The 121,896-nt window shown below is 46.1% G+C and overlaps 2 protein-coding genes and 1 non-coding gene across 10 annotated transcripts; all 3 read right to left on the bottom strand.

The window, feature by feature from the left end:
- Window positions 1-11,715: 11,715 nt before the first annotated feature.
- LOC135905044 (uncharacterized) lies at window positions 11,716-30,374 on the bottom strand. The gene is made up of 4 exons (XM_065436047.2): window positions 30,100-30,374; window positions 16,696-16,846; window positions 13,285-13,523; window positions 11,716-12,759 (listed from the first exon to the last, which is right to left on the bottom strand). The coding sequence occupies exons 1-4, from the start codon at window positions 30,324-30,326 to the stop codon at window positions 12,099-12,101; spliced, it is 1,278 nt and encodes a 425-aa protein (XP_065292119.1). The 5' UTR covers window positions 30,327-30,374; the 3' UTR covers window positions 11,716-12,098.
- Window positions 30,375-49,900: 19,526 nt separating this feature from the next.
- On the bottom strand, window positions 49,901-100,752 carry LOC135904991 (uncharacterized). Of its 8 annotated transcripts, none has more exons than XR_011515364.1 (8): window positions 100,310-100,752; window positions 82,205-82,299; window positions 80,664-80,944; window positions 78,210-78,346; window positions 77,679-77,873; window positions 73,500-73,737; window positions 63,670-63,755; window positions 49,901-50,191 (listed from the first exon to the last, which is right to left on the bottom strand). XR_011515364.1 is itself a non-coding variant. In XM_065435986.1 (7 exons), the coding sequence occupies exons 1-7, from the start codon at window positions 100,556-100,558 to the stop codon at window positions 50,080-50,082; spliced, it is 1,158 nt and encodes a 385-aa protein (XP_065292058.1). In that variant the 5' UTR covers window positions 100,559-100,752; the 3' UTR covers window positions 49,901-50,079. The 8 variants fall into 8 exon arrangements, 2 of the variants coding, with proteins under 2 accessions (XP_065292058.1, XP_065292061.1); XR_011515362.1 differs by having other exon boundaries at window positions 80,664-80,947; XR_010565282.2 differs by lacking the exons at window positions 49,901-50,191; window positions 73,500-73,737 and adding exons at window positions 56,403-56,437; window positions 57,263-57,370 and having other exon boundaries at window positions 80,664-80,947.
- Window positions 100,753-102,634: 1,882 nt separating this feature from the next.
- On the bottom strand, window positions 102,635-102,818 carry LOC135905054 (U2 spliceosomal RNA). The gene has a single exon (XR_010565308.1). It is a non-coding gene; the product is annotated as a U2 spliceosomal RNA (small nuclear RNA).
- Between the last annotated feature and the right edge of the window lie 19,078 nt (window positions 102,819-121,896).

Raw genomic sequence — 121,896 nt, forward strand, 5'->3', positions numbered from 1 at the left:
ACAGTCCGCACCTATAGAAAATAAAGTGCACTATATACATGACCCTTATCTCACCCGTCATGTTTATCACAGCGTTTATGTAGGACTGGCCTTAAGGCGGTCTGGACTGTGTTCTGTACTACTATAAACGCTGCCAAGCGTCTGAGACTGTCCCATATCCGTTTTGCGACTGCCCTCTCTACAGATCACAGCGGAAGACGGTAGCTTCTGCGCTAGCAGCCATTGGCAGGCAAACATTGTCTGAAAGTACTATTTTGTCCACAGTGTGGGACCTGCACAGTAGCACCAACCGCTACGGGCTGCTCTAGACTATTTGGAGGTCGCCAGACTAGACTGAAGGCTTTAAGGAAAGCACTGTATTTTTTCTATACAGGGTGTTTCGCGTAACATGAAGCAAGGATTAAAAAAAAAGTGGTTAACCGCAGCTGGGTGAAAGCAATGACATGTGGTTTTCCGTCATGTCTCGCTCGTTGGAATATTTTTATACTCTGCCCAATTACTTAAGTACCTGAGATCAGTTATTCAAATTTCTTAACATTCACCTTAGGGCCAAGTGCGTTTCGTTACGTTGGAAAGGGGGTTCAGAAGAGACCGATCGAATTTTTGTGGCAGCGTACAGGTTGCGAAGTGATTTCTTTCGGCATTTAAAGAGAGCCCGCGAAATGTGAAACTAAACCACGTGTCTGCGCTCATGCGCTGTCGTATTGCAGAATTCTCAACCGTACTTCGAAAGAACCGTGCACCCGGACCATGGGGAAGTGAGTCGCCGCTGCTATAGGTATCACAGTGCGTCAGTTTCTCTGAAGGTGTCACATGGAAAGGAAGCGCCGTAAGCGCCGACTACGGAGGAGGTAGGGGGGGGGGGCGAGACTAGCCAACTTTACGTGTCATTGCCACAGTTTTGTCACTCACAACGTTTGAGGTTCCTCTTGACTTGCCTCGACCTTTTCACTTAAAATTTTGTTGTGGTTAATATCTTACTGCATCATTGTTGGTGCGGACGTGCGGACTTTAATCCATACTTTCGCCTTATTTCTGCAAACCCTGCAAACCACATTAGAAGTACAAGCGGTGACTGCCTCATCCGTAATTCCCCACTTCAACATGCACTGTTTTAAATTTCCGCTGTAAGAACCATGCACATATACAGTATATATAAATAAACACACAGGACAAAGTTTATTATATCTTTTTAAACAGAACGCGGTAGCCAATTAAAAGTTATTTCTAAAGGTATAGATAGCCTATGGTTAGAGAATGAATATGTTGCTGTATGTTCACCTCGTTGCAAACTGCTTTGCGTGCTTTTTTGACCCTGAAAAAAAACCTGCAGACTTCAGTGACCCCTTCGGCAGAGTCAATCAAGGGCATGTGAAATGCACGTGAATGATATGTGTCGCAGTATTACTTCTCTTTCCATTATGCAATGCTAACAACTCATGAAAAGAAAGCACTTCTCATAATTTACAACATTTAATAGGAACGGAAACATCCTCACTTGCACGCAGAGGTCATAAGTATATACAGAATGTCCTAGTTAACTAACATGCAGTGCATGATAGAGCAATTACGTTACGTGAATAAAACCTAGCGCATATTGTTTCCGATACGGTGGGGTAGCTGCCATTAATTTTTTTCATTGCTGAGATTTGTTTAGGTTGTGGTAATTCATTTTCTAACTCAAGACGTAATATTCTAATTATCAAAGTGTTGGTGAGGCATTTGTAGGCACAGCCAAGATACATCTAATTGCGGTATTTCCAGCGACGTACTGTTAAGTACTATTTTTTTTCCGAAGATACATAAACCCTGCGAAATATGAAAAAATATCACGTGACTGCGCTCCCACTCGCATCCCCGCATTATAAAGCAGCGCCTTCGAACAAGCTCTCTCCGAGTTAGCCAGAACGAAATAAACGAAGTAAAGAAAAAAACATCGTGATCGAGCATTATCTAAAAAATTAAATTGTGGGGTTTTACGTGCCAAAACCACTTACTGATTATGAGCACGCCGTAGTGGGGGACTCCGGAAATTTCGACCACCTGGGGTTCTTTAACATGCGCCTAAATGCACCGCATTTCGCGCCCATCGAAATGCGGCCGCCGTGGCCGGGATTCGATCCCACGACCTCGTGTTCAGCAGCCTAACACCATAGCCACTGAGCAACCACGCAGGTGAGCATTATCTGCCGCGCCCCGACCGAAGTTTAACACGTCACGTTCGGTGTTGGTTGAAAAAAAGCTGTGACAGCTGTTGTCTTAGCGTAGATAAAGTGGACGGATGGTTCATTTTTTTTTTGCCACAAACCCTATCACCACAAAACCGAATTCACAGCGCCAGTGCAAATGTTTAAAGGCGTATTTTGTTTCTTCCCAATCGCCATGTCTTTCTCTACTGAGCAGAAGGTAAAAATTATCCTTGCGTTGGGAACTGCAAATGACAACAGGAAGGCCGCAACTATATATCAGTCATGGGAAGTGTGGCGGTAGACGAAACGCGTCGACTATGATCAGAAATGATGAAAACTTGAGACATACCGGGCAGCCTACCGGCAGTCCTAGCCTACGCACGGATGTTCTAGCATTCATGGCCTCAAACCCTCATGCTAGCGTGCGGGACGTGGCCGTCCAGTTACCAATTTCCAAGTCATCAGTCTGGAGGATTCTAAACGGCTTTGACCCGGACGGCCTTTCACTAGTACCACCTTAATCAATACCAATGCTGGTTAAGAGGGGCGTGTCTACCATGGGCAACATATCTTTTGTCTTAACAAACATTAGAAGTGTCATTTACAAACGAGATGATTTGTCTTCTACCGTTGATGATTGTGCCGCAGATGTGGTTGTACTGACAAGAACTTGGCTTTCAAGTAAAATCACTGACAATGAAATTTTGCACTGTCACAATGATTATGAATTCTTTAGATCTGATCGAAGTGGAAGAAGAGGCGGTGGTGTGTTTATTGCAATATCAACGCGTCATTTCTGTGAAGTTATTTCAGTCATATCTCCACTAAAAATTGTGTGCGCATGCGCTCGTTTCGGATGTCACGATGTAATTAATTGTGCCTGTTATCGCGCACCTCACTCCTATTCTACGTTCTGTGTTTCTTTATATGGCGCTTTGAGTAACCTTCTAGTACGATACCCAAATTTTCCCTTCTAGTTTTAGGTGATTTTATATTCCCAGATATACTGTGAGGACAGCAACCATGACTTTATTTGTACGAATACTAATGAAAGCTCTAACTTTGTCAATCTCTGTGATGATTTCGATATAACCCAATTAGTAAAAAAACCTACGCGAATCACTGCTACCTCATCGAACGTGCTAGATTTAGTCGTTACTTCAAACCCATATGTATTTTCAGCATTTACATATTTGCCTGGGCTAAGCCACCCTTGTATCCTTCACTTTCTTTGCAACTTTCCTTTCGAGCGAGCACCACAGCACAACTAAATCATAAGAGATCATGCTAGAGCGAATAGCGCCGCTATTCACGTCGAAATGCAATCTTTTTGCGAATCGTTCCTGCTCTTTTACACGTATAATAGTATAGAAGAGAACTGGGCAACTTATAAAACAAGAATACTTTCCCTTATCGAGAAATATGTGCCTTTGCGTAAAATTATTTCCAAGTTTCGCTCTCCTTGGTACAATTCGCTGCTGAGTCATCTACGAAACAAGAAAGAAAGAATTCACAGCAAAGCAGTATCAGGGGATAAAGATAAGCGCTTGGCAGCTTATCAAAACTGCGTCTCTGATTACAAGCGCGAACTTAAAGCGGCAAGCGTAATTTCTTTTCAAGCACTCTTCCTTCGTTGCTTCGAAATAAACCGCGTAAATTTTGGGACGTCGTTAGCGGTAAACCGAAACAAGATATCTAACTGTTTGATGAAACGGGGAACGCCATACCATCTGATATATGCTGTATTGCTCTGCATAACGTATTAAAATGTTCGTTTCCTGATCAGTCTTTTTCATCGCCCGTATTTAACAACCCCTTGTTTCCCACAATGGATCCGATCCCATAATCATTGACTGGGTTGGGATAAGAAAACTCATACAGAATCTAAAGGTATCTGCACCAGGTCCGGATGAAGTAGCTGCTCAGTTTGTGAAATGCACTGTAACCAACTCATCTATTATTTTATCTAAACTTTTCAAGCAGTTCTTAGAATGCGGTGTGCTGCCAAACTACTGGAAGGTGGAGAAGGTGGTGCCTATTTCAAAACAAGGTAACCCTTCATGCGCTATCAACTAGAGACCGATTTCGTTAGCCACCATTCCCGGGAAGCTTCTCGAACACATCATTTTCTCTAATCTCGTGCTTTCCCTTGAATCTAAGAACTTTTTTTAGTAAATATCAGCATGGTTTCCGAAAAGAAAATTTCATTTGAGACACAACTAGTTATGTTTACTAATGACCTGTTCTCATCTCTAGACCGAGGTTCTTACGTTGGTTGCATCTTTTTAGACTTTGAAAAAGCCTTTGACACAGTATGCCATAGTCTCCTTCTTCTGAAATTAAGCAGACTTAACATTGACCCCTATTAAGTGGATTGAATGCTTTCTCGACGTACGAACTTAGTTCGTATCTGCTAACAATTCGGTTTCACCAACCTGTTTCGTAACATCCTGTGTGCCACAAGGCTCAGCCTTTGGGCCGCTTTTATTTCTTATTTACATTAACGATCTGCCGAAGAAATTGACGTCTCACATGCGTCTTTATGGTGATGACTGTGTTATTTATTGTGAAAGAACTAACCCAGATGATTTCTTTTTATTTCCATCTGACCTTAATTATTTATTTATTTATTTATTGATACTGCAATCCCTACCGGGATTTTAGCAGGGTGGGTTACAATACATGAGAAAATACAACATAATGGCAAACGAAATATATGTACATGCTTAGGTCACAATCAAGAAAGAATAAAAGAAAAATTAAGCAAAACATTTATCAAATGTGCAAATGAAATAGACGAACACTCAACGTATAAATCATATAGACAGTCACTATAATATAACCAATTATGTTTCAGCCATCAAGAAGGGATGCGAAAGTTGACAAAGAGTCTGCTTGAACGATACAGCTGCTGAGATTATTCCAGTCTCTGACTGTTCGTGGAAAAAATGAATACTTGAAAGAATCATTATGAGAACGAAAAGGTGTTATTGTTAGTTCATGTCTTTGGCGTGTCGAATAACCGGAAGAAAATGTAATCCATTCGCTAACGTCGACTTTATAGTGCCCCTTAACTAATTGATATAAAAATTTTAGTCGCGATGAGCGGTTTCTATCGGATAACGGGATTAGGTTAGCGCGAGCTTGTAGTTCAGTGATTGAGCTACGTCGAAAGTTGTTATAAATGAACTGTACAGCTTTTTTTTGGACATTCTCTAGTTTCAGAATATTACCTTTTGTATAGGGGTCCCATATTATAGCAGCATAGTCTAAGACTGGGAGGACAATGGATGTGTATGCTAATCTTCTTACAGCAGGGGTAGCCAAAGTTAATGTTCTTCTTAAAAAGAATAACTTTCTATAAGCATTCGCTGTCACGTAGTGAATATGTTTGTTCCACCTAAGATTGTTTGAAATCCATAGCCCAAGATATTTGTATTCAGACACTTCAGACAAAAGCACATTGTTAAAATTATACGGAAACGATAAGGGCCTCTTCTTACGAGTGATCCGCATGAAAACGGTCTTGTCGAAATTTATACTCATCTGCCACCGCTTACACCAAGAAGCAACACGCTGAAAATTATTGTTTAACAATGCCTGATCAGATTGATCATTAACCTCCGTATATAGAACACAATCGTCCGCGTATAATTTTATTTTGACAGAGATGCCTTCTACCATGTCGTTGACATACATAAGAAAAAGGAGTGGCCCTAGGACCGAGCCCTGCGGGACACCCGATTTTACTGGTAACTGGTTAGATTGATGTCCTTTGAATGCAACAAACTGATGGCGATTGTTCAAATACGCTGATATCCAATTAACAAGTTGAGAGTTTTTAAGCAGACTATTTAATTTAAATAACAATTTACTGTGTGATACTTTGTCGAAAGCTTTGGAGAAGTCCATAAAAATTGCATCAATTTGTTTTACGTTATTTACAGATACGGCAAAATCATGGATAGTAGCAACTAGCTGTGTACAAGTTGAGTACCCTTTCCGAAATCCATGCTGGCATTTTGTTAAGATGTTATGTGTATCTAAAAAATCCACGATATGTTTATGTATTATGTGCTCTAATAATTTGCAAGTGTTAGAGGTTAAAGATACGGGGCGGTAATTCTTTATAGACTGTTTGGCACCTTGTTTATGAAGTGGTGTTACTCGGGCTGTTCTCCAGTCATTCGGGAGCTGACCTTCTTCCAAGGAACGTAAAAACACAATGTACAAGTATTTCGAAACCCATTCGGCATACCTTTTTAGGAAAGTGTTGGGTATATCGTCTGGGCCTGAACTTTTCTTTTCATCAAGTTTTAAAAGCATGTGGAATATACCCTGTTCGCTTATTGATACATCAGAAATAGGGGGCAAACAATTCTCAAACATAGGTAAGACACCATCATCACTAGTAAAAACTGAGTGGAAATGCTCATTAAATAAGTTAGCAATTTTTTCTTCATCATTCAAGTGAATGCCATCAACTTCAAAAACATCGCATTGGTAATGTTTCGGTGACACCTCTCGCCAAAATCTATCTGGAGACGCTGTGATGAATTTAGGCAATGATTCTTCATAGTAACGTTGTTTCTCAGTAGATAATTGGATCCGAAGTTTAGATGAAAGAGAGAGAAATTTCTGCCGTTGATCTGGTGAAGCACTGCTTGATTTTTTCATTTTATCTTTTAACCTCTTGAGCTGCCTTTTCAATCTCAGCGTCTCCCGAGAAATCCAGGGATTCTTTTTTCTTTTCTTAACAATAGTTGGTACATATTTTTCAATGCATTTATTAACAATACTCTTAAAGCGTTCCCATAGTTCCTGCACATCTACAATATTCTCTGAAAATGAATCTAAGCAAAACGAAAGCGTATCTATAATCGAAACATCATCAGCTCGGGAGAAATTGCGGAATCGGACAGCGCTGAAGCTGTCTTTCCAATTCATATTATCTATGGTTAGTAACACAGCCTCGTGATCCGATATACCGGGAAATACATCGCACTTAGTGCGACTACTTATGGTCCCACTTACAAAAAAGAGGTCCAGGATTGTTTCAGAACTACCCTGTATTCTAGTACAGGTATCCACTAACTGTAATAAATTAAAAGAAAAGACAATGTCCAGCATGGCCTCCCCTAAGTTATCGTTATCACTTTTGACCGACATCGTTTCCCAATCAATGCTTGGCAAGTTAAAATCTCCCGAGAGAATAATTCGGTCAGCGGGTTTCACATGCTCGCTCATGTATAGCTTCAAAGAATCCAAAACTTCAACACCAGAATTAGGAGGTCGGTACAGAGCAGCTATGACATATCGAATATTTTCATGGTAGGCCTTGCAAAATATGCATTCAACATCTGATAAATCAGGCATCTTTAAGAGCTTAATGTTATCCTTGAAAAGGATGGCTACACCTCCGCCCCTGCTACCTCTGTCTTTTCTGAATGCGCAATACCCAAGTGGAACGAACTCGCTATCATATATTTCTTCATTTAACCATGTCTCTGTCAATACAACGATATCTGGGTTATACGACAAAAGAATTCCCTCTAACTCTGAACGCTTGTTTATAATGCTCCTACAATTTACGTTAAGTATTCCTAAAGAGCCACGCCCGCGCTTAGTCTGTCAATTTTGAGAACTTGATTTCTTCAACTTGTAACGGCATTTTTTTTCAGCATCCCAACCAAACAAAGTCCCGTTGATGCTCAACTTATCGTAATGCAGCTTTACTTTCATGTTTTTCTGCCTTTCTTCCTTAGAACTCTCCCATAAAAGCCTCCGTGTGTCACGTACTCGCTTAGAAAAGTCTTCAGATAGCGACAGTTCACTGCCCTTTAGTTTATGCGATGCTCTAAGCAGGGCATTCTTCTCTCGGTAGTCAAGAAATTTTAGAATCACTGGACGGGTTTTATTTTCGTCTTTTCTTCCGAGTCTATGACACCTTTCTATGCCTGTTACGTTAATGCCTAGTTTTTTACTAAAGACTTCATCTTTTACATTTCGTTCTAAGTCTTCTGAAGATTCAACTCTATGTTCATGTAAGCCATAAATTATTAAGTTATTTCTCCTACTTCTGTTTTCTAGATCATCAACATGTTCACTAATGTTAGCAAGTTCTTCCTCGAGGTTCGTTATTGTTAACACCATTAACACCATTAACACCATTAACACCATTAACACCGTCAACAAATGCAAAAGGATGAAATTTCCTCGCGGTACAGCTGCTTATACATCCCCATACAAAGTTAACAGCTCCATTTTGTCCTCTGTCACTTCCTATAAATATTTCGGTGTCCATATTACTAACAAAATTCCGTGGCAAACTCACATTGAATACGTGACAAACTCTGCCAATCGAACACAAGGTTTTTTACGTCGCAATCTTAATCGCGCGCCCTCTTCCCTAAAACTTACAATATATAAATTATTAGCAAAGGTCTGAACTAGAGATATGCTTCATCAATTTGGGATCCCTCTACAGCACAGCTAACATACTTGCTTGAGGCCGTTCAAAACCGCTCTGCATTTCATTGTATGCAATTATTCCTGCAGTGCCAGTGTATCCGTCATCAAAACTAGCCTCCATCTGCCAGAACTGTCATCAAGAAGGAAACTCGCCCGATTATTACTCTTTCATAAAATGTACTATACTAATCCAGACTTAAAAAAAAATGACCTTTTTATATCACCCCCTTATATTTCATCTCGAATCGACCACAACGTCATGATACAAGTACCAAGTTGCCGCACAAACATTTTTAAAAATTCATTTCTGCCCAAGACAGCATCCGAATGGAACCACCTTCCCGCCTCGGCCACCAGCAATCCGGTTCTTTCAGCTTTTCGGACTGATGTATCTAACATTGTATAATGATTCACCACTCCTCTCTGTAACGCCATCAGGTATTGATAATATCTTTAATAAATAAATGCTTGGAATATAGGGACGTGTGGAATCGTCTAGATTTCTCGAACTGAGTCATCACAAAAGCCGACGAGTCACCCGACTTTTTGAACAACATCATGTGCACCGATGAAGCCAAGTTTCAGAGAAACGCCCAGGTAAATTTGCATAATGCACGCTATTGTAATGACTACAATGCGCACTGGGTAAAGCACAATCGGCACTGGTACCACTGGTCGTTCAATGTGGGGTGCGGAATTTACGCCGGTGCTATTATCAGTCCCACCTTCTTCTATCACACACTGACCGGACAGCGTTACATGGACGAAATCCTTGAAGGAACGGTGGATGAGTTTCTCAGTGAAGTCCCGCTGTAACGTCTTCTACTTCTGTGGTATCAGCAAGATGGCGCACCAGCACACAGCAACAGCCGAGCACGAAATTGGCTGGACGCGACTTTTCATGCGCAATAGATTGGAAGGCGCGGATCTGTAAATTGGCTGGCTAGGTCACCTGACCTCTCTTCAGTTGATTTCTATCTTTGGGGTTATGTGAAAGATCGTGCTTGCATGATCGAGGTTGACGTCAGATAGTTCAAAACAAGGATAACAGATGTCTGCCGTAGAATTCGAGCGTCGGCCATCAAGGAAGCCACCGAACATGTGATAAAGCGGACTCAGTACTGCGTCGCTGCAGAAGGACACCTTTTCTAACACGTCTTCTAGGCAGCACCTGGTGTTCAACGGCGCTTACGAATTAATAGATAATAAGGGCACACTGACATCTGATGTTACCTGGTTGTCTTCTTTTTTTTTTGCAGGCATCCCGATTGCCAATTGAGCTGTTTAGAAGTGGGTATTTAACTTCTTGAACGCATCGGTTTTGCCTTTTCTAAACACGTGGGTCGCTTCCCGGTCTGCATATATCGCCTTTATTTTATGCCATGAACCTGTTTATGCAGCACGTATGCACTATCATGAAAACTAAAACTGTCACTTTAATTTGTCATTCGTCCGAAGCAAGTTTCAGGCGCGAGATATTGTTCCGCGTGCACTCTGTCGATGCGGTGCGAGCAAAGCCGGGATTCCGAAACATTCTAGATTGCATTTCACATTTCTTGCGTGGTCACAGCGGTGCTTCGGCCGCGTTATCATGGAGCTTTTGTTATGGATGCGATCAGCATGCCTTGAGAGACGGATTATATGTGTGACGTAGAGAGGAAGGAATAGCTGTAATGCCGCGAAACATGCTCTTGGTGCTCATTCCGTACCATTGTCAAGGTGACGCGCTTTCTCTTCCGGCTTGCGACAGGCGATGCAGTGGCTTTCAATCAGCTTAAATGAGGGCGCTATTTTATGATGCGGGTGGGAGCGCATTCGCGTGGTATTGTTCATATTTCGTGAGGTTTGTTTGCCAGTCGGAAAACATCTCACGCAATTAGTACGTCGCTGAAAACAAAGCAGCTAGATGTCATTCGGAGGTGCCTAATTGACACTTTGATAGATAGGACAGTACTTGTCGAATCACATAATTAATTGCAATTGTCGAATTAAATTTCAGGAACGAGAGAATTACTGGCGGCTACTCCACTGTACCGGAAACAGTAGCCACTAGGCTTTCGTCGGGTAATGCAACTGCCCTTGTTTTAAGTCTTGGTGCATGATAGTTGAGGCACCCTGTGTAATTCACTCAGTAAGCAAAATGAGGCCAAGCCGGATTCACTCGAAATCAGAATCAACAGCAATCATGCGCAGGAGCGCTTAAACTCGAACTGATGGAAGAAGAAAAAGAAAGGCATAGAGAGGGTACAGTTTCCTCGGAAAAGCGAAGCAGTAGTAGTGATAGCGAAGTATACGATAATTACGCAAAGGTAGATTACACCACCGAGAGTCGCCAGATTCTTGATGGTGGAAGAGGACTCAGACTGTGAAATTGAGCTGCCTCCTACTATGAGGTCTTGTAAATCCTCCTATAAGACCGTCACTTCAGTGAACAATTCATCGAGATCACACGAAATTCCTTCAAGTGCAAGAAATTTATATATACAGACACGCATAGGGTTTGGAAAGCTGGTCGGGCACCAGACCCCCCCCCCCCCCCCCCCCTCCCGCCGGAAAAATGAAAACTTTCTGCTCATGGGACGCGCCGTCGTCCCTGATAAGTGATAGGCTCGAAGCACGGTTGAAAGCGCTGTAATGGGATAGCGCACGAACACAGTCATGTCGTTTTACGTTATATTTCGCGGGCTTTCTTTAAACACCGAAAAAAAAATAACCACGCAGCATGAACGTTCCCACAAAAAAATTGGATCCGTCGTTTCTAAATCCCTTCTAAAACGTAGCGCGCTTCCTAACTGGAATAACGGGCAATGTGCTTCTGTCTTTACAGCAATAAAACAGCCAGAAGACAGAAGCTAGAATACACATAATTGAAGGGAAGAGGCAAAGTTCCGGTTTTAAAATATCGAGCAGAAAATGCTATAAATGGGAATCAACTAAAGTGTTTTTATACATATAGCACATGCACATTTATTAGCGACACGTAAAAATGGTGACACTTACTCATTAAAAACTCATGCTCTTAAATCGGAAAGTGGACATATTACTATATTATTATATGTTATCTTGTACTGCTGGGAAGGACGATTTTCCTCGTAATGACGATTCAAAAAGACCTATCACAACAAAAACATCGAGTACTTACACATAACAATCTCCTCGTGGCAAGGCGACAAATATTTATGTATCCATCTTGCACGAAGCTCAAGGACTGTTACACCATAAGCGTTTTGAAGAGGGTTCACTTTAAGATGTTATTTCGGTCTTCACACAACGTGCCGTAACGCCCAGATGAAAGCACTGAAAGCCGTGAATTCTGCCCACAGCATGAAATCTCTACATGCTACATTACACTTATGCGAACTTAACTTGACGGTCCCACTGTAAAAAGCCTTTCGTGTCCCCCGTGGAAAACCGTCGCACTCACTTTCACCTTCCTTACTATGCGAAATAGTTCAAAGAATCATCAGCGAATGGTTCCGTGTGCGCCACGGATTCGTCAGTTTCTAGAGTCGAGGCCTTGGCAGTGTGGCTTGAGGAACCAGACGCAGCACCTCTTGAAGTCTTGTCAAGCAAGAAGCTTTTCGGCAGATCGAAGACAGTCGCCAGTGGCACGGTGATCACCGAGTACTTCATAACGCCATCTTGTTTCGTCTTTATGAACGACGACGTCGTAGACTCCGGAAAGCCTCTCTCGGCAGTGGGCGTCAAAGTTCTTTGCATAGTCGGCACCAACGAATACTTGGTAAAGTCACGAAAAACACCCCCAGCAAAAGGGGCCGCAGGGGACGGGCTATTTGCCCCAAACGAGTTCACGATCCCGGTAGTTGGACGCGGTCTCCAAATGACCCTGGTCTTCAATGGGAATCTGGATGGCGCGGTCGACGGTGGTTTCGTGGTCGTAAATGAAGCTGCCGACGTTGATGTCACTCCAGCTGTCTTTGCTGTCGTTACCGCGAAATTTATAAATGGTCTTCGGTGTGGCGTTCTTTTTAATGTGAAAATAACGGCAGGAGATGTCTGTGCTGCAGTCGTCATGGGCTTCCGAGGTCTCGTGCGATTGTTTTTTCGGTCGACATCAGCTTTTTTCGCTGTATTCTTCCTGGTAAATAGATTGAATGAATTGCGACAATGGTTAAATCAACTTTCCCGATTTAATTAGATTATCAGAACATTAGGACACCGACATCCTATTCAAAAGTGAGCCTGCGCTGTTGCACGCGTTATATGGAGGTAATTAAGCTATATGAAGATGGAAACACCAAGTTGGCAATCACTCGCTAGTGTGTGCGTTGCAACCCTCGACGTTGAGCATCTAAAGTACCTTTTTCGCTGAGGAAAGCTGATGAATGCTCCCTCAGGAGCTGTCGTGATGATATATGTTTCGGTGACGCGTCACTAAACATGCGATTTTGTCGCGACACCTTCGTAAATCCCGTTTTCCCAATCGAAAATATTCTGCGGCAATTTTGCGGTAAACACGTGAGAAATGAGTTGAGAAATGAGAAATCGGACAGTCCATAACTATTCCGGACTAAGAAGTGTGATATTAACCAGACCTATTTTCGTCTGCCGCGCGTTCTTCAACAATGAAGCCGCGTCAGCTTCCTATATATCCGCCACTTACTTCCACGCGAGTTCATCATCGTGTGCCTCGCCTATGGACTTGCGCGCAGGTCTTCGATTGCCAGACGGGCTCAGTGTCGTTTTCCGGGGCGTGCTCTTGTAGAAATTCACGGGCACGCCTCCCCGGGCATGCCTCCCCGCCACCGCTACCTCGGTCTTCGGTCGCCTGCTGGTCCCGCTGGAGTGAGTGGCAAACACGGCTCCTTTCCGCTTGCGGTCAGAGGCTTCCCGGAGTGCCGCCTGTGTTTAGAATATTACGCGGCGTGTCAGTGGGTGATGTGGTTTAGGAGCGTACAGCATATTGAAATATGAAAGATTTACCTCCTTTATAGAAGTGGGGTGGACGTCTGAAATCATCAGCTACCTCAGTGTGCGTTCTGATACTGCCAATCTACATAACGGACTAAATACAATTCAAAGTGACACTGTCGCCAGAAAAATGCAGCAGTTGCACGGGAGAACTACCCCACTTATGAACAGAAAGTTTGTGTGTAATAATGTGTTCTTTCCAGCTGTATGGTACGCAGCGCAGATGGTGCTCTGTTTGCCGGCTCACGTGAATCGAGTACATATATACCACGGGGCATTTATTTGGGAGTCACGGTTCGAGTTCATGAGGTGCAGTATTTGAATTTTTATGAAGGACAAATGAGGCGTAGGGCTTGTAAACGTAGAGGTAAAACTTAAATTCACAGGTACCTTTTTTTCAGGAACCAAAGCCTTCTTGTTAAATTTCATTCTTTCAAACTAGGGGGAGGGGAGGGGGGGGGTACTTGTCAAGGAGGCCCACGTTCGGTCAACTTAAAATTCTACTCGGATGTGGAGCAGGCAGCTCATTTCGTTGAAAAGCGTTTTTCTGAAGCTCACCTAAAAAATTTAAAACAACATATCGTCTACTGGAGCAATATACATGGGCTATTTCCATCACCACTATATCCGTCTCGAGCTGGAAGCCAGCTGGAGACTGACGCTTTCAGGCGTCTTCCAAATACGCTGTAAAAACTGCTATTAAGTATTTTTTGTCCAGTTACATGTCGTAGTTCTACCCGTCGAAACATGGCTAAGTAATAACAGCGCGTATTCTTGTTTTCTACATATACACCATACTTTTGGCGCAACACGTGAATTGTGTTTGGTGTACAAATATGCGCAAATTGGAAAGGCGCATATTTTGTGACAGTGGAACACCAGAAAAATAATAACACTGCTACAACCTTGTTATTACTACGTGTGTAGATAATTTGGAGATCACGAACTGACGGCATCTTAGCTCCATAAAACGCGATAACGGCGTAAAATTCCATTTACATATGCACGCTCACTGCTTGATGGCGAACATGAGTTCAGCAATAGCATGGTAGGCGTGCAAGAAGCACCTTCAAGCAGACATTCAAAAGTGTGATGCCCTCTCTCTGGAGGTTAGGAAATCTGCACAAGAATTACGGCAGAACTCATCTCCGGGTGGCTGTCGGCTAAAATGCGAATGGCAATCGGGCAGTGTAGCGACATACCCTATTCCTGAAGTCACGCTTATTCAACATGTGTAGCGAAAATTCTGCGACTTTCTCTGGGCTCCGGCTATATGCCACATACATCGTCCCACTTTGCTGTGGCATTTGCTTGCCGCGGTCTCTGATGAAGCATAAAAACACGACGACGACTGCATGACGCCGACGCAGTAAAGATGGACTGGCGAAGCAGGAACGCTACTAATGGAACGACAAAGGCGGTATAACGACAACGATGTTACGGCAATGAGATGTCGATTCTTAAATTATGACGATGGTGTAACGACAATTGTGACGACGACGACGAAACGAGGACAGTGAGACGACGGCGCCTGTATGACGACGATGGCGTGATGGCGATGATATGACATCTGGACGAAGAAGCGGGAATGGCGACAATGACGCGTCTGATACGGCATGACCACGACAACGGAATGACAACGTATGCGCGATAGCGTCTCTGTAATGACGACGAAGTGACGACGATCGCATGGCAACGGCAGCATCATTACGATTGAATGACGACAAAGTTATTACGAGAGCATGAAGAAGAAGGAATGATGTCGATAGATCGAGGAAGGTGGTATCGCGACGACGCCATGCCGACGATAGGATGGCGATGCTGAAGTGATGCCGGTGCTGAAACGACAGCGTAATGACGATGGCATGACGATAACGCTATGACAACACCGGCGTGGTGATAGTCGAATGTTGAAGTATGGAATGACCGCGACGGCATCCCGATGATGGTATGACAAAGAATGCATGACGTATGTCGACGATGCAGTCACTACGATGGCATGGCAACGGCATGAAGGCAAAGGTGTAAAGACGAGTGTATGATGACAATGGCTTGGCGATAACTGTATGATGAAGCCTGCATGATGACGATGGCGGGACGATGACGGCGCAATATAGTTGGTTGACGAAGCTGCAGTGACGACGATGGCATGACCACGATGGCATTAAGACGATGGTCTTACAATGGAGGCATGAGAGCAGCTGTCTGTGGCTGACGGCAGGACAAAGGTGGCAATTACGATTGAATGACGACAATATAAGTACAAGACAACGACGAAGAAAGATTGACGTGGATGGAACGACGAAGACAGTGTCACGACGATAGCATGGCGGCAGTGGGGTAACGTTGCTGAAGTAATGACAATGATAAAACTACAGCGTGATGACGACGGTATGACGAGAGTGGGATGGAAAAGCTGGAATTTCGATGATGCGACGACCACGACGGCATGACCCCGAACACATACCTAGTGGCCTAAGGTATTAGAGAACTTGAGCCACTGAGTCGGGGCAGAAAACGTGACTACGACGACGGCACGACGATAGTAAAATTATGAAGCTGAAGTGACGACAGTGGAACGACCAGGAGCAACCTAGTGGCCCAAGCAGGTAGATAACGTGGGTCCCTGGGTCAGTGTAACATGCTAGATAGATAGATAGATAGATAGATAGATAGATAGATAGATAGATAGATAGATAGATAGATAGATAGATAGATAGATAGATAGATAGATAGATAGATAGATAGATAGATATGCTGGAATTTGCTAAGAAGGCAATGAATGCTACTAGCATTAAAGCGTTTCTGTGCGTGGTACCGGTTATGCTAGAAAAAAATTCATAAAACGATGTGTTCTCAACCTGGGCACTGTTGTCTACAAGGCAGCCGCTCAAATTTGTAATGTATATGTCTCTCCTGGTTAAAATAAATAAGAAAAAGGTATAAAATAAGTAGCTACTAAGCAACCGCGGCGGTTGGCTAGCGCTATCCTGGCGATTGCAGAGCCAGTGCACGTGCGACGAACGCGTGGCTACTATGTGCCAATGCGCTTAGTCGAGATCGAGCGTTGATGCAAGGCGAAGAAAGTTGCGGGAACGCCAACCTCCCCCTGCAGGCCATCTCTGTCGGCGCTGTCCGCCAGGAGCACTTCTTCGTCGAGCAGGCGTCTTCGGTGGCGGGCGGCGAACAGTACCATGGCCACCACCATGACCACCAGGAAGGCCAAGGCAAACGACCAGCACGTCAGGTCCAGCCTGCATATACAAGCGGGAGCCGCAGCATCGCAAATATGAAGAGCGTGAGCGATAAGGAAATGGGGCTGAGGCATGCTGAGGCATCGCGATGCTTAGCACGGTGGGACAGCTTTTCAGTGCAGCTATTGTGTCTGGGATTAACCGACGGCAATAAACGCACATGTTTTTTTTTACAGCGAGGGCAAGGAAAATTCAACAGCGGTTTTCGTGCAGCGGCGGGTGACGGCGTGGAATATATCAAGCGCAGATCAAAGAACAACCAGCAAAAGGAGCTCGCGCCGCAGTCCGCGGTGGGAAACTCCCCGGCTTCGGTGGCAGAGGTAATTGGCGCCACCTATGAGCAGGGCGAAGCCGAAAATCCGTTTTCCTTGCATAGCCTCGTAGATCGTAGCGCGCACGCGCGCCGATCCAAGTGGCCGAGCCCTCCCCCCCCCCCCCCCCAACTGCTCTCCCCTCATCCTCCCTCGCAACTCCCTCATCTTCGACTGTCTCCGCGCGCACGCCGTGCGGCCCCGCCGGCCTGGCGCCAGCTTAGCCCGCTGCATGACGTTTCACGTTTCTTTATTTTATCGTTTCGTTATGTTGTCATTGTTTTTTACCATTACCAGTGAGTTTTCGCTTTCTTTACTCTCATGACTATGTCACACACGTCGTCCAGTTTTCTGCAATATCTTAGTGCATATATCAGAAGCTCGTCTACATTTCGGTCTTGAGGACGTTACATAAAAATCTTTGTTTTTTTATATTTGTGTGTACGAAACGGCCTTCGCGTTTTCTAGCGCTTTTTTTATTTCACCGTCTGTTAACTTTTGAGTTTAGTACTCTTGTATATGTCATGCACCTTTCACTCTTGCACATTTTTTGAGCGTTTATCACACCATGTTATAAGAAAAATCTTTGTTTTCGGAAACGAAGTCAATAAAGCGAGGCCAAGGATCTCTTGTACTGGAACTGCAATTTTTTTATGTCCCGGCAAATGCTGGTATAATATAAGTATGGGCAAGACTGCGTGCGTGCCAACGCATAGCCCGCGGCGCACCACGCGCCAGCTCGCAAGCAATGCCAATGCCCAGCGTAGCGCACGCATTGCTTGCGAGCTGGCGCGTGGTGCGCCGTAGCGCGCGATAAAAAAAAAAAACACGCCGCGTACAGGTAAAAAACAAAAAAAAGTAAGCGGCGCGCGCGGCATGGGAGAAAGGGGAAAGGGAGCGGGTCGGCATAATAAAAGCAAAAAGAAACGAAAAACGTTTGGGAGAGGAGGCGCTGCGCGGCTGCTGTTCCTGTTGCCATGACAACGTAAACAATTGTGTGCGCCGCCATTTTGCTTCTACATCGCCCTGTTGTTAGGGGCGCAACTGAAGGGGACCTTGGGGCTAGCGTCGATAGAGCATCCGCTCAAAAACGGCCATTGGCAGCAATGCGAAGATTCACCCCTGTGCGCCGCAGTCCCGATGCGGTCGTATGAGGAAGTCGGTGGAGCACACACCCGCTTTTGGTAGAGCCGGGGCACAATACAGAAACGCGCTTAAGTTTCAGCAAGGACGAGAGAATCTGCCTTTTTCATTTTCCTGTACTGCCCTCTGCCATACGCCAATAGAAACGTTTTGGAAGGGTGGATGGGTTTTCGCAGGTTGATTTGTGTACCAACATGTTGAGTGAGCGTCGTTTATGCGCGTCCTGGATAGCGAATAATTATGAATGTCTTCTCCGGGGAGCAAAACGAGAACAAGGTGAAAGGCGGAGCCAAAGTTTCGACAAGTGGACTTGTCTTCTTCAAGGCGACCTAACATCGTCTTGAATTTGATCATCGTCTCGAATTTCCATCTGCCGCATTCTCCGTGTTTTCCCTGGATTTCTCCGGGGAAGTATGTCGTTCCCTGGAAGCCACGTAGCACTCACCTACTACTAGGTGAGCAGGTCGCAGTGCGCTGTTGTGCTAACATTGCCGCCGATAAAGGAACGCCGAGTACCGTCTGCGGACCCGGCTGCCTTGGAGCTTGTTATCGCTGATTTCTGCACTTGCAACTCGCTTATTATATCGTTTTTTTACACATTTTTTAGACGTTTCGCACATTCAAGAAATCCTAGAGCGAAGCCTTCCGCGTCGGATTTACCAAAGCGGCGCACTTGTTTACGTCGACATCTTACAGCCACAGGTCGTTGCTAGCGTCAAATATTCGGGGAAAAGCGCATCGCTGATACATTTTTAGAGAGAACTGTGCTGGCATAAGTGCTCATTTATAGACCATTGTTAGGCCGCTCATCGTCGAACAGGCAGAATGGACGGCGTAGGGCTGCATGATTGTTTTGTATATACTTTTGCAGTGCCGCGAGTTGCCCATGCGTTTTGTGAATGGGGAAGCGTCCACCCCCAGCGCCTCGGGCGGCAACCGTTTCTGTTTTTGAGGGGTCGGACGGCCCGCGTGGTGTTGGGTGACGAGCCGAGGCGCGCGCCGCCGCGGGGGGCGCGGTGCAGAGGCGGAAAACGGATTCGGAGAACATGCTTTTACGCGGTCTGTGTTGACATTCCGCCGATGGTCATAATAGGGCCACGCGGACAAAGCTCGAGTGGGACGGTTGTATACGCGACAATGTGGCGCCGGCTCTTGAGTCCCCTGCTAATTAGAGACGCAGCTGCTAGCAATGTTGACCACGTCTGGTGCGTACGGAGCGGGGGGGTTCACGCCCCTGGGCGGCAGCCACGTGCATCTTGTTTTGAGCGCTGTGGAGAGCCCGCTTGGTGTCGCGTTACAACATGCAGTGCGCGCCGTAGAGAGGGGCGCGGTGCGCATGCGGAGGCCGCGTTCGGAGAACGTCGTTTTAAGAGCACCCGAGTCCGGATGCCGCCAGCGGTAATTATTTTTCTACCAGGAAAAACCTTGAGGGGGGCTACGGTACGCGGTGTTGGGACACCAGCGCCCGAGCCCCCTGCTGGCTAGAAACGCCGCTGAGGCGCGAGATGGCCTCAATAAATCGTGCATGCCTGGCGTGTTTGCCGAGGCCGTCACTGACCACGTGGAAATAGGAGGGGGAGAAGAAGATGTGGGAAGAGGGAAAACAGGGTGGTTTTCCAATAGATTCACTTTTGAGAGTAAGCCCATCCCTTTGGGTTGTGGCTTAAGAAACTGTCAATTCTCATTGGCAATTGCTTCCGTGGGATGGGCTAACGACCCTACCGCACTTTTTCTTTGTCTCTTTCCCCTATAACAATCCAGACGAGGTGCTTGTTCCTCAGTCTAGGCTGTAATCACTAAACCTGGTAGAACAGTAAGACTCCGTACGATGCAACGCTAGTCTGGGCCGTAACCACTTAGTGGTAGAACAGTGAGACTCGGTTGGTCGTATGTAGTGACAGTTGTCCTAGGCTCTAACTTAAGAAAAAGTAGAAGAGTAAGGCGCTGTTTACTTGTGTGTTTTGTATCAGTGTTCTTTTGCTAACTCTGTATTTGACTGTGTAAATATTTCCGTTGCAATATATCCTCAAGTTTTGTTACCTCCAACCTGCCTCCTGCTTCATCAACGCCGATAAACACCTTGAAGAGACTTTGGTCGACTTCAAGGAGAAAAGAACAATCAAAAACTTAACTGACCATGTTGTTCTCGCTAAAACGCGGATGCCATCGCTGACGGTTGTTTATGCTGCTGCACCGAATGCACCGTCTCTTGCTTTCCGTTTGATGTCGATGTAAACAGTGAATCTCTTGAATTAAGAAACGTATCAACATGTATGGACCCACCCATCTCCGTAGCGAATGCGACCGGCGACCCAATAAGGGAATGGTGATGTACAGATTCTGGCACAGTGCGGCTTGCCGCTTATTGTGTGCGCGCCGCGCGAAGTGACGAGTAGTTGACTTCAAATCGCTAAAGCCAGAACTGGACTACAAGAGCAGTTTCCTTCGTCCCAACTGTTTACTCATAGAGTAACATAGCAAACGACAAGAGTGGACACTCGAGCCGTGTCGCGGCCGAGCTATGGAGCTTCGTCGCTTCCGCTAGGTGGCACAGCACATCAAAAAAAAAATGTCGCTGTGGCTGCGGCTAACAGCTTGATACACGGCCGGGCCCCACCCAACACGTGCGATGCCTAGTTAGACCCCGTCGCCGAGCGCTTTATGTAAAATGCGCCGAGGATCGTTGTTGGGTTTTTCTGCCAGCGCCTGGCATTACTGCTTTGTCGCTGTTTTATGGTAAGGCCACAAGAAGTGTTTTGGCACATTGTTAAAGACTTATTCTCTTCGTATTTTGTTATGCCACTGTTAGCCGCATTAACGAGTGACGATGGCCTTCAAGCCAAGAACAGCTGCTGCCCATTTGCTACGCTGACTTTCATTTCGCATCCTTTTTTATGCGAAGCATATTACGAGAGCTCAACCCAGCTCCTCAGGCGCGGCGGTGACCATGAAACCACGTGACACCGTGACGTCACGACAGAGGAGAAGTGGCTTTGGCTCAACTCTTGCAAGACGGGCTGGGTGGGAATCGAACCAGGGTCTCCGGAGTGTGGGACGGAGACGCTACCACTGAGCCACGAGTACGATGCTTCAAAGCGGTACAAAAGCGCCTCTAGTGAATGCGGTGTTGCCTTAGAAACGAGCTGTTTCTAAGGCGTGCGTCTCTTGCTCAGGCGCACATTTCGTTGCCGCGCCGAACGCTGCTTTGCTCGACGCTCACCGCGTCCAATGCGGGGCGCGTAGTCGCTGCCCTGTAGCCCATTGTCTTACACCCCTTGGCGGGTCGACGGGAACGCTATCGCGTTCCACTCTTGAAGGCGAAGCAGTAATGCAAGAGTTGTTTCTTCGTCTAGCCGAACCAAATATAGCCAAGCAACAGCAGTTCACCAGGCTAAACAGTGGTTCAACAACTAAAATAAAGGCTAGTATGCTTCGCATCCTGGGCTTAACCTTACCTAAGCCACAGCCATTTTTTTTTATGCGAAGCAATGAGCGGTGATGTTAGCGATAACAGCGACGTGGTAGCGTCCGAGCTGCGAGGCACGTTCGATACAATGACGAAGTTAGAAAATACAATAAAATGGTTCGTTAAGAAATGCGGACTATGAACACATGCCGTTCCGGACAGAGATCTTTATCTTACGCGCAGCGACTTCTGAAAACGTATGGCGCTCCACTTTTGTAAAAGAAATGTGGCTATTTCTAAAGCAGTACACGTGCAGTACTTGCACGTGTTATTTGCAGTATGGCAATAATGCGTGTTCTCTTAACCTCTGCAGCAGGCTATGTGCGCTCGAGCGTTGTTAGCTGTGTTGCATTGGGCTGAAGATGGGTGTTTTTATGTTTTAATTCTGTATGGAGTCGTTACCGTAGAAAGTTTCTTGTTTCTTGGCATTTATAACAGTACTTCCTTGACCTGAGATCTAAAACATACGCATTATACGAAGGAACGCAGCATCTCATTTCTAAAGCTTTGAAGGCTCCAGTATTGCATATACGAAGGAACGTAGCGTTTAAATTCAATAGCTTTGAAGCCTCCAGTATTGCTTACCTTCTGCCTGTCATTCTACGTATTGCAGGAATCTCCACTATTTCCTCAATATACACTCTACAGCCAATGGACACCATGCAAATTCAAGGGCAGATTTCCATGTGTCAGAAGACGATTGCAAGCCTTCGAAGACAGCAGGTGCAGACCCCAACACAAAGTGCTTAATTCACAGTGATGCCAGTATCTTGCAGCTGTTTAATGACGTACGCACTGGCTAACACATTCGAGATGAGGATGTTGGTGCGTGCCCAATTATTTTTGCAGCCATATTAATTTGGCACCCAACCATTCACATAATGTTGCTACCTTAATTCACCGTCATTCCCAGAAGTACAAGAAAAAGCGTAATATATTTTTCCTTCTCAAACCCATTTTCTGTAAATTAAATGCTGGCGCGTCAGTGCAGGTAATTTTTTTTTCATTATCTGGATAGTTGCAACACGTCTTTTATGCGTTTTGCTTGCGTAAAGTTATTGCCATAACGCCATTAATTTCAGACTATTCTCCAATATACCGGCGTCACACGGCCACTTTCGATCGTGATCAAGCCCGATCTGGATCGAAATTCTCGACTGCGATTGGCTCCCTCGCGCAGGTTGCGTAAAAGAAGCAATCGCAACCGACAAATTCAAATTATATCGGGCTTGATCGCGATTAAAAAGTGCGCCGTGTGACTCCCGTATTACTTGCATTTCGCAGTTTCTTCCCGTTTTCATGTATCTGCCTCTTACAATCTTGCTGCAATAAACCGTTGCCTGCAATTTTCGTGTTCTTGGCTGTGCAGCAGGTTGATTTATGTTTAAGGAGCATGGCACAATTATTTACGATACTGCTTTTGGCGTGTGTTACTAGACGTACAATATCACAAGCGATAAAGTTCTACTTCCACAACAGTTGGCATGAATGTTGCGCTAAATGACAGCTTGAAACAGCAAATATGAATTTAAGTAAAACGAACATAAATTGGAAGACCTTTTCACGCTTGTCGTCGCAACATATAAACAGCGGCACAAGCACCTGCATGAAATCACTCGATTTAAGCAATGTTATGGGTCAGAAAAAAAAGTAATAAAAGAAACAAAGCTGAAATTACGGCCTCCGAGATCAGGCGGCGTGTGGCGACCATCTTGGAGGCTAGTGCGTTTCGCCGATTCCGCTAGGTGCGCTGAAAGCGTAATCGGAGGGACTTTTGCGGTATACTTTAAAGTGTACCGCAGGCGCCTACAGGGTATCAACTCTTTACGTTTACTATATTACTCTATGCTTAAGCGTCGCCCAAGCGTAACGCAGTGGGTTTGTGGGTAAATTTGCTAGCCGTCAATGAAAGGCGCCAACTACTTGGCTCACGGTGCAGTCCGGAGCTCTGGTCCGGACGAAGTCCTGGTCGCTTTCTGTTTTAAAGTGGAGTTGCAGTCTGACTACCGCACCGACGTCGAGCTAACAGCGGAGTTTCAACACCGCAGGTGTGTTTGCAGCATCGCACGTCGGAAGGTTTTTTTTTTCTTTCCGGGAACTTTCCTACGAGATCGTGCTGCGCGAACCTTTTCGCGACTGATCAGCTAGATCAGGGCGCATGCGCCATCGCGCCGTGAGAAAGGCGGATTGTTCGAGCTGTCGCTCATAAGCGATGGAACGCGTCGTCGCAGGTGATACGCTGGCAGGCCCTGCACAACTGTTACTTGAGCGTGACAGGTGTATTCGTGCTACGGACACGCCCTGACCAGTGGCGTAGCCAGAAATTTTGTTCGGGGGGGGCTACGTCACTGGCCCAATATATATATATATATATATATATATATATATATATATATATATATATATATATATATATATATATATATATATATATATATATATATATATATATATATGCAGCTGCACGTTTTTCCCTGCAACCTCTTCAGCAAATTTGAGGAAGTTTGTGGCATTTAAAAGAAAAAGTTTAATTCTAGTGACTACTGGCTTCGAATTTTTCATTTAGGAGGTCAATTATTTATTAAAAATTGGCCAAAATTGAAAATTTTCGGCAAACGAAACTATCAAGTTTCAAACTCCGTGACTAAACAATGAAAAATGATATCACAATTCTGTGAATTGCATCTAATAGTACATCTACAGCGGACAAAATAAATATGTTGCACATGAATCTCAAAAAAATTTAGTATTGCGGAAATACGGCTTTTGCAGAACCCTTGTACACAACGTAACCAATTAACGTAAGATACAAATTGACACAGCAAACTTGTCCGCTTTGACTGTTATAATAAATGCCGTTTACAGAACCACAATATCTGTTCTTCATGCATAGCTATTAGTTTGTAAACGCCGTGCTTCTATTTTTTCAAACTTTCGAATTTTCCAAAATATTTTAAACAAAATTCAGGCCCTAAATCAAAGTTCTGTTTCCAACAGACACTAGGATTTAACTTTCTCTCTCAAATGCAACCAATTTCAATAAAAGCGATTAGCAGGATTATCTCAGAAAAGCGTTTCTGCGTTTTACAAGTATTTGAATAGGCCGCGTCGGATTGGGCCCGAGATAAAGCTTCCTCTTAAACAATTAATCGAGGGATCAAATACATGAATAATAACTGCATTGTCATTGCCAAAGATGCTGCAAACGAATTCTTGAAAGCTACGCTCTGTAAATACAAGTAAAATATGTATTTCTTTCATAAAATATTATACTCGTATGTGCCAGAAATTGTGCCAACCATAACTGACGTCAATGCTTCCATGTTTTTGTCTATTTATTAATTAAAGAAAATATCACACGAACTTTAGAACTATATCAGTTCGAAACCAGGAAAGCAGTGCATGCCGCTGATATGAAAAATTAAAAGGCAATTAACTGTACAAGTTGAGGACAAATATCTTAATGAAACTTTGTCATTCAAGAACCGTGCTTACATTCTTGTATATATGCAATGGCCAGTGAAAAATCTCAATGACGCTGTAGTTTGTTCCATTGTATTACGCAGGAGTAGCTGTCCCTTGTCGTGTATCGTGAGTAATTGCACCGAAGTTTTAGTCGCGACAGAGAGCACGTATAAAAAGCAGGAGTTCTGCAAGATATATGAGGGCAAGTCAAATGAATGAGCCAACAAAGGGGTACTTTATTTAAAAGTAGTCTTCATGAGAATTTAGACATTTGTCCTATTGACTAACGAGTTGCGTGATTTCCGTCTTATAAAACTCCTTGGGTTGCTGCTTCAAAAAGTCTGTATCTGGTTCCCTTGAGCTGTTTTTTCGGTTGCCCCAAAATGTAGAAGTCGCAAGGTGACAGGCCTGAGCTGTATGGCGGATGTTGCAGCGTTTCCCACTTGAACTTTGCCAGTTTTGTATTAACCACATAAGCGACGTGGGGACAGGCATTGTCGTGGAGCAAGATGACCCCATTCGTCAATATTCCACGTTGTTCGTTCTTGAATGCGACACGCTGCCGTTCTGGCGTTTCACAATATCGGAAACAATTGATAGCCTCTCAAGATTTAGCAAATTCTATCAGTAATGGACCCTGTCGATCGGAAAAAAAATTCAACAACACCTTTCCAGCGGAAATGATGGCCTTTACGTTCTTCGGGGGTGGTAAATTCGAATGTTTCCGCTGTAAGCTTTGCCGTCGTGTTTCAGGCTCGTAGTAGTGGCACCAAGGTTCCTCCCCGATCACAGTTGCAAACAAGAAGTCGCCATGCTCATTGCGATACCCGATCAGATGAGTCAAGGCAGCGCGAAACTTCTTCGTCTTCTCGCGATGGATAAAAATCTTGGGGATCCATTGCGCACCAAAGAGCCGATAGCCGAGAAGCTCATGAATTATGGCGTGAACCGAACCGTGACTGATGTTCAGACGGTCTGCCAGTTCATCGATGCTTATCCTCCGTTCTTGTTTCAGCTGCTCATGAACCTTTGAAATTGTGTGGGGGGTGATTGCACGATGGTTTTGGCCCGGTCTTGGAATGTCTTTGCAACGTCCTTTGAACCGTTTGCTCCAACGATTCACAGTGGTCAATGAAATGCAGTGTTCAACGTACACGGCAGTCATATGGTGATTAATTTCTGTTTTGGAAACACCTTCAGCTGTCAAAAACTTCGCGACACCGAGTTGTTCAACTTTTGAAGTGTCCATTATGGGACGCAACCATATTCAACCCAGTGTATGAGAGCATTAAAGAACATTTATCTTCACACTTGCGTGTCACTTTTCTAAATGAGACATGCCGTTCTTCTACGCGCATGCCTCGCAGATAATGAACCGAACCATTATTGCGCGGTTAGGGTAGGCTCACTTTCATTTGACTCGCCCTCGTACATTAGAAATGCAAAGATACAATGGGATATGCAAATGCGAAAATACTGCTTGATAAAGGACAAAAAAGTGTCACTGGAAACAAAGTTCACTGCATGTATACACAAAACCTCGCAACAAGATATTTAAGTATACGTATAAATCTCCAATGAGTCTATGTATGTAACTGTATAAGTTAACTGTATATAATGCGTCTAATAACTGTATAACTGTAATAACTGTATAATGCGTATATAATACTGTAATAAAGAAGTAACTGTATGTAATGCGTCAAACAAGGCAAATAAACATGTTGCACAATCATAGATTCACAGAATCCTAGATTCTGCCCCCATTCCATCCACTCCCCCCGATGTATTGCGCGCGACGGAAGGCGGCGCGCTTGCTCCCCTCTTTTCTCCTTTGCGCACACAAGACTGAGCCACCATCGTCGGCTCACCTATTCCACCTCCCCTCCTATGCTTTCACTCGCAAATACATCATGCAGCGCGTGGTCACGATGTTGTCACCCTTGGACTTTATGCGAAACATGAGGGCGATGGCAGGAATGCGCCTGGAGTGTCCATATAATTGCTTTCGCAATAATATAATAAACGTATCCGGCAACTGAAGCGTCCCGTCGCCCATTACTTTCCGCAAAAGAAGTATCAAAATCGAACTTTCACCATGCTACAATTCGCTGCGCCGCAACAATGTATATTTTTTTTCTGTGAGGCGGAGGCACCGAAAGGAAAAAGAAATGCATAGGAAAGTATCTTGGCCAGAATCTAATGCCTACTTCGGGCACCTAATGGGGCTACGGAAGGAATACCGAAGAAAACATGAGACGCTTGGTCCACTGAGAACCATACGCATACTGCTCAGTATCCTACAGCGGCGAAAGAAGACTTTCCGGAAAGGTTCCGCTCAAGGAATGCGGTGCAATCCTTCGAGTCCCCACAGTGATGGCGGCGAGCGACCATTGTTTTTCTTTTCTCGTCTGCTAGCCAGAAAACGTCGAAAACTCTGTCCGGTGAAAATCCACTCGGCCAGAGCAAACCGAACGCGCACCAAAGTGTACCGCACGGTGGTCGGGGCCATACGAGAAAAACGTATGCGCTCTGGTTGGCTCTGGCAGCCCGCGGTTAGGGTAGCGAGAACAAAAAAAAAAAAATCGAAGAGGCTCAATGTGTCCTCGCGAATAAAAGTCAAAGTAGAAAAAATAAATAAGAACGTATTTACTATGGCTGGCTTGAGTGTCTTGACATGGATGTTCTGGCGTAGGTAAAAAAAAAAGTTTATGTTTTTTTATGTGACATGACGGCACAAATGAACCACCCCAACGCTTCGTCTCATTGGACCTCGCTGCCTGTTTGTCAACTCGTCTGCTAGTGTGTTGATTTGGCTTGTCTCGTTGTATGTTACGATGTAAGACTTTAGGAAAGTCAATAGACATTTGGCGTCAAATGTTTATGACAACATTAAACCCACAAAGTTCCGCAATTGAAAATCTAAAGCACAACTTTGGAAATGTCAATGCACCTTTCACATCAAGAGCTTATGAGATTTATACCCATAAAGTTTCGCAATTGATATCCATGCGCTCCACAGATTCCGTGGCCTCAGTGAGATGCCGCGGCGAGCCCGCTCACCATCAAAGCGCCCTCGAAACTTTGTGCTCGGATGGGACTGCTTGGCGTTATGTGACTTCCGGTGTATGGGCGTTGCCACGAAATCCAGCCCGAGTTTGCAATCTTCGCGGTTAAATGTCTTTTCGAGCGTCAAAAAGACATTCTAGACAAAATCTAGATTGATTTCCGGCGCCGGAGGTCACTTTGGTCGGCGGTGCATGGACAGCACGAAAAAATTTCGGGGGGGGCTGAAGCCCCATAAGCCCCCCCCCTGGCTACGCCCCTGGCCCTGACAGGCAGTCTATTAAGGGCTAGCAGTAAATCTTTAACGCACGATTGATTTAGGCTTGTACAACTCCGGAAAACGACTTCATCTATCTCTGCGCTGGGAAGATATTTAGTTTCAGCTAGTACCATAATGTCCGGCACGTTGTGTTTGTCCAGGCTTTCGATAGCCTATACCTATATACGGACAATTTTCTGTGGCAATGAGCAGAAAGTTATGATACCACTACAGCAGCGGCGCATCCGAGGAGAAAGTTATGCAGGCATAGCACGCGCAAGAGCACTGCTGAAAAAGCCTACACACGTTAATTCATTTAGTTGAACAGAGAAGACAACACAGACACAGCCCATTTAGCAAAACAACAGACAAATACACCACTGAGTGATAAACTTTATTTATTTTAGTTTTCGAAATTAGGCGTCTGGGCAAATTCAAAAGCGCTACACGTGGAAGCTACACCGATTAGGAGCCTGCTTCAAGACTAAAATGGCTGTAAAACACTGCTGTATTGTTTGACACGGTAACCCATGTGCCGAAGCGCCGCGTCCGTACTGTTGCCTTTATAGCCGCAGAAAGTGGTGCGCGAGCAAATTGTGCCTTTAGCTTTGAAAAGATATAGTGTCGTAGTTGCTACACATGAGGTAGTCCTGCGTGAAGACCAGCTAAGTTGGTCAGTGCTTTGCTTTCGGCACCACTAGCTGGTTATACGTGCATGTTCTCATAAACGCCTCGTTCGCGTAAGCCTGTCCCTGCTGATAGGTTGTACATTGTTTTAAGCATAAAATGTTTTTATCTCCCATTGTCGGCACCCTTAAGATGACCTCGAGCCAGAATCCAAAGCCGTTATCCGGGCAAGTTGATAGAACAAAACGCGATCACCCGGGCAACCATTCACAACTTAAGAAAATACGGTATCACTCAAGCTGTACCTTCTGGTACGCTGATGTCTTGTTTGTCATTTCCAATAGCGACGTTCAAAAGGCACATACAGGTCACTAGACTTCATTGTCATTTTTTGGCGCTGAGACAGGGTTGCCTGTGCTGAACGCCAGTGGTCCGCGAGTTCCGCGGCGCGGGTTTTGCGCCACCTCGAGAGATGGCGCCAAGGGGCGTGGCGCCCTTTCAGGCGATATTCTTCTAGCTCGGCAGTGTGCTGTCTCCCTGGCATCTTTCGCTGCTTCAGTCGCTTTTTTCTAGCTGACCAGTGTCCATATGGACCAGTGCAGGGTACGGCGGGGTGCGGTGTGGTGTGGGGGAGTATGCCATTGCGAACATACACTACACACATTTTAAGACTGTGGCTAGTGTCATCTGCAACCAATCTGCTTTGCCAGTTGCCATTTCGCGCTTACATATGCTCTCGATTGCGGGAGAGCCAGCAATTTGTTTTCAAGAACTTCTGGTGATAAGCTTTTCCATACAAGAAGAATGAACGACAACACGCTTAGATGTCGTCTCGCATCCTTAAAAGCTACAAAATTAATTTCGCCCCGCTTTCCTGTCGGCGCTCAAGAATCGCGAGTGGATTCGTAGGCACACTTACCTAGGGGTGTCGGGTTCGCGCGTAGCGACCACGAACAGTCTGCCTTCGCTCGTCGAGAGGTCGCTGGCTGTGTGGCCCGAGGTGTCCCAGTGGCGACTACTCCGCTCCGGGAAATACGTCGAGGAGCTCACGTAGTGCGCGTAGATCCTTGGGCGCCAGTGAAGATAAGTTGTTTGCGTTATTTGGCCGGCAGTGGCGTCACCTCGTTCGTCAACAATCCACTGCATTGTTGTAACCGCTGTTGTCGGTGATGATTTAATGATGTTTCCCTCATCAGTGGCAGCGACCCACTTTGGAGGTAGGCCAAGAACCTGGTGGTATTGTAAATATTGATGAAGATACAACACAAATAATTGATGATACAAATGAAGTAACACGTACCATGTCAGTCAACCGTGTATAAGCTAGAATACGCGAAAATAAATTAAAAAAGATTTCTTACGGTAAAGCGAAGGATCAGGATAGAGGGAATAATCGACAATATCTTAAATTCTTTTCGCTATATTCGAATTATAATTTTACGGAGAAGAAATAAATCACCGAAATATCGCATAGAGTGAGTAAAGTCGGGGAACATTAGAAAGTTTGCCATTTTGATTCGCATAGGGTATTATATTCGACCCGGCAACATTCCTATGGCCATGGCCCAGCGCCGATGCTCCAAGTAATAGCCCAACAGTACTGTGTTAACTCAGCCCAGGAGCACGAAGCGGAATCTGCAAAATCATTTTTCGTTGAGGGGAGAACCGGCGCTAGTAAAAAGAACTTTAAAATTGAATATTTTTCCGCCTAACGCTCAACCCAATTTAAATAAGAATGCTTCTCGTGGCTCAGCGTGAAGGCAATGAAGGAGGAAAGGTTGCGTTCATTCTGCTACGTTGAACCTTCTGTGTAATAATTCTCGCTCCCAAGTGTATTCTGTCGGAACCCTGCAAGTATTCCGAACCGCAGGTTTGTTTAACTCTTCGTTGCTCTTTATAGAAAGAGTGGCATATATGTGCATCTCTGAGGCACTAATAATATAAGGCAATGACACTTTAAACCAACTAAATTGCGCAGGGCTAAATTGAGACTGCCTTGTAAATACCCTGCTTCAATGCAAGTTCCTGCATAATGTATTTCTGTAATCAGAAACTAAATCGATCAACAGAGCAAGGTGCAGGACACACAGAAGGAAACGAACGAAGCGCTGTTCCATTTATCTGTCCTCTCTCTTGCGCGTTACTCTATTTAACATATTTCCGTCAACAATTACTCCAGCAACACCATAACCTTGAAGTGCAGAGTTCACAAGGTTCAGTACTCTCCTCTCTTTTTTTTCATCTATGCGTTAATGATTTGAGTTCGGTAAAAAAATAGGGGTTATACTTTTCAATACGCAGATGATACTGTTATTCTTGCTACTGATCGACGCTGTACATCAGAATGCAATCGAACAACTTCAAGTTGATGCCATATCATTCATCGATTGGTTTCACAACTACTTGATATCGATTAATAAATCAAAAACAAAACTTGTTTGTTTTCGAAACCCGCATAAATATGTTGACGAAACCACATCTTGTATTATGCACAATTCGCCATGCAGTAATTCTTGTTGTACCAAAACGTCTTACTCAGGAACTATTCAGTACTTAGGTCTTACTTTCAACCGAGATATGACCTGGAATAGCCATCTCCCAGTTATATCCAATAAGCACCGTGGCACGTCATGCATTTTATACAACTTGCGTTCTTTAGTCCCTTACCGTGTCCGTAAATTTATTGCGCATGTGCTCGTTTATAGCACGCTCAGATATGGCATCACTTTGTTTTATAATTGTTTTCTATCCTGGCGCAAAAAAAAGTAACGGTCTGTTGACGTCTATACTTCGAAGTGCCGCGTACAATGCTCACCTTTCCCAGAGTTCAAACCTGTTTTCTAGCACACACCTACCGTTATTTCATGCTCTCTTTTTGAAGGCTGTTGTACGTAATCATTGCTGGGATCGTGTCTTTTTAATTGAGCATGTGCCTGTTAAACTGTTTCGGTCGAATCGCCGCTCTTCTGTTCCGAAATGTTATACGAGGTATGACCATTTTACAAGGAGTTACTGTTCACCAAGAATTTTTAACTCACAGTCGGGTTCCCTATCTTCTCTGTCTTCAAAGCGTGGATTGGTCTAATACATTCGTGTAAACTTTTCCGAAGTGCCCATACAACCTATTTAACGTGAACCTATGTAGTATACCCTTTCGTATAATCACATTTTTTTCCCCCCTTCATTGCTTAGGATTTTTCTAGAAACTGCGCTAGCGCCTTTTTACTGCTGGCTGCTGGGCACGGCCTGACAAGTCTCCTCCAGCTTATTAGGGCGGACCCGCGAAAATGATCTGTACATCTTCAGGCGAAACAAACATCATCATCATCATCGCCATTATTATTATTATTATTATTATTATTATTATTATTATTATTATTATTATTATTATTATTATTATTATTATTATTATTATTATTTACCAAGCGTCCCAAGTAGGCAGTCTGTTCTGTAGTATAGGAGGGACCCTGTCGCGCTTTAAGAGACTTGAGCGTCTTGTATATTTGTCGCGCAGGCTTAAGCGGGAGCTTTACGTTAGAGAGAGAGAGAGTAACATTTATTTACAGAATGCCAGAGAGGTCGGCCTTAGCTATACAGCTTGCTCTGGCCTCCTACTCTCTACACCGGAGAAAAGGGACGGGGAGGAAAAGGGCTTATGAATGATGTGTGGGCATTTTTCTGTTTGTTTGTTTCACTGATTCTCTCTGTGTAGGGTGCAGAGAAAAAGGCAAAATGCCTGGCAGAGCCTCTGCGCCCCTAGAGTTTTTTTTTCTATTGCGCACTTCATCATCTGTATATCATCATCATCATGTGTGTGCCCTTCTTCATCGTGCGCGTTGTGGCATCATCATCCTTTTAACATCAAAATCAAATGTTAAATCATCCTTGGAATTGCACCACTTACAGTTCCCTTGAAGCAGGAAATTTTGCAAAACAAGACAAACGGAAGTCACATTAACGAGACTACGTTGTCGAATCCCATCTCTAAATTTTTACATGCACCGATCTGGTCTGGCAATATCCCCATTGTGCTATTTTTGCAACGCATTAGAGACGATTGAGCACTACCTACTGGAATGCCAGTGTTTCTCCTCCATGAGAAGAATCACATTAGAAATTACAGTGCGACCGCTGGGACTGCCATTGAACACTCCGGTACTGCTGTCTTTCGGAGCGTCTGTGCTTGGGCACTCACACAGGAATGTGTGCTTCGCTTTAGAAAAATTTGTTATTGAATCAAACTGATTTCATTGCTGACCGCATTATTATTCTTTTTATTCCTCCTCTATTGCCTCTTTAAAATTATAGATATTTTTTTTCTCTACATTGAATGCCAGTCTACTGAACCATTTTGAATTTTTCTTGCTTTATGTAACTGTCTTTATTGTAACTTTATGCAATTTATGTAACAAAATTATAGATTTTTAAATTCAATTCCTGAACACATAAGCAATGTCTGCCCGACTCTTGGCGAATCCCCGTGAGTGGGTATGCGCCAAAGTCATCAAAGACCTCATCATCATCATCATAGCTAGTGGTCTGTGCCGAGGGTCCTTCGCCGCGTCTCTCAACCTCAATAAAAGTCAGCCCTTACTGTGACGTCACAAGTGGTGGAGGAACTTCTTGATCCCCCTTCCTCTGCACACCTGGCTTACTCCCCTGGAGCTTCGTTCAGGTCGCCGCTTGTGCCGACTGTCCACCAGCATGTCACAGGACGAGGAGCCTGGCGTTTCTACCGTAACCATCTCGACCCCAAAAGCCGCACCTTCTCTGATCCTCAGTGGCCAGCAGCGTGATCCCCATCTGTTCGTTGGTTTTCGCGGTGAAGATGTTGAGGACTGGCTGGACGATAACGAGCGCGTACGCCCTGCTAACCGGTGGGATGACCTACTCAAGCTACACCATGTCGCGTTCTATCTGACGAGTGTGGCAAAGACCTGCTTTTTCAACCATGAGATTCATTTCTCCGATTGGACCACCTTCAAGCGGCAGCTTCGACAAGTATTTGGAACGCCGGCGATTCGCTCCGCCCTTGCGAAGAAAACTCTTGATGCTCGCAAACAACACTATGGTGAATCCTACACATCGTACATCGAAGATGTACTTGCACTCTGTCGCCGTGTCATTGATGCTATGGCTGAGTCGGACAGGGTACGTCATATTCTTAAAGGCATTGGGACTGTGGCCTTCAATGCGCTCGCCGTGAGGAACCTGGCTACCGGCGCTGACATCGTCTTGACGTGCCAGCACCTCGACAAGCTCGAGCCCGTACGCTTGTAGCCGGACTGCGACCACCGTTCTACGGCGGACCCTGACCTGCATGTAATGATTTGGGTGATTATCCGCGAGGAACTTTAAGCACTTGGCTTTTCATCTCCGTTGGCCCTTTCTCCTCAGCCATCTGGTGCAGCGATGCGTGACGTCATCAAGGAGGAGCTCGCGTCCATGACTTGCTCTGCGCATGTTGACACTCCTGCTTCTCGCCCCCTTACCAACATGCGCCCAGATTGCTAGCGCACCTCCTACCGGCGTCCGTTCAATGTTGTCTCTACCTACAAAAGCGCAGGTTAGTGTCCCTCCTCCGGCCAATGTCCCCTCAATATACCACTTGAGCCTTCATTGCCCCAGCTGACCGCACTATCTCCCAGCGTATCGAGCGGCCACAGTCACCGCCTTGGCCACCATCTCGTCCTATGTGCTATTACTGTGGTTATCGCGGCCACATATCACGTTTTTGCCGCAAGCGCCAAAAATATGAGCGTCGCGGGTACGACACCAGTGAACGCGATTCGTGTTCTGGTGGGGCTACCCCTCAAAACCGGCGTTACGGGTCCCCTCCGCACCGTTCGACTTCTCTGTCCGCAACGACCGAGACACCGGATGGTTACCGCAGCACCAGACGCCGCTCACCTTCGCCCTACCGCTGATCCTCGTCACCGCTCCGGCCTGCCACGTTCACCTCTGACCGTCGCCCGGAGAATTATGTAATGCAGTTTTCGGAGGAAAAACTGCATTTACCGACAGGACTACAATTCCTCCAGCTTGCCCTTGTATTATGATGTCTGTGTTCGTTGAGGGTGTGCAAGTTGAAGCCTTGGTGGACACTGATGCCACGTTATTTGCTATGCAGGCTGATTTGTGTAAGCGTCTCAGAAAATTTACAACGCCTTACGACGGACCACTGCTGGTTGCAGCTCAAGGGGACTCTATCCACCCTTCCACGTTTTGTACTGAGTGTCTAATGATCGACGGCATTACCCACCACATACAGTTGGCTGTGCTATCGCCATACTCCCATCAGCACATTTTAGGATGGGAATTCCTTGCCTCTGCTGCTGCTATATGTTGTGGGCAACGTGTCGTACATATGAGCGACACCGATTATTCGTTTGGCAATTAAAAGTACAAGCCACTTCGTCTGCTAGCTGCAGAAGATACCGTGCTACCTCCAGGCTGTCATCACATTCTGACCATCACGTCCGACGTCATCGACCATGGAGATAGATGCGTTAGTGTTACCTTCTGCGCGTTGTTTCACCAAGGGGATAGCCATTGTATCAGGCCTAGTTAGATTTGACAATGGGTCTGCGCTTCTCGCCGCAAGAAACACAGAACCCGAGAAAATTCTCCTTCCTAAAGGCGCCACTTTGGCTGGCGTTGTTGATTCCGATCTTCTGCGTGTCGTTCCCTTGAAGGTTTGCTCTTGCAGACGTAATCAGCCCCGACTTGACCCCTTCGCAGACGCAACAGTTACCTAATTTGTTGAAGAGCCATGAAACTTCATTCGACGTCCATTCTTTGACATTGGCTCAGACATCCGTCACAACGCATCGCATCCAGACATACGGCAGATCCATCGTACGTCGCCGGCCGTATCGGGTGTCTCTAACCGAGCGCAAGATTATTGAGGAAAACGTCGCTGACATGCAGCAACGTGAGATAATCCGCCTCTCTGCTAGCCCTTGGTCGTCTCCCATCGTTTTGGTCCGAATTATGGCTCCATGCGATTTTGTGTCGATTACCGAGCGCTCAACAGGATTACTCGCCAGGATGTATACCCTATATGCCTCGCATTGACGATGCCCTCGATTCTCTGCAAGGTGCTGAGCACTTCTCCAGCCTTGATTTGCGCTCAGGTTACTGGCAAATTCCGATGCACGAAGACGACAAATACAGCCTTTGCAACCCCGTTTGGCCTTTACGAGTTCAACGTCATGCTCTTTGGCCTCTGCAATGCTCCCGCAACATTTGAGTGCATGATTGACACTGTTCTGCGCGGCCTGAAGTGGAAAACTTGCTTGTGCTATCTGAACGACATCGTTATTTTCTCATCGACATTTACTCAGCACCTGCAACGTCTTCACGAGGTTCTCACATACCTCGCTAACGCTGGTCATCAGCTCAACACCAAAAAGTGCCGTTTTGCAAGCAAGACGATCAAGGTGTTGGGTCACAGTGTGAACAAGGATGGTACTCGACCTGATCCTGGCAAAATTTGGGCCGCGCTTTGCTTTCCTAGATCAGAAAACACCACAGAACTACGTAGTTTCCTTGGCATCGCTCCCTATTTTCGCCGATCTATACCCGACTTCGCCTCTATAGCTGCTCCTTTACACAACCTACTTCGTCCTGGTGCTCCCTTCGTCTGGTCACCGGAGTGTGAATATGCCTTTGACCAGCTGAAGGGCGCCCTCACATCTGAAACTGTCCTGTGTCACTTTGATGATACTGCACCCACAATCTTGCACATGGACGCTAGCGGCCATGGGATTGTTGCTGTTCTCCTACAGCGAGACGTCTCCTTGCGTGAGAGAGTCGTTGCATATGCAAGCCGCACGCTCACACCTGCCGAGAAGAACTATACCATCACCAAGCATGAATGCCTAGCTGTCGTTTGGTCCGTCCAGAAGTTTCGCCCTTATCTACACGGCCGTCATTTTAGCATCGTTACGGACCATCACGCCTTATGTTGGCTCTTCACTCTCAAGAACTTGTCAGGCCGTCTTGGTCGCTGGATGCTTCGTCTGCAAGAATATGACTTTGAGGTCACCTACAAGGCTGGTAAAAAGCACCAAGACGCAAACGCTCTTTCTCGCTGCCCGCTTTCTACAGCCGCACTTATCAATGACTCCGCAACCACCTCCAAGGACGTAATCCTTGACGTCTCTCCTACGGGGATTTTGTCCTTTGCCACTCTTGACCATCTCACTTCGGACGACCCTGAATCATTTTCGTCTCAACAGCTCTCCTATTCGTACTGTCGACGTAATAGGGACTGCCTTCGTGGAGCTTCGCGCCCGCCTAACACCAGGCTCCGTCGAAGGCTGACGACAATTCAAGCTACAAAACTGCGTGCTCTACCGCCATATCCGTCATCCTGACGGACAACGCTGGGTGTCCGTACTGCCTCGCTGCCTTCATGCTCGTGTCCTTCAGGCCTCTCATGACGATTTGATTGCTGGTCACCTTGGTATCCAGAAAACTTACGACCGCATAAGAAGTCGCTTCTGCTGACCTGGCCTGTCTGCCAGTGCGGCGAGATACGTCTCTTCCAGCGCCATTTGTCAGCGTCGAAAGCGGCCAACATCCGCTCCTGCCGGGCAGCTACTACCAGTCTCGTGTTCTGCGGAGCCGTTCGAGGTGGTTGGCATTGATCTCTATGGGCCACTTCCCATTACTCCAGCCGGTATTCGATGGATAATTACAGCCATCGATCACCCCACGCGCTGTGCCGAAACAGCTTGCGTCAGTTCTTATTCTGCTTCCTAAGTTGCTACCTTCATTCTTCAAGCCATAACCCTGCGTCACAGCGCCCCCCGTGTCCTTCTGAGCGATCGCGAAAAGACATTTCTTTCAGAACTGGTAGGCTAAGTGCTCAGAGCCTCTGGCACAACTCAAAAGACTACTTCTGGTTACCATACTCAGACCAACAGCCTGACTGAGCAGGTTCATCGTACGCTCTCTGACATGATAGCCGCCTATATTCATCCAGATCACAGAAATTGGGACGTAATTTTGCCATTCGCCACCTTCGCGCATAACATCGCCGTCCAACGCACAACCGGTTACTCGCCATACTACCTTATTTATGGCCGTTCGGCCAGTTTCTTTCTGGACCTTTCTTCCTTTTCTGCCCCTGTCAGTCCATCTCCATCTTCCCGCGAAGAATATGTTTCCCGCCTTTACCATTGCCGCGAAGGTGCCCACTTCAACACCGAAGCCAGACAACAGGACCGCAAGGATCATTACGACGCATCTCATCGCGTAGCTTTCTACCAGCCCGGCGATGAAGTGCTGCTATGGACACCAGTTCACACTCCTGGGTTGTGTGAGAAGTTTCAGTCCCGCTTTATTGGCCCGTACACGGTCCTGGAAATGACTTCTTCCGTTAATTATATCGTGTGATCCTCGTTGTTCCCTCAACTGACCGCCGTTGCCGCTCTACCGAAGTCGTCCACGTTTCTCGTATGAAGCCCTTCACGCGGCGTTCCCCGTACCTTTAGGCTGCAACCAGGATGGCCGCTCTCGCGCGGCTTGGTTTGGTTTGGTGCCTGTAGTTATAGCACAATCCACTACGGGGGATTGACCATGAATCAGGCGGCAGTGGGTCGAAAAAAAATAATTACCTAAGTAGGATTTTTTCACTGAAAATGAGATATTAAATAAATTCTAATCATTAATAATAATTTTCATGCTATAGTTTCTTAAAGTTAGAAGTTAATATTTTTCGTTTCTTGTTGTGGAAAATAAAACTGTAAAATTAGCATGGAAGTCTCCTTGTTTCCATTACAAAATTATATATGGCATCACTTACGTTCCTATTACAGTGTCCTAGTTCCGACGCCCCCAGAGACAGAATGACATGTAGTGTAATGGCTAATCCAAGTTGGCGGAAGGGACCTTCTAGAAGTCGTTTTCTATGTACATTAAACCTACGACACTCTATAAAGAAATTATCCATAGTTTTGGGTTCATTGCAGTAAAAACATTTAGGAGAAGGTGCCAAACCAGACCTATGGGAATAGAAATTAAGCCGTGGTATTCGGCAATGCAGACGCGTAAATGAAACTTCAAATTTTCTTGTTGCACCTATCCGCTGTGCCAAGGAAATCTAAGGTGCTGAAAATCGGTGCTATCTAATACACATAATTTGGCATGTTCTTCTTGAATGGCAAATTTTTTAAAATCTTGCAGAATTGACGTATGCCGAAGGTTTTAGGATCCTCAGTACCGGGCTTTTAAGAGATGCCGCTGCTAGTGCGTCCGCTGACTCGTTTAATGTGAGCCCCACGTGCCCTGGCACTTATACCAGGTGGATGAGGCGTAAATGTTGGGGAACCAATGAATGAAATTCTCGGAGAATGATACTTGAATACAGATACACAGATAAAGCAGAGCAAACAGACAAGGAGTTGGTTAAGATTACGGCTGAAGAAATAGATGTGGGAAGGTTCCGTAGAGCTAGGATGATCGCCAATAACTCTGCTTGAAATATTGGCGTAAAGTCGGGTAGTCGAAGAGAGAAAGACCAATTTAATGATGTCGAAAAAAATGCCCACTCCTGCCTTCTCTATCCTGACAGAAGCATCTGTGGCTATTACTGCATTCATTTGGAGGTTTTCAAGGTGGTCATCTAATAAACCTTTTAGATATAGAATAGGTAGGCGCTTAGCATTCTTGGGAAATATATCGCCAAATTCAATACTTACTGTCGAAGTAGGTAAATTTTGAAAAGCCACATCACGGAGTGATATTTGTAATGGCTCCAATAGCTTCTGCACAAAAACTGCCTGGGGACAATGCAGTCTGGACCATTGATTCTCAAAGAATGCAGTTGGTTCTCGAATAAAAATATAGTAGAAGCGTCTCTGGGGAGAAGCATCGATGTTTAGAAATGTTTGCACTGTCAGTATACGAATCGAGTTTGAAGAGAAGGCAGGTGAGTTTCATGGTATAAAATATTATTGGCTACAAATTTTGGAATGCCGAGACACAGACGTACTGATTCGCCTTCTAAAAGAACCAGAGGACGTAACTTATACGAAGGACCTCCTGAAAATAACACGCATCCAAACTCTAAAATGGGGCGGACATACACACAATAAATCATCAACAATGTTTCCCTGCGCATTCCAAAATGACTGCTGCAGACTCTTCGTACTAAACCAACAGCGCCTGCTCCTTTAGATGCGATGTATTCTGTGTGTGTCTGCCAATTAAGCTTTTCGGTATAAATCATTCCCAGATATCTTAAAGAACGAACCTGCGGAATAATCTCCTGGCCATACGACAGTGTTATTCGGATAGAAAAAGTTAAGGGAAAGACAACAATCGCACTTTTGTTAAGATTTAGCGACATTTGTATTCCTTTTAGCCAAATTTCAATCTGATTCAAATACGACTGCAAAGTTTTATATAGGCTATGTATATCATTCGATGCCGTGAAAAATGCGATATCATCAGCGTATACGTATACCTGTACGTCATGATGTGTCGGGATGTGATTTAGTAAAATATTGTATAATACTGGGGAAAGTACTGCACCTTAAGGAACGCCCATTGTCTGCTTGTAACTTTTAGAAGAAACACCGTTTTGATAGCAATAAAATGTTCGTCCGGTTAGAAAACTTTGAATCCATGCAAGTATATACTGTGGAAGATTCACACTATTGAGTCTGTTGATTAAAGTACTGTGGTCGACACTGTCATACGCCTTCGCAATGCCTAATGTCACTAGGGCCGCGTACTGGTTGTTGCGGCGAGAGAGTTGAATTCTACTCTCCAAGTCAACATGAGCACACCAAATTGAGCAGCAGGGCCTGAATCCTATTTGAGAATCACTTAATATTTGGTTCTCGCCTATCCACCTATCGATGTGACCATACAGAACTCTCTCAATTAACTTTACAAGATTTGAGATCAGAGAAATCGGTCTAATGTTGTCTATTGTATATCCATCTCCTGGGTTTTTGAGTAGTGGAATTATTTTGGCAACCTTCCAATCTGGATGAACCCATGCATTTTTGATCGAGTAATTTATAAAATTAAGCAAATCCTTTGGAGACAATTCGAATATTAATTTTATCATAGCTGTAGTTATGCCATCAGAACCTGGGGCTGAAGCTGGCAGCATCTTTACCTCTCTCATTAATTCTTTCAATGTGACTGTTATGTATTCATTAGCTGGTTCAGGTGCCGGTATAGGATAGGGGCGAAGTGATGTGAATCGACGCTCAAAGCCTTTTGCAATGTCCTCCAGTGACTGAACTAATTCCGGGGAAGTTAAGCTAACAGACTCAACATTTGTTGGGGCTGAAACAATCTTTTTCGACCGAAGAAACCAAAATAGGGCTTTTTTTATTACTAGACTGCGATAGGTAACTGTAATGTTTGGTGTTGTTTTTCTTTCGCTTTGTCGACTGTCTGCCTGAATGTAGCTGCAGCAAACTTATAGTCATTACAATTGCGTGGACATTGATTATACAGTAACTTTTTCCAGGCTGCCTTTCTTCTTCTATATTCGCGTGTACAGTCCGGATTCCACCATGGTGAATAAGTACCACCTTTAGTTGACTGCGTACTGAACTTGCATTTTTTATAACTGTCACTTAGCACTTGACACAAATTAACTACCTTAACTTCATCATTTAGGCCAACCTGTTTTTCTAAAGCTGACCGCAATGAAACTTGAAATTACCTATAGTTAACGTAGGTGCGGACATGCTTTTCAACAAAATTAATTGAGCGCGTTATTTCAAAAGTTATTGGAAGATGGTCGCTATTTGTGGCTGAGGTTATAGCAGACAAGAAGGAAATTACACAGCCCGAACTGAAAAACGTTGGGTCTAACACCGTACGCGATTTGCCGGATCCATAAGTTGGGGTTCCAGAATTTACACAATTAAGTTTATTTGACGAAACCCAATCTAACAATCGTTTACCACAAGCATCACACCGATAACCCCATGATACGTGGTGAGAATTAAAATCACCAGCTATAATTATATTCTTTCTGCGTGCTGCAACCGCGGCATCGAGAGAGCACGTATTGCGGACTCCTGTAGGGAAATAAACATTGATTTTTGAAAATGGAGCGAACCCAGGAAGCGTTATATCCAATGCTAGAATTTCACTTTCAGTGGTGAGTGACAGGTGACTAATTTTAGCTCCACGACAAATTTTTGTTGAGATGAAGAATGCTAATCCCCCTCTACGAGAAGGACGATCTAGACGGAAACTGCGATAATTCTTGAAATGATCACTCTTTTCTGTGGATAACCAAGTTTCAATAATCAAATCAGGAGAAAGACCTTCACAGAGATGTAAGTGATCAGCGGCTGCAGCAAAAATGGAACGACAGTTCCACTGCAGCACTTTCAAGCTTCCTATGTTGACGATATTCCGGCAGAAGTAACTGCCGTCTGTAGAGTGTTATCCTTTAGTAAATCATCCTTTCATAAGCTCTTATTTTCACTCTCTTTAGCTTTTAGTTTGTGGAGGGTAGTAGCTCTCGGGGAGTATGGAGAAGCACGACGTTTACAAGTTCTAGCATCCAAATCCATGTTCTCCATGGTATCTGAACCGGATTCGTGACTGTGGAAGCCCTCATGTTCTATATCAGTTGTGGGAGCTTCGGAGGCATCAGTACTGCGAGGCGAGGCCTCTGCCGATACGTGTTTCTCTATGCTCTGATCAGAGACTGTGATTTCAGAAGCAACACTTGGACGCACAGTAACATGAACTTGTTCAACGGTCTCTGAAATGTTCGTAAATAAACTGTCAAGGGCTTTTGCTATAGCTTTCCCTACGGCAGCAGCTACAACATCCCTAAGCGATGCATCCATTGTTTTGGAGTGACGAGCAGCAGCTTCAGCATAGTCACATTATTTCTCTAATGAGAGTGCACGAGCTTCACGACGGGAACACCGTTTCCGTTCTATAATTTTTAGAATTTCGAGCTCTTGATCTCTCGCAGGGCATTGCGCACAGTCCACAGGGTGGGAAACTTTCCACAAACAGTATCGTTCGCTCTGAGAGGAACACGTTTTTCCATCGTGGCCTTTTCCGCAAATGTGGCACCGAAGCTCTGATCCACATCCCTTAATACTGTGGCCATATCGCCAACACTGAACACATTGCACTGGGCGGGGATAAATTGCTTCCACCCTGTATATTGTTACGTGTAGAAAGACACAGAAGGAAGAGGCTATTTACAGGCTATTTATACTAATTTACATTGGACTGGAGCCAGAGCACCAGGCCGAAATTCGCTCGCGCCAAGTGCACAGACCCACTTCATCGTCGTTATCGCGGCGGCTCGTCACTTGAGCATAGCTCGATGATATCGTAATACTACCCCCCGGCGGCAAAAGCACCGTCACGGTGTTGTTAGATATCCAAGGTGTGTGGAGAGTTATAGGGCTTGAGTCCGGTTGTCACAATGTCACTGGTTGTCACAGCGGAGGACGTAGTGGACGTGGCTAGAACGATTTCATAGGTGACATCGGTAACCTTGCGGATCACGCGATATGGGCCTGTGTAACAGGAAAGCAGTTGTTCACAAAGGCCGACTTTACGCGATGGTGACCAAAGAAACACGAGGGCGCCGGGCACAAGATGGACATCACGGTGACGGAGGTCGTACCATTGTTTCTGCTTGTCTTGAGACATTTGTAGAGGAGCGTGCGCAAGTTGGTGAGCATGGTCAGCATGGGCGATTGCATCGCGGGAATAATCGCTAGTTGAAGCTGTGGCGGACGGAAGCACAGTGTCCAGTGATAGCGTTGGTTCGTGGCCATACAAGAGGTAAAACGGGGAAAAGCCAGCAGTTTCGCGACGGGAAGAGTTGTATGCAAAGGTAATGTAAGGTAGAGCCAGGTCCCATCACGGTGGTCGTCTGAAACGTATTTTGGATAGCATGTCTGTAAGGGTGCGGGTCAAACGCTCAGTTAGGCCTTCGTTTGGGGGTGGTAGGAGGTGGTAAATTTATGCTGTATTGAGCAGGCACGCATGATGTCGTCAATTACTTTGGCCAAAAACATACGGCCATGGTCTGTTAGGTATTGACGCAGAGCACCGTGCATCAAAATGATATCATGTAGGAGGAAGTCCGCAACATCAACTGTGCAACTGGTCGGAAGAGCACGGGTTACGGCGTAGCGGGTCGCGTAGTCCGCCGCGACTGCAACCCACTTGTTTCCTGATGTAGATTCCGGAAATGGGCCGAGAAGACCCAAGCCGACACGATGGAAGGGCTCGGCCGGGATGTCGAGCGGCTACAGGTAACCAGCGGGTAGCTGGGAAGGCTTCTTGCGTCGTTGGCAAAGTTCACAAGCGGTGACGTAACGTCGTACGGAACGGGCAAGACCCAGCCAGAAAAAAACGGCGACGTACACGGTCATATGTTCGAGATACGCCGAGGTGTCCTGCCGTTGGTGCGTCGTGAAGCTCTTCTAGAACGGTGGATTGGAGGTGTTTAGGTATTACAAGTAGGAACTCAGAGCCGTCCGGATGAAGCTTACGACGGTACAGAGTATCGTCGCGGAGGACGAAGAGGCGTAGAGCAGCATCGGCCGGAGAGGTTTCAAAACGGTCGGTGAGTGCTCGGATGTAGGCGTCACGGCGTTGCTCGTCGGCGAAATGAAGCAGCTGGGATACGGAGAATACGCAAGAAGCACTGGCAATATTGGAGGAGCCAGAGTCGTCAACACGGTAACGCAATAAACTGTCAGCGTCTTGGTACAGGCGGCCACACTTATACACCACGGAATATGAAAATTCTTGTAGCCTCAAAGCCCATCTACCAAGCCGGCCTGTAGGATCATGTAGCGATGAGAGCCAGCAGAGAGCATGATGGTCAGTGACTATGGAAAAAGGGCGACCGTAAAGGTAAGGGCGGAACTTCGCAACCGCCCAGATAATAGCAAGGCATTCTCGTTCCGTAATAGGATAGTTGCGCTCCGATGGTGCTAGGAGGTGGCTCGCATAAGCAATAACGCGATCCTGGCCACGCTGACGCTGGGATAAGACGGCACCTACGCCATGACCGCTGGCATCTGTACGTAATTCTGTAGGGGCATCAGGATCGAAATGGGCGAGAATGAGTGGGGAGGTTAGAAGAGTGACGAGACGAGAGAAGGCAACGGCTTCTGCAGTACCCCACGATAATTGTACGCCTTTCTTCAAAAGATTAGTTAAGGACCTAGCAATTGTTTCAAAATGTCGAACAAAACGACGAAAGTACGAGCACAGCCCTACAAAACTTCGAACGTCTGCGGCTGTCTTCGGAACCGGAAACTCTCGGACAGCGCGAGTTTTGTCGGGATCAGGCTGTACTCCGGAAGCGTCAACGAGATGGCCCAGAAGAGTAATTTGTCTGTGGCCAAAGCGACATTTGAACGAGTTAAGTTGGATCTTCGCCTTTCGAAATACATCAAGTATAGTTGTGAGACGCTCAAGGTGAGTGTCGAACGTTGGCGAGAAGACGATGACGTCGTCGAGGTAGCAGAGGCATGTGGACTATTTGAAACCTTGGAGCAAGGAGTCCATAATACGCTCAAAGGTGGCAGGGGCGTTGCATAATCCAAACGGCATTATGTTAAATTGGTATAGGCCGTCAGGTGTGATGAACGCGGTTTCTTCTCTGTCCACATAGTCAACAGCAATCTGCCAGTATCCTGAACGAAGATCAATAGACGAGAAATAGCTGGAACCGTGCAGGCAGCCGAGGGCGTTGTCGATACGTGGGAGCGGGTACACGTCCTTCTTAATGTTGTTCAGATGACGGTAGTCTACACAGAAGCGCCACATGCCGTCCTTCTTCTTAACCAACACAGCAGGTGACGCCCAGGGACTCGATGAAGGCTCAATGATGTTTTTATCGAGCATTTTGTTCACTTCATTTTGAATTACTCGGTGTTCCGACGCAGAAACTCGATACGGTCGTCGGTGAATAGGCGCAGCATCGCCAGTAAGAATCCGATGCTTGACCGCGAGCGTCTGGCCTAAAGGGCGATCGTTGAAGTTGAAAATATCGCGGTAGGACGATAATACTTCGCAAAGGTCTTCAGCCTGCGTAGAGGACAGGTCCGTCGCACCCATTTTCTTTATGTTGGGATCGGCGCCCGAGGCTTGCGCGAGGGGCATGCTAAGCTCGCGAGAACCATCGGTCGATAACGCTGCCACGTATTAGTCACCGAGACAATCAATGGTGGCAAGGCAAATACCTTGCCGTAGAATTTGCTTTGCCAATCCAAAGTTACAGACAGGCATGCGAGTGCGGTTCGCAGTAATAGTACGTATACTGTGAGGCACGGTGAGGTCATACTGTATTGGAATGTCGGGCACAGGAGTGACGAGGTACTCGCCATCAGGAACTGATGGGAAAGACAACAGTTCAATATAGGCTATGGACTTTGGCGGCAGGCGAAGAAAGCCGGTGGAGCGTAAGCGGCAGTGGGGTGAGTCGGAAGGTTCTGCGAGCATCGGCAACTCAAGGCGAAGGGTACTGGAAGAGCAGTCAATAAGAGAGAAAGAGAGCAGTCAATGTGCGGAGAGAAAATCGAGGCTGAGAATGAGGTCGTGGGGGCAATGAGCAATTACGGTGAAGAGGACAGGAGTGTGGCGGCCGGCGATGCCGACACGTGCCGTACACATGCCGATGATAGGCACAGTACCGCCTTCTGCAACGCGGACGACGCGTGCCGACGCTGGGGTGAGGAGCTTCTTCAGTCGTCGTCGGAAGGCAGCACTCATAACAGAAAGATGTGCTCCTGTATCGATGAGTGCCGTGACAGGATATCCGTCAACGTCAAGAAGGTTTCGGTTAGTAGGTAACGTGAGCAGAGGATTTGAGGGCAGGGTCGACAACGCAGCTTGACCTCCAGAAGCTGCAGTGCCTAGTTTTCCGGCTGGGTCCGGGAGGCGATAGGCGGCGAAGAGAAGCGGCGGGGTTGGGGCGAACGAGACTGATGGCGTCGAGGTGAGGGCGAGTGGCAGTAGCGAAGGTTCGGAGCAGGGGCATCAGCGGCAGTGGGTTCATGGCGGGTGGCATAGGGAACAGAAGGTCCAAAGGTGCGAGGTGGGGGCCATCGGTTGCGGCAGTGACGGGTGACGTGGCCGATGCGACAGCATAACATTCTGGCTCCACCAACATTCCAACATTCTACATGTAACATTCTGGCTCCACCTGAATGTTACGTGTAGAAAGGCACAGAGGGAAGAGGCTATTTACAGGCTATTTAAACTAATTTACACTGGACTGGAGCCAGAGCGCCAGGCCGACATTCATTCGCGCCAAGGGCACAGACCGACTTCATCGTCGTTTTTGCGGCGGCTCGTTTTTTGAGCATACCTCGATGATATTAATATTAATGGCCACGCTTTGATCTCTCACGACCTATTTGGTCTTGCAAAGGTGACAATAACCGACTCTGTGGGGGCTCTTTGATTCTCACAAACTCATGAACATCGGTAGTCGGAGACGGCACCTGCCGGGAAGAACATCTGCAGGACCTCGGAAGCACACAGACTCGCGTCGACTCCACGAACTAGCCCCTTAACGCAAGATAAATGAGCAGGAATAAAAGGCCTCACCGGGTGATTAGCGAACATTTCGCACTTCAGAAGGTCGGAGACACAGGTCTTGTCTGGCGAACAGCATAGAATGCCCCTCTGCCAAATTGTCGAATATCGGTTATGCTTTGGAAATTCGGGGTTGCTTTCCGCAGCTCTTCTTGAATCACCTTGGGATTCTTCACGGGGATGAAACCCCATTGGTCGGCACTAGGGCCACTGGAACGCTGTGAATGCCACTGCGCAAGAAAGCCTCTATAGCCATGTCATTAGCGGGAAGCGAAGCCGTCCACAGGAAAGATCTCTGGCCGCGAGAAGAAAGAGACATTAGGAACTCACAATCAGATTGACGACACAAACACTGGCTGTGGCTTAGCTAAGGTTAAGCCCACGATGCGAAGCATACTAGCCTTTATTTTAACGCGACAACGTTAAGGAGCTCGTGTCGCAGAAAAGCCGGTTTCGTCGGCTCAGGCGTGCGGCGCTTGCTCAGGCGCACATTTCGTTGTCGCACCAAACGCTGCGTTGCTCGACGCTCACCGCGTCCGATGCGGGGCGCGTAGTCGCTGCGCCGTAGCAAAGCCACCTAGAAACAGTCTCTGTAGCACGCCACAACCTTCGCTTCTCATTCCAACGAGCAGCTCTGTCTCCAGGAGGCATCTCACCTCGTGAGTGCCTAGCAGAGGCAAGCACAGCTGCTTATATACCGCGCGACGCCGCGAGCGATGGCGCGAGTTGGAGCCCCGCTTCTCCTCTGTCGTGACGTCACGGTGTCACGTGACGTCACGCCATACACAAGAACGCCTCGAAGGCGACGCCGCGAGCGACGGCGCGATTTGGAGCCCCGTTTCTCCTCTGTCGTGACGTCACGGTGTCACGTGGTATTGAAGGCGACACCGCCGCGCCTGAGGAGCTGGGTTGAGCTCTCGTAATATGCTTCGCATAATAAGAGGAAAGTACAAAACAAAACTAAAGAAAATTATACCGCCCGATACTTGACCAATTCCCCGCAGAGAATGAGCCGAGTGAGGCGTCAGGAAACGAGCGCGCACTAGCTTTGCGCGCTCGAAATTTGTGTGGGCATTTATTGTGCACTTCTTCATCATCTGTATATTATCATCATCATCTGTGTGACCTTCTTCATCGTGTAGGTAGTGGCATCGTCATAATGGTCTGTGCCGAGGGTTCTTCACCGCGTCTCTCTGGCTCGCGAACGAAGGAATCGCTTTGAATGGCAACCTCTGCAACAAATTTGATAAGGTTTGTTGCATTTGAAAGAAAGTTAAGATCTATCAACTGCAGAATTAGACCAACTTATTATATGAAAGTAAAATTAGCGACTTATAAAGGCCATCTTTTTTTCTCGCAGTAAATGTCGAATATTGCAACATTTAGGAAATTTTGCAATTTGCATGTGCGTCTAAAGCAATGAGCTTGAAGCTTTCTAGCTTACAAAAATTTTCAGCGTACTGTAATGATTTGCAATCTCGGAAGGCCTCATTATCATTAAACGTAACTGAGAAACCGTTTTGCACAGCAGATGTTGAAGGATCTAAAGCGGGCAAAGTTTACGTATTATTATTGTTACACTGCACTGTAAACTGTCATATGTTGCACTCGTCTGTCACAGATGATCTGGCAGATGCAGTTTAAGGAGCGAAGGCAAATTTTTCCAATGCAATGCTGCGCATTCGCAAATTTAAAGAACATTTTTCTTTTGGAAAGTGCATTGCATGCAATTTTTGAAAACAAAAATGTAAAATCTAAATAATGTTTCTTCACGCAATCGACATAATTTGGGTTTTTCTCCAAAACGCAAAAAATATTTAAAATTGGCTTAGCGTTGGTCTAATCAGAGCATTTATGCATTTAACATGTCTAACAGGAGAATAGAATAGGCCTCGATCTGATTGTTATATCTTTAGAGTGCATACCCGACCAATGGTTGACCTATAGCTCCAGGAGTGCCACCTTTAATTGGACACCCGCTTCACCCTGCCGTCGTACTTCTGTCTGCTTTGCGCTGGCTGTAGCTATATCGCAGAGTTATTGCACTACCAAGCCGACCTCCTCTGGCCATAGGCCTGCCTATATTCAAGCATTTCTCCAGCCAGACTTAGGTTTGTAACATCTACAACACGCCCAGGAAAAGGATTAGACAAGCTGGCTTTTATTCGTGACAGCGAGTCGTCACTGGTTGTTGGGATCCGTCGCTGCAAGCTGCCCATCCGCCGTTGATGCCACTGCCACACGCAGTTGCAGACGAAAAACGAGGCTGCCGTCTGCCGCGCGCCTGCACCCATACGCCAGCGCACCACGGCGGGTCCTAGACCCCCTGTATGCTGTCTTTGCCTCCGCTTTCGATCTCTTCTGGCAATGCAGTGTTAGACGGCATCACTTCTGCCACAGAGTCTTCGTTGTCGTGGCCTTGTGTGCGACTGCGTAAAAAAAAATGTTAGAGCATACAGTGCTGATGAAGGATATTTGCGATTACGCTTAGAATAGCTGCGTTTGTGTTAACGAGATTCCCATGAAATCGGCTGGGCTAAGGCACATCGGCAGAACACAACGCAGCTTACTTTATTTCCGTGGTCGGGCCAGTTCGAGCTTTGGCCGAAGTTACCGGTGGCTTGTCATTTTAGAAGGTGTACATATGATGATGATACGATTGTTGTGATGTATCTATAAATAAATAGGTACCATTATTCCAGGCACCATCCCATAGCATTTCTGTGACCTTTTGTATACACATTTGTTAGCCAAAAAATGTATGTTCACGCCATTTTTTGCTGGTAATAACTACGTTTCTTTGTTATTGTCCATGCTTATTATGTATTTTGTTGTGTTATTTCCCAGTCACTCAATGCTACTATCCGCGTGTTTGGCGTATCTATAAATAAATGCCATTCTTTTCTATCAGGATATAAATATGTTAGGACCAAGAAAAAATGCTGCGCTTCTGCCTTAACTAGTAACGGAGCCTTATAGACAACAGAATGCCTCTATGTATACGACGTCATGAGCTGGAGGAGGCACATACACTCTAAGAACAGTTTACACCCTTTGGCTTGCCCCTTCTGCCACACAAAAATAATCGTCATGTGCCTTAATGCGTTTCCTTTCTTTATCGCTGCAAGCCCGGAACTTTCCAGTGACGAACGGCACGCGCGTTATCAGAAGAGGCACTCCGAAGGGTGTAAACAGTTCTATGCTGAAAACGCGCGTGCCGTTCGTTACTGGAAAGTTCCGGGCTCGCAGCGATAAAAAAAGGAAACGCATCAAGGCAGATGACGATTATTTTTGTGTGGCAGAAGGGGCAAGCCAAAGGGTGTAAACTGTTCTTAGAGTGTAGTTTATTTTATTTTTTCTGTAAACAGGTTTTGAGTTAGGAAACGCCTGTATAGTATTATATTGTGCGTTATGGCGCGATTCTAGGTAATGTAAACGGAATTTTTGTGCAATATGTACGCGTGATGAAATTTTGCAACGACAAACATATTCAAGTGCAGTGTCGTAACCACTGCTCCGCGGCAGCTTCGTGCAAGCGAACAGATAACAGATGCATTGTTCAATCTTCCTCTCACATCTATGACTTATAGTGAGTAAAATGAATGATACCAGAAGAGAACAGTTCATTATTCATAACCAAACAATACGATTGTACTCGTATATTTAGGACCGCACAACTGATTTACCGGAGCGGTTTCTAGGTAGGTTACATAGTGCTGCGTAAAAATAAGAAATCCGCGTAACAATAGCAAATAAGTGCGTCTACGCATAGTAAGAGTTAGAAAGGACTCAATGTACAGCAGAATATTTATTCATGCAGACCATAATTGAACAGTGAGAGAATGGACAGCAAAAGATGTGAACTGTACAAACACACCCTAAATTTAAGTTTTAAAAATACATATAGTTCACGTTGCATTGTTGTTTTCATTACGTGTATGTTCAAGACAGAGCAGCGAGTATTTTGTATAGATATTTAAAAAAAACGTCTACAGAAAGTTTAGTCCCAAACACACAATTAAAAACATCTAGTACAGATGATTCATGAATTATTGTTGGATGAAGCTATGTTACCAGGAAGTTTGTTCCAGTGATTATGTGCGCCATTTGGAAAGGAAAATCGTGCATGATTTGTATACGCACGGAAAAGGCAAACGTTGGAAATGGCAGTGGCCATGTAGCGGCGCGACTGTCGCTTCCAGTGCCGGCGAAGAGGGCTCACGTGCCGGTTGCGCGAGAATAGAAGACGCTAGTGGCGCTTGACCTGAGCGCGCTCGATCTGAGGTCAGGCTGCACCAAGTCTGATCGGCCTAATTAAACTGTGGCCTCGGCTGCTGCCTGTTCGCGCCGCCCCCCGCAAATTGATGGCCCGGACGACCGATCCCAGCTTCCCCACGAATTGTTGCAAATCGTGGCACGCGTTGACGTAATGGAACAGAAGGACTGTGAATAACGTTTCTCGGCAATGTGAAAATAAGAACTGCGAGCAAGCGAATGCGGTTATGCGTTATTAGGATGTTTATTACGTGACAGGCAAATAATGCATACAGTGCGTTGGGCAAGAATATACAGCTTGAGTAATATTTTAGTGCTAGTCAACAAAGACACCGCGATGCGCTAACTTGAACCCTCTATTCTCAAGAAAATTCATGCATTAATGCATCACATGCAACCGCGACAGTCCTGGTCAAATCTTCATATGGCTCCTTCAAAAAAGAATCCAAGGACACCGAAGCACTTCTTATAAGTTGTGAACGTGAACGAATTAATGTCGAATTGATCGGCGCTGAGCGGGCCTACGAGTTTTGCGCTGCGATCAATGTACCACAGCGGTAAGTGCTGCCCCAGCCAGCAAGCACCAGCAGCCTGCGGCGCTAACGCCACATGCCACCGTCGCGGCGTTGCCCATCGGGCGACGCGTCGCGGCAATGCCCTCTCCCCTCAGGAAACAGATAGGGCGCTAATGCAGCAGCAGGTGTCCCCTTTCGCCCCTCGGCTCCGACGAGGAGCGCTAGTGCAAAGAGCGTCGGTGACGTGGCGTCGCGGTGATGCCCTTTCCCCTCAGTCAACACATGGCGCATTAATGCTGCAGCACGTGTTACCTATCGATCCATCTGCTCCATCGAGACGCATTTCGTGACGTGGCGCCGCAACCAATGGCAATGCGAGTGTAGGTGCCGTTTCACTGTTACAGATGACAGATGCCGGGTTTTTCGCACAATGGGTCATTTGATGCTTTTTCGTCAAAAGGCGGCCGCTTTGTGAGAGGTCTACAGATGCAGCGTTAACACGCGTTTTTTCGTTGCGGACAAGACAGCACCTTTACTATTGTATTACTCAATGCGTTCCTTGAGTACTGTTCACTAATGTAAATGCTTCACAGGATCCCAAAGTTCCTGCGTGGTGTTTTCTATCTAAAGACTATGATTATGTTAATGTGCTGGCATGTTATCCCTGGCTTACAATACAACAATACTAGTGCTCCGAAACGTTTGCCTCCTGTATCACAATGACGCGAGAGTCAAGCATGAAATTTTACGGCGCTTCATTGTGACGACTCTGGCACCCTCTCTTGGGAAGTGTGTGGACGACGGCTTATCACGGCACTTGTTTACGGTGGTTACGAGAAGATGTTGACATTGCATAGCTATTATAGCTGCGTTTTTTAATCCGCTCAATAATTAGTACTGGCTTTCGGCATACTCATTTTGTGGACAAAAAATGGCTCCTGGCTTTTTCAGGGGGGGAGGGGGCGAGTCTGGTGTTTTTTTCTACGTGCTTGAATCATTCTGCATTTTTGGAGCCGTTCGCACGTACGTCGTGCGCCTTAACTTGTGGTAAATTTCATTTTACAGCGAAGCTGGTAAAGCCACTAGGAGCGCTCAAAAAATGTCACATGCCAGTTCTTGCGGTTTTGTAATATAACTTAATCACTGATGCAATCTGTATTTTGAGGAAATCTGTGGATGTTTAGCGGAAATCGGCAGACTTATTTTGAAATCTCTGCGACAATTAGGGTCTGAACAAAAAGTGTTGAACCCTCGTTTACTGTCCGTTTACATGTGGTATAATTAATGCTTAAACAGGTTGCCCTTTTCCGTAGGAGGAGAAAAAGCTGCAGAGACTCTATATTTAGAGAAAGTGCAGGCTACTAGATGATCGACGTGTAAAGAAAGTTTGTAGTGTTTATTGTAATTGTGTACTTTGAAAATAATTAATACTCTTCTCCCAATTTTCATACTGTTGTTGTAATTGTTGTTTCCCAGTCTCCTTGGTGAACTGTGCTAAGCACGCTCTTTATATTTCGTGGATGTAGAAAACAGGTCGTGCATGACAAACTAAAGAGGTTTGATCTTTGTGGCTTAATTACAGCCTTTATAGAATGTTACCTATTCAAGCGTTCCAGAGTACCATACTCCCGTTACAAGTTTCATTTCCTAAAGTTCTAAAACAAGTGCACAAGACACCAACTTCGAATTGGGTGCAACATGTGGGAATGTTAACTGTAATATGTGGCAAAACATTCGCCTTCCTGGTTTATCCTGAACCCTTGCTAAGAACGCTCGTTTTGTTCCTTATTTTAATGCGCCATACTTTCATACCAGGTTTGTAATTCATTTTTGCGGTGCCCTCTATCAACCATTTTTTTATGTTTCGCGAAAATAAGGCACAGATTATGGCGGACACAAAGTTCCGAATATCTCATTTATTGTGGCATTTGCAATAAATTACGTATTGAAGTGCACCGTAGTTTATGAGTCTGTTTTAGGAGCGGCGCGAAATTCAGCTCCCTGCCAATGAAATAACTACATATGTCATCAAGACCAAACTTAGGTGACTTACTAGTCTGGTTGCGAAGTTAAGTGCCCGCGGCTCGAGTACAGCTTTCGCAAAAATTTTTTATTCAAATGTTCACAAGTGTCACGCGGCCGTTGTCAGGCACATTTCCCAATGTCCCGAAATAACTCTGCGTTACACAAAATTTAGGTTTAGTATAAATGGGGTCGTTCTTTATTTCAATGCGTTGCGATATCTTAATGTTTCTCGCTTTATTGGAAGCTTTACAAATAATTTTTAACCCACCTTTCTTCGCTAATTCTCAGCCGTTATTCAATGTTAGTCTGGTGTCCTCGGTGAACTAAATAAGACATTTCGTTTAGTTGTGGTAAAAGAAAAGGCCAGGCAATGGGTGATGCGTAGAAAAAGTGCATGCAATGTCCACCGCAAGTGCGTCTGCGTCAGCAGGCATTTGGTGCGTTGCGACACCACGCACCCGAGCACACGAGGGTTGGACCCTCCCCCGTCCAACCGTGTGCGGCTTATACCCGTGTGACACGGGTAACTAAGTTGGGTAACATTCAATTCTTATCTAACTATAGGCTGATCTCCTTATCAGCACATTATGTATATTATACCTGTGTCACACGGGCACATTTGGAAGGCCTTCCAGTCGACGGCCGTCGAAACGCCAGAACTCTATCGACTCAAAGGAGTTGTCGCGCTGCTACACGGCACTTTTGAAAGGCCGTTCAGTGGTTCCGGCGTTTCTCGCCAAATTGTGTGGCACTGCGTATATTTATTTTCGTTTTCATGTCACAAAAAGTTAAACAGCATTAAAACCACTTAAAAAGCACTATAATTTTTTTATGTTTTTTATACATTAAAACAATTGTTTATACATTATCTTACATGTATGTTTAGTTTTTAAGTTGTTGAGTAGCGAAACTGCGGCAACGTTTACGTCGCTGCACGTCGCTGTTGTCGAGAGTGTGTGTAGTTCGCGCATATCAAGTGGCAAAAATACTTTATTGAATAATTGATAACACTCATATATAGTATTTTTAGAGCATTTTGGTTTGATTTATTTCTAACCGTGAGTTGGAGCACACTGTGAACGAGAGGGCATGTTCGCGCTGTTTCAGTTTCCGTTGCTCAAAGGCCATCGAGATTTCGATAGAGTTGTAAGGTGCTCCGTTGACTCGATAGACTATTGACTCGGCGGCCGTCGAAATCGCCCGTGTAGCAGCTCGAACTTGACCTTTGAGTCAACTGACTATCGGTTGGAAGGCCTTCCAAACGCCCGTGTGACACGGGTATTAGCCACGTCCAGAGAAAGGAGGATCCCGGGGGTTGAGCTCATGCTGAGTGTTTGGCCCTTTAATGCTTCTCGGTGGAAGCACCACTTTGGCCCCGGCTTCACGTAGACAGCACCCCCGGAGTGACCCGCCCGGAAGAAATCGGTAGTTGCCATTTCCTGCCCTTCTCTCGGATCTTCGTCTTTCTCACTTCCAATCTTTCCTCTCCTCTCCTTATTTACTTTTACTTCCGGTTTTCCGGGCAGCAAAGGATAACCTTGTGTGACATAGCCACACTAGAAAAACACGGGGAAGGCGGGAGATGTACATTCAAGACGATGGGCAAAACGAGAGGAAGGTGAAAGCCGAAGCTAGCGTTTCGACAAGTGGACTTGTCTTTTGTCTTTTTCAAGACGACAAAAGAGAATTCCACTTGTCGAAACGTTGGCTCTGGCTTTCACCGTGTTCTCATTTTACCCGTAGCCGCCCTTGGTTATTCATATTTGGTCATAGCAGTGGTGTACAGCTGTTGTACGCGGGACCTCACCTTTCAACGTTTTGCAGCGTCCTCGAGTTGGGCTCCATGGTGGGTGGCTGGCGCTGCAGCAGAAATTTAAAGTACACCTATGGAAAGTTCTTTCCCCCGACTGTCTGATCGCCCTAAGAAAGGGCGCGCCGAAGAAGTCCAAGTTTTCTTGGACGCCAGCTTGATAATTCTTAAAGATTTCACGTAATACACCCGGTGAAAACGGAAAAGCCAGCGTGAATCATCGCACCTTTTTTGGTTGCGAAATCACTGACGGAAGCTTTTCACCCTGTTTATAATGTTTCCAAGTTGGCAAGCCATGATCTGCTTCTTGAACTCCGCGATAAAAGGCAACGCCAAAAGGTACTTAATCTTGTGTCTTTTGGGGACGTTCCCGTGAGTGTCACCGTGCACCGTACTATGAATGCCACTCGTGGCGTCAACTGCGATGGTGATTTGATGGAGCTAACCGAGACTAAACTTTTGGAGGGATGGAGTAACCAGAATGTGATCAATGTGGAAAGAATTAAGATGAGGTGTAGTGGGAAATTGATCAAAACTAAGCATCTAATTCAAGCATTTGGCTCAAGTGCGCTACCTGTTATTATTGAAACAGGCGACGTTAAGATCCGGTTGATGTCTTATATCCCCAATCCCTTTCGATGCTTTAATTGACAAAGGATTGACCAGAGTTCTCAGAACTGCCAAGGCCGACTAACGTGTGCCAAATGTGCCCATCAACACCCGTTCGAATCTTGTGAGAACGTTCCACACTGTGTGAATTGGGATATGGAGCACGCCGCGTACTCGCGGTCGTGTCCATCATGGAAGAAGGAGAAAAATTGTAACAACTAAAGGAGAAAAAATCATTCAAGGCGACCCGAAAGAGGGTGTCCTACCTGCCGAAGAATAGGTTTCCCGAAGTGGCGCTTCAGGAGGCAGCGCCACAACGGCCCCTGGCGGTCGTCCGGCCCACACAGATTCAGCCGGCGGTGACGCCAACCACCCTGCATCTAAGAGCTCCATTACCATCCCAGAAGAATGGGCCACTTCGACCCTTGACCCTTGACCGCCGCGCTGGTGGCGTCAAGGGTCTCGTCTCTCGAGACGAGGCCTTCACGTCAAACACAACGCTGGCAAGAGCGTGTGTCCAGCGCCTCGCAAGAGAGACGATGGACATAACAATCAGCCAGGCGGCGCCACCCGCACCTACGGCCCAAAAAAAAAATCCCGCATCACAGGGCCCGACAAGGGCCCTGTAAGCTGATTTGAATCCCCCGAATACGCAGCACAAGCTCATTTTCAATATGGACACGCAAATATTGCAATGGAACCTTAAGCGTCTTATTGATAACCTTGATGACGTCAAAGAGATCGTTTGTAAATATAGTGCGAGGGTGCGGTGTGTCTATGAAAAGCATCTCAAATCAACACATACGAACTTCCTGAGCCAGTATGCCATTATTCTCAAAGACCCTGATGACGTTTACACCTCGTTGAGTGGTGTCGCTATAATAGTCGATAAAGGTGTTGCCTGTCCGCAACTAAACCTCCGTACTTCTCTTGAGGCAGTTGCTGTCCGAGGAGTACTGTTCGGCGAACTAGTCACGATTATTTCGATTTGCATCCTCCCTTGTTATCAACTGTCTAAGACACAGTTTGAAAGCTTTATCGATGAACTTCCTGCACCGTACATAGTCGTGGTAATCTTAACGCTCGTAGACCCCTATGGGGCGACTCCGTTGAGATGCGCGAGGACGCGCAAATATAACATTTTTTTGTTTTCTTTTGGTGCATGTATACATAACACAAAAGAGCCAGTATTAAAGCGTTACACATAACACATCCTCCTTCATAGATTTAAGCATGGTATCAAGTACACTAATTCCTTGTCTTGAGTTGTCCATTTTCAAGAGCCCCTTTGGGAGTGAGCACTTTCGAATTATGTTAAGCCTAACAAAGTAAGATACATGCTCGCCACATTTTCGTCAATGGAACATCGAATCAGCGAACTGGGAACTGTTTCGAGAGCTTACATATTTAGGCGGAGATGAAATTTCTGCTTGTTTTGTAGATGATGTAGATGATGCTGCGGCGTACGCAATATGTTTTATTATTGAGGCTAGAACGAAACATATTAAACAAACTTACGGACTATCTAATAAGCGTCGCATCCCATGGTGCTACGATGAATGTCAGAGAGCGCGCAAAATGAAAATCAAAGCTATGTGATTGCTTCGTAATTCCACAACTGACGAAAGCCTTATTAATTTCAAACAGGTCAAATCACAAGGCAGGAGAACACGTCGACGTACAAAGAGATTGTTGGGAGAGGTACATATATGGGATAAATTCTTACACTCGTCGGACGAGAGAAAGGTATGGAATAGGGTGAATATATTAGAAGGCTGGGACTCGAACCCGCTACCCTTAGCAAGTACCCAAGGTGATAGCGTGGAAGATCAGGCAGATTTTCTAGGTGAACACTTCGAATCTATCTCTAGCGCAACACATCACACGCCCACTTTCTTGCAATGTAAAAAACTCGCATAGCGACAGCCTCTTGAACGTAAATGTGCGCAAAATGAAGTATACAATCGTCCAGTTAATCTAGCTGAATTCCACGCACCTCTCAATTCTTGTAACAAGTCTGCTCCAGGTGGCGACCACATAATGTATGAAATGACCAAGTACCTTTATCCAGAAACCCTAAAACTACTCCTGTCTTTAGTTACAGTCATATGGGCAGCTGGATACATTCTGCCTGCTTGGAAAGAAGCAATTAAACAAGGCAAGAATCCGGCTTTAGCAAGCAGTTACAGGCCAATAGCGCTGACAAGTTGTCTATGTAAGCTCTATGAAAAAATGGTAAACCGGCCTCTAATTCATCTTTCAGAAAACAACAAAGTGCTAGGTCCTCTTCAATGTGGCTTCAAAAAAAAAATGGAGGTCGACTATGGACCGCCTTGTCCGCATTGAGGCATACACTAGGGATGCATTCATACAAAAGCAGTTCTTCCTTTCATTATTTCTTGATTTAGAAAGACTCGATGTCGCGCTTCGGCATTCTTATAGACCTTTCCGCCATGGGTGCACGTGACAACATGCTAAATACGATCAAAAGCCACCTGTCACACCGTACCTTCCGTGTAAACGTGTGCCAGGCCTTGTCCAAGTCTTTCACCCAAGAGACTGGTGTTGCGCAAGGCGTCGTTCTAAGCTGTACACACTTCATCGTGAAAATGAATTCTCTGGGAAAGGCCATTTATTTCCCGTACTATGTTCTCTTCTGCGTACGTAGGTGACATGCAGCTTGGTTTTAAATCATGCAATTTTGCTATTTCTGAACGTTATGTCCAGCTTGGCCTGAACAACGCGGCTAAGTGGGCTAATGAAAACGGTTTTAGTCTGAACGCACAGAAAAGTACATATGTACTTTTCACAAATAAAAGAGGAATTATTCCAGTCCCCGATATTGAGCTTTTGCAAGTAAATTACCTGTAACTGGGGAACAGAAATATTTTGCCACCATTCTTTATTAAAAGCTTATTTATTCCTCATATTAAATCACTGAAATCTAAATGCCTGAGGACAATGAACCTAACGAAGCTTCTCTTACTTACAACATGGGGTAGCGATACGAAGTGCCTCATCAACCTGCACACGAGCGTTATTAGATCACGATAGGACTACGGCGCTGTAGCTTAAGCTCTACTACACCCATTGCACAGAAAATTCTAGATCCGGTTCATCATTTATGTATACGAGTAGCGACCGGTGCATTCAGAACAAGCCCGGTACAGAGCCTCTACATAGAATCAAATGAGTGATCACTACATTTACGAAGAGCATATTTGGGCTATACATACTTCCTGAAAGTCACTTCTATCTGTCAGCACCCGCGCTATTCTACTACAAACGACACGACATCTGCCACGATGTTTCCTAACTCATCCACAGCGAGAGATTTCACTCGTGTGGTGAGGCTGTGTGAAGAAGTGGGTGTGCCACTCCTATAACATTGCATAATGCCTCAAGCGAACATGCTACCGCCATGGCAGTGGCAGCTGCTTCCATGGGACACTTCGTTTGTCAAGGTAACAAGGCATGCACCTGAGGCACACATTCGTGCGAACTTCCCAAAGCTTCAGGCGAAGTACTCATGCCCGGGGTATTACACAGACGGGTAAACATTACATTTCGGTGTTGCTTATGCACTACTGGGGCAGTTTTTGTCCGAAGCACGCGTTCTGCCCACTCAAAGGAGTGTATTTACGGCTGAGTCACATGCAGTACTGCCGGAGACGAAATGTATCAAGAAAACAAGGTTATAAAAAGCCATAATATTTACTCACTCTGTATGTTCGGTCACATCTCTTATGTCGATCCGTAAATGTAAAAATCCTGTAGTTATTAATTTTATGCACTCCTGTGTACGACATACATATTTAACCAGCATGTAACAATATGCTGGGTGCCAGGGCACAGATGAATTGAGGGCACTGTGCTTGCAGACGAAGCCGCCACATCCACAGCAACAAGAGCTTGTAATCTCTATATGGGTGTGCCCGCTAAAGACTTAAAGCCCTTCATTCGCAAAGAACTAAGATATTATTAGCAACGGTTGTGAGATGTCGAAACTTCTAATAAACTCCATTTGATCAAGCCACAGGTAGGCATTGCACCACCCACAATAAAATCCAGACAGACCGATGTCTTGTCTTGTCGACTACGTATTGGGAACACATTCGGCACACAAAATTGCCTGCTAACAAGCGGCGAACCTCCACGATGTGGAAGATGTGGCGACAGGCTGACCGTCTTCCACGTGCTTGTGGGGTATGAGAAGGTAGAAACTGAACGAAAAAAGCACTTTTCGCAAGCCTACAGACACCATATCCCTGCATCCAGCAACGTTTGTAGGATTAGAACCATTATTTGATGTGAAGGTGTTTTAAACTACCTGAATGATGTATTGCTACGTGTTAGCCCAGGGGTATCGTAGCGCACACTCTTCACCAGAGGGTGCTCCTACGATAGTAGTCTTCACACGCCTCCGTACCATTGCGTTTGAGAGCCCTCGTGATGCGGTAGTGCTAGTTCCATGTTCTTAAACTTTATTCTATGATCGTCCTGCAGCATACACTTTATAGTCGTAGCACACCTCACTGTCATGTTCATTATCCTAATATTTATCTACTTTACGCACTACACAGCGACTGATTTTTTAGGCCCTTTTAAAGCCAAGTAACACCTACCTATCGCAATACATCTGTCCCTATTATTCACAGATCACCACTTGCATGGCGCTCTTTGGCCTTATCTAACCCTTGCAGGTGTAGGTGCGCGCTTATTGCGGCTTGTGCAATAAACACTTATACAGGTGCCCCGGAACCTTATGGGTGTCACACTAGAGCACCGAATTTAGGCAGTTTCTATGGCAGCTGCAACAAATGCCACCGAGGTTACATTTAGTGGAAATGGCGAAAATGCTATGGTAAACATGTGTGCTAAATTAAATGCGCGTGGAATAAATATTGTCATTGTTTGAAAATTCAGCACATGTTCGCAATTGTCTGTTATCAGCCATTTTAAACCATGTTTATGTTTGTTGAAGAGCGGAGTCGTGCTCAGTGCAATGAATGACAAAAACATTTACACGTTTCTAGCCTATTCAGAAGCGTCGCAACATTTAACTGGGCCCTCTATTTTTTGTGTGTCTTTTTTGCGTTATAAAAAAAGTTCATAGTAGGTTCGCCTGTGTCCTTGTGAACTACAATATGCGCCTCATTTGCAATTGTTTAAAACTAGAGCAGTCACCGGTAATGTGTAAACGAAGTTCAGAATGTGTGGACAACTAAATTACCGCCTTAGCAGTAAATTACTTATGCAGGCTGTCAGGAGTCGTTTAACTGTATTTTAGGAACAACACAGAAATCACTTTGCTTCAATTGGGCAGCTGTAAACACCATTGAGACCATATTTAGTGAAACTGGGCGAAACATATTGACCAGTGTTTGGGAAGTAAAATGTGTCGATAAATTTCTGCATTTGCTAAATTCGTTTACCAAGATCCCGAAGATGTTATACGCTGACAATGTTTCAATCGGACCAGTCATATAATAGCAACGATTTAAAGTGTGTTATGATTTAATTACAGGCAACTGAAACGCTTATTTCAACAGCTCCAAAGAAAACGCTCCGCTGGAAATTTGGTTGTGATTCTGCAAGGTCACACAAGCCTGCAGTCTTTCAGTTTGGACGAATGCTGCAAATGAGGAGATCTCAACCTTCAACCCGCTTGCAAACTGCGATATTAAAGGTGTCTGCCTGTCGTCAAGGGCATAATGAATCAAAGGAGTTGACGGGGCTATCGTGAAAACCTCCGTCTAGGAGCCCCACATTGGAAAGCTCCAAGACAAAGGTTTCCAGAGAAATTAATCATTGGAAAATAAGAGGCCCAGAAGTCCTTCCAAACTGAGTCAATTGCAGGACCGATTTACGTAAACGGAAAGTGTACAGCTTTTTAAATTATATGGATAGGTGTGCGCAGGGGTTCTCATCTTGGACGCAGTCATGTTATTCCGCCACTACAAGGCGCCAGATGTCCTTATTCTCTTTTCCACACATTCTCGGCCACCTCATGTTTGCTCCCTACGCGCTAGCTTCGAAGCCAAGAAACTTCAAAACAATAACTCTGGATTATTTAATTTAGCATGAAGGACAAACAGACTGGCATAACTATTCGGCGCTCCTAAATTCTTAGAGCTCTGCGGCAAGGTTGCAAATTTTTGACAGGCACTTGCGTGTGCTAGGGCGTATGCCAACAGTTCAGCGGACATGCTCAAACAAGTCAAACAGATAACAGCTGTTACAGCAAATGACTGTATGGTTATTGGTCTTAAACATTCCATCAAAGAGGTATACTGTGGCAAGCTCGTTGGCCGTTGTACAAGACAGGCAGCATCATTTTAGGGTGACGCTGAAAGCGGAGAGAACCGCAATGCGATGGTCAGGCTGAATTATAAAAACCTGAAAATTGAAAAACAATGTTTGTTGAATATGCATATCTAAAAACAGTCGACATTCCCGTGATATGTTTAGTTTTGAAAGAACCGAAACAAGATTAAGCTCATGTAGTCAAGAGTTCAATGAAATTTCATCTGGTCAGGTAACATAATGAAGAAATTGCGGTCACTGACAAAGTGAATGTGAAAATTTTCGCCTTGACTTGGTTAGTGACCGCAATTTCTTCGTCAAAAATGAGCTAAGTGGCGTTTTTTTTTTGCTTGTAAGATGGCCTTACCTTCCGCGAATGATCGGCCCTCCTCGAGTGCCACTGGCATCCACTGCTGCCTTGTCTTTGTTAGGTCGTGTTGTTTGTAGCGGCCCCTGCGACATTTCAACAGGATTTGAAAAATCCACGAATGAAAATTTGTTTCGTTTTCTGCAGTTTGTTAAAGCACCTTCAATTTTCCAACTGAAGTCGGGCGTTTCACCAATGTAATATACAAGAAGCATTTTACTTATTCTGACTGCTCTTGTTTTGCTCATTGAAAAAGCTCAACACAGATGAACATAGCGCCTCTGATCTGTGTTGTGGGAGCGTCAGCCATCTAGGAAGCAAGAAAAGTTACGAGAGAGCCTTACGTCACGAAGCCAGCCTTGGCAAGCAAACGCTCCGTGACGCCGGTCCCTCTTCTCAGTGTCGGCCCAACAGGCGACCTCTTGCGCCGAGATCACATAATGATCATATAAGTGAGAGCATTCACCACAACGCCCCGTCACAATCCAACACAATATATATAACTAACCGATCTGTATATATAGCCCTGATTCTCTAATGATAGACATGACACCCATGAGCCTTATAAAGCTTGCATGAATACAGAGCCGGGCTTATCCAGATTTTCAACCAAGCACCACATAGATGTGTCCTTTGTGCTAACGCACATCTGTATTTCAGTGTAAAGATAAAATCAACGCTACATTGAGATAATTCACCAGTTGCAATCTACTCGTATATACAGCGGAGCTTTGCGTGAGTGCATAAAGAATCGTTTTTTCCGAATCGAATTTTTTTTTTGGTAATGTCTTTTCCTTTATTTTATCACTGTACGGGAACGCTCCTTAAAACAAAAAGGTATATATATATATATATATATATATATATATATATATATATATATATATATATATATATATATATATATACATGGTCAATTATATATGGCCACACATATGCAGGTCATAAATACCAGGTTCTCTAGCCGAGTGCCATTCGTGCGGTATAACCGAGCTCAGATTGGTCCACCTTGACTGATCAAATAGGGCACCACTGTAGGTGAAATGAGGCGTACAACTCCTGCGGGACCCGCCGTGGTTGCTCAGTGGCTATGGTGTTAGACTGCTGAGCACGAGGTCGCGGGATCGAATCCCGGCCACGGCGGCCGCATTTCGATGGGGGCGAAATGCGGAAAAACCGGTGTACTTCGAATTGGGTGCACGTTAAAGAACCCCAGATGGTCGAAATTTCCGGAGTCCTCCACTACGGCGTGCCTCATAATCAGAAAGTGGTTTTGTCACGAAAAACCCCATAATTTAATTTTTTAATTTAACTCCTGCGGGGACGGTAGAGTATCCGCCTCCCGTGCAAGATGACCGTGGTTAAAATTCCGGTGCTGCGCAATTCTCCACCGGAAAATCCAAAAAAAAAGAAAACCGCGTGTTGAGAAAATTGCACAAACAGGCCTGGAGTGCGGCCTGATCCCGGTGACCAAAACCGGTGACGCACTATCTCACCAGAGCAGGATTGGCCACCCTGGTGCAGTACCTGGCCACAACCTCCTATATGAATACAACAATCAAACCCCGGCCCTCAGTCCCCAGCAGCCGTGAAGCAACTGACCACGGCGGCGGTCAGATCTGTGACGCTGCAGAGGGTGCTAAGAATACCTGGCTCCGGACAGGCCGCCATTGGAATTCTGAACCTGGCAACGTTTAACGTTAGAACGTTATCTAGTGAGGCGAGTCTAGCAGTGTTATTAGAGGAATTAGAGGGTAGTAAATGGGATATAATAGGGCTCAGTGAGGTTAGGAGGACAAAAGAAGCATATACCGTGCTAAAAAGCGGGCACGTACTGTGCTACCCGGGCTTAGCGGAGAGACGAGAACTAGGAGTCGGATTCCTGATTAATAAGGAAATAGCTGGTAACATACAGGAATTCTATAGCATTAACGAGAGGGTGGCAGGTATTGTTGTGAAACCTAATAAGAGGCACAAAGTGAAGGTGGTAGAAGTCTATGCCCCTACATGCAGTCATGATGACCAGGAAGTCGAAAGCTTTTATGAAGACATGAAATCGGCGATGGGTAAAGTCAAAACAAAATACACTATACTGATGGGCGACTTCAATGCCAGGGTAGGCAAGAAGCAGGCTGGAGACAAGTAAGTGGGGGAATATGGCATAGGCTCTAGGAATAGCAGAGGAGAGTTATTAGTAGAGTTTGCAGAACACAATAATATGCGGATAATGAATACCTTTTTCCGCAAGCGGGTTAGCCGAAAGTGGACGTGGAGGAGCCCGAATGGTGAGACTAGAAATGAAATAGACTTCATACTCTACGCGAACCCTGGCATTATACAAGATGTAGACGTGCTCGGCAAGGTACGCTGCAGTGACCATAGGATGGTAAGAACTCGAATTAGCCTAGACTTGAGGAGGGAACGGAAGAAACTGGTACACAAGAAGCCAACCAATGAGTTAGCGGTAAGAGGGAAACTAGAGGAATTCCGGATCAAGCTACAGAACAGATATTCCTCTTTAACTCAGGAAGAGGACCTTAGTGTTGAAGCAATGAACGACAATCTCATGGGCATCATTAAGGAGTGCGCAACAGAAGTCGGTGGTAACGCCGTTAGACAGGAAACCAGTAAGCTATCGCAGGAGACCAAAGATCTGATCAAGAAACGCCAATGTATGAAAGCCTCTAACCCTACAGCTAGAATAGAACTGGCAGAAATTTCTAAGCTGATCAACAAGCGTAAGACTGCGGACATCAGGAAGTATAATATGGATAGAATTGAACAGGCTCTCAGGAACGGAGGAAGCCTAAAAACAGTGAAGAAGAAACTAGGAATAGGCAAGAATCACATGTGTGCGTTAAAAGACAAAGCCGGCAGTATCGTTACTAATATGGATGAGATAGTTCAAGTGGCTGAGGAGTTCTATAGAGATTTATACAGTACCAGTGGCACCCACGACGATAGTGCACGAGAGAATAGCCTAGAGGAATTCAAAATCTCACAGGTAACGCCAGAAGAAGTAAAGAAAGCCTTAGGAGCTATGCAAAGGGTGAAGGCAGCTGGGGAGGATCAGGTAACAGCAGATTTGTTGAAGGATGGTGGTCAGATTGTTCTAGAGAAACTGGCCACCCTGTATACGCAATGCCTCATAACCTCGAGCGTACCGGAATCTTGGAAGAACGCTAACATAATCCTAATTCATAAGAAAGGGGACGCCAAAGACTTGAAAAATTATAGACCGATCAGCTTACTGTCCGTTGCCTACAAAGTATTTACTAAAGTAATCGCAAATAGAATCAGGAACACCTTAGACTTCTGTCAACCAAAGGACCAGGCAGGATTCTGTAAAGGCTACTCAACAATAGACCATATTCACAATATCAATCAAGTGATAGAGATATGTGCAGAATATAACCAACCCTTATATATAGCTTTCATTGATTACGAGAAAGCGTTTGATTCAGTTGAAACCTCAGCAGTCATGGAGGCATTACGGAATCAGGGTGTAGATGAGCCATATGTAAAAATACTGGAAGATATCTATAGCGGCTCCACAGCCACCGTAGTACTCCACAAAGAAAGCAACAAAATCCCAATAAAGAAAGGCGTCAGACAGGGAGATACGATCTCTCCAATGCTATTCACAGCATGTCTACATGAGGTATTCAGAGACCTGGAGTGGGAAGAATTGGGGATAAAAGTTGATGGAGAATACCTTAGCAACTTACGATTCGCTGATGATATTGCCTTGCTTAGTAACTCAGGAGACCAATTGCAGTGCATGCTCACTGACCTGGAGAGGCAAAGCAGAAAGGTGGGTCTGAAAATTAATCTGCAGAAAACTAAAGTAATGTTTAACAGTATCGGAAGAGAACAGCAGTTCACGATAGGATGCGAGGCACTGGAAGTGGTAAGGGAATACATCTACTTAGGGCAGGTAGTGACCACGGACCCGGATCATGAGACTGAAATAACCAGAAGAATAAGAATGGGCTGGCGTGCGTTTGGCAGGCATTCTCAGATCATGAACAGCTGGTTGCCATTATCCCTCAAGAGAAAAGTATATAATAGCTGTGTCTTACCAGTACTCACCTACGGGGCGGAAACCTGGAGGCTTACGAAAAGGGTTCTGCTGAAATTGAGGACGACGCAACGAGCTATGGAAAGAAGAATGATGGGTGTAACGTTAAGGGATAAGAAAAGAGCAGATTGGGTGTGGCAACAAACGCGGGTAAATGACATCTTAGTTGAAATCAATAAAAAGAAATGGGCATGGGCAGGACATGTAATGATGAGGGAAGATAACCGATGGTCATTAAGGGTTACGGACTGGATTCCAAGGGAAGGGAAGCGTAGCAGGGGGCGGCAGAAAGTTAGGTGGGCGGATGACATTAAGACATTTGCAGGGACAACATGGCCACAATTAGTACATGACCAGGATAGTTGGAGAAGTATGGGAGAGGCCTTTGCCCTGCAGTGGGTGTAACCAGGCTGATGATGATGATGATGATGATGATGGTGGTGGTAAAGAAGCGTAACAGGAGTGCCCGCGCGCGCGCACCCACAAACACACACAGTCTCACACACACACACACACACACACACACACACACGCACGCACGCACGCACGCACACACACACACACACACACACACACACACACACACACACACACACACACACACACACACTAGCACAATTGCAATCGACCCGCGAGAAGCGTTTACTTCCCCATTACCATGCAGCCGTGGATACGTACAGGGCGCCATTGGAATCTGAACCTGGCAAAATTCAACGTTAGAACGTTATCTAGTGAAGCGAGTCTAGCAGTGTTATTGGAGGAATTAAATGTTAGTAAAAGGGATATAATAGGGCTCAGTGAGGTTTGGAGGACAAAATAAGCATATACAGTGCTAAAAAGCGGGCACGTGCTGTGCTACCGGCGCTTAGCGGAGAGACGAGGACTAGGAGTCGGATTCCTGATTAATAAGGATATAGCTGCTAACATACAGGAATTCTATAGCATTAACGAGAGGGTGGCAGGTCTTGTTGTGAACCTAATAAGAGTTACAAATTGAAGGTAGTACAGGTCTACGCCCCTACATCCAATCATGATGACCAGGAAGTCGAAAGCTTTTATGAAGACGTGGAATCGGCGATGGGTAAAGTCAAAACAAAATACACTATACGGATGGGCGTCTTCAGTGCCAAGGTAGGCAACAGGCAGGCTACAGACAAGTCAGTGGGGGAATATGGCATAGGCTCTAGGAATAGCAGGGGAGAGTTATTAGTAGAATTTGCAGAATAGAATAATATGCGGATAATTAATACCTTCTTCCGCAAGCGGGTTTGCCGAAAGTGGACGTGGAGAAGCCCAAGTGGCGAGACTAGAAATGAAATAGACTTCATACTCTGCGCTAACCCTGGCAACATACAAGATGTGGACGTGCTCGGCAAGGTGGCTGCAGTAACCATAGGATGGTAGGAACTACAATTAGCTTAGACTTGAGGAGGGAATGGAAGAAACTAGTGCATAAGAAGCCCATCAATGAGTTAGCGGTAAGAGGGAAAATAGAGGAATTCCGGATCAAGCTGCAGAAGAGGTATTCGGCTCTAACTCAGGAAGAGAACCCTAGCGTTGAAGCAATGAACGACAATCTAATGGGCATCATTAAGGAGTGTGGAATAGAAGTCGGTGGTAACTCAGTTATACAGGATACCAGTAAGCTATCGCAGGAGACGAAAGATCTGATCAAGAAACGCCAATGTATGAAAGCCTCTAAACCCACAGCTAGAATAGAACTGGCAGAACTTTCTAAGCTGATCAACAAGCGTAAGACAGCTGACATAAGGAACTATAATATGGATAGAATTGAACATGCTCTCAGGAACGGAGGAAGCCTAAAAGCAGTGAAGAAGAAACTAGGAATAGGCAAGAATCAGATGTATGCGTTAAGAGACAAAGCTGGCAATATCGTTACTAATATGGATGAGATAGTTCAGGTGCCTGATGAGTTCTGTCGGGATTTATAGAATACCAGTAGCACCCACGACGATCGTGGAAGAGAGAATAGCCTAGAGGAATTCGAAATCCCACAAGTAACGCCGGAAGAAGTAAAGAACGCCTTGGGAGCTATTGAAAGGGGGAAGGCAGCTGGGGAGGATCAGGTAACAGCAGATTTGTTAAAGGATGGTGGGCAGATTGTTCTAGAAAGACTGGCCACCCTATATACACAATGCCGCATGTCCTCGAGCGTACCGGAATCTTGGAAAAACGCTAACATAATCCTAATCCATAAGAAAGGGGACGCCATTGACTTGAAAAATTATAGATCGATCAGCTTACTTTCCGTTGCCTACAAATTATTTACTAAGGTAGTCGCAAACAGTCAGGAACACCTTAGACTTCTGTCAATCAAATGACCAGGCAGGATTCCGCAAAGGCTACTCAACAATAGACCATGTTCACACTATCAATCAGATGATAGAGAAATGTGCAGAATATAACCAACCCTTATATATAGCTTTCATTGATTACGAGGAAGCGTTTGATTCAGTCGAAACCTCAGCAGTCACGGAGGCATTAAGGAATCAGGGTGTAGATGAGCCATATGTAAAAATACTGAAAGATATCTATAGCGGCTCCACAGCCACCGTAGCCCTCCATAAAGAAAGCAACAAAATCCCAATAAGGAAAGACGTCAGGCAGGGAGATACGATCTCTGCAATGCTATTCACAGCGTGTGTACAGTAGGTATTGAGAGACCTGGAGACCATACGCGCTTACCCTAATACCGGACGCGCGATACATTATCGTGGCATACAGTAATCCTTCGCCGTGAAGACACGGCCGACAACGCGTAGATGTTGGTGCGCATTGGATACCGGTAATCAACGCTGCAGCCACTTCGCTCGCATGTGTACCTTGCAGAGGGCCATGATGTGGCAGCTTGACATGTCGCCAATTGCCACATTGGCAGCCCACAACGCATGGGCGAACCATGGTGCTCGCGAAAAGACAACTCGAGACTGACGCGAACCACGGAGCTTGCGTCAGCACGGAGCACGTTGTAGCACAAACAGACGCCACTTACTGTGTGCCGGAAGTGCTTGGGTGTAGTGATAAATTCTCCTTGAGCATTCTCTTTCTGTTACTGTCTTTTCTTAGAAACAAATTAACAAACATTCCAACTATTACGAACAACGTTTGTTCACCAAGAAGTAGAAAAACTTATCGATGACGCGCACTGGGCAGCCAATCCGATCGATAGTTCCTCCTATCGGCGTCGTATGGACATCTCGCGTCCCTTGGTCAGGGGCGGCAGAAAGCTCAAAGGATTGCCGTGAAGCGATTGGTAGCGATGTAGATAATTAAAAACTTATAATAAATTACAACCCTAACGACTCAATACGCTTGTACAAAATAGTCAAAATCGTTTCATGATCCTTTTACGCTGTGATCGGTTAGCCTACTCGGCGACAGAACAGCCACGCAGGTACCACGGTCACTAAATCCGCCGAAGTTCGTGAACAAAACCTTCGCTTTTAAAATCACATTTCATTTTCACTAACAAAGCACGCGAGCCACCTGAAGTTTCTCTCTGGTACTGATTACACAACTAAAACCTATTATTTAGGGAAATGCAGTGAAAAACACAGTTAGTGATTAAATGTTATAAGGTTGACATTTTACATGTTGCCATTACTTTTTATGGGTGGGCATAAGAGAGTTTTGACTACATTAGAGTGCTAAATGTGGTAATACCAATCGCGGCATAGCTCAGCACCCATCGCCCCGAGCAAACTACAGAAACGCTGCACATTGTCGTACTCACATTTTTTCGTGGGTGGAAGCAAACAGCCTGTGTAAATTTTTCTCTTCTAATGACACTGTCTGCACTTTTTCAAATGTTTGCATTAGTGACGTAATGGATGCTCAATTTTTATGAACTGGTGTTCTGCACCGTGAGATGCAGTCGCGCTTCAAACGCCCTACCAAACTGTTGTCGCTGCTCATTGATTTCGAACCGCATTTCAGCCTCGTCTTAGCAACCAAGTGAGTTGACCTTGTAATAGACGCATGGTCCTTACAAGCGAACCATCTGTTCAGTGCAGGGTTGTGATATGCACATGTCCTCAAGCTTTTGCTATTGCGATTGACTGAAGAAGGCGTGTGGCTGCGATTCCTCCAATACTGCGGCATCGCCGTCAATCAGATTCACTGTTTTATCTAATTGTTCCTTTTCAAAGTATTGTCCCTGTTTCCTCGGAACCGGTGCCCGAAATACAAATATAGTTTTTCAGTAGATCTCAATTAAATTAGCAGCATTCTCCCAGAGCCCTCGTTCTTTACGCCGACCATGTGCGCGAATGATGATATTTAAGCTGCTTGTCGGCGAATCCCACTGCATTAAAGAAGCCCTACAGGGAGACCTATTTTCCCGACGCCATTTGTTTTGCGATAGCTCGCCTTGCGATATCAGAGGGAGAGCCGGGGCTCAAGATAACCCTGAAACCTGCTACCTGGACGTAGTTGATATAATATTATATACGTCATATTGTGGTCGCTGTGACAATCAAAGAGAAACAAGTGGGTAAACACTCATTCCAGTAACGGTGTCCTTACGTGGAGACGCAACTTACTTAAGAATGTTCCGACTAGCGAAGAAAGAAAACCTCAACATAGCGCTGGAGGGGGGAAGAAGAAGAAGTCGACTAGTGCGGGCGCTTTGACATCGGCTCCAGCTTTCATCAATGTTTTCGAGTGGGTCTCCCTGCGAAACCGGGCGAGTTATGCTTTAATCGACGTGGGACGTCAAGAGGACTCTGCCGATACCGGATTTTCGTCGGTAGGAGGACATTTTGCCGTTCTGCGAGTGTTTGAAACACGGCGAGGGTAGGCTTAGGCCTACTCCCGCGCATGTGGGACTTTGAATCCAGGATGGACGTTGTCGAAGGGAAAGAGATTACTCCAGAAGAGGCATGCGACGCGGGATGGAAGGTGGCGTACGGCCGCCGGCCCGGCAGGCGCAGGGAAGAATATTCTTCGGGTCAAGACGGTGCAAATACAAGTAGCAGACGGAGGGACGGCGGCCGCACCGCCGCACCACGCGACGCGATACGACGCGTCACCGCTGCTTCGAGGCTGCCTCGGCTGCCGAGGGACACTTTTCGCATTATTGTCAGACCACGCGACGGCCTGAATGTCAACAAGGTCAGTAAAATACGCTTTGAGCAAGCCTTGGCCATGGCAGCATCCTTGGCTCCAGCCGCAATCGAAGAGGACACGATGTGCCCCAATGGAGTTCAGAACATTTTTGTCGTGTGTACTCCTCACGAGAAAAACGCGGACGCGTACGCTCGAGTGCAGCAAATCAGGCTCGGTGAAGGCACGTTTGGGGTGGCGGCGTACCTGGCTCCACCCGAGAATACGTGTAGAGGAGTCATAAGAGGAGTCGACGTGGAAGTCAGCGAGGCTCAACTCAGAGCGAGAATTGTAAATAATCGGAATCCGGGCGCTTTGGAGGCCAGGCGGATCAAGAACACTACAGCGGTGGTGGTACTTTTCGAGGGAATGAGGGTGCCCAACTACGTGGCATGCGGCGCGAGCATGTTTCGCTGCACACTCTACCGACGCCACACGGAAGTCTGCTACGGTTGCGGAGGACTGGGACACCGGGCTGACGTGTGTCCCAACCCTGGAAGCAAGTGGTGTCGCACCTGCGGCAAACGATCGCCCGCGGAAGATCACCAGTGTGATCCGCAATGCACGTTGTGCGGTGGCCCGCACCCCACAGCGGCCAAAGAGTGTAGGCACAAATTTCAAGTACCATATATCGTCAGAAGAAGACGGCGGCAGCGGCGTCGACGCGCCGACCAGCTGAAGCAGGGAACCGACGTCATCACGGCGGGCGGCAGGAGCCGCTCGCGCACGCCAGCTGTGCAGGAGCGCAGCACCGAAAGAAGCCGCTCTCGCACGCCAGCTGCGCGGAAGCGCGGTGCAATCAGGCAGCGCTCCAGATCAAGAGGGCGCTCGGTGTCCAGCGTGCGGATCCAGGAGGAGCCTACCTGGGCGGATCGTGTCAAAGGGAAGAAGAAGAAGGAGCTACAGAGACCCACGGAGGTAACGCGGTCGGCTTCGCCAGAGCATGGTAGTAGGTCGCACGTGGACGCATTACTTAAGGAAGTTAAGGAGCTTAGAGAGGAGGTACGCCGACTCAAAGCCGCCAAGGCAAACCCAAAGTCCTTTGAAATAGAGGCGTGCGACCAGACGCCACAGGTAGTCGAACATATACCCCGCGTAGGGCTCACTAAAGCAAAGCGTAAGGCCCCCCTTCCTAACGACGAGAGCGACTCGGAAACGTCTGAGGGAGAGGTCCAGCAAAGAAAGATGTTGGAGGAACTACTTAGGATAAGTAGAGAAAATCAGGAAAGCGTAAAGCTTTTGGTCCAAAGAGTGACCGTACTAGAAAAAAAGGCGGCGATTAAGGCCAAAGCCAAGGTCCGAACGCAAAGCAAGGCAGTGAATCACTCCGAGGTTGCTCCGGCTGTGGAGCAAGGTATGTTGTTGTAGCATCATGGCGGGCGATCACAAAGAGCTGGTAATATGGCAGTGGAACTGCGCTAGTTTTCAAAGGCGCAAGGCTCCGCTACGGCAACTATTGGCGAATGAGGTGGAAAAACCACAGATTTTGTTATTACAGGAAACACTATGTGACGACCCTACCCTTTCTGGCTTCAACACTGTGTCGGTCAGGAACGAGGGAGGCAGAGGACTAGCTACGATGATTAAAAAAAATCTAGCCTTTATTGAACATCCAATCCACTCTGGACGGGGTAAGATGGAGGCCCTTTTCGTGGAGGTTATACCGCACGGGCGTCTCAAGCAGAGCGTCTTTGTGCTTAATGTCTATAGCCCGCCGTCGGACCAGAGACAGACGTTTAACTCCCTGCTTAGGAAGGCAACTTCGATAGCCAAACACTCTCCTCTGATAGTTGCTGGGGACTTTAACGCCCCTCATAATGCATGGGGCTACGTCAGACGGACTGTAAAAGGAGAGAACCTGGCGAGGATCCTGGATGATCTCGCGTTTTCGGTAATCACGGACCCAGGGTTCCCCACTAGGCTGGGCACGTCAGTTGCGCGAGACACAACGCCTGATTTGGCCTGTGTAAGGAACGTAGGTAACGTAACGTGGGCCAATAAGCAGGAGAACCTGGGCAGTGACCACTTCATAGTAGCGGTAACATTGACGGTGGAAGCCCGACCGGCCAGGGTATTTCGGGTCACGGATTGGGACGAATTCAGGAAACTTAGGAAGGAGCGAACGAGCACATTTTCCTGGTTTGACGAGGCTATCGAATCGCTAACAGAGGACGTCGAGAGGGCTACTAAGGTAGTACAAACAGAAGCGGAGGTCCCAAGAATGGATCCGCACATAGCGCATCTGTTGGAGGCGAAATCGTCAATTCTGATGAGGTGGAAAACACAAAGGTTAAATCGTAGGCTGAGGAAAAAGGTTGCGGAGCTTAATAGAGAGATTGAGAGATATTGTGCGGAGCTCAATAGGCTACAATGGGACGAGGTCTGCGCGGCAGTAGACGGGTCCATGCGCTCAGGAGGGAAGTGGAACCTCCTCAAGCACTTCCTGGGTGACGCGCAGACAAAGCATAATCAAAGGCAAACACTTAGTAAAGTCATACACCGGCACAAACAGGAGGGCGGTAGTGAAGAGTCACTTTTGAATGCGATCGCGGATAGATACCTTCCTATAGGGCCGACGCAGGTAGAGGATTATCCGCAGATCGAGTGCGCGACGGTAGAGGAACTGGACGCGCCTTTCACAGAATCAGAGGTCAGGGCGGTGATCTACAATTTAAACAGCAGATCGGCTCCGGGTCCGGATAAAGTTTCTAACAGGCTATTACGAAACCTGGACGATAAAGCAGTGGAACTACTTACTAAGGAGGTCAACAGGGTATGGGAGACAGGACAGGTGCCTGACGGATGGAGGTCGGCTGTAGTGACACTGATCCCTAAACCAGGAAAACCTCTTCATTTGGACAACATGAGGCCAATATCACTAACCTCGTGCATAGGCAAGGTAGCGGAGCACGCGATCTTGAACCGGGTTTTCGGGTACATAGAGCGTCAAAACCTCTTCCCACATAATATGGTTGGTTTTCGGCCCGGCCTATCGACGCAGGAGGTTATGCTAATGCTAAGGAAGCAAATCTTTGATAGCGGCACCCGGGACGTGAGAGGGATTCTCGCCCTGGATCTCACTAAGGCGTTCGACACAGTGTTTCATAGATACATTCTGCAAGCCACGGCCGGGATAGGCCTGGGAGTCAAATTCCAGGCCTTCGTCAGGTCCTTTCTCATGAATAGAACTGCTACTATTCAGGTGGGGCAGATTCTGTCAAGCGTGTACGAATTGGGAGCTCGGGGTACCCCTCAGGCATCAGTCATCTCGCCACTGCTCTTCAATATCGTCATGAAGGGTCTATCAGATAGGCTGGGCGGCCTCCAGGGCATAGGTCACGCACTTTACGCAGATGACATCACGATCTGGTGCCCAGGGGGCTCCCTCGCTGAAATGGAGCAAGCTCTACAAGCGGCCTTGGACGAGACGGAGGCTTACCTCGCGGACACCGGTCTCAAGCTGTCTACGAGTAAATCGGAGCTGTTGCTTTACAGACCCGCAAGGCAAGGGGTTCGGGGTCTGACACCCCTCAACCAGCTACCCGTGGCATTATACGCGAATAATGGGCAGAAAATTCCCAGGGTCGACTCAGTTAAGATCCTAGGCCTGCTCATAGACGCGAGGGGCTGTAATGCCAGAACTATTACCCACGTTACAGCTAAAACAGAGAATATGTTGCGGCTAATTTCTAGGGTGTCCAACCGAAAGAAGGGGTTAGGTGAAGACAACCTCCTTCGGATGTACAACGCGTTCCTCATGAGCCATATTAACTATGTGGCGTCAGCTCTAGTGTGGACAAAAACGGAAAAGACCAAATTAAATACACTCATGCGCAAGAGCATCAAGAAAGTGCTAGGCTTGCCTATTGCCACGAGCTCCGACAGGCTAGATCAACTCGGTATGCACAATAGCATAGACGAGATCATAGAGGCACAGGTCACTGCCCAGGTGGTTAGGCTATCGTCGACCCAAGCTGGCAGGCGAATTCTCGACGAGGTTGGCATGGCTCCTAGGATAATGGAGGACCGGCGTATAACATTGACACGAGAAACGCGGGCGACATACCTGGTGAGGCCCTTCCCGCGGAACGTACATCCGCAGCATAACGAGGGTAGACGTAAAGCCCGTGCACGAGCCATATTGAAGAAAGTTAGGGATGACAGAGACTCCGCGGTCTTTGTCGATGCGGCGCAGTACGGGAACAGGAGAGTGTTCGCGCTGTCGGTTGTAGACGGGCGGGGGGTGCTTCGGTCCTCGGCCTCGGTCAGAGCGGCCACCGCGAGTATAGCAGAGCAAATTGCGGTTGCGCTGGCCTTGTGTGATCCAGAGCGTACCTACATTTACACCGACTCGAGAGACGCAATCAGAGCTTTCGAGTCGGGTAACCTCGCACGAGAAGCGGCCTCCATTTTAGAGAAAAGGGCTTGCTCCGGTTTTCATTATATCACGTGGTTCCCCGCACACATGGGGACGAACGTTTTCGAGGGATTCCCAAACCTCAACGAGCTTGCCCACGACCGTGCGCGAGAACTAACGCGCCGCGACGGTCTGGAGGCTCCGGAGGGGCAGGAAGGGCCTCAGCAGAACGATCCACTCCTCACATTTAATGAAATCACTAAACATTACCAACTTGGTCGGAGAATTTATCCTCTGCCTCACCCGAAGCTCAGTAGAGGTCAGTCAGCTACACTTAGAATGCTGCAGACGGGATCTTTCCCGTCGCGGGGATTCCTCAGTAGGATCTACTCGGATGTGGACCCTAGTTGTCCTGACTGCACTGAAACCTTTTGCTCAATGGCTCACATGCTCTGGCGATGTCCCGCGTTGCCTAACGACTTCCTCTCCAGCGAAGCCGAGTGGGAGGAGGCCATCAGAAGCACGGTACTCCGAAAGCAAGCCCAGGCTATCCAGAGGGCCCAGGAAAGAGCGGAGCGTCACGGCGTTCTGTCCTTTACGTGGGCGCGGCCAGCGGCTAATCTGGCCTCCCGTTAGGAGGTCCTGAAAGTAGCTCCTCAAGACTAAATAAAGTTCGTTGTCTGTCTGTCTGTCAACATAGCGCTGAATATAAGCATAACCCTCCGCTAAGCAAAAATTATAATAAACTTTAGCACAGAAAGTCACACAAAATAAATTCATGTTAAGAGTTGCACTATAAGGTTTGACGAGAAGTTAGACGTGTTGCTCTGTAACAGTGCAGTCATTTAAGCCGCGCCATACCATGCAATACTGTAACCAAAAAGCCTTTTCGCTACAAAAATTCTCGCACTACGAACCGCCTGGGCATTGGCATATTTCAGCATCCTATCTACCATGAAATTATTTCACACCTCATACCAGTGACTTCGACGAGCTGTCACCCACGGCGTAGAGAGCAGGATTGGCCGACACAATTCGACCAATGTTGCCCGACGTCGTGGACTGTAATGCCACCTCGTGTGCCGGTGGATGTGCCGTGGAGGGTTTACCATTCCCTGGGAGAAAATCAAGGTAGAACTCTTGCATGTAAGGCTAGTCTTGATTAGGAGCCACGGCAAGCCTGACTGTGAGCGACGTTGGGTAGCTAACGGGGTTCACTGCAGAACTTCATTTTTCACAAACCCTCAATACTGAAGCAGGCAGTGATTATCAAACTGTGTCACACGGGGACGTTTCACTTGTTGCCAAGTCGATTATACCTTCGAAATTTAGAAACTCTGTGGAACTCGCAAGAGTTATCAACGTTGCACTGCCAACCGATAGACGCTTAAACAGTTCATAATTCTAACGGAAAGCATTTGTGGTGCCACCATCGTAAGCGACAATTGTAATTTCATGGTAATGCTTAAAATGTATCCTGCTCGCATCACAGAGAAGCAGCTCAGGAACATACATACCAAGAAGGAGCACGACACTTCATTGTGCTCCCAGCTAAATGCGTGGTTACAGAAAAAAAGAACAACCGAAATGTACATACGAATCACGTGGTACACGCTCAAGCGTTCGCCATTCACAAGTCACTATAACCCCGAGCACGAAGGCCAATTAAATATAATCCCAGATAATTCTTATTATTCGAATGTACCTTTTTTGTTTTGCCTTGCTGCGGGGATTTCAAGTCCCAGAACAAAATAATCAACAGCAGCGGAGCTAATGATGTCTCAGCCAGTGTTAAATGCTTCTGCAAAGGGTCTTTTCTTGACAGACGCACTTACCCTGACCAAGACAATTGCTTTGTAGACATGTTTCGAGGCTTTCAAGCTGAGATGAGAAATGCAAAGGGAATGTAGTTGATGCTAATAAAATCTCATAAACATAAATGTGTAACTTTTCGCGGTTTTATTAGTTTAGGTGGCTGCAAGCATAAAAAGAATTCATATGGCTTCAAGAAAGATTAAGCATTCATTTTTGGCAGAGGTCCGCAAGCACGGTAAATTCTCGGCTGGGCAACCAGTTCTCAACTCGTGACGTTTAAATGTGTCAGAGCTTGAACAGCAAATTTAGTTTGCACACTGAAAATATAAAGTAAACAAAAGTGCCTTCAACGGCTTTCACCGGGGCCCTTATTTCTTTGTGCGTTATGTTCTTCGTAACCCAGATGAAGTCACAACTCCGACGTCATGCTCAGTGCCCAAAGGGAACCTTTCAAAGGGGACGCCGAATAGCGAGTACTGAAGCTCCTTACAATTACGTTTTCTTCAAGAACACTGCTTTGAAATAGGCGCTAACCTTACGCGCGAGAGGCGAAGAACATATATATCTGTGCATCGCCTTCGTCTTTAGTTAGCTTTGTGTGTTAAAAAGTAGCACACAAATCAAGATAATATTTTCGTCGCAAAGAGTTTGTCGTACATCGGCCATACCTATGGCGTTGCGTCATGGATTCAAGAAAGGTATAAGAGCGGTTGGGCGAGAGGTGTGGATCACGTGGAATGTAGGCTGCGCTTGACCAATCAAACACGATGCACACTGCTGTGTATTTTTTTTTCTTTTGCACGTAAATTTGTGAAACTGAATTTGTAAAAAGGAAACGCTGAGGCGAAGCCTCAACTTGCTCGATGAAACTGAAATCAACATCACGCAACGTACTTGCTTGAAACTTTGCTTAATGGGTGGGCTTATTATTCTTTCTCAACTGCAACATCCACCTAAAACCAAGAAAGAAGCGTAGAGAAGCACAGCGTGTTTTTCTAGCACAGATATTTTTTTCTTTAATTGACGTTGGCCTACGACGCTGTTCGGCTTTTTCGCAGGTTGGCCATTTGCGTTCTCCGAAAGTTTACCTCATACGTGACGTCTGCCGTAAATGATGTGCTACATCTGCTGCCATGGCCACGTGGCTTGGGCTAAATCTCTCAGTGTCAGGTTTGTACACATGCATGAATAACCAAGAATGTAGGCATGACAACAGTCACTGCCATATAGCTCAATTGGTAGAGCGTTGCCCGCGTAACCAGTAGGATGTGAGCTTGGCTCCCACCGGTAGAAAGTATATTTTTTACTCGCTGTCATCACCGCTTACGTTATCAGTGTTACATATAAAAAAATAATAATTCCCCTAGCGCTTTTCTTGGTTTTATCGTCTGCTGGCTTGGCCTCATTGTGATTACTGTTGGGTCCCTCGGTTTCCCTTTTCCTCACCCATGACCATGGCACATACTACGTTACTGTCTTGTCAGTAGTGCATTGCATCTGTAATACAGCAACATAAGCTTCTTAGGCAAGAAAGTGGAGACAAGCGTGTTCGATTGCCCTGTTACATCCTTAAACAGCATAGTACAGCGAAACTGGCTACAAATGTTACGAACTCACTGCCAACACGCCGCTTGTGCCGTACGGTCACCGGGTCCCGCGTGGTAACCTCGACAACGTTGTTCCTCGACCGGCCGCTGGGCACCGTGTGGCCGCCTAGCGTCGAAGTGGCGAGGCGGCACGGGCAGTCATCGCCGCCGTCTAGAGCGCTGGAGTTGACTAGTGGCGCCACCTCCGCGTCGACAGCCTTGTCCTCCGTCCTGATGGCGTAGGTGAGCGCCACGAGCAGGCACGCGGTCATCACGATGGCGGCGGCCGTCGAGGGGAAGTACCACCGTCGGCTGCTGCGTGCGGGACATTCGGGACGATGGTTAGCGCCCGCATTAACGGATAGGAGAGTGGTCCTAAATTCGAAACGACAGATGCCGCAACGGAACGCGACTATCGGTCACTTGTACTGTACCCTCTGTATAATATCTGCACTTTTGTTCAGAACGCAACTATCAGTCACTTATTCTCTATTGTCTGTATACTGCAATCTTGAATTGCAGAAGTGCTGGTGCTGCTACACCGAACAAAAGTATTTAAGTGTTAACTGTCATTGCGAAGTTTTCCTTAATTATAATGGCCTTTTCTTCTGTGATTTGCCACATGTGTTGTTTATTCCCGTATGGACCACTGTATGTAGCACGGTAAGCCCTTTTGGTCTGATTGAGGCTTACAGTAACGCCATAAATTAATTAAGTCATTACCAGTATCAGCAGACCATTTTATGTCCATTCCAGGATGAACACATTTTTCCCAATCATTTCCCACTTCTCTAAAGATCCTAGACGTCTACGGCTGAGATTATCCGTTGGCGAGTACCAAAATGAGGCAGCCTGAGTTAGTTGGAGATATGCTGAAACAGCGCGACTGATACAAGAATACACAGAGACTCAGATACCATAGAACAAGTGCTGACTGCCACTGAGAGACAACATACTATAAGAATTGTATAGTAATACTCTAAGAATAACAAATAAGAACGAAGTCGAAAACCTTGTTTCACGGCCTCACTGCCGTTACTAAGTGCCACTCTGATCAATTTTAAAAATATTTCCATCCTGAAATCGCCTTATAAATGTCAGGCGCACGCCATAAGAAAAGAAGGAGGGGGGGGCTGTAGGCGGGGTAGGGCGGATGAACGTTCAGTGCCAGGATTCCTTTAACGTCCATCTTAAGCGCGCAAGCATTTTCGGCCCCTTCGAAATGCTGCCGCCGCGGCCGGGAACTAACGCGCCAGGTAGAGCTTAGCAGTGCAACACCATGGCCACTGGGCTTGGGTCAGCAACTCAGTCAGGGGCGTGGAGGAGCTGAATGAACTGCATGTTGTGGAAGGGTTGATATTGGACATCGTCCTAGCATATATTCGACAATAAGTTAACCACCGCACTCCTGGACGAGCTGGGCGGTCCCCGGTCGACAGCGCACGGAAAGGGTGCATACTTGCTGGTGCTCGTGGTACGTTTGTTTGTTTTTGCTGCCAGTATTCTGGAGCCCTAATGGCAACAGAAGTCCACAACTACATTCGAACTCAACGTAAGGAATATTGCTTATACCATTCAGACGGTGCTGGTGGCGGACTGTGTCGCTTCGGCAACGGCTGCTCAGTTGGAGGTGGTGACTGTGCTTCCTGGAACACTGGTGGGCACACCTGCACGTAGGCCGAAGCAAGTCATATCCACTCCTAGACTCGTGTTGGCAGAAGCTCACTCAAGACAATCTTCTTTACAATTAACACTCTGGCCACATGAAGTTTGGCAGCGTCTAACATTGCACCGAGAATGCGCAGACGCATGAAGCCAGCGTAACAAACACGAAGAAATTGGTTGTTTTTATTTGAAGTCTTAAAATTGTAAGGTAAAAGAAAGGATAGTGGCCAATAAAACACCTTCCCGTAGGTGGGAGCGAAATCCACATCTTTCGCAATACGTGTGCTATGCTCTGCCACTTGAGCTGCCTCGCGGAGCGTTTTCTCCACCCACTTTATTGCGTATATGTGTACGTGAAATAGGTATGTGTATTTGGCAGTGCCAGCCAGCGCCAACACTCAATCCTGTGGCCACGGATGTGGAGCACCCTTCATCTGCAGGCGTGGAGTAGTTCGTGAACTTAGGAGAAAGCAACGGCTAACAAACACTTGTATGTGGACTAGTATTTGTTTATTAAATTATTTTTTTACTTACTTATTTTGGGACTTTCGGGTCCGAATGCATTACAGAAAGGAGTGAAGTTACAAAATACCAACAACAGCACTTATGAAGGCGGCGACATTATTGATTACAGCAATAAAAGGAGGAATGTGGTTCCATTCATGGCTAATCAGGGAGATGAAGGAATCAACATACGCGCCAGTGCAAGACGTGGCAACACGCAGTTGCCACCGGTGGGGTTCCGCTCTTCACCGGTGGCAAGTAATCACTTCTACCACTTTCACTTCGCTTTTCCTTTCTACACTTACGTTGTATTAGAAACGAAAACAATATTTCGCCTGTGCTTTCACTGGTTTCGTTGTCTGTTGGCTTCAGGCGGTTGTACCAAACAAAAACTCAAATTCGTCCCCTTTTCTTGCCGCTCAGACACAGCCATACGGCTTAAGGGGACACTGAAAGAAAATAATGGCAAAGTTTAAACTGATAAAGCATTCTTTCAAAACAGTGCATATTTCCCTTTAATAGGTTGAACACTAAAAGAGAAAAATTAAGGGTACATTTACGTTTTTATGAATTTCGCGCCGAAACACTATGATACCCACGTAATTGGGACGTCATCGATTGTAATGTATTTTTTCGTGTTTTGCCCGTTGTGGCGAAATAAATCTTTTCCAAACTTGCAAAGTTCAGTGTTTGCGTATTTTACAATACAATGAAGTCTATCTTTGCCGATAAACGCTGAACTTGACCGGAGCAGATCCGTCAAAATTCATGACGTCACAGATGGATAAAATAAGAACTTTAAGGCAACGTCGCCATTTGTCTTTTTTTCGCTTGTCCTTCTTCTCTTCTCAGGTAAAAGTGTTTATTTTTATTCCAGAAGGATCACTTACAAATTGAGCATCGATTGTTTTTTGTTTTGTTTTTCTGTTTAGAATCTTTTTAAGCACTCCCAAAGCCTCTGCTTTATATATTAGCTCCCCAACGTAGTTTTCCCAAATCCAGAGCGTCGTGGTTATTTCCAATAATTACATGCTCAAGTTGACTTATTCGTCCTTACACTGTCAAATAAAAAAAGACAAACATTTCCAGAAACAAAGCACCATAATAATCTTTGCTAAGGAGATCCTTCATGCGTCGCCTAAATACGGCAAGGTATTTGGTGGACCTTAGTTGGCGGGTATTTGTTTCTTCTCGTGATTTGCATGCTCCTTAATTTGCTTAGCGCTCTGCATCAGCCTGTGGGGTTTTATTCAAAGACGGATGATTGCGTTGCGTAGCTAGGATAGTTTGTACAAGAAAAGATTAAATAACTGCTCACGAGCGGTTCCACGCAACCAAATTTCGTCCTGGAAAAGCAAATGAATAGCGCGTGAGCTGTGGCAATCTGAACGTGCCATCGCGAGGAGCATCTGAAAGTAAAACTTTCTAGGTTTTTGTGTAACTTCTCATCCTTCAAAAAACGAAACGGAAAGTATTTTTTAGAGCGGTTTAGTTTTGCTTGCCCATGAATCCCTTCAGTTACTCAATGACACAATGATTCGTATGAACTGGGTTTAGTGGTGAAGTAATGGGTACCGGTACGATTTCCATTCCGTTTCTACAACGTGCTGAAACATATGCTGAAAGGTATCTGGAAAATCTGCATGCGACAAGGACATGTAACGACAGCGTTGGCGAGGTATGTGGCAAAAATTAAATTATGAGATTTTACGGGCAAAACAACGATCAGATTATGAGGCACGCCGTAGCGGGGGACTCAGGAAATTTGGACTACCTCGGGTTCTTTGACGTGCCCCTAAATCTGAGCACCCGGGTGTTTTCCCATTTCGCCCCCTTCGAAATGCCGCCGCCACGGTCGGGATTCAGTCCCACGACATCGTGCTTAGTAATCCAACACCATAACAGTGGTCGAACAGCCATTTCAACTTTCGGCGCAGGTCTTGGCGCAGGCAAAAAAGCCGATTTGGCGCATAAGCAAGCACATTGGGCGCAGGATCCAATGCACGAGTGCTTAGCATATATCATGCAAATTTTAACTGATATCGACACGTGAACTCGTTTATCGTTTACGTGTGAGCGCTTTTACCGTCCACGAAAGGTTATCGCTCAGCGCAGGACGCGTGTAAATGTATCGGAAGTGTCTAGAAAGTTATCGATGCTTCTATCCGCTGTCTGTCGTCGCCGAAGGTTGTGTAATCTGATTGCATGTATGCACGACACGAATGGCGTAGAACTTTGTGGAGGGCAGGCGGGTCCCAGCGATTACTCTGGAACATTCGACGACTGATTTATAAAAGCCGATGCGCTTGACCCACTCATCAGATTTTCGACAATCGCCGACTGTGTTCGCCGCTCCCGCTGTGCTTTAAGTGTAGCCTGTTTTGTGGGCACAGGTTCGCCCAATAAAAGCTAGTTTTGTCTTTCACGGCGCAATCATCGACCTGATGTCAATAACGCTGTCGGAAGATTAAGCGATACCGCCGGGGAGCCTTCCTAGTCACCGCGGTTTGAGTGTGTTCGAAGATCAAGTGAGCATCCCGCCTCGCTCCAGCATTGTTATTTCGGTCGACACCGAAACACCTGCTGACGTAGAAGGCGTGATCGAAGGCGATCAACGTCTACTGCTCGATCACGAAATTTGCGTCGCAAGAGGAATCGCTCGACTGCACGGAGGAAACATGAAAGTGTGGCTGACAAACTTCAACCAGGAGTTCAAGCACATCAACAAGGGCACGACGATCGCACAGATAGAGGAAATTCTGGAAACCAGCAATGCGTTTGTCCTCTCGGATTCTGCCGCACCTACCCCGACGACTGTAGTTCTCGAACCAGACTTCAACATAAATCCAACCCTCCCCATGATTAAGCAACAACAGCTCAGAAGTTTACTTCGACGATACAAAGAGTGCTTCTCGACGTCATCAAGGATTCGACAAACGCCAGTCGCAAAGCATCGCACAATAACCGAAGAGTGTGCACGACCACTCCGCCAGAGCCCTTATCGAGTTTCTACGCGAGAACGTGAGGCTATAGGCACCAAGTAGATGAAATGCAGCGCGACGACATCATCCAACCGTCAAAAAGCCCGTGGGCATCTCCTGTTGACTTGGTGAAGAAAAAGGACAGAACCCTACCTTTCTGCGTCGATTATCGTCGTCTGAACAATATCACAAAGAAGGACGTATACCCCCTCCCAGGTATAGACGACACATTGGATCGGCTCTGCAACGCTAAATACTTCTCGTCGGTGGACCTCAATTCCGCCTACTGGCAAATAGAAGCTGATGAAAGATATCGCGAAAAGACCGCCTTCATCACCCTCTGACGGCCTTTACGAGTTCAAGGTTATGCCATTCGGACTGTGCTCGGCGCCTGCAACGTTCCAGCACGTGATGGACATGGTTTTAGCAGGATTGAAGTGGCAGACCTGTCTCGTATACTTGGATGTCATCGTCTTCGACGGAAATTTCGACGATCACCTTAGGCGGCTTGCAACAGTACTAGAGGCCATCAGGTCATCAGGGCTTACTCTGAAGCCGGAAAAGTGCCGCTTCGCTGAAGATGAGCTTCTGTTTCTATGCCACGTCATCAGCAAATCTGGAGTCCGCCCCGACCCGAAGTAGACAGCCGCCATCGCGAAGTTCCCGCAGCCCATCGACAAGAAGGCAGTGCGTAGATTCCTTGGCATCTGTGCCTACTACATGTGCTTTGTCAAGGACTTTTCATGCATCGCGAAGCCGCTAACACATCTAACCAAATATGATGTCGAGTTCAAGTGGGAAACGCCGCAGGCCGATGCATTTTAAGAACTCAAACGATGCATGCAGTCACCGCCGGTACTTGCACACTCCGACGAAGACGCCGATACCGAAATCCACACTGAGTCCAGTAGCCTAGGCCTCTGTGCTGTCCTAGTCCAGAGGAAAGATGGACTTGAACGGGTCATATCTTACGCTAGCCGTTCGCTGTCAAAAGCGAAAGGCAAATATTCTAGGTCTGAAAAGAAATGCCTCGCCATCATTTGGGCTACAGCAAAATTTCGCCCTTACCTATATGGCAGGCCATTAAAAGTCGTCAGCGACCATCACGCGTTGTGTTGGCTAGCTAACTTAAAGGACCCTTCAAGAAGGCTGGCGCGGTGGAGCCTCAGACTGCAAGAATACGACGTCACAGTAATCTACAAGTCCGGACGAAAACACTCTGACGCCGACTGCCTATCACGCGCCCCCATCGATCACCCGCCGCAAGACTACGAGGACGACGACGCCTTCATCGGAATAAGCGTGGAGGACTTCACTAAACAGCAACGAACAGACCTGGAGCTAAAAGGCCTCGTCGAGTATTTGGTAGGGGACACTGACATTGTCCCTAGGGCATTTAAGCGCGGATTATCTTCGTTCACGCAACAAAACAACCTGCTTGTGTAGAAGAACTTCTCGCCAGTCCGCGCCAGCTACCTTCTTGTTGTTCCGTCAGCGCTGCGTCCAGAAGTACTCCATGCCCTAAATGACGATCCGCCCGCTGGGCACCTCGGTTTCACGTGGACGCTATCGAGGATACAAGAAAGGTATTACTGGCCGCGCCTAACTGCCGATGTCGCCCGTTACGTCAAGACACTTTCCGCGACGCAAGACACCACCGACAAGGCCAGCGGGATTACTACAGCCGATCAAGCCTCCTTACCGACCTTTTCAGCAGATCGGGATGGACTTGCTGGGACCGTTTCCGACATCAACTTCCGGAAATAAGTGGATCGTCGTGACGACGGACCATCTCACTCGCTTCGCTGAAACTAAAGCTCTACCGAAAGGCAGCGCAGCCGAAGTGGCGAAACTTTTAGTCGAGAATATCCTGCTACGACATGGTGCTCCAGACGTCCTCATCACCGACAGAGGAACGGCTTTTACAGCAGAGATTCTGCAATACAGCCAGACAAGCCACAGGAGGAGAACTGCCTACCACCCGCAGACAAATGTTTTCACGGAGCGCCTGAACAAGACCCTTGCCGACATGCTAGCAATGTGTACGTCGGCGTCGAGCACAACACGTGGGATGCCGTCCTGCCGTGCGTAACCTTCGCTTACAACACGGCGGTGCAAGAAACAACACAGATCGCGCCGTTCAAGGTGGTTTACAGCAGTAACCCGACGACGACTCTCGACGCCATGCTGCCGCACGTGACCGACGAAGACAAATCTTGACGTCGCTACCTATCTCCAGCGCGCCGAAGAAGCCTGACAGCTCGCCTGCTTGCGGATCAAGAACTAGTAGCGTACCGACAGCCGACACTACAACGTCCGACGACGCTACGGCCAGTACCAATCTGTCGACCGTGTTTGGGTTTGGACCCCAATACGTCGACGAGGACTCAGTGAGAAACTATTGCGACGCTATTTCGGACCCTACAAAGTCACCCGACGTGTTAGCGAACTGGACTATGAGGTCGTGCCAGACGGCATTTTGCATTCACAGCGGCGCCACTCACTACCTGAAGTAGTTCATGTTGTGCCTCTTAAAGGGACCCTGAAACGCTTTTGACGATTTTCTACAAACGTACCGAGTCGTTAGAGTAGGTTCTTCTGATCATTAATTGACACATCTAAGTGCCCCGCGTAAAGCGTGTAATTTATTATAAGGTTTTAAAAATGCACATCGCTGCCGATCGCAGCACACTGCTCGGCTGAATTTTAAGCCGCCCCTACCCATATGACCGAAATCACCCATACGACGTCAGTGGGGCGAGCTATCCGATTGGCTGACCATGGCTCGTGATCGATAATTTTTCACACTTCATAGTAAACGAATGATCTTCGTCATAGTTGGAATGTTAGTTAATTTGCTTTTATGAAAAGAAAGTAACATAAAAAGAATGCACAAGAACAATTTTGCAGTACACTAAAGCAGTTCCGGCACACAAGTGTCCTCTGCTTGTGTTACAACGTACTCCATTTTGACGAGAGCTCCGCGGTCAGAGTCGGTCTCAGTCTTTTCGCGAGCACTATGATTCCACTTTGTTGACTGCAAACCTAGCGACTGGCAATATGTCAAGCTGCGACATCGTGTCCCTCTTCAAGGCAGCGTACGAGCGAACTGGCTGCTGCGTATCGGACTGCCGCTATCCGATCGGCACCAGGATTTACGCGTTTGTGGCCGTCACTTTACACAGGAAGATTTACGAACGCAATAGCGTTTCGCGAGTCCGGTATTAGGGCAAGCGCAAGGGGACAGAGTTTGGCCGCTTGACTGTGCCGTAAAGATGAGCTGAAGGGCAAATGTGAATGGTCTGCATGGTGCAGCCACCTGGTGGCATAGAGCTCAACCATACGCAGTAGCAGCAACGAAGTGTATTCTTCTTTGCTGCTGATGTATATTTTTCGCATGAGTGTAATCATCAACACATTGTTTTTATAAATGTTTAAAATGTTTTACACTTGGTTGGAGCAATATTAGCGCTTTGTTTGTCTGGTTAAGCGCTGCACCAACAAGTGTATGGACCGTGCAGACCGATCAGGCTGCTCACGTACGTCTACGCTAAAGTTCCTTCATCAGCTTGAGTTTATGCCTCCAGTCATGTCGATATGACCAGCTTGCCTGTGGTTACCGGAATACAAGACACGTTCGGCGCTACGATAGAATGCTCGCAACGCACGCTGCTTCGATAGCTCTCGCTTGGGGTCGACGGCGAAGCGGCTAGCGGAGAGATCTCGCGCGGGCGGGGGCGGGCTCCAAAACAACCGGAAGTGGACGATGTGACGTCGCATCGTGACGCAGAACCAGTGAAGGCGGAGCTTAGCCCCGCTCGCTCGGCGAACGAGTTGAGGAGGAAAAGCATGGCTAGGGAGGAGGGTAACTTCTAATCGCTTGTACCTCCATTATTACGTAACGATTCACTTAAATTGTGGTGCGAATGTTCTACTTAAGCCGTACCCTACGCGTCTACAAAATTTGTCCGAACCGTTTCAGGGGCCCTTTAAGCCGTTTCACCAGCGCTAATAAATTTTGGGGATGTCGCATAGCAGAACTTCTGATTCTATTTTTTGGGGCTGTGTCACCTTGGACTTTGTTTCTTTGTTGTTACTTTGTTTAAGAAGGGTCCTTTTGTGTTTCAATATTGAGAAAGAAGCTATGGCCGTGGTCTTTGGCTGCGAAAGATTTAATCATTTTGTCTATGTTAGCCAATTTACTGCTGAAACAGACCACCGCGCTTTGATCGCTATCTCGCAGAAGGCGATTGGTGACATGCCTCTGAGGTTGCAAAGATTTTTTCTGAAATTGCTGCATTATGACGTTCAATTAAAATTTGTTCCAGGTAAGCAGCTCCTCCTGGCTGACATGCTGTCCAGTGCCACAACCAAGACAACGGCCTGCGACCTCGACAGCAACGATGTAGAGGTGCACGCCGTGAGTACGGTTTCCTCACTTGTTAGTGAGCACACATGGAGGTGGCTGGCTGCGGAAACGGCGCGTGACGAACAGCTACGAAACGTGCTGCGAGATCTAGAAGCTGGAAAGTGCTTGGAGGGGCTGTGGAAACTATCGAAAGCGAGTTATCACACGTGAAAGGAGTGTTGATCAAAGACTGCAAAGTAGTTATTCCGGCTAGCATGCAAAGAGAGACACTGCAAAGAATTCACCAAGGGCACTTGGGAGCCAACAAGAGCAAAACCAGGGCAAGACAGTTAGCTTTTTGTCCAGGAATGAACTCGGACATAAAATCGTTCCTCCAGACATGTTCTATCTGCAAAAAATATGGATATAGCCAACCTCAAGAGCCTCTACTGATGCCCCCTGTGCCGGACCAACCGTGGTACCGTGTTGCCATTGATATTTGTAAATACGGTGGAAGGTCGTGCCTGTGCGTTTACGACGCCCTGTCCAACTTTCCCGAAGTGTAACTGCTCAAAGGCACCACGGCCAAAACAGTGATTGACGCAACAAGCTCGATCTTTGCTAGACATGGCATTCCCATAGAAGTTTGTTCTCACATTGGCCCTCAATTTTCATGTCGCGAATTCGCGTTGTTCTCACAATTGTACGACTTTAGGCATGTCACGTCTAGCCCGGCATACCCACGTTCTAATGGGTTGGCAGAAAAAGGCGTTCAGATAACTAAGCGTATCCTCAAGAAAACGACTGAAGCGAAACAAAATTTTTGGTTGGAACTGCTCGCTTTCAGGACCACTAATCCCGAGTGTGCTGCATCACCCGCTGAGCTGCTGATGGGACGAAGTCTCCGCACAACATACCCGACGTTCAAGGCAACCCCAGTCACGAGGTGATCCGGCGCCTTCAGACAGACCACTCTAGGGGATCAATGGCACGCCTGAGCCCTGGAGATACGGTCAGGATCAAGAAAGGGGCATGGGACACGAAAGCGAAGGTTCTCAAGCCTGCTGGTTACGCGAGGTCGTATACAGTCGTCACAGAAGACGGCACGGTGTTGAGGCGCAACCGGCAGCACTTGCTACTGACCCGGGAGCCCTTCCGACGCAGCGTAAAGGAAGACGACGACGATGACTTCGAAGGAAACTCGGGCCAAAGAAATGGGTCGGCACCTAGCTACACAGAATGTACAGCCCCGTCTATTCCCTCTGAGCCCTGTGCCCCAATAAGTGTCTCGTCCACACCAGCCCCACTTAGGTCGCTCAGACAACGTCGACCGCCTCAACGTCTGGCCTACGACCAGAACTTCGCGCAAATGCTTTGAAATAAAGTGCCTGACAATTTTCATTAATGTTCTTTTGCCATTTCTTGTTTTGTTTTTCGAACAAAGGAAGATGTATCGTATCTATGGCGCCGAGCGCCACACGTGTTCCGCGCAAGCTCATCGTATGTCAAAACGCATGCACCATGTGCATGCTGTGAAAACAACTTATCTGTTCTTGATAAAAGGACACACCCCTTTCTGAATCCTATATATGTACACATGTGCAATAAATCGGGGTTCTTTCCCGCACTGCTCCGGCCCAGCATGTTTGGCTTCCTAGACGCCACGATACAATGAGCTACCCTTTGAGTTATCATAAATTGTTCCTTTCCTGATTTCGTTTTTTCCTCTTAAGTAGTTACTCATGGCAGGTTTCTTTTCCATTGCCGCCACCCATGACATTATTTCAGCCTCTGATTTTCCACTTGACCTCATTTGTTGCTGCGTTGCCCACCCTACAGGCCCCATACTTGCTGGTAAGCTTCCTAGTTCTTTTCCTCCACTGTGAATCAATGTTTTTCCTGTACAGATACCTGAACACTCTCCCAGCCCATTTACTTCCATATTCCTCAGACGTTCTCCATACCGAATTTTACTGCGAGCTTCCCTCACTTCAAAACTACTCCAGCCCATATCACCCTGCACAGCTCCATTTGTAGTCTTCCCGTGAGCGCCCAATGCGAGGCGACCCACTGACCTTTAGTTCCCATCGAGTCCTATTTGTAACTCTGATTTAAAGCAAACAACCGCATTTCCAAAGTAAGTCCTGGAACCATTACTCCTTTCCACATACCTCGGAAGACTTCGTACCTATTGTTTCCCCATAGCGCTCTGTGCTTCATTATGGCTGCACTTCTCTTCCCCTTAACTGTTATTGTTTTTTCCTGTGTTTCCATATATCTATTGCCTTCGTTTATCCATATACCAAGGTATATATATTCTGTTGCCCGAGGTATTTTCTGGCCCTGTATCTCCACTGTCTGTTCACTGTTTTCGTTGAATACCATAACACCTGATTTTCTAACACTAAATTTCAAACCTAAGTTGTTGCCTTCCTGTCCACAGATATTAGCCAGACATTTCAAATCACTTTGCTTGTTAGCTAGCAACACAATGTCGTCCGCATAAAATAAACCTGGGAGCTGCTGCTTTATTGCTGTACCCGCTTGCTTGTATGAGAGATTAAACCCGATATTACTGCTATCTAGCGCCCTCTCCATACTCATTATGTACATCATAAGCAGCAGCGGGGAAAAAGGGCACCCCTGCCTCAGTCGCTTGTTGATACGAACTTTCTCCTCGCTCCCCATCCCTTCCCATTCAACGTAAACGGTATTTTCGAGGTAAATCTCTCTCAAAAGCTGTAGACAATCGTGATCTAAGCCTTCCCCTTCCAGAATATCCCACAAAATGTTGCGGTCTAAGTTGTCATAGGCTCCTGTAATGTCTAAAAAGGCCACATATAACTGTCTGCTTTCCACTTTTGATATTTCAATACACTGAGTAAGAACAAATAAGTTGCCATCTAAACGCCTACCTATTCTGAAGCCATCTTGAAGTTCTCCCAAAATGCCATTATTCTCTTCCCATGCTAGAAGCTTTAACTTGATTGCCTGCATTGGAACCCTGTATATTAGCGATGTAATTGTCAACGGTCTATAAGAGTGAATTCTATCTTTCTCCCCCTTACCTTTATAAATTAAATTCCTCCTACTTTGTCGCCAACTATCTGGTATTCGTCTGTCTTTCACAGTTTTTATGCGAAGCATATTACGAGAGCTCAACCCAGCTCCTCAGGCGCGGCGGTGTCGCCTTGAAACCACGTGACACCGTGACGTCACGACAGAGGAGAAGTGGCTTTGGCTCAACTCTTGCAAGACGGGCTGGGTGGGAATCGAACCAGGGTCTCCGGAGTGTGGGACGGAGACGCTACCACTGAGCCACGAGTACGATGCTTCAAAGCGGTACAAAAGCGCCTCTAGTGAATGCGGTGTTGCCTTAGAAACGAGCTGTTTCTAAGGCGTGCGTCTCTTGCTCAGGTGCACATTTCGTTGCCGCGCCGAACGCTGCTTTGCTCGACGCTCACCGCGTCCAATGCGGGGCGCGTAGTCGCTGCCCTGTAGCCCATTGTCTTACACCCCTTGGCGGGTCGACGGGAACGCTGTCGCGTTCCACTCTTGAAGGCGAAGCAGTAATGCATGAGTTGTTCGTCTAGCCGAACCAAATATAGCCAATGAACAGCAGTTCACCAGGCTAAACAGTGGTTCAACAACTAAAATAAAGGCTAGTATGCTTCGCATCCTGGGCTTAACCTTACCTAAGCCACAGCCATTTTTTTCCACTGCTTTCACCAGAGCTTCCTTGCTTTTTGGTTCTAGTTAAATAATCAGCCTAACGCGAACCTCGTCTAACCCTGTGGCTGTGCGCTAAGGAATGTTCTCTTCCGTTTTCTTCCAGTTTAAATTTGTCAGCACCAGCTCCTTTTCTACTTGGGTCTCTTTTATGCTCTTTTTTTCTTCAAATACAACCTCGTCATTGCCTTCGAAAGATTCGGCTGTTATTTTTCGGATGTAATTAATTGCCGCTTCTCCTTCCAATCTGTTTTCATCTTCGTCCAGGATATGTTGTTGTATTGTTGCTGACTGCCTGCCTAATAAGTTTATGTGGTTCCAAAATATTCTAGGTGCGGCATTCTTTTCATCACGTATTTCTGACAACCAACGTTCACATTTACCTTTTAATTTTGCTTGCACCAGTATTTGAACCATAGATTTTTCTCCCGATATATTTCCTATTTACTGGTTACATCATACTGCGGCAACTGCGCCTTCTCTGCCTGCCTGTGCTCTCGAGATGCTTTCTGTCATTCGGCGATGGCTTCTCGTGTCTCCCTGTTCCACCAGCTTTTCGGTTTCTTTCTTCCTTTTCAGCGAACATTTGGTTTTTCTTTCCGTATTTTTGTCGTTATTACATTTAGAAGCTCACCATATTCCTACTCTTTACTTGGACATTTGTCAAGTTCTTCCTCGACTCTAGTGACTATAATTGCTATTTGTTCAGTGTTCAAATTTGGACTGGCCATTTTCCACTCCTTGCTCTCTTTCCCAACTACATATCCTATTTTCAAAATTATGCGTTTATGGTCACTCTCTATGCTGCTATGCCCTTCCTCATCAATGACCATTTCTCTCAACTTATCATGAATTCATTCCGTCATCAGACAGTAATCAATGGTCGATTACTGGTTTCCCACGTCCCACGTGATTTGCTCTTCACACTTAGGCCCTGTGTTCATGATAACGAGATTATGTTGCTCATAAAGGTCTAGCATTGACTTCCCGTTGTTGTCGGTATTGCCATCTAGATCCTGTATGTGGGCATTCAGCGCATTCAATTTCAGCGCCATTCCCGAAGCCCTTAATATCAGCGCTTATGCATTCCTTTATTCTTCTCTGTGCAATTATTTCTGGTCCACAAATACGTAACGCCCAGCCAAGTTCTTTCCCACTCATTATACCAGATAACCAAAGATGCTCTTGACATTTTGAGTTTACTCTTTTCTATTTGGATCCCTGATGGATAAGCCTTCCGACTCCCCCTCCCTTTCTTTCCGACTTAGTTCTGTTGCACCCTTCCCAACCATAATTCTGATAACTGGCGGCTCTTCCGATTCTCTAAGGCGCGTTTCTGTGACCGCATACGCCCCAATTTGTTCTCTATTTAACTGCTCCTCAATCTCTGCCCACTTTCCCTTTCTTCTGCCGTCCTGCACGTTTATGTAGCTTATTGCATGGTGAGCTCTCTTTCTTGCTTTGCTCCTTTTTCTGTTATCGACGGCGATGCTCTTCTGAGGCTCCCCTGGGGACCTTCTTCATTACTATCTACTCTGGCCTCCTGAGCGCCGGCGGGACCCCTAAAAAAGCAACCAAGTCACCAAGTCACCACCCACCAAGTCACCACCAAGTCACCACCAAGTCAGCGACCACCACCAAGTCACCAAGTCACCAAGCGACCACCAAGTCACCAGCCCACTTCTCGTGCTAACCTGTAATTCAAGTGGATCTCGTCTCGTTTAAAACCACCACAACTTCTCACTTCCCTGTTTACTTCGACAGCCTCGAAGCCTTTCTCTCGGCTCATTTTCCATATTGCCTCATTAGCAGCCACTACGGCTTTTTGTACGTGACTGTCACGCACAGGCACCTCCGGCACCGTGCACACCACGATCTGCACCTGAGGGGATAGCTCAGGCAAGTCGTCCACCCCATTCGCCAAGCGCTGGGCTAGTCCAGTCCCTTTCCTGTTTAGGACGTCATTTAGCCCAGCTGCTACTGTGACAAGGTTGCGCACGTGGGCATTTTCCGTTAGCTTTTCTTTTGCTCACTCCATGACAGAACCCAGTGTCTGCCCTGGAAATGTCCCTACCGCCACTCTTTTATCGCCTTTCACTCTCTCCACAATTGCTTATGAGCACCCAGCCAGGTTTGAGTCACCGTCGATAATCACTCTTTCACTCCCTTCTACCTCTCCCTGATTCCCTTTGTGCTTTTCCGCGTGACTTGGACTCAACAATGGGCATTGTCCCATGGGTTCCTCCTTTTACCTTTTACCGCTCTTTCGAGCTAACCCTTCATCACGCTGCATGAATTCCACGTACTTTGCTGTCACGCACATTCTCGTTCACAATGGCGGCACTGTTCAGCTTTTCCGCGGGTACTTCAAGTCTCTTTTCAACTACCTTCCGTGCATCACGCTCCCCGTTTAGCTCATTTTTGAGCTCTTGCACCTGTTTGAGAAGCTCTTCCTGGAAAGACTCCATTTTCGGTAGCCTAGTATCGACATCACATTGTGGGCCGGTTGATTCGATGCCTTCTCCATTCTCATCCCTCTCCTCATCTGCCTTGAGGGACCCCCTGCGCACTGCCTGCTTTGCCGTCTTTCTCGCCATGTATTGCGTGGCTTTATGGAAATAGTATAATGCTATAATAATGCTACTACTGATTCAACTACTATAATGCTATATCAATGCAGAGCACGTGCCTTTTAGCAAAAACCGATACGCACAGGATCCAAATCCTCAAAATGTCGCAAAGCAACTCTCACCACTGTTTCAAAAGCAATCAATGCCGCGGAGACCGAAGGTATGACACGCTCTCACTTTCTTACCAAAACACGCACAGTAAGACCACTAATAGCCACTAGTATTGCCACTTCCAAGCTACCATTTAAAGACTACAAACACTCAACTTCCCATCCGGCTGCACGTGTTGAAGCACGTGGCGCGCAAGGTCGCTCTAACCATCCTGCAAAACCAAATGTACACGAGGCCCACCCGCGCACCCGAAATACGAGACAAAAATGGAAATAAAATTAAAACAACCTAATTACTACTTAAAGGCGAAAAATCAGCAAATAAAAAACAGAAGCAAGCTCAAAGCATGCACAAACACTTATGATTTCGTCGCCGCCACGGAGCCCCGAAAAGCACGTCGATTCGCCACAAAATCCAAACCGATTCGAACCGAATTGGATGGATGGATGGATGGATGTTATGAGCGTCCCCTTTGGAACGGGGCGGTGGGTTGCGCCACCAAGCTCTTGCTACTATACTGCCTAATATTCTACCTGGGTTAAACAATGAAAAAAACAAAAAAACACTATGAACTACCACGTCCAAATTTTCTTATCCCCTATTGCGAACTGTGCTTTTGTACGTCTCCGTCTTTTGTCGTTTCCCTACTTTTCTTCCACCAATCCTCCAGTCGCCTCTTACTAATGTCTATTGCGGACATGTTTGCTTTACCACTGCTCCCTCTGAACCCAAGGGCTTCAAGGAGGCCAGTGGTGCCTACATCGACCGCTGGGTAGACGTCTTCACATTCTAATAAAACATGCTCCGTAGTTTCCCTAGCTTTACCACAGCAAGCACATGCTTCTTCTTCCTTCTTATATCTCGCTTTATAGGTGCGTGTTCTAAGGCATCCTGATCTCGCTTCGAAAAGTAATGAGCTTCCCTTTGAGTTATCATAAATGGTTTCTTTCCTGATTTCGTTTTTTCCTCTAAAGTAGTTACTCAAGGCAGGTTTCTTTTCCATTGCCGCCACCCATGAGATTAATTCAGCTTCTCTAACTTTCCGCTTGAATTGAGGCGCTAGGCGAGCGCCATCTGGTGGTGCTGTAAGGAACCCAGCGGGTCACTTGGCGCGCACCTCCCGCTGATTGGTTCAGTTTTTTGCCCACGAACACGTCATATGCGTTGGGACGTAGAGGTGTACACCTTCGCTATAAAAAAAATAGTGCCATAAAGTATCCTGTCAAAACTTTATTTCGTTCATTTAATGATGATACGTTCATTATCAGAAGAGAAAATCGAGGTCAAAGTATCCTTTACTGAACTTCGCGCCTTATCGTTGCTGCCAATATGTCAGTGTGACATCACGGATTTCAAAGCGCTGTTTTCTCTTTTATCTGTACATGTCGCTCAGTAAAAATTTCTGCAGTACGCTAGGTTCCACCTGTGTCGGTTTGAAAGTACCAATTTGAAGCTTGACAAGACACCGGGCCCAGTCACGGCGACCAGACGGCGACCAGACGCAGTCAGAATCCATGACGTTAGAGTAACCTGATGCGTAAACTTCAAGATGGCGCCAACAACACTCTCGTTTGTGCATCTTTTCTTGCTCGCCATGCCTCCTCCGACGCGAAGGGTTAGTTTTTGGTATTGTAGATAGGTAATTTAGAAATCGACCTAGAATATATTTTATCTTTGGTGTCCCCTTAAGGTGTTCAACTGCGACAACATGGTTCGAGCTGGTGCCCTGGGGTCGTTTGAGATACTTTCGAAAGCATGCGTTGGTCAGTATTCTGTTTTCCAAGGCAGATGCCCTAAAAGCGCCAAGAAAGCCAGGAATGTGGAAGGAGAGAAACACAAGAAAAAAACTACTTTTGCCAAGTGCAATTAGCCCATGGACAGTAGTGCACAAATGCTTCAGGTCGTATAATTATTAGAGGAAGCTTGAATTACAACTATTAGTGGATATTTGCCCTGAATATCTCACAACGTGGTTATTTCCCTTACATTTATTTTCTATTGCGAGTACATCCTATGATGCATAAGTCGTAGTATTTTCTTTGATGACGTGTGTGCTCGTGTGATCGACAAGTAAGCGGACTCTTTCAAATACCCTAATATAATGTACATGTGACCTTCTCAGTACAATGTATTTGTTTCAAATTCAAATATTATATCTGTTGTAACTTATTTCAGCAGGCTAAATTCTAAGGCTCTAAAGTTCGGGTGCAGGGAAGGTATACGTTAAATATGATAAGCGCTACATTTGACTGGTTTCTATGTAGCCCTCGTTTGCCGACTACAATAGTCGAGGCGTTTCTGAATTACGATGACAGAAACATGAAGAGTCGATGTTTTCATCTGTTCTCTTATTTTTACCAAATTTAAAACCACATCTCAGAGCTTAACACAAAAAAGCTATACTCCAAACAATCAACGATATTTCTGTCTTCTTTGTTTCTCGTAGATGCAGCAAGTTTAACTCAAAGCTCTGCTTCATTGGAGCAGTATTCAAACAAGAAAATAATAATTGCAGTTTCTTCTTGAAACGTGTTACCTTGACATCCGTGTGTTTCGATAGTCAAAAATGCCTTTTGCCTTAGACTGGCATTCTCCCCCACGAAAACAAAAACAATTAACGCACCCCTAAGAAGTTTCCGAACGCCACCGCTAATGCTAAAGTCAACAGGGGCTTCTTTTTTTCTTTTCTAATAAACACGTTAAAAATAAAATCAAAGCTAGCACCGTCTAACATTGCGTCAGGAAGAAGGGCAGGTACGATGTCGCGATTCATTTCGTCCTATATTGCTTTCTTATCGGTCTTGTCACTACAACCGCTCATGATTGGTCGATCCTACTGATAAAGTAGGCGAAGCGCTCTTCGGACAACCGGCGAAGCGCGATAAAGAAACGAATCGGAATAGAATCTTACATTATCCTGGCCCAGAATAGCGATATATGTTTATCGCTTCTTCTTATCGAGTGTGTGTACTTATAGGACGGCGCGCGAGTCAACCGGAGATGACTACCTGTACAGCGCGACGGCCATGCCAGCTTTGGCGCAAATACCGACAGGCGCGTTTGCCGCGCATTCCAAACTCAGTCACGACGTGGCAAAAAAAAACTTGCCGACCGCAACTCAGACGAACACGGAGACGTTTAAGAAGCGTACTCGCAGGCCTGCAGAGCCGTGTCTGACGTGACTGGGGCGATTTACGCCCTTGTTGTGGCTGACTGGCAGGCCCCACGTACGAACTCTAGCCTAAACTAACATAACCTAACTATAACTAACCTCACAAAACATAGCTAACCTAACATAACCTAGCCATAACTAAGATAGCCTAAAGCTCTCGCACTCCGGTCATCAGTGCCGCTAACGGCTAGGCCGTCGCGTTGCGCAAATAGTAATTTCCGGTTATCCCGCACAAGTTGCACAGGTTGACGTACCCCCGTATTCACAAAGGAGCCTCAACTCAAAATATCTGCCGCCCCTACACCTAATTAAGCACAGCGCCGCTTCTCGACTATGAAAGACGCAACGCTTCTCAAGAATTGCTGCGTTGCGTCACTATAACGTAATGACCGCTTCTGTCGGGAGGCGGCACTGCCAACAGTTTTTTTCTATGGACTGTTGAGCGGAGGAAGCTTCGAGAGTACGAGGGAAAGTGTTTGTCCTTCGCGAAATCCATGTATGTGGACGCGCTGGCGGTACGAAAAGTTGTGCGCGTACCGGAACTCCAGGGTTCTTGTGTCCCGTATCACTGGCGGCATTGCAGTACGTGATGAGGGGTGGGCCCTGTACTGTTGGTTCGCGGCAGTCCCACGACCGAGGCTCATGATGGTGCCCTGGGTGCGGCGCACTCTCCCTCGATCTTCCTCCAGCAGCCGCCGTTTCCTTCCCGCAGCTGCTCGTGGTTGACGGGTACGAGAAGTGCGCTAAGAACGCGTCAGGGTACAGGGTCGTCGACGTCGAGGACATCAGGTCTGACGGACGTGTGCGAGCTTCCGCGAGGTTCCTGCGCCCCTAGTTAGGGAATACAATGTTGGAAAGGCGTATGTCGATGGCGGGAATTCAACAGACGATTCGAGCAAGGCTGTACGTATAGATGCAGATCCTTGGGAAATACTGGCACTATAGCTACGTTGTTTCGCACGGGAGCACAGTTCTTCTTCTTGTCCTCTGAACTTCAGACCCATACCCATTATGGTTGATGGCTAAGCCTCACGTACATAATTTCTGATGAATACAGGAATGAATTTTCACTACTAATTTTTCCAAAAACGGATGAGCACACTTTGTACACAAACCAGAAATAAACTGAGCGACTTGTGTTTTTTTTTCTTTATTTCTTGTCGGAACGCGTGATTTAGAACAATGATGATGTCATTGAGAGCAATGTCAGATAGATTCTATGGAATACCATTCAGGAACCAAAGCAAAGCCCTACATTCGACCTCGCTATATAAATCTTAAGAGGAAAGGAAGAGACAGCTGGCGAGTAAATACTAAAGACAGGTAATGCGACGAAGAGGGAAAAAAGTTGTAATGTTGTAATGCAGGATTTTAGAACGTGTTCTTTAAGGTTGTTGATATTTTTGCGTCTTTGTATCTTTCGTGTGAGTTCTATCAAATATACTGCTTTTTAATAATCGTGTGACTCTTGTGAACATCTTTAGGTTCATATTATTCGCTCGCTCTTGGCCTCGTCCGCGAACGATGGTGGTGCTTCTGCGACACAAGCTGGGTGGCTCGCCTTTTCATTTCATTTTCCTTGAAGACCCTGCGGGGGCGGGGTACGCGTTACTGTATTACAGAACCGGTGTTACAGAAATATATCGTAGTTATGGTTGGTCTCTCTTTCATAGGAATCGGTAGAAGGTGAAAACGAAGCGTGCCTGCACAGAAGCTCTTGCACACGTGCTTCGAAAACTCACGGTCCGCAGCAGCGTATGGCGCATGTATTGCGGGTCAGCGACCGTGTTTCAGGTTTGATTGGCGCGCGGCGTCCTGTTAGCGAGCGACGTCCTGCTTCCGAGTGGCTTCGGTGAAGGCACGACTATGTTGAACCGGCTCCGTAGTGTCTTGGGCAGCCATTTGATTTGCGATGCGCTAAGCTTCAGGAAGCTTCGGGCGGATGGCTGTTATGAGCGTCCGCTTTGGAACTTTGGCGGTGGGTTCCGCCACCAAGCTCTTGCTGTTATATCTTAATGGCCAACCTAGGTTAAAAAGAAAAAAAAAGAAAAAGAAAAACCACCATGAATTCCCATAACCAAATCTTGTGACTCCCTATCGCTAACTTTGTTTTTGTACGTCTCCGTTTTTTGTCGTTTCCCTACTTTTCTTCCACTAATTTTCCAATCGCCTCTTACTAATCTCTATTGCGGACATGTTTACTTTCCCCCCTGCTCTCGCTGAACCCAAGGGCTTCAAGGAGGCCAGTGGTGCCTAAATCTCCAAACAGCGCCTTTAGCGGCCGCTCCTGCAAAAATGCGCGTTTTCTGTTGGAAAGCGTTATTTTTCGAGAATAGCTAAGTATAGAGGCAAGTTTTCAAAAACGCGTCAAGGAGTTAGATTCTACGCCCCTGGACAAACATATCATACAAGTGTACCAATATTTACGGTCAAAAACTCGTTCCAAATCGATTACGAAGCTCGGGAGCCTTTGGAAACGTTCAAATTTTTGACGCCTTTTTGGTCGGTAAAAAGCGCTTTGTGATGAAACTACTGCATCAATTGTTACATTCAAGTGTATTTATTGAATTCAGTGACTTAGCTTTCAGCGGGTCGCAGCAGCAGCTCTTCAAATGGCAGAAAGAGCTCTCACAAAATGTCAATTACCATAACAAGGCCGCCGAATTCCGCGTGGTAGGTATACAAGTTCTTTCTGCGTCGTCTGCTGCACTTCGAAGCAATAGCCTAGCGTTCCAAACGAGCATAGATCAAAATCACCTATATCGCGATCGTGAGTTCGCTGGTTCGAGTCCCGCTGCGCCTGGCGTTTGCACAGTGAAGCTGCATATGGGTAATTTCCAGCGGATCGATATCCCTAGACCAAGAACGTGGGCCGATCCCGAAGATAGTGCAATACCGGGCTGATTCGCGGCGTAGGTGGAGCAGGCATCAAGCACTCCGACAACTTGCAAAAACAAGCTTAATAACTTGGGTCCGAATACAACTCGTATCAGATATCAAGCCGATAAAAACAGATACTGCACCTCGACCCGCGTCCACCATGTCTACCTTCGCACCAGCCTCTCTCTGTCGGCGTTCCAAGCGCCTGCAGATCTCCTTTTCTTTCCTTCCGGTCTCCCCGGGTGGCGGTCCCGTCGAAATTTCACGCGTGTCTAGTTTCCTCCAGCTCCTCGGGGCGTTGGTCCCGTCGTCCGTGCGAATAAATAAATGTGACCAAATGTATATATAAATATAACAGAAATGAGGGAGCTTGTGGGGAACCAATCTTGTGTGGTCTGTATGGTGTGTGAGCGCATGTGGTTTTCAAGGGACCCCGCCGCCATTACTGCAGTGCAGGACGTTGAACAACGCACGATCGCCTTGGCTACGGTAACCAGTGTGCCCTCGGAAAGCGGTGAGGTGAGTGTCTGTGCTACGTGCCGGGTTTCGTTAGTGAAAGGTGCCATGCCGCGCTTTGCAACAATACATGGGTATGTATACCGCCCGATGGCTCATCATCCTCCAAGGCTCAACATCACGCATGGAGGAGCGACTAGTCACTTCTCGCCTTGGATTTATGTTAAAACTTCTTGTGCGCGAACAAACAGGGACGAAGAATAGGAGCAACACAAGGACGAGCGCTCGTCCTTGTGTTCCCCCCTATCCTTCGTCCCTGTTTGTTCGCGCACAAAAAGTTTTAAGATGAATCTGTTCCAACTAGGCCGACTCGCAGTTATGCTTGCATTTATGTCCGCACGGCGTCTGACGCACGGCAATGGACAGTTCGCCATTTAGGGTCCTACATATACAGCTTCGCTATATATGCGATCCACCTTCACAGAGTGGAATGGAGCTGAATCTTTTTTATCACTTCGTTACTGATGAGTAGGACAGTTCATCTCCAGGAGGCATGTTACAAAATGCAGGTCATTTAGTTACGGTTCTTCTTTTGTTTCTACCTGAACTAACTTTTTCGTATAAAAATATAGCCGGCTGGTTTTGTGAAATGTGAATGTGCTCCCAAAATTCTATTTTCGTTAGATGAAAAGCATTTTAGATAATGAACGCGGATAAAGTGCTCTTTAACGTTTTGTTCATTCTTAACGCGTAGATTTATGAAGATACTATTAGGAAATATGTTGTGTTTATGGAGATATTTCAAGTAAAAGACATGTGCGATTGTGATGCTGCTTGGAATCTATTTTAATAATAATAATATTTGGGGTTTTACGTGCCAAAACCACTTTCTGATTATGAGGCACGCCGTAGTGGGGGACTCCGGAAATTTTGACCACCTGGGGTTCTTTAACGTGCACCTAAATCTAAGTACACGGGTGTTTTCGCATTTCGCCCCCATCGAAATGCGGCCGCCGTGGCCGGGATTCGATCCCGCGACCTCGTGCTCAGCAGCCTAACACCATAGCCACCGAGCAACCACGGCGGGTAATCTATTTTAAGGTATAGCATCCAGTGTGCGCAATTAAATTAACAGTGATTAATTCGATGCGATATACTGACCCGCCGCGGTGGTTTAGCGGCTATCCATGTTGTAGCGCTGCTATTCACGAGGTCACGGTATCAAATCCCGGCTCTGGCAACCGCCTTTTGATGGGGCCCAAATGCAAAAAACGCCCATATCCCCTTCAGTGGGGGCACGTTAAAGATCCCCTGGTGCTCAAAATGAAACCGGGATCCCCCAGTACAACGTGCATCATAAACAAATGGCAGTTTTGGTACGTAAAACACCAGAATTCAGTTCAATTAAACGATGAAACATACACTGTAAACACAAATTAGCCCATATGGGCGTTTTAGCAGCTGACATCCCCTTTTACCTCCCGAGCCCAAAATGCGTACCTCCACGAAAGGTAGTAAAATGGGCTGAAACCTTCATTTTCCTCGGGTCCCCAGGAATCGGAGTATCGTAATGGTGAAACGGGCGTTTCTAAGGAAGGGACCGCACGCAGTTTATAATGGGAGGTTAAAAATATGCCCATTCAACCGTCTGCGGCGGTCTTCCACCCAGGTGTTGCACGTAAGCGGCAATTGTATACTCGGTGAAGAACCGGTGTCAGGCTCTACGTCCGACGGCCGTCATCCGTAATTTCATTGCCCAGACCACCCTGAACAGATAATTTCTGTCACGTGCCAGCGTGCGAACCAATGCGTGGACCAATGAGCGGAGAGAATCATCCCCAGCCGACTGTCAACATGCGGGTCAGCTTGCTGAGCGACTTAGGCCATTTGTTATTATCGTCGAATTACAGGCTTGTTAAGGCACTCGGTATAAAATTTTCAACCAAGTGTGAAGCCACCTGGAGTATCTGCAAGTGAATTTCTACATGGAAGTGGATATTGTGGCGAAAAGACGTGGCGATGAGTGGTGTGTAGTGCAGTCTTTTGTAGAACCAGAGTTCTTCCATGTTTTTTCTGGTCACGAAACTGCCGCCTCAGTTTCATATACCGCCAGCGCCCGCCGCTAGAGGCGCAACCGTGCATGAGAGGGCATGCGAACGCCGCTACCGCTGTGGTTGTGTGTGGGGCAGCCTCGGTATTCTAGCTTTCTCAACTTCCTAAACGATCGCTTTAGTTTCACGTAACTATTTTTAACATTGAATATAATTAAATTACTGCCTGAGCGTGTCTTCTGCGATGATATGAGCGCACGAGACGAAAAAAAAAGCCGCTCATAAAATGGAGCTTGCGGCGGTCTCAGACCGAAAAAAAAAAAGAAAGATCTCGAATTTTAAGAGCCAGAACCGGGATACAATTATGAGGCACGCCGTAGTGAGGGACTCGGGATTAGTTTTGACCACCTGGGATTCTTTAAAATGCACCTAAATTTAAAAAAACGGGTGTTTTGCATTTCGCCCCCGTCGAAGTGCGTCCGCTGTACACGGCCGGGCGGTCTCGGTCCGGATTTCTTCGTCGTCGCCGTTCGCCTCAACGCTTCGGTGGGCTCCGCTTTTTAATATTTGCCTTAAATTAAACACCACGCATTTGCAACAAAACGCCAGTGGTCCCACTTATCACCAGATGAGTAAGCGCCAATTCTCCGTTGCGCATAGCGCCGGATTGTTCGCCGAGCACAGCTGTTCAAGTTCTGTTAAACTGTGGCAGAAAAGGACTCTGTGGGCAGTATCTGAAATTGCTATTAAAAAAAAAGAAATTGCTATTGCAAAGGGCTGCTACCGTAGAATACTTAATGACAAAGAAAAGGGAACTGAGCTGCTCCGTGCGCTTAAGATTTCTTGCAAAGTGATGCCATTTCTAAATAAGATTTAGGTAGAATTAATGCAAGACGAACTTCGCTAAACGTCTTCGGTGCGGCTTTTAACAATGGATTAAGGCGAACCTGAAGTGTTAGGACCTGCACAGTTGAAACCAGCTGTAATTAGGCAATCGCCTTAGCAAGCAGTCGTTTAGAAGCGTCAGTAAGCCCAGCACTTATTCACGCTGCTCGTGGTTTCGACGCAGAAACGACGAGACTAGGTATTTGGGTTCTTAATTCGCAACTATTTACAATATGTTAAAATGTTGCAATCACCGGTCCTGATATTCTTATCATAGTCGAAAAATGAAAAAAGAACTTTATAATTCGATTAAGAAAAGAAATAAAACGTGTGTGCAAGAACAAAATACAAGCACCATCGTTTATTTATCATGTAAAATAAGCGGAGCGAAATACAGATAGCACAGAGGCGTCCGGTCATAAATGGTCCACCATTCACAATGCAAGAAGTTTGTTAAAAGCATAACACTGATATAATACACATAAAGAAATAAGATCAAACGTGAGAGGTATGCATTGGGAGGCAGGAAACAAACACCAGCAAACGAATGGCAATATGTACAGAATGCATAGTCGATTGTTTATATAAACAAGGAAGTGTAAAGCATAAGCATTTCATAACACACGGCTAAAGAACTCTCAAACGAACACAAGTAGCCACATCACAAATACAGCAATTTTTTTAAATGGCTTGTTAGAGATACCACCTTTCTACTTCTTCAGCTGTTACTTAAACATGCACACAAAACTTGCTCAGCAAATCACAATGCAAATGTAGCTAACAGTGTGCTAATAACCTTCTTACTCATAGCAGCTTATAGACTTAAAAGTACGGGCAATTGAAGAATTGTAGCCCATCAATAGCCAAGACTAAAGGACAATGGAAAATAAAACAATGCATATTATTCTGTTTTAACAGTTGCATTTAAAGGAATTCTAATGCTATACCTTTCATAGATGGTCGGGGTAAGGGCGCTATTGCTGTGAACTACTCTATCCTGGTATAACACAAATTGAGGTTGCAACAAAGCATAAAGCAAATGTGTTTTGTCATCAATGCCCTGATCAGATCTCACAACACCCTTATTCTCCATCATCAGCATTGCAATTTTTTGTAAGTGGTCACCTTTACACGATAATCGTGATACCTACTGCTTCCCTTGTACCGCTTCAACTGGTTGGTTTCCTACCACCCCCTGCTGGACATGAAGCTCGCCCCTTTGCTTGCATTTGCTTGTTTTTTTCTCTCGTGAAAAAATGCAAGCGGGTCTTAAGAAAAAACTGAACTACTTCTGCAGTGGTGCTTACAAAGTGTGATTTGCAGCCGACAGCGGCTGTAGCAGTACGACTGTCCATCAAAACATTCTCCACAATATTAACGTACACATCAGAACAGGCAATTTTGTCAACTGTGCACACTTCCAGATGATCTTCCACAATTCATACAAATGTCCCCTTTGTAATGAATACGCCTCCCTATATCACACCACATGGGCGTGCTCCAACGTGAAGGCGGCCCCGCAAATACCCAACCCCACACCCGAGCAGTGGGAGGCCGTGCTGACTAGTTCGGACCCTCGTAACCAGCAGCAACTGGTGCGGCGGGCCCGGGAGACAGCAAGAGCCGCAGGAGCCCTGGACTAAGGGCGCCTCCCGCACAAGCAGAAAAACACCTGCTTGTCCTTTCTTTTTAATAAATGTTGCTCCTCCTCCTCCTCCTCCTCCACAATTTGGAGGAGAGAGACTAGCTGGCTCGAAGGCACTTGTAGACCACCTTTGGATTTGGCAAGAATCAGGCCAGTTGCCGCTCGTTCAAAACTTCTCATTGTTCTTACACAGCTTGAGCAGCTCAATGAAGAAAACTTTTTTGCGACATAGCCAGCAAGGTAATCCATTATGCATTCTTTTGGGGACTGCTGATGGCAGAGAACTGAAGCCTCCTCCACCGTTTCTGCAGGTTCCAAGAGGACTTCATCCAGAAGAATAGACAAAGAATCAGCCTGAAATGCAAATACCATATTGTTGGTGTGCTCAACAGCCCGCACACAATGCAACAAATTTACTGGATGCCTTGTATTGTTATACAGCTTTACCATGACAATTACAACTAGCCTTTATCAATATCGGCATGGCTTTTCTAAATCAACAGCTGCAAAAGCATCCATTCTTGATATGCATGCATTGCAGTGTCCTGCCATACATGTGATGCCCATACAGCTTAATGTGGCCAGAAATGAAGGGACTTGCACATAATTCTATGCGAAACAAGAACTATGACATGTACACTTAGTTAAGGAAATAAAAAGGCCTGCTTGATTTCATTCTGTTCAGGAAACATTGCTCCAAATATATTGTTGCTCACATGACAGGCCCCAGTAGGTTTTTCTTTGTTGAATAAATCTTGCAGCTTGAGGAGCAGTTGTGGACCATCTCCAGCTACTGAGGATCGCTTGGGTGGCTGGACAAGATTCTTCACAGAAAGCACCCTATATATAAATAGGAATTGCTGGACTGTTGGCTGTCCTCCATCACCGGCAACATGTCTGACAATGCCAAAAAATCTCTGAAACGAAAAATGCTTTGTTATTTACCTAATTGCATGCGGGAAGATGAACTTGTTTACCTCTAATGGGTCTTGTCCAAACTTTCCCACTAGTACATAGCGAAAACCTGCTTTAAGAAGGTTCTCAACAAGAGATATGGTACTGAGCAGGGTTACTCATAGAGCCTCGCATGTCGGCTTGCTCAAAAAGCAAATTTGCCTCTGCTTCGGCAGACTTTCTATGTAGTTGCAGCAGCTGTCGAGCCATGCAACGCTCTCTTTCAGTGTCTGAAAAGTAATAAAGTATTTAGCAAGAAGTCAGAGATATGTGTGAGGCCAAAAGAGTAATTCTTACAGCAACATGTTCAGCTTCATTGTACTGCACATGCTCAGGCCTCCGAGAGTTCAAGCAGTCAAATAATTTGTTCATCCTCCTGGTGAATTCATATGTTGCTGCAGACCCATGGAACTTTGTGCATGCTTCCTGCTCACTGTAGAATTTCATCGCTGTAGCTGTGGATTCACTGAACTGGAAATAAGAAATTTTTCTTGTCACAGTTCTTTGTGGGTAATGTGCAAAAGCAATTTTTGTATGTCCTAATAGCACCTGAACATAAGGTACATTACCTGAACAGCAAGTCTGACGCTCATTTTCTGGAAAGCATTTGGGTATATATGTGCCTTTGTGAGCTTTGGCACAGCACGCAGTCCAGATTGCTGCTCTTCATATTGTAGGAGTTCTGCATAGTGATGATGAAATACTTCCTGACCTTGTGGCAGCTTTAGGAAAAAGGAAAAATTACTTCTGATAAAACCATACGAGCGTGTATCTAACAGGAACAAAAATTCTTTCACTTACCAGAAACTTCCCAACTTTCAGCAGGTTGTTTCTAATACACTTAAATATGTGCGGTGGATCAATGACAGCATAAATCATTTTAGAGGGCTCACATGGGTCCTGAAATGACACCTGTTTGTCTCTGATGTCACCACGAATGCCTGCAAAGAAATGTGTGACTAATAAAATGAAGTTTTCCTGGCTGGCCTGCAGCACAAGTCGTATGTTATTAAATACTTACCTAGGGACCTCAAGGCTGACCGATTGGTTGTCGAATTATCACATGTCACTGCATCAATAACCGCTCCGGAATTTGACAAGTGTACAATACACTGCAGTAAAAGCTTCGCAAGTACTGATCCAGGGGTAGAGCTTGATGCGCAGAAAGTTCCCACAGTTTGTGACCATCCATGCAAGAAGGGTCGAAACAGGAACACCAACACGTGATCACCATTTTTTTCATGGTCTCCTGGCCTGGTGTGGTCACCAAAGTCAACTTTTCCGAGGACTTTCATGTCAGATTCTCTGACGTGCAGGCTTTTCCCCACACTCATTTCGTCGAACATGAGCACACCTGAAAAAAAATTGTCATTTGAATAATTTCAGAAAGGCACAAGCACAACATGCAGTTTAAGAGATGCGCTTTCCAACCTCGTCTTTCTCTTTCAGGGGAAGTCAGCAACTTTTCCTTCAGCATAGTGAATATGTGTGCATCAAACCCAAAATCAGCTTTCAAATTTTTCATGTAGCCGTACAGTGTGCGTGGGTTGGGCAGGGGCAGAAAGTTATTTTCTTGCAGATATGTGTATACAGAGGTCGACTTAATCTTCAAGAGAAGGCAGTCATACAGCCACTCTTTCTTATACCTGGCGAGGAAAAGGTGCAAATTTCATTCACATGCTCAAGCATGCTACCAGAGTCATTCCTGATGCTACCAAGCATAAACACACTGCTGTGAACCAAGGCTATCTGTATGCCAAGAGGTGATGTGAACATGCATAATGCACTGTGCATATCATGCAAACCATGTCAACGTGCAGACAAACATTCTCTAAAAGAGAGCAGACCACTATGAATAACACACAGCTGTGGTGCATTGTCAATATGGATCACCGAATAATCAAGCAAATATGTGTGCATGCATTCCCAAGTTCTAACTAAAATGTGTAGTAGTCCCCAGTGCATAATAACAATCATTCAGCATCTGCTAATAAACATGCTCCAGAGAATAACATTATGGTGCTGAGAAAGATGGAAACAGCAAGATCACAGAGCTATGATGGTGTGAATAAGCCGCTCCCAGAAGTCAAGAATTCTACATTTACCATAGACAAAAATTGTTGCTGCATGGTTCGATACTGTGAAATCAATGCAGAATGGGTGGAATCAAGCACAAAAATTGTTATCATTTCTGAGTGGTCTTATGCATTGATTTGCATTTGAAGGCGACCAACATTCGTTCAAAACACATCAAATACGTAGCTTCCACTGTCCTATGATAGACATGGACATTCCTCTATGTACCTAAAATTAGCACACGAAGATTCCACCACCTTCACGTATACTATATATGTGATGCAGTGCTTCGAACTTACCGGACAGCTCGAGCAGACTTTGCGCTCGCCTTCATCACACATTCATCAATAATCAATTTCTCGCGATCTGAAAGGCTTTGAAGGTTCTGCTGTTGCCGTTTGTACTTGGCAGAGTGCAATCGGAATTTGGCAAGTTTTCCTTGGCATTGTTGAAGCTGCTGTTTCGCGGCTCGAAGCTGGCGCCTCAACGTCTGCACTTCAGCACAGCTGGCACAGCCAATCACGTGGTCTGTTTGAGAAGCCGAGTCCGTGTGGTGGTTTTCCACTGGGTCACTGAGCGCCAAGTCTGTAAAAAAAAAAAGGAAGAACGAAGTTATGTAGTTTGACATTTTGCAGGCTCTGCCGATGCCCTTCAAACTGACGGCAAGAAGTTAGCAATTTATGGGTGCAATCATAAAGCAAAAGAGTAAACCACACCTGATGGCGCGGACGTAAACAGGACTAACATACCGTCATTCCCTGATGCAGCATCGGTCATGTCTGAACACGGCGTCGGCGATGATCGGCGCTCTTCAACCGTCCTCGACATCTCACGAGGTCGTTTGCGTGAGGGTCGAACTGTCGATGAGCGGGACCGAGGTTTGGGCTTCGTCAGGTACGCTGGAAGGCTTTCAAAAATCCTTGGAACGGCATTAGTCTTCAGCGTCGGCTTCTCACGCTCCAGGGACACGTCGTCGCCGTTGATGTTGAAATTGTACGCAGTGACGATGTCCGAGGCGTCAAAGTGTTTCGCGCACACACGTGTATACTTCGAGTCGAAATTAAAACCGCCACTTTCCTGCCGCGGTATGGCCTGCTTCCATTTCTCGCGCTGCTCCTTGTTATTAGGTAAACAGAACAACGACACCTTTTCGGTCGTGCCCTTGTAGCCGGAACGGCACCCAGGCACGCAACACGTGTTCGGCATCGTTGTGCCACCCCACCACTTCAACCAAACAGCCCAACACTCGAAAAATAGCACAGCACATGCACAGAATGCACCCGATCAGTCAGCTCGCCTCGCAATGCGCACGCATTTCGGTACGCGAACGATGCCCTCTGTGGCACAGTAGCGCCGCGCCGCGGCTCCTTAGGGCAGCATATGAACCTCTCCCATAGCGTGACGGCGGAGTTTCGTGACCAGAAAAACATGGAAAGACTCTGGTAGAACGAAGCGCATCTGGCAGATGCCGTGGCCGTGACTCGCATATAAGGATTCGTTCGTGTGCAGGTAACTACGATTGCTACCTTCGTGAGCCTGCGCAACAACTTGATGAGAGCAAATGAGTGATAACTTTTGGACTATCGTATCAGTACTCGCATGGCCTATATGCTTTCTTTTTCTTCCCTTTCTTGACCTACGTGTTGCCGAATAAAGAGTGTACTACATTGTATAAATAGAGTGATTGTTCAACAAATATTTTGAGAAACTTGTTTCGCGCAATAATCCTCAAACATATGCGTTCGTGGTCAAGTGGTATGAAGCTTGCCGTGACAGTTGCGGTGTCTATAGTGCCGTCAATGTCGGAGCGACGATAGCTTTCCACGTTACCCTAAAGAACGTTATTCACCGCATTCTGAATGTGGGCGCGGCGAAAATGCGGTGGTGCGCTAAACTTGAATTTCTAATATGCGAACCTTGTCGCACATTCGAAAACAACGCTAACTGGGGTCGCCGTTGCGCCTACACAGCTTGCAAGCTAGATCGCGTATTTCAAAGTACTCGACGTTCGCCTAAATAGCAAATATGTACTACTAACTGTTTTAATTGATGACTGCTATTCATTGTGCACGCATGCAAATCATAAGCGCCATAATATTTGTTGCCAAAATTGCAGAAATACATTCGCATTTTACATATTCTAATAATATACTACGTTTTTTCGGTATAATATGTCAAACATCAATAAAATTCTCCCCACGGAAACTGTATAAAGTGTACCTATATGCAAGTAATCACCAGTCACTGTAAGCAGGTCTTTTTGTAGAGTAACATTGCAGTATACGTTATTAGTAGCTGCTTTGCAAGAAACACATCTTGCGTGGGAACTGTCACAACCAATGGTCAGCCATGGGCTCACTTGAACACAGCCTGCATGAAATCCATCATTAAAAACAGCCAACCACAACTATGCTCGAATGCAAGAGCAGTTGCATCCGCCTATAAGTGCAGTCCTGCCTGGCTTTTGTTAATGACAGTCTCAATGCAGGCAGCGATAGAGAGAGGCTGTGGCTCCTTGATGTTAGTGATGGCTCCCATGCCGCCTGTGTTAGAGCAACACAGCACATCTTGCATAGAAGCTGTCACTAACAACGGTCAGCCACGGGCTCACTTGAACACGGCCTGCTTGAAAGCCATCATTAAGAACAACCAGCCACAAATTAACTATCCTCGAATGCAAGAGCAGTTAGTTGCTGCCGCCTATAAGTTCAGTCTTGGCTGGCTTTTCTCAATGACAGTCTCAACTCAGGTTGTAATAGAGAGAGGCTGTAGCTCATTGTTGTTAGTGATGGCTCCCATGCAGCCTGTATTACAGCAACACAGCACATTTTGCAGGCAGTCCGGCGGAGTGCATGAGCGCGGCATAACGCTCTTTCTTCGCTTACGTAGGAACCGCCAGACCCAAGGGACCTGACTGTCGCTTCCCCGGCTTCGGATGCTTCCATCTTCGGCGCTGTTATCGACGTGATACCGGAGAAGATTCTGTGCAAGCGCCCATGGCTACACAGTCCATACCGCGAGTGCGTCATTGTGGTGGCAGCCAATCCAGGAGGGCGACACCGGGCAACAACGCTTAAAAAGCCAACGCCGATTGTGAACCAGCGCAGTCCGGCGGAGTGCATGAGCGCGGCATAACGCTCTTTCTTCGCTTACGTAGGAACCGCCAGACCCAAGGGACCTGACTGTCGCTTCCCCGGCTTCGGATGCTTCCATCTTCGGCGCTGTTATCGACGTGATACCGGAGAAGATTCTGTGCAAGCGCCCATGGCTACACAGTCCATACCGCGAGTGCGTCATCGTGGTGGCAGCCAATCCAGGAGGGCGACACCGGGCAACAACGCTTAAAAAGCCAACGCCGATTGTGAACCAGCGCAGTCCGGCGGAGTGCATGAGCGCGGCATAACGCTCTTTCTTCGCTTACGTAGGTGAGAGCAGCGTTTCTTAACTACTTCAGTGTTTGAATATAAATTTTGCTCCGCCGGACTGCACAAAGTTGTGTTCACAATGTCTAGCAATGATTGCCTCGCGTGCCTGAAAGCTATTGCACCTGATAGCCAGTGCCTTCGTTGTAGCGATTGTGATAACCGTTATCATGCCGGCAAATGCTCTGGCGTCACAAAGACTAACCTAAAAAGCATGTCAGAAGAAACGATCCGTATTTGGTTATGTCCTACGTGTGCAAACCACAAAACACGACTGTCGAACGCTGAAGAAGGGGCTGGCTCCCAGCGTAAGAAGTTAATGGCAGACAGCGAGCAACCTTCTTTGGTTGACGTCATGTCGAAGCTTGACACTATGCTACGCCGTTTTGATGAGCTCGAAAGAAAGCAGGAGGAGCAGCTGGCTAAACATGATACCACCAATGGAAAACTTGAGGACCAAGCACTAACAATACAGAGCATAGAAGAATCACTCGATTTGATCTCTTCCAAATATGATGAAGTGCTTAAAACTCTTGAAACCCAGAATCAAGAAGTAAAAGAGCTGAAGAAAAAAGCTACGGACATGGAAGCTCAGCTGATAGCAAAAGACACTAGACTTTCTCAACTGGAAATGGAGGTGAATAGGATGGAATCCTATTCAAGACGTAATAATTTGGAAATTCATGGGATCAAGTGCCATGAGAGGGAAGACTTGAGAGCAGTTATAAATTCCCTTGCAGGGAGACTCGAACTACCCCTTCTCAGGAATGAGGAAGTCGAAGTTGTGCACAGGAATAAAGGCAAAGCAGATGCTGAGGCTCCCATACTAGTCCGTTTCACCAAGAGAGAAACAAGAGAAAAGTGGCTTGCAAAGCGAAACATGCTGAAACATGAGAACATTTACATAAATGAAAATTTGACACATCTAGCCAAGAAGCTTCGATGGATAGCAAAGCGCCAAGCAACTGAGAAACACTACAAATATGTTTGGGTGCGAAATGGTCGTATATTTGTTAAGAAAATTGAAGGTGCCCCTGTTATTCTTGTTGAGAACGAAGCGGATCTGCGCAAGATAACGTGATGACTGAGATTGTACATTCATTTTCTGAGTGGATGAAGATACGCCGGGAACTCATGTCAGTTGAATCTTGTACAAGTTTTGATCTTATCCATGTGAATGTGAGAAGTCTTCACAAGAATTGGAACTTGTTACAAATGTACTTGGAGAATGTTTTAACTTTTCTGGAGGTCATAATATTTACTGAGATAAATGTAAGCGAGTTTGATTGCTCTCTTTATAATATACAGAACTATCAATCGTTTGCCTTGTGCAGAGAGAGCAAACGCGGTGGAGGAGTGTTAGTATTTGTGAAAAATTGCTGGTTTTGTGAATGCTTAAAAGTTGAATTTGATGAAGCGGAAGTTATAGCGCTTTATCTTTCTACCAATGAAAATGAAATTTTAGTTTGTGCGGTTTACAGACCTCCTAGCAAGAATATTGCAGTTTTTTTAGAGGAGCTCGCTAGATTCCTGAAAAAATATGGAGTAAATAAACGTGTGATTCTCGCAGGAGACTTCAACATTGACATTTCGGTGACCAATAGGGTAGGTGTAAGTGAGTACTTAACGTTGTTGGCCAGTTTTGGCTTGGAGAATAAAATTCAGGGCTATACGCGAGAAGAATTTCTAGGAAGTAAATTCACACAGACATGTATTGACCATATCAGTACAACCGTAGCGCAACAGGAAACATTCGGCTGTATTATCAAAGAAAAAGTTGCAGATCATTATTTTGTTGCGCTTACGTTGTTAAAAAATAGTATAATGGTGGCACAGGAGAGATCTACAGAAAGGCTTGTAATTAACAATGAAAAAGTAGATAAACTAATTAAGTTGTATGACTGGACTTCCCTGTTGCAGTACAATCACCTATATGCTTACGAACTGCTCGTAGAACAACTAAAATCAATTTACAATAAATCGAAAACTAAGGTGAGGATGAAGCGGCGAAATCAGGCAAGTCCTTGGATAAACAAGGAAATTATTGAGCTATCTTACATCAAAAGTAAACTTTTAAGAAGGCGCAATGAGAACCCTCATGACTTTGCACTAAGAGAAGAATTCAGGCAACTGCGAAATCAGATTACAGCAAAAATACGACTGGCAAAAAAACAGTACCAGCTTAATCAATTCTCGGCATGCAGTAGTGACGTAAAAAAAACTTGGCAATTAGTTCAAACCACCATAGGAAAACCATCCAAGAAAAGCATTGATGATGCTTTAGAACAGGCCTTTCCAGATAAAACCAAGGTAGAATTGGCCACTGAGTAAAATAAACACTTTGTAGAATCTGTTACTTTCTTGTGTAGACAGGGAAGCAAAATGGCGAACGTTACTGCAGTTGCTTCAAGCATTCATTCAGCTTACATGCCTACTGTCACTGAGCCGGAATTATGGGATGTGTTGAAAACAATGCCAATAACGAAATCCCCAGGCTATGATAGTGTTAGGATAAGAGATCTCATAGTGCATTTTGACATACTTAAAACTGTTTTACTTTTCATTATCAACGAAACGTTAATAACTGGGCAAATTCACATGTTCATGAAAGTAAGCGTAATAAGACCATTGCATAAAAAAGGCTCCAAAAAGGATTATAATAATTATAGGCCAATCGCAATTTTGTCATCCCTCGCTTGTATCATAGAGAAAATTATACATATTAGCATGACATCATTTCTTGATAAGTACCATCTACTAAATGCAGCCCAGTATGGTTTCCGCAAAGGTAAAAGTACGGTAAACCTACTAGAGGATTTTCATGACCTAGTCTGCAAAGAAATAGATAACAATAACATTGTCCTTACACTTTTTATTGATTTGCAAAAAGCCTTTGATACTATCAATCACAATTTATTAATAGATAAACTTGTCAGTATTGGTTTTAGAGGTCCATACAAGTCGTTCTTTAAAAGCTACTTTGCTGATCGAGCCCAATGCGTCCAACTAGGCGGATTACACAGCCCAATTTTGAACGTTTCGACAGGTGTTCCTCAGGGATCAATTTTAGGACCCTTGTTATTTAATATCTACGTCAATGATATGACCTGTCTTCCACTGAACTCGCAACTCTTTTTATACGCGGATGATACTGCCCTGGCGATACCAAGTGAAACGTATGAAGAGGCCTCCGACAGGATGCAACAGGATGTGCATCTTTTGATAGAATGGTTCAACACTAATCAGATTTTTACTAATAATACAAAAACCTGCCTACTTTGTTTTCATAGCCCATATATAGTGGTTAGAGTACTATCAAATATATACCTTCATGAGAGAAACTGTACGTGTTGTTCATGCCCACCTTTGGAACTTAAATCCAATTTTAAATACCTTGGTATCACATTTGACGAAACACTGTCGTGGAATATTCATATTTCAGAGTTAGCCAAACGCCTACGCCTAGTGTGTGTTTATATATATGCTCTACGATCTATATGTGATGTATCGGTTAGAAAAATGGTATATAAGGGATTGGGAGAGTCAATATTACGATACGGGATAACAATTTACGGAACCGCTTCTTTATATAAATTAAACACATTAAGCCGCATTGTGCACAGGATTGCAACCAATCTCTCCTATGGAACCAACTATCATGATAAGTCAGCCAGAGACAGTATGGAATATTTTGACATGCTTCCTGTACACAAGCAATTTATCTTTGACATATTATACAAGCATTTCTTTCACAGCTCCTTTAAAACCTGCAACATTAAAATACGGCCTCTCCGTCAATCAAAAAAGTATGTCATACCCCGCATCTTCACCACTTATGGCAAAAGAACCCGCACCTACTATGCTCCTTACTACTTCAATAAATTAGGAACCCTCCCGAATATTACCGGTTTAAAAGACCTTAAGAATTTTCTTCGACCTTGGCTGAAAGATAATATAGAATAAGGTAATTTGCTGTTGGTCATGTTCTTAACGTTTTCATTTCGTGTACGAAAGTGTGCACGGTGGATTTGCTATCATATGTTCTGCTGGTTCTTGTTTGTTTGCTTGTTTGTTCTTATGTCGCACAAGCAGTTGCTGAGTATTTGGTTGATTTTATTTTCCCTACTTTTCAACTATGATTTACTCGCTGTTGTTTCATGTGCTTAACCTGGCTGCCCAGCTCAGCACACAAGCGGCAACGCTTATGCAGGCTGGAACACGTTGTACGAATTGAAGTGAATAAAAAAATATTATTATTATTAGTATTATTATTATTATTATTATTATTATTATTATTATTATTATTATTATTATTATACAGGATCTGTTCTAAAAGTAGTAGGACCGGCTTTTTCCTTGGCGAACGGGCGGACGAGAGGCGGTCTGTGCGCGCAAGATCGGTGAAGGGGGATATTGGGAACGCTGGGAAAAATCGGCAGTCAGCTCTCGGCCGTTGCAGGTCGCTTGTACTGTGAACCCCTGTCAAAACGCCTCGTTACAGATCGAGAATCATGGAGCCTTTACTGGAGCAGCGATCCGCGATCAAGTTTTGTCTAAAGCTTGGTAAAATGGGCGAAGGGTCTCACAACATGATTAAGGAGGCCTGTGGTGATGCTGTCATGGCTAGATCAGGTGTTTTTCAGTGGCACAAGCTGTTCTGAGAAGGTAGGGAAAGAATGGAAGACGACGACCGCTCCGGATGCACTTTGACCAGCAAGACCAATGAAAATGTGTCGCGAGTGCAAAATTTACTGAACACTGATCGTAGGATGAGTATCACAATGATTGCTGATGACTTGAGCGTTCCTCAAACCCAAGATTATGAGATCGAGACAGTGAGGAAAGTGTACACGAATTTCATGCCACGATCGTGTTGTCAGAGGAGCAAAAGGCAACTGGAGAGCGATCTGCCAGGATCTTTTTCACCATGTGAATGAGGTCCCCGACTCTTTGGATAATGTAGTGACTGGTGATGTGACCTCGGTGTTTGATTACGCCCTGGAGAGCAAGCGGCAGAGCTCAGAATGGCACACCCCTTCTTCCCCACGCCCCAAGAAAGCATGCATGAGCAAATCCAAGCAAACGTCCATGCTCATTTGCCTTTTTGATCGACATGCATGCAGTCATCCACAAAGAGTTAGTACCACCCCGGACCAACAGTTAATGCAGTTTTTTTTTACGTGGAAGTCCTCAAAAGACTGCGAAAAAGCATTGTTCGTGCCCGCCCAGCCATCGCCAACAATTGGCGGCTGCAGCAAGACAACGCGCCAAGACACACACAGCGTTCCGCGTAGTGGAGTATCTTGCCCAGCACAAGGTGGCAACGCTGCCTCAGCGGCCCTACAGCCTCTACTTGGCCCTGCCAGTCTTTTCTTCTATTCTCGAGAATAATATCGACGCACAAAGTGAAGCATCACGAATCGATAGAGGCGGTTCAACAGGCTGTCGCGATGAAGCTAAACAGCATTCCGGTCCAGGCGTACCTCAAGGCGTACGAAAACAGGAAAACTCGTTGGCAGCAGTGTGTAGATGCAGAAGCGTGCTACTTTTAAAAATGTAGTCGTTTGTACTATTCTCATGAATAAAAAAAAACTGAGTCCTACTACTTTCGGAATGTAGGAGCTGTCACTAACAACGGTCAGCCATGGGCTCACTCGAACACAGCCTGCGTGAAAGCCATTATTAAGAATAGCCAGCCACAACTATCCTCGAATGCAATAGCAGTTGCTTCCGCCTATGAGTGCAGTCTTGGCTGGCTTTTGTTAATGACAGTCTCAATTCAGGTTGTGACAGAAAAGAGGCTGTGGCTCGTTGTTGTTAGTGATAGCTCCCATGCAGCCAGGCGTTACAGCAACATAGCACTTCTTGAATGGGAGCAACCACTAACAACGGTCAGCCACGAGCGCACTCAAACACAGCCTGCGTAAAAGCCATGATTAAGAAAAAGCCAGCCACAACTATGCTCGAATGCAAGAGCAGTTGCTTCCACCTATAAGTGCAGTCTTGGCTGGCTTTTGTTTATGACAGTCTTAATTCAGGTTGTGATAGAGAGAGGCTGTGGCTTGTTGTTGTTAGTGATGGCTTCCATGCCGCCTGCATTACAGCAACACAGCAGTTCTTGCGTGGGAGTTGTCATTAGGAACGGTCAGCCATGGGCTCAGTCGCACACAGCTTGCGTGAAAGCCATCATTAAGTACAGCCAGCCACAACTATGCTCGAATGTAAGAGCAGTTGCTTCCACCTATAAGTGCAGTCTTGGCTGGCTTTTGTTAATGACAGTCTCAATTAAGGTTGCGATAGAGAGAGGCTGTGGCTCGTTGTTAGTGATGGCTCCCATGCAGCCTGCATTACAGCAACACAGCACTTCTTGAATGGGAGCAGCCACTAACAATGGTCAGCCACGGGCTCACTCAAACACAGCCTGTGTAAAAGCCATCATTAAGAAAAGCCAGCCACAACTATGCTCGAATGCAAGAGCAGTTGCATCTGCCTATAAGTGCAGTCTTGGCTGGCTTTTGTTAACGACAGTCTCAATTCAGGTTGTGATAGAGAGAGGCTGCGGCTCGTTGTTTTTAGTGATGGCTTCCACGCAGCCTGCATTACAGCAAAACAGCACTTCTTGAATGGGAGCAGCCACTAACAACGGTCAGCCACGAGCGCACTCAAACACAGCCTGCGTAAAAGCCATCATTAAGAAAAGCCAGCCACAACTATGCTCGAATGCAAGAGCAGTTGCTTCCACCTATAAGTGCGGTCTTGGCTGCCTTTTGTTAATGACAGTCTCAATTCAGGTTGTGATAGAGAGAGGCTGTGGCTTGTTGTTCTTAGTGATGGCTTCCATGCAGCCTGCATTACAGCAACACAGCACTTCTTGCATGGGAGCCGTCATTAGGAACGGTCAGCCATGGGCTCACTCGCACACAGCTTGCGTGAAAGCCATCATTCAGTACAGCCAGCCTCAACTATGCTCGAATGTAAGAGCAGTTGCTTCCACCTATAAGTGCAGTCCTGGCTGGCTTTTCTTAATGACAGTCTCAATTAAGGTTGTGATAGAGAGAGGCTGTGGCTCGTTGTTTTTAGTGATGGCTTCCATGCAGCCTGCATTACAGCAACACAGCACTTCTTGAATGGGAGCAGCCACTAACAATGGTCAGCCACGGGCTCACGCAAACACAGCCTGCGTAAAAGCCATTATTAAGAAAAGCCAGCCACAACTATGCTCAAATGCAAGAGCAGTTGCATCTGCCTATAAGTGCAGTCTTGGCTGGCTTTTTTTAATGACAATCTCAATTCAGGTTGTGATAGAGACAGGTTGTAGCTCGTTGTTGTTAGTGATGGCTTCCACGCAGCCTGCATTACAGCAAAACAGCACTTCTTGAATGGGAGCAGCCACTAACAACGGTCAGCCACGGGCTCACTCAAACACAGCCTGCGTAAAAGCCATCATTAAGAAAAGCCAGCCACAACTATGCTCGAATGCAAGAGCAGTTGCTTCCACCTATAAGTGCAATCTTGGCTGGCTTTTGTTTATGAGAGTCTTAATTCAGGTTGTGATAGAGAGAGGCTGTGGCTTGTTGTTGTTAGTGATGGCTTCCATGCAGCCTGCATTACAGCAACACAGCAGTTCTTGCATGGGAGCCGTCATTAGGAACGGTCAGCCATGGGCTCACTCACACACAGCTTGCGTGAAAGCCATCATTAAGTACAGCCAGCCACAACTATGCTCGAATGTAAGAGCAGTTGCTTCCACATATA

The sequence above is a fragment of the Dermacentor albipictus genome, chromosome 6 (genome assembly GCF_038994185.2).
Source record: "Dermacentor albipictus isolate Rhodes 1998 colony chromosome 6, USDA_Dalb.pri_finalv2, whole genome shotgun sequence".
In the NCBI taxonomy this organism is placed as follows: domain Eukaryota; kingdom Metazoa; phylum Arthropoda; class Arachnida; order Ixodida; family Ixodidae; genus Dermacentor; species Dermacentor albipictus.

What these genes read in the sequence shown, in the direction of transcription:
- LOC135905044 (XM_065436047.2), bottom strand. Translation starts at nt 30,326, where the DNA reads ATGCAGTGGATTGTTGACGAACGAGGTGACGCCACTGCCGGCCAAATA. An exon ending in CGCGAACCCGACACCCCTAG is followed by an intron (nt 16,847 to 30,099) that starts GTAAGTGTGCCT and finishes TTGTATATGCAG; the next exon opens with GCTGGACCTGACGTGCTGGT. An exon ending in GAGATGGCCTGCAGGGGGAG is followed by an intron (nt 13,524 to 16,695) that starts GTTGGCGTTCCC and finishes TTCTAAACACAG; the next exon opens with GCGGCACTCCGGGAAGCCTC.
- LOC135904991 (XM_065435986.1), bottom strand. Translation starts at nt 100,558, where the DNA reads ATGTCCTCGACGTCGACGACCCTGTACCCTGACGCGTTCTTAGCGCAC. An exon ending in ACAAGAACCCTGGAGTTCCG is followed by an intron (nt 82,300 to 100,309) that starts GTACGCGCACAA and finishes GCCTACGTGCAG; the next exon opens with GTGTGCCCACCAGTGTTCCA. An exon ending in CCACCAGCACCGTCTGAATG is followed by an intron (nt 80,948 to 82,204) that starts GTATAAGCAATA and finishes TCCCGCACGCAG; the next exon opens with CAGCCGACGGTGGTACTTCC.